Genomic DNA, 137350 nt, shown 5'->3' with positions numbered 1-137350 from the left:
CGGCCCGTGCGCGGCCTGTTGGCCCGGCCGGGGTCCGGCGGGCCGGGAGGAGCCCCCGGGGCCGGGCTGCCCAGCTCCCGGAGCCCTCCGTGCTGCCCGAGGTGCTTCCTCGGCCCTGTGCTGTTTTCCAGGGAAGGCTCCGCGCGTTTCTTCTTGTCGGAGGCGAGGGAGGGGAGTCCCGGGGGCCGGGGCTGCTGAGGGGCCGCGGGGGTCATGGCCGGGAGCCGGCCCGCCCTGGCGCTGCCCGGGCCCCGCGCTGCCGCCTTCACCTGAGCTGCGCTGAAAACATCTTTGCTGAGAGCCTGGCCGGGCTTCTCGGCATACAGCAGGGATCCTACAGGCAAAAAGAGAGAGAAAAACAGTGGTTTAAGTCTTTTATTCCAAGTGCTTCAGAATGGGAAGATTTTGAGGCTCTAATCCATAAGTGAGGCCTTCAACAAATAACTAGCTCAAATAAATAAATAGCGCAATAGATGAAGCACAGTAGAGCTCCTCGTTCCTCTGCTCAGATATTGAAGGTCCAGTACAGGGAATGCAGCTGTATGAACAAAACAGGAGATTTGCATTTTTACTTTATTATTGTTGCAAATTAAAAACAAACCCTTTTCTCAAACCCCTGAATCTCCAGGGAGCATCTGAGGAAACAATGTTCACGTTGCATTTGGGATGCTTGTTTAAGAGACCATGACAGCAGAACTTTTTGGTTTTCCCATGCATGGGATGCCTGTTGACAGTGTCATCCAGACTCTTCAGTGCCTTTGGATGCTACTGGAAGGATCTTTATCCACAGTTTTGGATCTCTGACTTGAGCATGTAGTAGCAGTAATTAGGCTAGTGCTGCTGAGTAATAATTATTTCAAGGCTTTGCTTAATTTGAGAGGACATTTGAGAAAGAGGAAGTGTCTGGGAATCCAGGGGAAAAAATAACGTAATGGCACTGTTCACACAAGCTGGGCAATCACCTACACTTTCATTTATAGCTTCACCTTGATCTCTTGAACCTCACAAAGAAAAATGATCAAAATGTTTAGCCAGGCAGGAGAGAAATTTCCCCTGGCAGTCTATTTTCCTTTTCCTTTAGACCTTCCCTGCAGGCTTGGAGTGAGCCAGCAGAGTTTTCACACAGCTCACCCACACACAGCCTCTGTCTGGTGCTCACGGCCGTGGTTATCCTGTGTAGGAGGCTGATCCCAGCTCCTTGTGTGAAAAGAAGAGATTTGACATACACAGATGAACAACGTCCTGGTTTATCTCCTGTAACTGACTCAACTGCTGACCTTGCCACTTCTCCCCCTGTGCTCTCACCAGCTGCTGTCATGGGAAAGATTCCCTGATATTTGGGCTGGCCACATGTAAAGTCAAAAGAATGTCCATGGAGAGAGGGGTGGAAGAAGTCCAAGCTGCCGAAAGCAGCAGGCAAGGGGGGTTTGGAGATGGTTCACTGTGAAGCTGTGCCCTCTGAACAGGTGTCTCAGACTTGGGTGTGTAAATAAACTCTTCTACCACTTTATCACGCCTTCTCAGTCACGGATTGTATCAAGAAATAGTTCATTTTTCTCTGCTCAATATGTTCAGGACCTTGAGGTTCCTCCTCCTGTACCAACATATTCCTGTCTAGTTGTTGCAACCTCAGAAATACCACTGCAACATAACCAACACTCAGTGGAACAGATGTAAATGCTATTTCTGTTCTGTCAGTGAGGCACTAAAACCCAAACAAATCCATTCAGGACAGCTTGCTGCAAGGCACACAGGGCACACTGAACATGTTAAAGTCAGTCAGACACCTGGAGTTACAGGTGAAGGGGACTAAAAGAGAAAGGTCACATACAAGTTATAAAAATCCCAGATGCAGAAGCAAATCAAACTTCACCTGCCACTGGTGGCTGGCAGGACAGAGCAGCACCAGTTCCCTGCCTGCTTCTGCCAGGTGCTCTTAATTCTTCCCAATGCTGGCAAATTAAATATTGCAATCTACATTCCCATCCCACAAACACGGTGAAGTGTTTATTTCTTGAGCCCTTACTTGCTGAAAAGGCTGCAGGCTGGGGGCAAGGGTTTGTAGGAATGTCCTCAGCCTCCCCTGCTTCCCGAGGCAGACGTGCCCCAGCCCCGTCCGAAGGTAACACACTTACCAGAAGATGATCTAATGACAAAGCAGAGGAGCCAGAACACTTGGGCTGTCATTTTGAAGTAAAGTTTTTCCAGACTCAAAATGAGCTGGAGTCTTTTATGCCCTTCCCCCGATCCATGCTAATGAGAGGCAGCCTGAGGGGAAACGGGAATCACTGGCTGGACAACCCACTGGAGCAAGACCAAGCTGCTGCCTCCACCAGCCCTGCCTGGAGGAATGTGCTCCTTCCCAAAGGGAACAACCCCCTGGCTGCATCACCTGTGTCCTGGGAATAACACACCCACACGTGGTTCCGGCAGCAGATTTTTATTTTGGGGAGTCTTGCCCTCCTCTGGCATTCTGTAGGGAAAAATCATAGGGAACAAGCCTGGTTTTGCTGGCTGTGGAGAGCTGTGTTCTGGGGGCACTGGGAGATGCTGGAATACACCAGAGCCCTGGGATGCAGGGTCTGGAAAGGATGTGCATGGCAATGGAACATATCCGGGGATTTCTGGCCACCTCCAGTGATACAGCTGCTAATCTCCTCTTTTACTTTCAGGAACCAGTTTCTGTGATTCTTTTCAGACTGAAAAATGCAGTAGTGACTGTCTAGTCCAAGGGAAAGCTCTGCTGATCCCACACAGCTTTATTTTTAAATCTCTCTTTGCCATCATGAAGAACTCTGCAAATTTTCACACCCCAAGCCAACCCTGATTTGGATTACTGAATTAAGAAGGCTTATTTCTAAGTGACCTTATTGCTACACAAGATTTCCATTGTGACAGTTTAACTCACCAGCTGCTGCTGGGTGCTGTGGAAGCTGCTCATGACTTTAAGGGACAATCAACAATTTAAAACTCCATAAAGGCACTGAAAGGCTCCTGAAACCCACCCTTGACAGGAAAATCTAACCCTCAGCAAAGCCTGTGGCATGGGATTCAGCATTGCTTAGTTTAAGCAGTTTGTTTTGTCTTGCCTTAATTAAACAGTTCAATAGGATTCCCTAAAGCTCAGGGCTTTGTCTGCAGCAGCCATGGGTGAAGACACCCAAAGTTCACCAGAACAGCATGGAAAATAAATGACATTTCACCACATCTATTGCTCAAGGAGTTACACTTCTACTGCAGCACTTACTAATCCTTATTTTCCTCTGTTATTTGAAACATTTTAATTCCAGAACTATCCCAAGATAGTTATTACAGGAATAGGAATGTAAACTGAGGATGAGGGAGAGGAGGGCTCCTCCATTGCTTTGGTGAGCAGCAGGTACCTGCAGCAAGCAGAAGCTGGAGTGTGAGTGCTAGCACTGGGGAGGGGGGAGGAGGATGGATGGATGGATGGATGGACGGACGTACACACACATGAGCATCCCACAGACCTGTATGCCAAGGATTTTTCTGTTGAATTAGCTGCTGGTGCAATTCAACCCTCATTCATGTAGGGCTGTGTCTGCACTGTTTCCCCAGACTGTGCCTGGGCAGGATCCCCGTTAAGAGCGCGGTGGTGCTGTTTGGAGCACTCCCAGCATTCCAGCAGCCCCGGGATGCAGTGGAGATGCAAAAGCTTTCCCAGCTGCGCTGGGCAACACAGGGACGGAAGGCGCCACGGCCATGTCCGGGTGTTCCCCAGGGGATGAGAGAGATTCACAGGATCCCCGCGGAGAGGGAGGCTGCCGCACGCAGGACGCGGTACCGGGCACAGAGGGGTTCGTGGGCCGGCCCGGGGCAGCTGCGGGTAAAAGAGCTGCCGGCCCCGGGCACAAGGTGGCCCCAAGGAAGCTCCACAAAACAAGCAAGGCACGACCCAGATGGGACTCGAACCCACAATCCCCAGCTCCGGAGGCTGATGCCTTATCCATTAGGCCACTGGGTCACCCGGCACAAGCTGCGCGCGCCGCCCAGTAAGAGCCCCGCCCGGCCAGGCCCGGCTCCGCCCCACCGCGGACCGTCACGTTCTCCCCGCTCGTGGCTGGTTGGCTACGCCCCTCCCTCCTCGCACACCATTGGTCGCAGTGACGCCAGGCCCCGCCCCACAGCGCGTGCCCGCGGCCCCGCCCGCGCCTCAGAGCGGGTTCCCGCCCTCGGCGCGAGCGCGTCGCTGTCAGACCCGCGCGCGGCCGCGTGAGGGGACCCGGCCGGGGCTGCTGCCCTGGCCCGGGGACACCCGGACACCGCCCAGCACTGTCCCGGGGACACCCGGCCACAGCCAAGCACTGTCCCGGGGACACCCGGACACCGCCAAGCACTGTCCCGGGGACACCCGGCCACCGCCAAGCACTGTACCGGGGACACCCGGACACCGCCACCGCGCTGTCCCGGGGACACACGGCCACCGCCACCGCGCTGTCCCGCGTCTCTAAACTTACCCCTCACGGGCCCGGTCCTGGCTCCTGTGCTGCGGCCGGTAACACCATCCCGTCCCGGTGGCTCCACACTCGGCCTTCTCAGGGAACACCGCCCCCCCCCATCTCCTCAGGGCTCTGTGACCCCTCACGGCCCTTTTGCCCGCCTCACACACGCCTTCTGCTGCCCCTCAACCTCACCCGCAGCTTGGCCGCTGTCCTGCCCCAGCTGCTCAGTCTCCCTCCACCTCTCTGTCGCTTCACTGTGCTGGTAAAAGCCTTCGGAGCTGTCACCTCCCTCACAGCCCACACCGCTTGCAGCACCTCGCACACACCCCTTCGGGCATCCCAGGCACTGCCAGCCCTCTCCCTCCCCTCAACACCCATCCCTGCACCCAGATTTCACTGCTCCAGACCATGCACTGCCTGCGATTCATGACCCAATGGAATTTCTTTGTGCCAGCCTTCCAGTCCTTCAGGAAAGCAGGTGTGTTACCTCCATTTCTGCTTTTAAACTGCCTTTTTTTTTCTTTGTCAAACTACTCTTGTTTAATATCTCCATTTCTTAGCAATGTACTTTCTCTTCTCTTGGCTTCCCTGCTCTGTTTGTTTGGTGGATATTTTTTACAAAGCTCAGCTGTAAGGCCCAAAAGCAGCTATGAGATGTCACTGGTAATTCCTCCTCCTCAGCAAACATCCTCCACACCTCTGTGCACCTACAGATTGACATAAGTGGTTTAATGTGATGGCTTAGCACACAGACATATTGATGTGCATACCTGACACTTCTCTGTGTTGTACCTTATAGGCGTCTCAAAATGTCAGTGTTGCTGTCAGAGTCATGTTTTCCCTATAGTTCTTTGGTTTGAATGTCTCCTGTGATTTGTATTCCATCCCTCATGAGCAGGCCAAACCATCAGAAACAATCTCATCCCTTTTCAGGCCATGCCACAGGGCAGGAATCCTTCCCTTTTGTTATTCCATATGATTTGGTTTTCATCTGCCCTGATGGCTGTAGAACTGCTTTCAACTGCAATCTCATATCTCCTTTTTTTTTTCTTTGCAATTCTGTGCACCATATTTCTAGGAGACAGTAAGTGAGGCATGGAGCCATGGAATCATGGAATCACAGCATGGTTTGGGTTGGAAGGGACCTTAAAGCTGATCCAGTTCCACCCCTGGCATGGGCAGAGACCCCTCCATTACCCCAGGTTGCTTGGAGCCCCATCCAGCCTGGCCTTGGACACTTCCAGGGCTGGGGCAGCCACAGCTTCTCTGGGAACCTGTGCCAGGTCCTCACCACCCTTACAGGAAAGAATTTTTTCCCAATATCCCATCTAAACCCACTCTCGGTTTGAAGCCATTGCCCCTCGTCCTGTCACTACACGCCCTTGTGCCAGGGGAACCCTGCGGTGCCCCGCTGGTTACTGAGGCAGAATCTGCGCTCTGCTTGAGGGAATGGGTGTTTCTGCCCCAAACCGCTCACAGCGAGACCCTCCGGGGGATACAATTCCCTCATTCCGATCCCCCGCTCCCTTCCCGGGATATCACCGAGCCCGGCCCGTGCACTACAGCTCCCGGCGTCCCCCGCGCCGCCCCACTGAGGCTTGTTGGCGCTACCTGCGCGAGGCACGCCGGGAGCTGTAGTACCGGACCTTGTGAGTACGTCACGTCCGACCGGCTCTTCCGGGAGGGCATTCCCCGTCATCGCGAGCCGGGCTGCTTTCAAACCGGCCAATCAGAAGGCTGCTTTGGCTCGAACTGGCCAATGGCAGGGCGCGGCCGCGGGAAATTTAAATGCCGCGTGGGGCGGGCGTGGGCAGTGGCAGCGTGCGGCAGCAGCGGAGCGACCGGCGGCGTCTCCGGCCGAGGTGCGGGGGCCGGGACCGGGGTGGCGGGGACGCGGGCCCTGCGCTGCCCTTTTGGAAAGCCGTGCTGTGCCTGCAATCCTTCCGGGGCCTCTCTCCGGAGCCTCCCGCGTCTCCGCTGTCTGTACTGGGGCTGACAGGGCTGGTGCTAGCGCGGGTTGTCGCTCCGGAGGGGCTGTGGCCGAAGCGAAGCCGGTTCTTGTGCTGTGCGTGGCCGAGCTGCGGGGGTTTTCTTCGTTACCCGTGTAGCCGTTGTTATGTGCTGCTGGTTGCACCCGCTCTGCAAACGCCCTCCGGGGTCCTTCCCATTGCGAGAGCTCGCTGTTCTCGTCCAAAAAGGTCGGAGTGGGGCTGGGTGGGATCCTGTGCAGCACAGGTATGTGATAGTGAAAATAGTATTTAACAGCGTGTGTGTTTTGTCTGTGGAAAGGAAAATCCATGTTGCTTCTGAAAATAATAACTAATAGTGTTTGGTTTAAAGTATCTTAAAATCGCGTGACCGTGTCTTCTGCTTTTGTGTTGATGCTGGAGCTTGTTATGGCATCTGGCTGTTTTAAAAGAGACAGCTGTTGATCAAGTCAGATGTTGTTGTAGTAGTAATACAATCAAGTGCCTCATTCTTGAGTATGGATCCAATTTTTTAAATTTAACTTTTGTGAAGTAAACTTGCCTTTATTCTGTTTTCAGGCTTGTTTTTATCTGTCCCGCTCGAAAACCTAACAAGCAAGATGTCTACTAATGAGAATGCCAATACACCATCAGCTCGATTGAACAGGTTCAAGAACAAAGGAAAGGACAGCACAGTGAGTACTCTGGTGCAATTAGTACTTTAGCCAGCCATTGTCTCTAAGTTTTGAAAGCCAAGAACTTACTCTGAGTGTTTTTCCATCAGCTCGATTGAACAGGTTCAAGAACAAAGGAAAGGACAGCACAGTGAGTACTCTGGTGCAATTAGTACTTTAGCCAGCCATTGTCTTCTTTAAGTTTTGAAAGCCAATAACATACTCTGAGTGTTTTTTCTCCAGGAGATGAGAAGGCGGCGCATCGAGGTCAATGTGGAGCTGAGGAAAGCTAAGAAAGATGACCAGATGCTGAAAAGAAGAAATGTGAGCACTTTACCAGACGATGCTACTTCTCCCCTTCAGGAAAACAGAGGCAATCAGGTAAGTGGGTACTTGGAATAGGCACACTTGGAGGGTCTTGCCATCAAAGGTCCTGCAGCCAGGCCAGCATGAATCCCTTCTCAAGGGCAGGACAGCACTACTACACCTGCATCAACAACTTAGGCCTGTAATATCACCTCTAATGGACAGCACTCTTACACACAACTGAGGATGCCTTGAGATTTAGCGTTCTTATTTTTCAGATTCTGTGCTGCTTTAGTGTATAACTGAGCTTCATATTAAGTGTTAGCAAGTTCCCTTCACAGGGTAGGCAGACAAGACAATCCTTTTCCATCCTGTCCTAGGACACCTATTATAACCTCCAGGCCCAAAAAGTATAAACAACAGTGAATTGAAGAGAGAAAAATAAAGGGGATGGAACTTCATAACCTAAAGCTATAATTGGACAATTAACTCCAATATGCAAATGGACCAAAACTTATAAAACTGTCAGACCTCGTGACCTTTTGTGACCATTTTGGGTTCATCTTTGGTGTAGCCCTTGCCAGGCTCTTGTACTGCCCATGGAGTATCCATTGAGGCCTTTTAATAAATACCTACTTTATTCTTTAACTTTGTCTAGCCTCTGTTCTAAGTCAGCCATTTGAGAAGGCATCAGTGACTGCAGCTACATTTTAAGCATAGCATAACTGGTATGAAGTTTGGTTAAAAAAGCTTTCAGCAGTTCAGATAACTGTAGATGAAGCTGTAGCTGATGAGGTTTTGAAATATCACATGGTGGTGTTACTAAGGGAAGTGGCTGTAAAATGGGGCCTATTCATGGTGTTGTGGAAGAGCTCTATGTGGTCAAGAATCCAATCAAGGTCCCCGTGAAGCACTCATGTAATGTTTTCTTGTACAGGTTTTGGCACACTGGTCAGTTGAAGAAATAGTCAAAGGAGTTAATAGCAATAATATGGAGCTTCAGCTACAGGCTACTCAAGCTGCCAGGTAAGCAGTTCAGAGGAAACCACCTCAGCTGTGCAAGGCAATAACTAGGCAAGGTGAGAGAATTGACTTATGAGCCTGAGTGGCTGCTTATGTCTTTCTTATCAGGCAGTGTTCCAACAAACACCATCTTATATACCATGTTGAGGTACCCATAACTTAGGCATGGTTTTATTGAAAACATGTAGCTTTTGAATATTTAAAGTGCTTTAATATTTTAATAGGAAGAAATAATTTGCTTCAGTGGTGGCAAACTGAACAGTAGTCACCTTAGATTTGAAGGAGTAATGATAGTAAACCCTTTATTATAGCAAAGTGTAAGGTTTTAAACTGTGTTAACACTTAGGGCTGATATGTATGAGTGTGGCAATCCACCTTAGAATAATGTGAACAGTGAGATGACTGGGTTTTGAAGTCTACCAAGTTTGTTTCTCCTTCCAAATCTAAAATATCCTTTAATAAGCTTGCATATTGCTGCAGTCCTGCTTCTGGCAGTCACTAACCACTCTCTGCTGAGAAGCCTCTAGCAGTTCAGATGTGTAATGCCTCCTGCAGGTCTGCTTTACTTCAGAGTCTGACAGAACCTCTCACATAGTGAAGACATGCCAAATCCAGTATGAACAGAGGCCTAGGAAGCCAGTGTTCAGCTTGTCTCCATTTCTCTTTCATGCTGTGTTGTGTTGCCTTCTCTGCATGTTAAGACAATGCTAAGGTTTTTACATGTCGTGCTTTTAAGACTTTAATTTGTTGTTCAGATGTCTGCAGGCTAAAATAATGCTTCCTGTTTGTCTTCCTCCTTAGGAAACTCCTCTCAAGAGAGAAACAACCCCCAATAGACAACATAATTCGGGCTGGTTTGATTCCAAAGTTCGTCTCGTTCCTGGGCAGAGCAGACTGCAGTCCCATCCAGTTTGAATCTGCCTGGGCACTCACCAACATCGCCTCTGGCACGTCAGAGCAAACCAGGGCAGTGGTGGATGGAGGGGCAATTCCAGCCTTCATTTCCCTGCTGGCCTCTCCACACACTCACATCAGTGAGCAGGCTGTGTGGGCCTTGGGGAATATTGCAGGTATGTCCATGTGCTGCACAGCTCTAATTATCCTCCTGAAAGGTGCTTGGAGTCAGGTGGGTTGGTCTCTTTCACCAGGCAGCAACTGACAGAACCAGAGGGCGCAGTCTCAAGCTGCACCAAGGGAAATTTAGGTTGCATATTAGGAAAAAGTTTTTTATGGAAAGGGTGATAAAGTTCTGGAATGGTCTGCCCAGGGAGGTGGTGGAGTCGCCATCCCTGGATGTGTTTAAAAAAAGACTGGCTGTGGCACTGAGTGCCATGGTTTAGTTGAGGTGTTAGGACATGGGTTGGACTCAACCTTTAAGGTTTCTTCCAACGTAGTAATTCTTTGAATTCTGGAGTCACCATCCCTGGATGTGTTTAAAAAAAGACTGGCTATGGCACTGAGTGCCATGGTTTAGTTGAGGTGTTAGGACATGGGTTGGACTCAATCTCGAAGGTTTCTTCCAACCTAGTAATTCTTTGAATTCTATAATTCAGACCTGTGCCCTTGTCTGAGGTGGGAGGACATCACTCCAACATCACTCCTGCTGTGCCATGCCCTGTGCTGAGCTGCTTGGGAGTTCTGCCCCAATGGCTTTCCAGTCATGACATGCCCTGCATTGCAGAGCAAGCAGGAAATTTGTCTTCAGAGCTCATGCAATGCCTGGCCCAACCTGTGGGTTGTGTTGTGGGCACTGCTTCCAGATTTCAGCTCAGGTTTGATGGCTCTCTAATCATGCTGCAACACAAACCTTTTTCAGACATCACAGTGTTTTTGTGACTCAGTAGTGAGCTCTGCTCTGTGTGTTGACTAAAAGGGGGAAGGCAGGAAGCAGTGACTCAAATAATTGGGATTTTCTTAGTTTGTCCTTAGAGTTTTAAAACCAATTATAAGGTATTTATTATACCTTGCAATAGAATTCTCAGTCAAACTCTGACATGCTGTCAGCATTATTCTGTAGTGCCCAATTGTGCAGCTTATTATAATGCATTTTGAGTCCCATATTGTGGGGAAAGTTCTAGTGTAGGATTTAGATTTGTCTCCAAAGAAACATGCAAGACCTGCATAGTTATGAATGTTAGGAAAAAAACTCTACATTACCTCTTCCAACACAAAAGGTGAAGCTCAGTGGCTTGATTGAACATGCTTGTCATGTGACTGAACTGTGGTACTAGTCCTTTTTTCCTCTTGTTCCTTCTTATTTTATCCAGCCTTTCTTAAGGATTAGAAGAATTAATCCTCTAACACACAGTGGTTCTGTGTACACATGTTCTGTTTTTTCTCGTCTTCACCTGGATTTTTTTTTCTTTTTTTTTCCAGGGGATGGTTCTACCTACAGAGACCTGGTTATTAAATATGGTGCAATCGAGCCACTGCTGAGTCTCCTTGCTGTTCCTGACCTCTCTTCCCTGGCTGTAAGTGTGCAGGGTGATCCAAGTTACAATTACTGAGTAGAACCTAGCTGAATTATTGCTAACCATGTATTCCAACCATTGCAGTCTGGATATTTACGCAATGTTACGTGGACCCTCTCAAACCTGTGTCGCAATAAGAATCCTGCACCTCCCATAGAAGCCATCCAGCAGATCCTTCCAACCCTTGTCCGGCTCCTGCACCACGATGACCCTGAGGTGTTGGCAGACACATGCTGGGCAATTTCCTACCTCACAGACGGTTCCAATGACAGGATAGAAGTTGTTGTGAAAACTGGATTGGTGCCACAACTTGTGAGACTCCTGGGATGTAGTGAACTGCCAATAATGGTGGGTGATTGGATATGCAGGCTGCTTGTGCAAGTTCTAGCCATGATTCAAAGGGAGAGTAGTGTCCATGGAGCTGAATGGCTCTTTTCATACATGAGTCAGGTGCCTGTTCTAATTTTTGTGAAGTGAGACATCAGTTTCTGTCCTGCCTGGGTGCTGTCCCACACGAGGCAGACTGGTGGTGCTGATGACTATCGAGCTGCTTTACATAATCATTGGATTTACTTCACAGGCCAGCACAACAGTCAACATTCACTAAAGCTTGCCTTTCAATTGCTGTTTCAGATCCAAATTCTAGGGACAGTGCTCACAAGTGTGCTCTGTACACACTATAATTAGAGCATAATAAAACTGCATTAGTATTTAGCAGGTAGTTTCCCTAAGCTCTGTCATGGGTGGTTGTTTGCAGACTGGCCTTGGAAGGTGTGCAGTCTCTGCATGCAGACATGAGTGTCTGCCTGTGGAATGCTAACAAGGAGCACAAACCCCTATTATACATAGCAGTCATGCTGTTAACTGGGAAAGTTGGAGTGGGTGGCCATCAAGTATAGCTGTGTTTGCTACAATCTAATCCGGTTTTGAACAATTTTCCTAAATATTCCATTCATCTTTGTTTCAGACTCCTTCACTAAGAGCCATAGGAAATATTGTCACTGGTACTGATGAGCAGACACAGGTTGTTATTGACTCAGGAGCACTGGCTGTCTTTCCAAGTCTCCTTTCTCATCATAAAAACAACATTCAGAAAGAAGCAGCCTGGACGATGTCCAACATCACTGCTGGGCGTCAGGATCAGATCCAGCGAGTTGTAGACCACGGCCTCGTGCCTTATCTCATTGGTGTTCTGAGGAAGGTAAGCAAAGCCTGTCTTTACGATGTTGAGCCTTTTCCTATTACTTCTCTGTGTTCAAACACTCTGCTTTTACCTTGGCAGGGGGATTTCAAGTCTCAGAAGGAAGCTGTGTGGGCTGTGACAAACTACACAAGTGGTGGAACAATTGACCAGATCGTGTACCTTGTTCAGGCTGGTGTTCTTGAACCCCTACTGAATCTTCTCTCAACTAAAGACAGCAAAACTGTGCTTGTTATCCTGGATGCAGTTTCCAACATCTTCTTGGTATGTGGATGCAGTATACTTGATTATTGTCCGTGTTGTTGCTAATGGCTTTCCAGTAGCTGCTGCTGTATATCTTTCTGGAGGTAATTCCACACTTTTCTGTTGCAGGCTGCTGAGAAGATAAATGAGACTGAAAAGCTTTGCCTCATGATTGAGGAGTGTGGGGGTCTAGACAGAATTGAAGCTCTCCAGTCACATGAAAATGAACAAGTGTATAGGGCCTCATCCTCCATCATTGAGAAATATTTCTCAGCAGAAGTAAGTGGCTTCAGGGGTCTCTTCCACTTTTATTATCTATTCCAGCACTGACTACTAGAATCAAATGCTACTGCTATTCCAACCTTCTTCTTTTCTTTCCTTCTAGGAAGAGGAAGACCAAAATGTTGTACCAGACTCTACTGCTGACAGCTACACTTTCCAAATCCAGGACAGTACCCCAAATTCTTTCAACTTCTAGGTCTTGCATATACTGCAACCACCTATGAGTGGTTTAGCACACAAATGACTGCCACCTCTTTGTCTTAATAGTTCCTCTTGCCTTTACTGGTTTTTCTGTGTCCTGTAGCACTTTGTCCAACTGAAACATACTTGAACAGTTCAAACTCTACATGTATCTGTGAATTTTTAAATGTAAACCTCATTCTTTGAGATACACTTGTAAATACTTCCTGTTTCTGTCCTTGTCTGGGGAAAGAGCATGTGAGCAAGTCAGGCCTCACACAAAGCATTGAGCCACTGCTCTGCAGGCCTCCCCATAGCCTCTTACCTTCTACATGACCTGTTGCAGTAATAAATACACTGAACAGGCTTTTAAGGAAGACTTACTTGAAGTTCAATAAAGTATTGTAAGTACATCAAATTGAACTGTGTCACTTGCTCTCTCAAAAGCTGACTGAGTAAGTAAACCAACTTAGTCAAAAATACATAATGGCATGAATGCAGGTCTAAGCCATAAGAGATTCAATGCTGAAGATGGTGGATTTAAAGCAGCTTGGTCACCCCAAGCTCTGATTTCTGCATACAGCAGCCTTCTATTACAGGACCAAGGAACTGCTGCTTCTCTCCAGGTACTTCCTGTAGAAATCTGATTAATCTTACCCTGTGCATAGCTGAGCTGAACTGGCTTCAGCCTCTTGGAGAACTATTTAAAGACTAGTAGTGCTGCTTAACTGTAAGTAATAGTTTGGAGTAGAGGCAAGTACAGCAGTTAACCAGTTCCATACATGTTCAGGTATCCTTAAGATAGAGCACAGGAAATGCTTAGAAGCAGTTGCCTGCCCTAGAGAGCAAAAATGAAGGCTTTGTCTTGCAATCAGCTGTCCCTTTATTGCTAAAGTCATTACTTACAGGAACCCATTTTGTCCCTTAAAGGGGTTGTGCAGGGTGGGGCTTGGAGGGGAAACAGTCTTGAGTGGAGAGGAAGAACTGTAGTCCTGTTTTCCAGCTTTTTGGAAAAGCTTGGATTGAGGTACTTAACTTGAACCTCCCAGGAGTCAAATGTACTGGAATAAGTATATTGTCTCAGCTTACTGAGTGTAGGATGGTGTAGGAGAGGTCAGAGTTCAGGGCTAGATGTTTCATAAACATGACTTAATTGGACCACAGTGTGTCACTTTTATTAATAAAAGGTAGGGGGGAAATTCTGATATGTAGGCAATTCTCCCAGAGTTCCTATTGGCTTTGTGTTTCCACCTTTAGGTGGAGTGGAATAAAAAACTCAAACAAATACAAAACAAAAAAAAAAAAAATAAAAACAAACCCCAAAAAAACCACCAAACATTTATTCTGCTAGGTGAACCTGATAAAAAACTCAAATACAAAACAAAACAAAAACAAAAAAAAACACAAGCCCCAAAAAAACCACCAAACCTTTATTCTGCTAGGTGAACCTGCTAGAATCTGGTTTTGTCTCCAGTATTAGTCACCTTTTGTGTGCTTCCAAGTTTATTTTGAAGTGCAGATGTGTAGAAAAGTGGATTTGGGTGTAACTCTTTGGCAATCCAGGGAAGATCAGGTGTGCTTCATGAAGAATTCACTCTTGTGTGGTGCTAACAAAGATCTCTTTAAATGTGTTGTTGCTAATGTAGATGATGTCACTCTTGCTTTCATTAGTGTGGGGCAGGTCTGCTGCTCCCTATCCCACACTTGCTGGCAAATGGTTCCCTCCCTGACTGGAGGCTGGTGATGACAGCCATCCCTGGGACACTGGAGCTTTGGTATTGCTGTGTTGTGATAAAGTTACAAAGGGCAGCAGATAATTTGTCTGTATCTATGGTCCTATACATCTTGTTAGCAACGAGCTTTGGTATTGCTGTGTTGTGATAAAGTTACAAAGGGCAGCAGATAATTTGTATCTATGGTCCTATACGTCTTGTTAGCAAAAATACTGTTTTGTGCAGAGCCATCTCTGTGAGCCACTGCCATAATGATTGTCCTGCTGGGGTATTGGAGCTGTGGGAGTTCTTGCTTCCAGCTCAGAACATGGTCCTGGTGACACATTGCTGCCACTGATGTACCACCAGGGGCTGAAGATTCTACCTGTCACAAAGGACACTGGCTTGTAAAAACCACACCATCCTGAACTGATTCATTATGACCTTCGTACTTTGGCCTGTACCACTTCAACTGTTTTTCTTTAGCTCCAAAAAAGCTGTAGCATGTACTAAGCCTTTCTGTGGCGTCTCTAAAGAGGCTGAGCTGTGCCTGTGCTCCATTCCCAGCCCTGCCTGTCCCCGGACTGAAGGGAGATCAGTGCCACCACAGGTCCCACAGCTCCCCTGGGCCGGAGTCTGGTATGGTCATACCTGTGCACAAGGGAAAGGACCAGCCTTGCAGTGCTGGAGCCTTCACCTTCTGGGGGAAAAACAGCCAAACAGGCAGGGCATTTGTGCACCTGCAGCGAAGCCCCATTGTCCTTTGCTCTATTGTCAAACCTCCACCCCTGACGTAAAAAGCATCAGTTAGAAAATCATGATTTTTCTATGTGCTTGTAGAGAACTGAAAGCATTAGGTCCCACAGCTCCCCTGGGCCGGAGTCTGGTATGGTCATACCTGTGCACAAGGGAAAGGACCAGCCTTGCAGTGCTGGAGCCTTCACCTTCTGGGGGGAAAAAAAACAACCAGGCAGGGCATTTGTGCACCTGCAGCGAAGCCCCATTGTCCTTTGCTCTATTGTCAAACCTCCACCCCTGACGTAAAAAGCATCAGTTAGAAAATCATGATTTTTCTATGTGTTTGTAGAGAACTGAAAGCATTAACCTGTGTAAGAGCAATTATGCAAAGCCAGCTGTAATGAGCGAAAGCATTAACCTGTGTAAGAGCAATTATGCAAAGCCAGCTGCGATGAGCGAGGGGCTCCCTCCCTCCCTCCCAGCCGCGCTGTGTGACGCTTTGCGGGGCTCCCTCCCTCCCAGCCGCGCTGTGTGACGCTTTGCGGGGCTCCCTCCCTCCCAGCCGCGCTGTGTGACGCTTTGCGGGGCTCCCTCCCTCCCAGCCGCGCTGTGTGACGCTTTGCGGGGCTCCCTCCCTCCCAGCCGCGCTGTGTGACGCTTTGCGGGGCTCCCTCCCTCCCAGCCGCGCTGTGTGACGCTTTGCGGGGCTCCCTCCCTCCCAGCCGCGCTGTGTGACGCTTTGCGGGGCTCCCTCCCTCCCAGCCGCGCTGTGTGACGCTTTGCGGGGCTCCCTCCCTCCCAGCCGCGCTGTGTGAGGCTTTGCGGGGCTCCCTCCCCCCCAGCCGCGCTGTGAGGGTTTGCGGGGCTCCCCCCCTCCCAGCCGCGCTGTGAGGCTTTGCGGGGCTCCGGGGGCTCCGCTCCGTGCCGCTCTCGGGCAGCGCGGGGCCGGCAGAGGGCGGTGCCGCAGGCGGGAGAATCCCGCCGGGAGCGCTCAGGTGGGACCTGCTCCATTTCCGAATGAAAAGCACCGAGTACGGCTTCGGGGCGCTCCGTGTGGTTACACACAGCATCTCTCTGCTAACTGCCAAGTGTTTAGCTAGGTTAAATATCGAACGTAAGACACAGCCTTTTAAAGCCCCTTTAAAATCAAAGTACTCTTCCGTCAAAACACAACTCCTTTAATTGCTCTTTAGCATATGTAAATAATTTGGCTTTTGTGTCTCTGTATATAGTAAATGCAGAACACTTGTTCAATAGTGTTCTCTCAGTTTCTTTTTTTCCTGCATTACTTGTTTCAGATTGATCCAATATATTGAGTTAATAATAGAACACTGCAAGATCTTTAGGTGCCTGACAGCTCAGTGGCTTAATAATTAACTTTCTAGGGCCAGAGACTTTGTTTTTATCCAAAAAAAATGTGTTCAGCCTATCCACCAGTGAACCCTGTTGGCAGCATGTATTTCCACAAACAACAATCTACAATGGTTATGAGTAAGTGACTGGGGTGAGTCACTCCTTATTCTAAGAAAATGCAAACTATTTCTGAGGTTAGGATCACAGTCACCCATGAAGATATGTCTCTAGCTTCAAAAAAGTGGTAGGAGCAAAAAGGAAGAGGAGAATTGTTATTGCTCCTGGTTTTTAGGTTGGTGGGTTTGGTTTTTTGGGGGTGATTTTTTTTTTTTTTTTTTATTTTTTTTTTTTTTTTTGGTGCATGGCCCAGTCAGATTTAAGAGCTTGTCAAATGCCTCATTCAGGACAAGGGCTGGAATCAGTGTCTGGTGGCCTGTGTGTCGGTCTGCCAACTCCTCTGTGCTAAGAGCAACAACAACAGACCCCTGCTGACATCAACTGGCTTGGAATGCAGTTGTTGCTAATGCTATTTTATCTGTGGAGTGATGGCAAGATTGCAGTCTGAGATCTCAGCAAACGTAACTGCCTCTGAAATTCTGATGGCAGCAGATGCTGCCTGGCTGATTGTTCCATTTGCTGTTCCCCAAGGTGCCAGGCTCTGGAAAGAGAGCTGGGACTTTGCAGGCCTGCAGTTCTGTTCACTTTCCCCTTCAGGAAAAACAGCTTAAACTGTGGGAAAGTTAGGAATGGTTAAATCAGTAGAAATTTATTTTTTCTTTTCCTGTGAATTAGACTGAAGTATTCTCTTAAGAAAAGCTGCTTCCTGCTACTCTATCCAGAATGATTTAAATTGCACAGAACCACAGTGGTGTATCAGCAGCAAGAAGCAGCTGTAGTTCTGCAGGAAAAGGAATTCACTACCCAACAATATTTCACAGATCTCTCCTGTTTCTAAATCTATTTTACAGCAGAGCAAACTGAGACACAAGAAAGTTATCCACAGACATTCAGAAAGCTGCTGGCAGAATTTACCTGGAGCCTGGGAATCCTGATGTCTGTCCCTGAAATTAACCCATGGCACCTCTGGTCACTGTTATCCTTTTGCTGAATATGGGGTTATCCCAGGAGCATTGAAGCTCTGTTTTGATAAGGTATGATGTAGATTTAAGTACAGGTCTAAACTTTGGAAAGTGTGTAAATTCGGGAAGAGGCACTGTTAGTCAAAACAGAAGTAATTAATTAAGGTTAATTGTGTTCAGTTATATTTGACCCATAGAGGAAAATGTTAGGACTTTCCTAACAGGACCTAACAGGAAACACATTAACCCTTTGGCCCTCAGAGGAACGTCAGGAAAAAAGGCTAAGAGGGAATTAGGGGACCCCCTCCTTAGGCTGGGAGGGGTGCACTCCCTGAAACTGGAAATTTCAGGCAAAACCATTCACAAGAACATTCGTGCTCCAAGTGTGCAGAGTTGTGTTTGTAAAACACTTTCTTCTCACTGACCCAGGGAATGGCACCGACATGAGGCGGGCAGGAACTCAGCCTGTGGCCAGCTGAGGGAGAATTGATTTGCTGTGAGTTTCGTAGCACTTCCTATGGATTAAGGGTCGCTGGATTGCAGTCCTGCTCCTGACTGCGGAGCACTGTCTGTCTCAGGCTGGCTCCAGGAAATGGACGCTCTTCCGCAGAAGCCAGGAGATTTCGTGGAAGAGCCGTGGCCCCTTTCCAGCTGCAGCTCACCCACTGCCCTGGGGAGTGCCATTAGTGGCAGGGAAGTGACGTTGGGATTTAAAGGGACGAGGAGGGGAGAGAAAAAAATAAAGCGGGATGGAGAAAAATCCTGTTAGCTCTTACCAAGCACAACTTGCTCGGCCACATTAAAATGTTGTGCTGATCATTTGAATAAAACAATGGGCCAGCTCCAGAAGTGATGTGTAAATCACATACCAGGAACAGAGTTTCAATTGACTGACACACTGAGAGCAAAATCAATGGCACTGACTTCACTGTGGGGGAGTGATTCAAGTTACACTGCCTCTTTTGTTGAGCTTGTAATGAGGACTCATTCTCCTTTATTTTATATCTTTCTCAATTTGCATTGCAATGTGAAATTAAAATCATGGGGTCATCTTTTGAAGGTCTGATTTTTTTTGTGTGTATATATATATATAAAAATCACAAGGTCATATGTACATTTATATGTTAATATATGTACAATAGTGCAAAGCTGTCTAATTTTTTTCTGTAACAGATTGCTTTGTGTGCAGCTTTGCAGTGGTAAAATAGCTGTACCACCAGGAGTATTAATAATGCTCTGTGGGCATATGGAAGATTGGAGGTACAAACTTATCAGAAAATCCTCAGTAATCTCCAAAGCACATTTCCACCATCCCAATCACTTCATTTTTACCCACTATATGAAACAGATGTAAAAATAGCTCTTTCATCAGTGGATTGCTACACATATTTGGACTGCAGAGGCTCAGTTCTGTTCAAAGCAATACTGTGAAATCGTGTGCAGAATGTGCTGTTAATCAGAAGCAGCAATTTAATGTTATGTATCCATCTCTCCTCCCATCTCCAGCTCCCCTTCCCAGCTCTGAGCAGGAAACGACACTTGGATGGAGCTCAGCACCCTGACTTTCTGGATAGACTCTCTAGGAATGAGGAGGGACTTGAATTCTCTCCATATGTCATTTCCTTTCCCCTAATGGCTAAAAAAACCCAATTGCTGCAGTTCATATAACATGTAAGAGAGAGAACATTACCAATCTAGGGAAATAAGGGCAGGGGGATGGGACAGGCAGGACAGCCGCATTCCACTTCTGAAGAACTGCTTTGCAAACTTGAATGGAGCAGGAATTTTTCATCTGTGTACAAATACTGGTTTATGTAGTTCCTTAAACTGAGCTATTACCCCATCTGTACTTAAGTGTTTATCAACACCTGCAGTCTGGGGCCAGACAGGGATTAGGGAAGGAAAATGTAAGCAGAGCGGGAGTGGAACAACTCTGCAAGATGTAAACTATCTCAGAAAGGCAAAACAGAGGGGATTCAGGGAGACTGAAAAAGAGGACCTAATAATTTTTAATAAATCCAATTTTAATAGCAACTGATCCTAGAAATTACTTACGAAAAATCAGATTAGCCCACTCCTGCAGCTTTAGTCCAAGCTGTCTAAAAACTTTTCTGTTCAGTACAACCAAGAGCTCATGCAGATATCCTACCCTGCTGCAGGACACAAAATTTGATCTGCTGTATTGCACAGCAGATTTGCAGCTGTCAACAGAATTCAGTATGCTGTAGTTACAAACAGAAAAAAGCAACCCAGGAATAAACATGACATAAAAAAACCCCAACAAAACCATTTTAACTGAAGGGTAACCTTACTTCCTCATAGCCAACCCACTGCGTATTGGACCCAAATTGGAACATGTCTTTCTAGCAACATAATCCAAGGGTTTGTTAAATTTGTAGCAACCAAACTGTGCAGTGCTTTGCAGGACAAATGAGAGATGACATTTGCTCAAAAAAGCCTGAATTTTGCAGTCAGTGAATGAGAACATGTGCACAGAGGGGCTGTATGTGTCTGCTTGCAGGGTGATTATATCTGACTGAAGAGCCAAGCCCTCCCATCTTTCATTAGACACACTGCCTAATTAGACATGTTGCCCCTGAATATTAATGCTAAAAAGAAAAAGAGAAAACTACCTTTCCTCCAGTTCTATTTTAAAGGTTTCAAGAGTGGAATAAAGGAATGATCAAGATACATGGTGACAGATTTTGCTTTAGGTTACTTTTAGCGCTTCACTAGACCCACTAACCTACTTAAATATCTGTGCTGTTCTTATCTGGTATAAAACCTTGCTTTGTAACTTTTAAAATGAAATATTTTAGAGGTATTTTTAGAGATAACTTTATCTTAAATCCTCTCCAATTGATTTCACAGTGGACTTGCAGCTGATTTTGTTAAAAAAAGCACAAAAGAAGCCAGTACAGCCTGTGGATAGGTTAGGTATTTTTGCAGTTCAGAAGGTTTTAGGAAAAAGATTTCTTTTAAAAAAGAGGAATTGTTGAGCTTATTGAACCTGCAAATGCTTTTGTGTCATGACTGAGCTTATTTATGGATTTAGTTTTCATGTAGCATGTTTAAAAATGTCTCCAGACTTCATGTAAGACAAAGCAGAGTGTTTCCAAGCTGGACAGCCTGAGCTCCTTTCAGCAATTCCCAGAGCTGTGAGTAGATGTGGTTTGCACAGCCTGAGACTGCTCATCTGACTCTTAGTGCCTGCTTCCCCATGGCAGAAAATAATCATCCCATGGGGTTAAGGCTTTGTGAGCTATTTTTGGGTTTGAACCTTGCACATTCTACTACCTGTAGGACTAGACGATATTGTTACAACTTGATACATTTCCTGGAATTAATCTTTTCTCTTGAATGGAAATATTTGGAAGTAACTTGAGTGACACACATGGAAAAACTTCCACTTGCTTGAAGAAAGAGAGAATCAGAACTATGAGGTGGGGGCTGTTTTAAGTGACTTACACTGCCCACTGCCAACGTGAGAGGAGTCTGCTGCCAGCCTCGTGCCCATCTGTGGCTGCATTTGTCTCTAACAGCCACAGTCCCAGGTTAGAATGGGATAAATTGCTCCTCTTAAACCTCATCATAAGCCCCGACACGTGGAATTCTGTACAGCTTGGAACATTCATCTCTGGATATTTGGATAAGTCATGATGGCCAGCGAGAACTGGCTAATTATGCCAAATTATCAAGGCTTATCAGACAACGTTCCAGGGCTTTTGGAGAGCCAGGAGGGTTTCTCTGCTTGCCATGGCTGCATGGCTGGAAGCTGCATCACAGAGCATTTGTTACTTCTTCCAAAGCATTAAGCAGGGGTTGTGGTGCAAGCTGGGTGTTACCTGGGCAGGCCAGGGGCTGATTTAACACGGCAACCACCTGCCAGTGCATCACTGCTGATCACCAGTGGCTCAGGGTGAGTTCACAGCAGCAGGGCTGAGTCAGCCCCTGGCATCCCCAGCAGTGGCACTCTGCTCTCAGCATCACCACCATAATTGAAACTCAGAGATTTGCAATATAGGAGATTTTACAGCTCACCTTTTGCAGATGACAAAATAGTGACTTCAAATTGATGCTGGGTCACAGGGAATATGAAAGATTGGAGAAGGTTTGATATTCCTTTAGTGGCTAAATAATGTGGCTTGTTTAAAACAGAGCTGTAAGTCAACTCTTTAAATACTTATTTGGGCTGAGATTCTTCTTCAAAACACCTCATTTATCTGAGCTCTGGGACAATACACACAGTGTCAAGTTGAATCAGACACTATCTGCAGACAGATGTTGTAGCCCAGCAGTAAACTAAGCTCTTGATGCATGTCACTCAGAAGAGACTGTTTCCAACTGTCTTCTTCTGTAAGGTCTTCTAGGAACCTGTTTTGTATCAGCCAAGGAAATCTAAAGATGAGATTCTACAGTTGTTTCATTCACAACACAAGAAAATTGCACAGAGCAGTTGCACAAGGGAACATGTGGTTTTTCAGGAAACCTCCCTAATTTCAGTTGGTATATTTAGCACATACCTCTCAGAGCACTTGACAAAGCCAATTGTCCAAGAGTCTGGAAAAGAAATTGTATTATTGGTAGTGTCCTATGGATAAATAAGTGGAAATCACAGAAGAATAAAGGAAATATTCTTCAGACAGAGGCTTTTTTTTTTTTTTGGCCCAAGACTTTTGGAAGCTGATTTTGTACTTCAAGTGAGCAGTCTCATTGATTTCGAATCGAGACAAGTCAGGGAATGTATTTTAAGCCTAAGACACACCACTGTGCTTGAAGACTGAAGCTGGGCTCTGTCCTGTGTGCTAGGCTCTTAAAAGGCTGTGCAGCACCTGCCACTAGATTCTGGGCTGTGAGACACATCCTGCAGCAGAGAACAGGGGTGACCTGAGCTAGACAAGGGGCTGGGCTGCCACATGGGTGTCACCTCCAATCTTTTGTCCAGGCACCAGGACATGGTTTTTCACTATAGATTTTCCCCTCTCAGAACGTGGATTTCAGCCCTGTCTAGTAATAAAATACAACACATCTACTTATTCCATGTTCAATGCCTGTATCTAAAATCTCTTTTCTGCTTCTACTAAAGTCACATTAGGATAGGGCTGTCCTGCAGGACATGATGAGGAAATAGCATGGCTAGAGAATTGCATGGAATATCTGTGCATCAGTTACTAATCTGTTCTGGATGGATGGACTTAGAAGTTATCTTAGTGACTAACCACTGGAAAATCCTGTGATATGGAAGCTCATGCATTTTTTGTGTAGCCACAGCTGCAGTCATTTCCCTTCAGAGACACATCATTTCCCCAAGACACATCCTGTCTCAGAGGGCCACAGTGTCTCCGCTCCAAGCTGCTGTCCCCTTTCACAGTAGCCAGGGTGGAGATTTCCTTCCTAGTTTCTTCTCCTGAAAAGCTTCATCTCCAGCTCCAGCTTGAGAAATGGATTGATTCTTGACCTCTTGCATAAACATTGTCTCTGCATGCCAAAGGGAGCCTTAGTGAGAACCAGAGCCCCTGTCTAGACATGTTTCTTCATCCCAGAGCTCTGATAGGTTTGTCCTCCTCTGCTGGGTTAACTCTCTTTGTCTCCAAGCAGCAACAGAGACAGAGTAAAACCAGATATTTAAGCATGTGCATCTCAATGCTTTAATGTAGTTTGTTCCATTCAGCAGCAACACAAATAATCCTCCAGTCTAACAATTTTCATAATCTGCAAAGGGAAAAAAGGAATCTTGTACAAGGTGCAATTTTCTATTCCTTATTTTGATTCCTGAAATGCAGAAGCATTTTATACATGACTGCAGTAGGGTTTGCTCCTTTAGCACAGAAGAGCAGCAGGGAAGGTAACAGAAAACCTCACGGAGGACAGAATTCCATTCAGGAACAGGACAAAAATGTGATGGATCTGCAATGAATTCAGGAAGTACATTAGCTACAGTAAGAAGTTATGATTGGCTTAGGGAAGGTTTAGAAGAAAAACCTGTGCCAAAGAGCCAGATGAGGAGAACAATGCCCTTTGCAAGCAAAGGTGTTGAATGCTTTGAAAGGGTATGAGTTAACCAGGCAAATTAACAAAGAGGCAGAGAAAACTGCTGGTAGAAACATTCACCATTCCTCACAATTTCATTTTCCTCTTTTTTTTTTTTTTTTGGCCAGATTAACAGAGCTTTACCAAAAAAAGAAAAATACTGATGTGATAAGAAAGGGAACAGACTTTCATAAATATTTCAAATGTATCTCTTTCTAGAAGGAATTAAACCTGATCAATTAAAAATCTTTGGGGTTGCCTAGATGTAATTTGCTATATTACTTTATTTCTCAGAACTACACCATTAGGTGGCAAAATAGGCATTTAGCATTATCAGTTGCACATTCAATGGAAATACATCATAGAGAAAGAAAAAATGAAGGTGTAATTCTCTACTGATCAACTCATCTTTAACTCCATCATCTCCAAGGGTGGTGTCTCTAATGTCAACCATGTCAACCATGTCAGGCTCTGGGAAATTTAGTAAATGATGGCTAGTAGAAATAAATACAATCTGGATTTTTTTTTTTATTGTCTCAGGAAAATAATGTTAACCTTTTAATTAACTCACAAAATCATAATAATAGGGGCAGAGCTCTCTTGCTTTCTTGCTACCTTTACAGAAACAGGGGAAGAATGTGATATAATACCAGCCAGCTCTCATTACTGCTGAAGGAATGTGCTGTGATTAAACCTATATATAGAAGTAAATTGAATATAACTCTCAAATATTGATTTGCTTTGAACACATTCCACATGCTTAGGAATGAGTTTCCAGTATACCCTTCCATTTCTAAAGATGGGGAGGACCTCACCTCTGAAAAATTAACTACAACCATCCTCTTTTGAAAACGAACACTACTTGGTTAAAGATGTTTGTACACATTTCCCAGTGTCCAGAACCACTAAATCCTTTGAGAACCACCTGTGAAAGGAAAACCTTCTCCTTCTTCCTCTTGGTAAATTCAAGAAATCAAAGCCCTTTTTTGTGCAGCCATGGAACAGAAGAAATTTTTGTATTTCTAAATACTACTTCAAAGTTTCATATTTCATATGACACCAATACCACTGATATCATAATTATACCAACTATTGCTTTATTTTCTCCTTGTGGATCTTGCACCCTGTTGGTGTCCTAAAGATACCTGACCTTGCCCCGTCTCTACACATTTCCTCCAATCCTTTAGGAGATGGCCCAGCTGTGAAGCTCTGCCTGAAGAAGGCTGGATTGAATTCCCAAATCCAGCAGCAAGGCTGTCATCCAAAATGATCTGCAGGGTGATGCAAGGCACTCCCATCCCTGTGGATCCCAGCGAGCTACCTCATCTTGAAAGGATGTGCTGTTCAGTGATACCAGCCTGCACTGGAGCATGGGGCTCTTCTCAGCAGCTCTGAAGATATTTGCTTGTCTCTCTCACAGGATCAGCCCTGCACAGAGCGAAACCTCCTGAAATGGAGCTGCATAAATACACAATGTGCTGCAAACTCTTGGTTTCTGGAAGCAAAAGCAGGATCAGGGAGACGTCGGTTCTGTTAATCTGAGATTATTTTGAGAACTTGGGGGATAGTGCTGGCTCAAGGACCCTGGATCATAACATTCCAGTGGGATTCCTTGGTTGGGAAAGCAGCACTTTCAACCACCAGGGTCTGCCAGCATCTTTGGTCCCCTACACCACTGCAGCTCCTGGTGCTCTGCCAGGCTTCCCTTCATCTGTGCCTGCAGATCTCACACTGGTCCCTACGAATCCACTCAGCTTAAATCCTGCCTGGCAGTTCTATCAGTGAAGGGAACAGTGAGTGAAAATCCTCATTTCCCAACAGAATTGGGAGATAGGACAGGACGCAAACAGTTGTGGGACACCCAAGGCACAGCCCTTGTGCCCCTGGGACAAAGAGAGAAGGGAGGGAGCAGCAGTTGGCATCTGGTGCCTCTGTGTGTCCGAGGGCAGCCTGGTCCAGGTTGTTCTCCCCACCTTAGGGACAAGAGGACCTGGTCCTGACCTAACTGGGACCCAGCCCTGCCAGGCTGATGGGAGCTGGAGCCCCTCTTCTCCCCCTGCTCAACACACTCTACAGGACTGTCCCATGTGTCACTGATGTATTTGGCATTTATTTGTAAAAACGCTCAAGTCGTGTTGGTTATTTAAAAATTAAGTACATAAAATCAAATATGGCACATATTAAAGAAAAATGCACAGCAGTAGCAGCCATCCTGCAGGCAGTACATTTTATATGCTGACCCAAATGCACACTGTCAGTTAATGCTCTAACACTTGCAATATATCACAGTGTTTTCACTGAAAGGTGAGCAGCATGTCCAAAAACCTTAGAAAAATTTATAGTTCAGCAAGTTCCTTTCTGAAAAGCAGTTTGAAACCAGATATGCTTCATGACCTTCAAAAAACACTTTTAATGAAAGCATTAAAATGTTCATATAACTACTGAACAATGAAATACTGTATTTAATCCCAAAGGGTTTTTTTAAATATTGGCATTTCAATTAATGTGTGACACACTAGTTATCCATTAGAAAAAAATCATGTAGAAAGAATTCTATGTTTAATATAACATTAAGCACTTTTGTCAAATTATATCAGAATTATTGAATGTTGGGTCCAAAGGGCAATGCAAGACCCTAGGAATGAATAATCATGTTAGGAAAAATCTAGAAATATGTTAAGTATGTGAAAAGTAGTTTTATATTTTTGTTTTTCTGTTCAGTTTAGCAGTGGCCAGGTAATGTTGCAATATTTGCAAACCATCAGCCATTTGCTTTATATACTTTGTTTTATACTTGGTTTGAGAAAAGGATATGTGAATTTGTAACAGATTGAAACTTTAATAGTATGACCTTCAGTTACAAATTTTGATTTTTCTTTTTCTTTTCTTTTTTTTTTTTTTTAATGCAAGAATCAGGACACCTGGAATGTCTTTGGGGTGTGTGTGTGAATTTACATAACCATTACAAAGTAACTTCTTAACTGTTTCATTGCAGTGTAAAGCCATAAAATCCATAGGTATATAGTTCATGTTTTATAGTAAATGCTGCTTAGACTTTAATAGTTTCAAATTCTCCTCTTCTGAACCAGTGGCGAAGCACTGAACCAATCCTTTCTCTTGTGCTCTGCCTGTGCTGTGAAGGAGGTTGGTGTCTAACATTTGCTAGTTTTGTGATAAACAGCTGATGGCACAGGGAACAGGCACAGCCCTGGCCAAGGAAGGGATCCCAGGATTCCTCTGCTCCCTGTTGAAGTGACTCTGGAACAGCAGAGCCACCACTGCAGGAAGCACTGGAAATCTCCACCTGGCACTTGAGACACTTTGGGAGGAATAGGAAGTGAGTCCCCATGTACAGCATAGGAGAGGTCACATTTTATGGAAGGAAAGCTTTGAGAACCACATTGCACTTCCAAGGCCTTCAGTGGAAAAAAAAAAAAAAAAATCAGTTGCACTCCCCAGGTTTGAATTAATAAGGCCCAAGCTCTGAGCTGTCAGGATGGGAGCACTCAAGGCACGGGTACAGCTCAGCTGCATGCAGCTGCAGAGAGAACCTCCTGGGCTGTGTAGAAGCCACAGGATGAACTCAGCGGAGCACAGGTCATCTTCTCATCCCATGCTGGGGATCCACAGCTGGATCCTCATCTCTGACTACCCATGTGATAATACTTCACAGGTTACCTCAGCAGGAAGAAGCCAGAACAGTGACACGACCAAACGAGCAGAGTATTAGCAAGGTTGTTTGTAAGAGTAGGTGTGTGATGTATCAGCTTAAACTTCTAAAGTAACCTTGACTGTGGACACATTTGTAGCTTTTCTGGGAGCTTTTGCCACCCTTGAGACCCCCCTGGCCCTGCAGAAAGCTGCCCATGACTTTGATGGAGCTCTCCTCATGGGAAGTGTGTTACAGGGCTGGGAAAACTCTGGAAAGGGTCACCTTCCCACAGGGTGGGAGTTAAATTAGGCAACATGGCATGGATGCAAGGCTTTTTATTATTATTATTATTCTACGAATGGCAGTTCACAGAAGCCAACTGCTGATTTCTACACAGGGCAGATAAGAACCAAATTGGTCCAAAGTTTAACAGTTTCCAGGGCTGGTCTGTCACACCCTGTCCATGGGGAATACTGTCATGGATCTGCAGCACTGCTGCATGGGACCACCCATTTCAGCCCGGCTCTGAATGCTCCTGCCACGTCTTTTCCCATTTGTACCCTCGGTTTTCCTGTCCCAACTCCCCACACACCCTCTCTGCCACCTCTCATCCCCACCTTGGCCATTCACCCACATTCTTCCCAATCCCCAGCTCTCCCAGGCCATGGCCATTCTCCACATCCTTCCCAGTCCCCTACTCCCTCTCAGACATGGCCATCACCCACATTCTGCCCAATCTCCAGATCGCCTCAGGACACGGCCATTCCCCCTACCCTTCCTGACCCCATCCCTCCCAGGACACGGCCATTCCCCCTACCCTTCCTGACCCCATCCCTTCCAGGACTCGGCCATTCCCCCATTTTTCCCCCGCTCTCCCAGGACACGGCCATTCTCCCCGTCTTTCCCCCGCTCTCCCAGGACACGGCCATTCTCCCCGTCTTTCCCCCGCTCTCCCAGGACACGGCCATTCCCCCATTTTTCCCCGCTCTCCCAGGACTCGGCCATTCCCCCATTTTTCCCCCACTCTCCCAGGACACGGCCATTCCTCCCGGCCTCCCCAGCCAGGAGCGCCCGGCCGCCGCCGCCACCTGACGCCGTTCCCCCCCCCAACCAAGGCTGACCCGAGGCGGGGCGCGGGGGGCGGGCAGGGCCTCCCCGGGGCAGGAGGGAGGGCCGGAGGGAGAGGAGAGGAGCCGAGCTCGCCGCCAGCCCGTCCGTCCGTGCGGCTCCGTCCCGGCTTTGTTGTGCTGGGCCCGGGGGCGGGGAAGCAGAGGGAAGCGGAGGGAAGCGGGGACGGCTCCGCTCCTCCTCCGCGGCCCCGGCCCCGCTCATGGCGACGCTGGGCACATCCGGGCCTCTCCTCCTTCTCCTCCTCCTTCGGCGGCCGCCGCTGCCCTGAGCGCCCAGCCCGGCTCTGTTCGCGCCTCCCCCGAGCCCTTGGCGGAGCAGCGGCGGGGGAGCCCCGGCCGGGGCCATGTCCAACCCGGGGGCCCGGCGGAACGGGCCCGTCAAGCTGCGGCTGACAGGTGAGGCTGGGCCGGGGGCGCGGGGCCAGCCCGGGCGGGGGGCGGGAGCGGCTCCTCCGGGTGTCGTTGAGGTTGAACCTGGGGCCGGAGCGGCCCCTCAGGCCTCGCAGGGAAGGGGAGGGCGAGGTTTCCCTCCACTCGGTTCCCTCGGCCCCGGGCTCGGCGTGTCCGGGTTCCGCCGCCCGCCCGGCCCGGGCCCCGCAGCCGCCTGGGCGAACTTCAGCCACCGCACCCCAACTTTGCCGTGTATTTTCCCTTCGTCTTCTCGGTGTAAACTCGAAAGAAACAGTCACACTCTTTGTTTTGACCTCTTTGTTTGTTTATTGTTGTTTAGTTGGGGTTTTTAAGCGATTTCCTCAGCACAGACTCTTGGGCACTGGAGAGGCTCCCGGGGCAGTGGTCGGAGCCCCAGGGCTGGCAGAGCCCAGGGAGCCTTTGGACAACGTTCTCAGGGACAGGGAGGGATTTTGGGGTGTCCTGTGCAGGGCCAGGAGCTGGACTCCATCATCCTGGTGGGTCCCTTCCAACTCAGCATATTCTATGATTCTGTGATTGTTCACAGTTCTTGGGTGAAATGCCTCGTCCTGCCCTCCTCCAGACCACTTGACCTCTGATGTTTTAAAATACCATAAAAACGGTTCACCTGTATGCGGGGAAAAAAAAGAATCTGGACTTAAATACTTAAAATTGTGCTCTTTTCCATATAAAATCCCAGATAAACAGGTTTAGAGGAAAAAATACTGCAAATTCTGCTGGAGGTTTCTTTTAAAAAATTCAGGACACTTGGATCTAGCTTTTTTCTTCAAAGTATTGTTAAGTCCTCCAGGGCATAAATGATACTGTGTGTCCTGAAGCATCAGTACAGGAAGGTAAGCAATTAGAAAAGTGTAGCTTTTCACTGTAAATATCCATCTTTCTATAGTGTACCTAAGCAGCTTGCAAAAGAAATATTTTAAAAATATTTAAAGAGTTATTTTTACTTTAGGTGCGTGAGAAATATCTCCAGTTAAATGCCTAATAAATAGAGGTGCTTTCATACTGATTTTTCCAAGTATGTTATTTTCACAGGAAAAGTAAAATGTATCTGCTTATGTTTTACTTTGGAATTACTCAGACTAGATTAGTAATCTAGTTTTTATGGAGATTTGTGAGTGTCTGTATATTACACTTGGAAATAAAACTGAAATGAGCGTAGCTGGGGCTGCTGCATGGAACAGTGCTGCCTTGTTTTTACCGAGTGTTTTGTAGCTTTCTCCCCAGGTTATTGCTGTGTTGATGCAGTGCTTTAATACTTTCTTTCCCTGAGCAGTGAGTGCTCAGACTTGCTTATCTTTCAAACATTACAAATGGTCTGTAGCCTTATTTAAAAGCACGGAAAATACTGTCTAGGGAGTTGTCTTTCTCACCTCTGTGTTTTGTGTTCAAATTCGTTTCATATTTTATTTTTATTGAGGATTAAGTACATATTGAAACTGTGCCTGTGACAGTCAGTGTGTTGAGGGGAGTGTGATTGTGACCAGAAGCAGGCTGTGGTTCCACACACTGTGGTCAGCCCCCAAATGCAGCAGGTACAACCCTAAGGAACGTTTTTGGCATCTTGTATTTTAGGAAGGGAATGTGCAGAGCATGGGATGAAGGCAAAATTGTCTTTTTAGGACTGTTCCAGGGTTAGCAGCTCTGGCAGGCTCTGAGGACCAGTTCTGTTATTGGAAGCTTATAGGAAACATTGGCCTGTGTCTCCAGCTGGACAGCTTGAGGTATTTTCTGCTTTAGCTAATGGGGAGCTGTTTCACGTAAGGTCATTTGTTGTAAGGAAGCTTTACATGTTTAAGGAAAACAATGAATTTTATTAATTCAGCTGACATGTTGTCACTTCTTGCCTAGGAATAGTTTTAAGTGTTCTGTGTGGTTTTGATTACCCTTTTTGATTGGAAAAGCAGTTTGAGGGCTCTTGAGTTCTAAAACTGTTTGGAATTAAAAGAATCTGTATATCCAATGTTTTTAAAAGTTTATTCTCAAACTGACAAATGCTATTTAATCTTAATTTTCTTTGGCTCTATGAAACTAGCAGTCTTCTGTTTTGGCTTGAATGTTTATGGGATTAATTCTGCAATCATTGTTCAACGCTTATCTTTTCTGTTCAGTATCTCTAAATTAGATGGTATAGATTAAAAAATGGATTTCAAGAACTGGATTCAATTAGCAGTTTTTCAGGACATAAACATTAAAGGTTTAGATGGAAAACATTGTTTTGACTGACTGGATAAATGACAGGGTAATGTTTGATGTGAGTCCAAGAACTGATCTGGAGCTAGTGCCCAACTTCTCAGTCCATCTTGAGGAGCCAAATAAAATATTTAACCTAGGCCTCATTTTGCAAAAAAGGTTGACTCTTTGTTGAGACCTTAAGAAAGTTCTGAGAAATGTTTGGCATACCTTTACACTAAGTGTTTAACAGTTTATTTAGGTCTGGGTTCCACAACAGAGACAAACCACAGCGGTGGCATACTTCTAGTAAGTTTTTATTTAGTTTACACTGCATCTGTGTTATACATTTCTTACAAAAGGTTATTCTTTTGCAAAGGTTTGGCTGTTTGTTGCAAATATCACTTGAGTCTTTAGTGATACATATGTTCATACAGTTCACATAACCTTGGGCTAAAAAGAATCACTGGATAATTGTTAAAATCCGAGTGTCATGGCTTCTGATGATACTTCTGGCAGGAGGTGTAAGTCCTTGTTTCTGATTGAAATATAGGCAGTGTAATTTAAATCAGCTAAAGTCTAGAATTGCACTAGTCTTCTGCAAAATTCATCTTAGCAGCTTGTAATAACAATGTCCAAGGAAGTGTAAGGAAAACTTCTTTGACTCTCACATATTTACCACCATTTGATCTGGTCCTATCCTGAGTACATTTGAGTTCTACAGAAGCTGCAAGTGCAGTCATCCCCTTCCATTCCTAGTATGGTTTTTCTCAGTGTTGTGTTGAATATCTGAATTTGCAAATACACTACACTGTCAGTCAGAACATGCTATGATTTCTTTCATCCCACTGTTGAATTGTGTTGATCTTTCATTCTTCAGGACACTGAGAAATGACCATTGTTTTCAGTAAATATTTTATGTCCTAATCTGTGAATTTTCTAATGTTACAATAGCTACACGTGGCTGCTTTCACTTAGGAGATCAATGATGGCTCTGAAGCCCATAAGGTTGTTTTTATCAAGGAGATAGATACTTTCTAAAATCAGTTTGAAGTCCACAAAACTCTGTGAGCATTAGAATATATTGAGTAAAGGTTCAGTGCAGAAGTTTATTTAGTTCATGTGTTGCAGGTAGTGTTTGTCTCAGAATTGTTAACAAGTAAAGATACTTCCATAGCCACAAAGCACAGTTACACTGGGCTGGAAAAAGTGGTAATAAATATCCCATGGATAAAACTGGAATGAGCTGGAAGAGTTTTGCTGGTACAGAATCAGACGTAGGCCTAAAGAGTTGTTGGATTTGTTTTTCCTCCTTCTTACTGCTTCCAGCTTTCCTGCAGGGTTTGCTGATTAGAGAAATAAAAGCACTGGGTGTTGTGTTGTGGAAAATGGATCAGCATCTCATGTGCTGCCCCTCTCTCTCTTCTCTCTTGCTGCTTTACTGTCTATTCACAGTACAGAGGTGGGACTGTACTGTGAAGTTACAGCGTTGAAGGAGAAAGTTTTTGAAGTTTTACCAGACCATAGAAACTCTGGTTATAATGCTAATAATATTTCCTTCAAAACATGCTTTATTTATAAAAATGCCAGAATATTCTTGAGCTTTGTAAAACAACATGGAACGTTCAAACCTGGGTTTTGCAGTGGATAAATCAAAGTGTTAAATTAATCCAGTTGAGACAGTGGTTTACCTGAATCCTGAATTTTCCATCAGTGGTTTTGGAAGCAGGACTGAAGTTTATGGACAGCAGAGCCTCACTGTGGGAACATCTGATCGATCAATTGATAAAGCAGCTCCCTATATTTGTATGTAGCAAGGCAGTGGTTTTATAGTTGGCTGAAATTGTAGTGCCATTTTAGGTCAGTTTAAAGTCTGAGTGCTGTTTCTTTTTTCTCTTTGTAGTCCCTGGCTTCACTTTCTGGGCCCTCCCTTGTGTTGTCTCCAGCAACTCTGTAGCTATGGGATGAGCTGAAAGCTAATCCTACCAGGAAAAAAATGTTTTTTTGTATTGAAGAAGAGGGATGCAGAGAAGAAGCTGCAAAGAGGGCAGGGCTGCCTCTCCTACCAGCAGCCTGTAGTTAGATAGGCTTTGGTCAGCAATAAAACAATGGGGTTCCTTCATGTAAGGTATATTTGACTTAACTACTAGTTTTTGTAAGCCATGTGTCATTAAAAAATTCGAATCAATAAATTACATAGTAGGTGGATTAAACTGCTGCAGTCATAACAAAGTCAATAGACGTGTCTAATCAGATGTGCAGGGACTGATGGCTGCTTGGCCCTCAGTATTTTCATCAAAGTACAAAGTGTGTGTGTAAATATATGCTTTCTTCTATACACAGTATACAGTTATAGATATTTATATACATATAAATCAGTTGTGGATCATACAGATGCCAAAGAATTGTAATAAACAACTGAGCAGCTGTATGGAGCAGTTTCAGCTGTTTGTTTCTATGAATTCAGATTGTATGACAAAGTTTTATTCATCTGGGTATAAAAATTAGATCTCTGTGTTCAAGAGTACATAATGGGGTATCATGGCAAGGAAAACAAAGATCAGAAAGGATTTGGGGGAGGAAATTGTAGTAGGGAAACAGTTATATGGGGGCTTCAGTTAAAAGCCTGAAATTCAGTTAAAAAACCCTGCTATTCACCTGTGGCTGTACACATAGAAACTAGTGGGGGATTTACATGTGCAGGTAACATAAGGGGCATATGTGGGAGACATTTGGGAAATCTGCAGGCAGTCCTAATGGTAATGTTTAAAAAAATTAAAGCTATTGCTGGGAAAAAGAATAAAAGGAATCCTGGGCATGGAATATTAGCAAGTAATGTTTAGAATTGTAGTTTTCAGTGGAGTTTAAAGAGTTTACACTGTCCTGTAATGTCTGTCTGTCTAGCTGTGCAAAGCTGAGAAACTCATCTAGTGGTGACAAATTATGTTCTGTTTTCTTTGTTAATCACACTGAAAAATCTGATCAGGCCCCAGATGAAAACATTTTGTCTTTGTCTCTTTAAGGTGAATGGGTAGATCCCTGAAAGAAGACAGCTTTTAATGTTTTGTTCTGGTTTATCTCATGGCCTTTGAAGTGCTTCGTTGCTTTGCCATCTTACTTAGAATGACATCTCACCACTGGGCCAGACCTTTCTTGCAGCCTTTAAAAAAGGGTGGATGATTTCCTTGGGTGTCTTCCCTGCTCTCCTCACAACAATGACGTGAGCTGGCTTCTGACTTGGCTGAGTGGCACGAGTGCATTACTGCACAGGCTGTTATGTGCCTGCTTTCATGTATAAAATGTAAATGCTCATCACACGTGCAGGGCTGAGATCATTCCAGTGACTCCTGAGAGCTGGGGAAGATTCACCAGTGATGGCAGGCAGGGCGTGCAGAAGGAGCTGCTGTGTGTGTCTGCTGTCAGCAAAGCACATTCCTGTTTGGGGAAGAGGATCAGAATCTTGAGGGACATTTGTCAGTAATATATTCAAGGAAGCAAATTGTTGGTTTTTTCTTACTACTTCATCTTTAAGTACTTCCAGTGAAAGCACAGATAAGATTGCTCGTAACTTTAAAGAAGTCTTTGTCTGTTGATAACAAAGCTCAGGACAAAACTGGCTAAGCATTATCATCTGAGTTTAAGGGGGAGACTGATACAGGATAGAGAATAGACAAGCTCAAGATCATAAAAAGGATAAACCAAGTAAAGCTGGGATTTAGATCCACTGTCTTTTGACGTTCTGCCCATGAACATTGTTTCTTTTGAGTTTAAATCCACAGAAAAGATGGTTCTGTTTTGGGCCTTCTGAGACTGTGCAGTTGGGGTGATTTGTGTTCAGTTATTGCTCATATGCCATATTTGTGTTGCTCTATCAGCTGTACTTTAGCATCCTTCAGACTCTTAGGAATTGCTTTTTTTCCACTTCAAAATACTTTTTCTTGCTTTTGCTCAGGCAGATCAGACCAGGAGGGCTGATATCCCCAGAAATGAGTAACGCATATTGCTTTTGGTGAAGCATTACTCACATTTTCAAAATTCTGAAAGTGAAAGAAAAAGTAGCAGTATGTGAGTTTCTGTGGCTGTATCCTGTTGGTAATTTTGTGGAGTGACTCTTGGCCAGTGCATGTTTAACCCAAGTTAGGAAACTTGTTTTCTTGGAGAAAGGGGGAGTTACTCCATGGCTGTGGGATTGTCAGAGGAATGGCTTCAATGCTTCCTTTCTGTAAGCAATTCATTTGAGTTGTTTCAAATATGCAGAGAATGTCCAGGCTATGTAATTTACAGGTCACAGTAAAACTGTGTACCCAGATTGTGCCATTCATGCTTAAATCAGCATGTGTGGTGCCATCTTGCCACAAACATCGGAGTGACAATGCCATAGCAAAGCTTTCCAACCCGCAGCATCAATTTTTGGGATGCAAATGAACCTCTGCTCCATCTTGTGCTGTCAGATGGGGTGGGCTGAGGAATATGTCCACATTCAAGTCCCTCTCTTGTCATCCCCCTTTTTCTCTGGGTGTGGAGGACTGTGGTGGGCTGATGTGTAAATGAGTGGTGGCTCCAGGCAGGTTTACAGACCAGCAGGCTCTTGGTGGCATTTTCATTCTGCCTTGACCCAGATTTTAACATTACTGATGGAATTAAATGGAGTAATAACTAATTATATCTGTCATGATGCTTCTTTTTAACATGCTAACCATTTGATTTGCAGTTTATATATAGATGCATACATAAACTCAATTATAGATGCAGTTGTGCTTGTATTTAACTGGAGGTGGAATTTGTGTTGGTAATACTTAGAGGCATTTTCTGAACTTGGGTCAACCTAAAGATTCCTTCCTAAGATAGATAAAGAACAGGCTATACACTTGTAAAATTATGTATGATAAAGCTCCTGCTTTGTGCATATTGTAGGATGTGAGGGAAGTAGATGGAGTGTACTTAGTAATCTGTTGTTCATTTCAGTAAAAGGTAATCTAGTAAATGCAGGTATTTTTAATGCAAAAATGTAAAATTTAATAAAATTAATTTTATTACTGGTGAAGGAGGAAATATGTATCTGGGTTAGATGGTTCTGGACATGGCTGGTTAAAAAAAATTAAAATAAAAATCCTTAAGTGTGCAAAGGAATGAAACATGTCTGAATAAAATTCATAGAATTATATTCATGCTTAACTGCCTGGGATTAGAAATTCATGGCATTTATCATACCAAGCATTTAGGTATCCTTATGGCAAATAGTCCTTCAATTCAACTCTTAATAGAAAATGTTCACCTTGTTCTGAAATTCTTTATTTATAATATCTATAAATATTTATTTTCAGAGAAGTTCTTCCCATTATTTTCCCTGGTGGATTATAAAACAATTTATAGCTCTGTATAGAAGACTGTGTGCAGGACTAGATGAGTAATAGCATTGTGCTTAGTTGCAGTAATATTTAGGTGTCCTCTTTTTTGTTTAGCAGCAGAGTAAGTTCTTCTGTCTTAATTTAAAAAGGATGGCATCAGGCGTGATATAAGAAACTTCATAGGATAGAGCTGGTGTAGGTGGTGCCATTCAGAGGCAGAAGGGGTCATTTGTAGGGGTGAAACAGGACAGAGTGGGGTACAGTTGTTCAAGAGGTGGCACAGGGATGTGAAGGGACTGTAAGTTTCCCAGGTTTTGGGTCACTTTATAGTGGAAGCAGAAAACAAATGTGGGTTCCTGTGCTTGGGCTAAAATGTAAAGAAATGTTGGTGAGTCCAGCACTGAGCCAGGCTGTAATGATCAATGATTGCACTGTCACTGTGGAAATCTGAAGATACTGAGCGTTTCTTTTCATCCTGATAATACAGATACATGTATTTTAAAGGATACAAAATACCCATTGCTAAGTACTTCAATGAAGTAGATGTAAAGGACCTCATCCTTACATCTTCTGGAGAGCACTTGCTCAGCCGTACTAATTAAAAATGACTGCCTTCTTTAAGCCTGAGTGCACAGTATATGACACATAAATTGTCCAGACTTAAAGAAGGGCATAATGCAAGATAAAGCAGAAATTTTCTAGGGCTTTTATTTAGAGAATTGTAGTAGAAAGTTCAGAAATATTTCATACTGATCTTGCAGAAGGTTCTTGTTAATTGAAGCTTGTGAAGAATGATAAAAAGTTTTTGTGCCATCTTTCATAATTTCCAGTGGGTTGTGTATGCGGCATTTCTAAATGTCTAAGTAGCAGTTCTGGATGCTTGGTGAAGCTCAGGGTGGTGGTGAACAGAATCTTCTAACTCATATATGTGAGTTATGTCTATATCTATCTCACACCTAGTTATAATAAACTCTTGGTCAAGGATGTTGGAATGAGGAAAAACTGCTGTTGTCCTCTGTTCAAGCTTATTAATGCTGCTGCACAGGGGAAGTGCCCCTGGTTTCTTAGAGAAGCAAATGCTGTCTGTAAATTCCAGATGCTGTGCAATAATTCCAGTTTGCCTCAGATAGTTGGATATCAGCTTTTTGTTTAAAAGTTAAAGGGTTTAAATCTTTGTGATTGTACTAATATGAGGTGGACAAGATTTATGCTGAAGTTGTGCTGTCATGTAACACTGTGGCCCTTTTGTGAAAATCCTTCACGTTTGGGATTTCTTCTTAAGAGCTGGGTTGAAAGATGATTTAAAATGTTGGCTTCTGCTTTCTTCTGCAGCAGGAAAAGAGAAGGCCTTTAAGGAAAAAATGACTTAGAGTAATTTTCAGTAGTACGTGCGTCGTGCCTGGCTTGTCGTAAAATATTTGTGAAGTCTTCTCTCCCTTCCTCAAGCAGTTCCCACAGTTCACAGTGTTCTCTCAGTAGCTGTTATGAGGGGGGTAAAAGGAGGTTACAAGTTCTTTAGTCTCATCTACAAGGACAGTCAGTAAAGTTCTTGGTTCCCCGCCCAAACAGCAAGTGGTTATTCTGCCTGAGGGGAGCTCCTATGTATTTATATTTGTCTGTGTCTCACTTGCTTCTGTGGCCAGGGGATCATGAAGAAATTTCTGTTCATTTGTGAGATGTGAATGTGGCATTGTGAATACGTGCCTCGGATTTCCTCATTACAATATTTATCATTTTTCCTGAAAGTTCCTTTCCTCTGGTGAATTGTTCATCCTGTAGAATCAGTCAGCTATTTCCTGTGTATCAGCATAATGTAACTTCATCTACAGTGGGCAGGACTTTGGACCCATTCAAAAGCTTTATATTTTTCATAAGTTTATTGGAATTTAGTAACCTCACTCTCCACATTTCAGCAGTTCTTTGCAGTGTGGTCCATGTCTGGAGATGCACTTGTCCTGCTCCCACCCTGTGTCACTGCAGTGGAGTGGCAGCAAATGTGCAGGAAGATTGTCCCTGGTCACCCTGGCCCTTGGATTGCTCCTTGTCCCCTCAGCACTGTGGGGACTGGGAGCTCTGGGACCTGCAATTGCTTCTACTTTGTGTCATTTGAACATGGAATTGCTCTGTCTGTCTGAACATCTTGGCCTTTTACTTGCCATCAGTGAAATTTATAACTCTGGCTGAACTTGGAATACCAAGCTGGAGCTAATAATGCCAGCCCCAGTTAACACTTCCCATTATCAGGCACTGCTTAGTGCTGTTAGCAGCCAGCTAACACGGACATTTTTCATGCTGAGGAGCTAAATCAGACCAAATTTATTTTGGGAGGATTCTTCTAAACTTCAACCAGTTTCAGAAAGGATTAAAAATACATTGCACATCATCTAGAAATGCTTTGTTCTTGTGAATCCTTTATTCTGGGGCAGAGGCACTGCCAAACAGGGACACGGTGATAGGCAGGCATGGCTGAATCAGCCAGGTGAGGCTTGGTGCAGGTTTAGAGAGGAGCCTCTTGAAGCTGAACTCAATGTGCTCCTGGTGTGAAGGGAGGCACCACCTGGAATGCACAGGACACAAAACTGGATGAGGGTGGAGGAGAAGGAGTGACCTGGAACAAGGAGCTGTCCGTGGAAATGGGCAGATGGTGGAGTCTGATTTTGGCAGTACAAGGCATCTGCTGGTGCCTGGGCTCTGGTGCTGCAGCACTCAGTGTGACACAGGGTCACAGAGGCAGCCCGGAGTCTCCTGTTCCAGACCTTTCAACACTTGGCTTTCCATCCAGGGAATGCTGTTTCTGCCCATGTGATGTTCTGGTGATCTGTTTTATTGGGAAGAAGGGGTCATCTACAGCAGGGGGGCTTTATAGGAGCTCAAGATGCATAACATGCAAAGAATGTGAGTGGTTACAGTTGGGAAGAGGCCAGAAGTTTAAAAACAAACAGGAAAAAACACCCACCCCAAAATTTATCCCATCTGTTCCTTTGCTTCACGTGTCCACCACCTTGATACTATATAGAAGAAATAGGGAATTAAGGGCTGGCTTCTAAGTGGCCATGATTCAGAACATAATTCTAAAACGGCTTGAAGATAAGATCAGGGTTACTCCTTATGTGTAGAACAAAAGGAATTCTTCAGTTCTTAGCAAACCTGAGAAGTTTTTTTAAAAAGACCCTTGGTTCTAAGAATATCTTGGTCACTTCATTAATGCTAATATTTTATTGCTTTAAAAGCGTGTAGAAAACTTGCTGTTAATTATAATTAAATTATGTAGTTTTAAAGTTTCCTTGGCTCATTTACATGCCATATTTTCACAAAAGTTCTGGAGTTACAATTAATGCAACTCCAGAAGTTACACGTTTTCAGAGAAGTGTTGTCTGCTGTTGATGAGTTCATTGCATGAAAGATTTGAGCTTTTTTTAGTTAGTCAATGTTAATATGTTAAATATCAAGCAAAAAGAGAAAGCCACAAGCTATGGCAGTCATCACTTGTACACTGTGATGGATCTTGCATTCTTTGTGAATATTTCTCTGTGGAAGAGGGCAGCCCTTTAATTTTACAATTTATCCCCACTGGATTTGCACCAGAGCATCTTCCAGGGTCAGGGGGTTGATTTAGTGCCCTGTGCTCTGTTTACACTGAGTTATGTGAACCACTCTGATCTTCACTCTCTGTGTGTATGAAACACACACAAAGGAGCTTGCAAAAGCAGAGTTTGACCAGTGAAGAAACAGTCCAGAAATTACCTGTACTGGGCAGGTGTATCTCCAGCAAGAGACAGGCAGATGTGCAGTTTGAGGTTTCTTGTAGAGGTCTGTGTGGACAGAGTGAGGAGGAGTTATGGGTGCATTCAGATGGATGGTTTTTTTTGTTTTGTTTTTTTTTTTTTTTAGAAAACTGAAACTAAATGAACTGACAAAATGTGAAACTGCAAGGTTTCATTTTAAGTAAACTTAATATTGTCTAACTATGAAGAAAAATGAAGTTTTCAGACTGTTTTTATATTTTACAGTTATTTGTTGATGTGTAACAGTGCTTCACTTTTCCCCCAATGTTTGACACTAGTCTGAAACAAAGTCTGCTCCTATGGGACTGCTTTGCCAAAAACTTCTTATTTTCACACCTCTTTGTGCTTTGGACAATTATAAAGTTATTAAATACATGATTTTGTTCCGCTGATCCCTTTTATCACAATTTAAGGTCACTGATAGCCTTGTCTGCTTCCCAGGGGGAATGTTCAGGATCTGTTTGCTTTTTAGGTGTACACTACATGCATCACTTTCTGCTGAAATAAATGTCTATTTATCAGCTTAATGGAAGAATAGTTATGTTTGAGAGTTGAGGTGTGTCTTTGTTCTAAAACTATGAAATCTCAAAAAAATAGAGTACCATTTCCATCAGATATGGTGTTAACTGCATTTCATAAAATTACCTTTTTCCAGCAAGAGGTTTTGTTATTTGCACACGTACTCAAGTTTAATGGTTTGTTTTTATTCTGAGGGCATGCTTTCTCCATTGTATTTGGCTAGAGTTTTTTTTACATTTTAATTGAAGTATTTACAATATAGTTATTTTTGTTATAGTGAACCATTTTATTGTTTCAGAAATGAATGAATCACATATTCTAAGTTATTTTTTCCTGGCAAATATTTTTCTTTAATGGTTCCTCAGGGCTAGCTTAAGTTGTGCAGATGAATAATACTTGAAATGCAGTGTCTGATTCATCATGTCATATGTTACAAAGCAAAACCTTTATATATATACACAGGTATATATAAACCTATATATATACACACAGGTCTTTTGACTTGCAAGAACATCAGCTTTACATGGGACTAGACATGTTTGTGTAGCTGTTGCAAGGCAATGAAGTAATTATGCTTCTTGAGTCTGTTGTTTGCTTTGACTTCACCTCCATTTCCTAAAATCCCAAGGATTTGTTCTGTTTCCCAGGTTTCCCTCTTCTGTCCCAGCTGGAAGAGCAGGTGCTGGCTGTGCAGCTGAGCTCCCAGGCCTGTGATGCCTTTGCAAGGGCAGGGTGTTTGCAGTGGAGTGTTGGATGGATTTTGGCATGAGGGAAAGGGTCAGAGGGGATCCTCTGCTATGCTACTAGGCAAATGAGATGAAATTTTGGTAACAGGTATAGCAGAAGGTAACCACAGGGTGGTGTGCAACCTGCTCATGGTAGATGGTCTTTGCATGTTGAATCAGTTTCTGTCTGGCCTTTCAAGTCAGTCCCAGGTGGAAGAGTCCAGGTGCATTCCTTGACTGCTCAGCATGAATTCAGCAGCCAGATTGGAGCGATAGAGATGAGTAAGTGGCTCCACAGCCCCCTGAGAATGCAAGAGAGCAATGTCAATACTCTGTAATTTTTGTTAGCCGAGTGTGCATTCTCTATACTGAGGTTTTAGAAGAGTAAGAAAGTAAGAGTATCAAAAGAGCATCTACTATGTGGGCATGTGTTTCTGTGAACGCTGTGAAACCTGTACAGACCAGGTCTGCTTTTTTTTGGTTTCTATATAAGTGGTTTATGTAATCTGGAATGTAAAGGATTAAGTTCTGGTAGATTTTGCTTAGGCATAAAAATATCATGTACAAATTGGTTTTTCATATGTTTCCCAGATTCTATATTCTAACTATAAGGAGGTTAAAAGAAAACAACAACAAAACACCAAACCACAAAAAATATCCAAAACAGCAAAACCCTCCGTTTTCTCTGTTGCCCCTACCCTGAGCTTCTGTCCACACAAATATTTATAAACAGCAAGTAATGCACTTTCTTTTGCATGCACAAAGCTCTGGGGAAAATCAGGAAATGTTTCAGTATGTGTAAGGCGTTTAATATTTTGTTTTGCTCTGATTTATCTTTCAAAGAGTCGTGGAGTCCTGCCTAAAAAACTAGAATACACTCCCTGTGAGCTTATGTTACCTTTGTGTAAAACAGTCAAACCTCTACTGCTGGAACTCAGAAATTCATGGACAGAATGACTAGAACAGTAAAAATGACTTTAAAAAATGTGGTTATTGGATAAACTGGTATGAGCCCAGCTGCTGAGGATAAATTGATTTTGCTATTGCTTTAAATCTGTGATGTGTTGGTATTTTGGCAGAGTAAGAAAAACAAGGATATTAGAAAGTAATTTACTGCCCTGGGATTAGTGAGGAGTGTTGTGTTTCTGTGACTGGGGCAGGCCGGGCTGCTGGAGATGTGTCTGATAAACAGGACGAGGTCTAGTCTGACAGCTGGCAACAATAGCTTTTGCTCAAAGTCAGGTGTACTAAATTAGCAAATCTATTACAAGGCTACAGGAGAAATCTCACAGAAGACAAGCCTTGTAGGCAGCAGTGCTGCCAAATGGGAAATGATTCATCGTCTCTGAATGGGATGAGCACTGAGCAGAAGCAGTTTAAACCTCAGACTGCTTTGGCTCATAAACCACCAAATATGTGATTAACACTTTATCTTCTCCAATCCCGTGGTTTTTATTGTCTCCTGAAGAACAGTCTGTATTTAGGAGCAAAATCTGTGAGACTCGTTTGTTTCTTCTAGTCTCTCTTTTGGAAGTTTGAATGTGTTTAGGTATTTTTTTGATTTTTAGCTAAATGACAGAATGTTTCTGTGCACCCTAGAAAGCACTCCTGTCCTGTGATCCTTCAGCAACAGCACCTTTTAGTGAGGACCAGGAGTGCAGGCACAGCTCCCTGAACTGACTTACTATAGTTTATTTGCTTATATTTAGTGAAAATACATGATTAGCTGAGATGTAGTTTAATGTAGGATGCCAGTTCCGGGGTGATCACTGCATTTTGATTTTTAGTATTTTAAAAACTTGCATCACTTTAACATTAACAATGCCATTCATAGACTACAATGTTGAAAGATGAAAAGGAAATATATTTATGAATTCTTAAACTTAATTAATGCAGAAAGGAGGTACAGTTTACAAAGTTGGATGAAGCAATGTAAAAGGGAAAAAGCCTGTGCCTTCTTTGTCTCCATATAACTGATCAGGTATTTAGCGTATCTCTGGTCTTATTTTAGTATAAATTGTTATAATGGCTCTAAGATATATAAATGATAGAGAAACTAAAGGAATTAGGTCATTGGAAGGTGTTTAGCATTAAATAATTGAGATGTCAGAAGATGGTTGTGAGAGAAATAACATTGTACTTGGAAAGTTAATATATTTATTTAGCAAATAATTATATTTGGGTGCCCTGGGATAGCACTCAATTAGCAGTTGAGATGTCCAAGGAGCAGTGTGTCTAGGGAATGCATGTAAAGATTCCTCTGGAAAACTTGGCCTGCTCTTACCTTGCAGCCATGTAAGAAATGGTAGAAATCAGAAGTTATTGAGTATAACACTTTGTGAGCAGAACTGCAAGAGGTTCAGGGTTCCTAGAGTGAAAGGCTGCAGGGAAATGAGGCTTTTCAATTTCTGTATCCCCTCAAAATCCCCCATCATGTCCACTCAGACTGTCTGAATTTCATAACTGGTGTTTGAGGTCCTTGTTAATACTTGGATGCTCCTTGCACTTGGAAGCCATTCTGCCTTCTGTAATGAAATGTTCTTGAACTTGTTGGGAATATTTTCCTGGGTTTTTATCCATTTGCTGTACTGCTCGGAGTGTTGATGTGTTACGCTTTTTGCATTCCTGTAATCACCTTACGCTCCTCTTTTCAGTCTCAGCTCCTCTCCATTATCTTTCTTAATCTTCACTCTACCCTGCTTAGTATCTTCTACTCTGTGTTCTTATTTTTCAAAAAAATTAATGTAGCTTTACTTCTGGAACATTGCATCTTCCAAGTTGTAGTTTAAATAGTATGGCAATGGTTTTTGGGCAAGATCTTTTATTTCCATGTATTGGTGAGCTATTTAATCTGAATCTCATGGTGTTCTGTTTCTTTAAATTCCCTTTTATATTATTTCTTACAATATTATATAAATTGTACTGATTTGACTAAATAATTTAATCAACTTGTGTAAACCCAAAGTAAAACAAAACCAAGGCTTTCCTGTAAGTTGCTTTGCTTCAGCTGAAATAAATAAGATTGCTCATTCAGTTAGCTCATATCTTCAACAGCAGCAGCTTCTTAAACTGTTTGGATTTGTTCTGTAGAACACATCTGTTTAAACAGGGAAACAAAACTGAATCTGTCCATATTAAAGGACTGCAATAACTTAATCAGTTTATAAATAGTATGGGCTAATGATGTAATAACCTCCTGGAGATGAAGCTTCATGGGTGTGTGGTGGGGGATAAGACTGGACTGAGGTACATGAGAGTTTGATGATGTTTGAATGGTGACATTGTCTTGGTTTTCCATGTGTGCTGCCTTTAAGCAGCTGGAGTTTTCCTGATTTAGGTGATGTTGCATTTCTGCAGGTCCAGACAGGATTCCATCATCAGAGGCATGACCAGGTAAAGGTGTGTGTGTGTATAGTCCCCACACCTTCCTGCTGACCCTGCTGTATTTTTGGCAGAAGCCAAACTGTCAAGATCCAAAGAGAGAGAGGGGCAACTTCCAGAGTTGAAAGCTTTCCACTAAAACCAATTTTACAAAAAAAATGTGAGTATAGGGATATTGTGCTTGATTTTTTCAACTGTACTAAATAAGAAAGAGGCAGGCTCCACATATTATGAAGGAGACAGAATGTCTGAGGTTGTGGATATTGATGATAATGCAGGAGGATATAAGAGTATATTACTCATCTGTATTGCTCCATGTAATATCAGTACATCATGTCAGTACATCAGGTGTAGTAATAAAACAAAATTGTGCTGAACTAGCAGTTTGGATTAAGGGCAGATGTTTAATTAATGATTTTTGCTAGTGATGGTATCAAAATCATGACCCTCTTGAACTCTTTAACATGGTTTTACTTACTAGAGGATTATTTTTTGTAAATACTTAAACATATATTTGAAATGCCAGAATTCTTTTTTTCTCCCTAATAAAATTTGTTGCCCAAGCTTTTCTCATGAGTTAGGAATTACTTCTTAAAAAGCATCTGACAATCCTTTTGGTAGTACTGATAAAATCAATATGTACAGCATTTTCCTGGAGTGGCATGGGAATTACTTCTGAAGGGTAAATAATGTCCGTGGTTTTGGGGTCTTTTTTTTTCTTTTTTTTTTTTTTTTTTTTTTCCCTGGTTCTTTTCCTTTCTCCTCTTCCCAGAAAAGCCCCAGCAGCAGTGGTGTTCCCCAGGGACCGTGTGTGCAGCAGAGACAGAGTTTTGAGATTTCCTGTTTAAATCACACGTGTGGCCGTGTCCTGACAGCGCTGGCAGCCCAGCCTGGAGGCTGCTGGGACCCACAATCCCTGACACCCAGGAGTCTGACTTAGCTGCAGGTGCCTCTTGTCTGAGCCCTTGTTCAAATTCAGGGCATTTTTGTCCAGTTGGTAATTAGATCATGAGTTTCTTTTGTTGTTGCCTGTAGTACAGCTCATTCAGAGGGTGGAGAGTTTTACTGCAGTGAAACAAATCCAAGGGCTCTGCTCCTTGCTGGCAGGTTTGTCCCCAGCACGTTGCATGAAATACATCAGGCAGAGCTATCATTTATTTTTCCCATTAAATTTTTCCCCCCTCTCCTGTTCCTGTCAAAACAAACTGAGAAATAAATGGGTGAATTTCCATGTTACCTTTTTTATTTACCCATCAGAGGAATGATCCTGTGCTCCCTTAAGTGTTTTACAAGTTGATAATTTTGGATTAATTGCTTTTGTTTTGGTTAAAAACTAACTGCTGGGATTATAAAGAAGTCTTTAAGGACTGAGGTAAGATTTTTAGCACAATTATAAGAGTTTGAGATAAGAGTGACCCTCTTTTCTTTGCCTGAACTCTTAAAAATTATTTTATTCCAATATTTATTGGAAAATTGAATTAGAGTTTACTTCACTCATGCTTGGATATAAAAACCACCTCTGCAGTTAATTTTGAGATTAGTTAATTTTGGTAATGGTACTCTAAAGATTTTTTTTATGGACTACTTTTTTAATACTGCAGGAGGGTAAGAAATAATTGAGACTGTTACAGGAAACATAACAGCAAAGTTGAAGGATTCTTTCATCTTTTTAATGGATTTGCGTTTCCCACCCTGATTTTGTTTACTGGACTGTGATTTTATACTTGTCACCAATATGAGAAACAGAAGGAATAACTTTGAAATTGGTCTGAAAATTGATCTTTGCTGACTTTTTCTTTTGAAGCATTCTGCTGGCTGTTAATTTAAAGCTGTGTTGTTCCCCCCACCCCAGGTGGCAGCACAGCTTTGAGTCTCTGTAAGTGGTGTCTGTCCCACAGCTCCATGGTACAGTAGTGGTTGGTTTTTCAAATGTTGAAAAATGGGTGAAATGGAATGATTAGGCCATTTTGGAGGAGGGTGGAGAAGAGAAATGGAATTTATAGTGTATGAAAGTTGTGCATTAGAAACATCCTGGCTGGTCTGAGAGGCTCCATCCACACTGAACCAGGAAATGCAGATATTCCCAATAGCCTTTGTTTTCTTTAAGTTTCCCACGTGTTACTTCTGCTTCCTTCTCACTGAGCTGTGCCTGAAGCCCTAATTTACACAGAGCCCTGATGAGCATGGTTTAATTGTATCATTCAGCTTTAATTTACACATTTGGTATATAGCTAAAAAAAACCAGCAAACCAACCCAAGTTTTTTTTCATCTACTTACTCAACTTAACCTGAATTAATGCGAATCTCCATGAAAAAGACTTGTAAACCTTTCTGGTAGGGTTTGCAGTGCCTAGGGAGGGCTGCTATCTTCATTGCAGAAGTGGCAGCATAATTTCTTTCCTTTACCTCTTGAGAGGCGTATCAAACAAACTGGACACATGAATAGGGTGGGTGACGTGTGTGGCAGCGAGCCCATCGCTCAATGAATCTGGGAAACGTGAATGCATGAGCTGCACGGAGGAGGAATTCAATGGGCTGGGGGGTTTTGTGTTTTGTTTTACTCTTGGCTTGGACTGGAGTAAGGGAGGAGAAGTGGAAAAGGAAGCCTTTTGTTTACAGTGAAACAATGCTGTGAAGTAGACATCGTGATGTAAAAACAGGAGTCTAAACATGGCAAATCTGGGCAGGCTCCATCTGGCCGTGGCCACGAGTCGCTCAGCCGTCCCTGCACAGACTGCTGCAGTCTGGAGTCGCTGTCCTGTCGTCCTTCCCTTACGGGAATTTAAAATAGCCTTGGAGACTCTCTCCCAGAATTTTATTATTGCATGAGATGAATGATTTATTGCTGTAACTGTTTCTATCCAGTGATGCATTGCATCTTTGTTCTGTCTGATAAATGTGTGATGTTTTCATTTGGAGCTTCAAACTCCATGAGTTACATTATGTGCAAGTTATATGGGTCTGGAATTCTAAATCTAGTCACAGCACAGCCAATTCTTGTGGAGAAATTAGAGTGAATCTGTTGAAGAGAAAATGGACTGGTTTTGTGTTAGGTTCTGGCATCTTTTGCAGTTGTTTAAATTATATTGCATTATTAGGGCATTTGTCACTTCTGGATATGCATATTGCTGATTATTATGGGTTTGTTTGTTTGTTTAGTCCCAGGGAAAAATTCTGCTTTGTTGAGACACAGGTTTCTAACTGACAATACTTATAATGTATGTGATCCTTGGAAATGGGTTTCACTTTACATGTCATGTATTAAGGATTTAGCATCTGGCTTGTGTTGAACTTACAGAAATGTGTTTATGGGAAAATTTAGAATTATAACAATTAGTTAAGGAAATTCTTGTTAAAAGTGTTTTTCTGGTACCATGTTTATACTAATCCATATTTTAATGTAGTTTATTTTAAAGCTCTCTGCCTTGTGTTTGGACATGAGTCTAGCAGTGATGCTTTTATATGTCACTCAGAATATTTTTCTGCAACCTGACATGTTAGTATTAAATAGCACTTTAAAAATCCATTAGTACTTTCAAATTGTTCTAATGCCTATTCTTAATAAGAGTTAGAATTGGTACATGATTTTAAGTTTGCATTCAATTTAAACAAGGTTTATAAATCTGTAAGAGAATTAATTTCCTACCAGTATAAGCTGTAGATGTGCTGGGAGGCAGCTGTGCCTCTTGATATCACCATCCCTTCCCAGTTGCCCTGGCTCCCATCAGGAGCAGAAGGGATTGTGTGATGCAGCTCCTAGTTCACATCAGGAGAAGACACCCAGGTGCAGCAGCCCAGTGATGGTGTTTGGGGTGTACCTGGCTGCTTGCCCTGCAGCTCTTCCTGCTGCAGAGCTGGGATCCAGGCCTGGGGGAGACTGATTGCCTTGGGTGCCATCGAGCAGAGTGTGTCTGAAATCTGCATCAGCCTGTCCAGTGTCCTTGGGTGAACTGGGCTTCCATGTGCTGGCATATGGCACCTGCAGCTCCACTGGGCCCTGGAGAGGGTGGACTTTGGAGTGTTGATTTGGGTGATGCTGAATTTTACAATGAAGTGTTGGGGAAAATAATGTATTACTACATTATTACTACTGTTCTCTCTGTGTGTACATGTTTCATACTGACTTTAGTTTAGAGCTCATTAGGTTATTCTCAATTTGAGACCCAGAAGGAACAGCTGTCCATGAGTAAAGCAGAGCAGCCTGGAAGTAATCGTGTGTATACTTGCAAGAGAAGTGCTTTTTTGTGTTTTAGTTCTGCATTTCTGAGTGTGCTATGGGAAATGGAAAAGCTGAATGTTTAAGGAGAAGATTGTGTCTCTAAAAACCTGAAGGGTGTTAACTGGTTATGTTGGTATACTGGTGGCAAAATCTGCTTTTAACTTAATTTTGTTTTTAATAAAATAAATTTCTGGAGCTGCCAAACAGAGGCAGGAGGAGAAACTATATGTCTGCATTAAAAGGAAAACATTGGGGTAGCATTTTGTTTTATGGGGTGCACTTCTCCAGCACAAGTGCAGCAGGGGCATCTTGGCTGATCCTCCCTGCTCTGCAGCCATGTGCTTGTGCCACTTCCTTTGCCACAGGTTTGCAGATGGCGTGGCTGCAGGGTGAGTCTGTGCAGCTCTAGGAGCCAATGGTGAACTAATCTGTCTCCCCAGAAGGTCAATTTTCTGTTAAGCCAGTTCAGCTTCCTGCTCTACCTTGTGTCCCTGTGCTAGCTGGACCTGCTTTGAGGGAGGAACAGCTGCAGCCCCCTGTACTGTTGGGTGCAAGCTGAAACCTTCCAGCGTGCTCCAGTCTGCTGGAGTAATGGTCAGCTGCTGTGTTCTGACCCATTTCGTGCTGCAAGACCTCGACTCCAAACCCCTGTACACCTGTAAAATACAGTATTTGCTAGGTTTACCTGTCTTTGTTTGTCCCTTCTTGGCAGCAATCCATTGCAACCTTCAAAAAGTGCAGGAATTTCATTAAGCAAAAGTAAACTCTCAGTTTTACGGTCATATTCTGTCACATTTTGTTCATTTGCAGAAAAAGCACCTTTCAAAGGAAATGGAACCTTAAAAAAAATTCCTCAGAGAGATTCACTGTAAAATAAAACTTCATGTGAATAGTTAGGGTAAACAATTTTGTTTCAAAGCCTTAATTGAGGTAGTTATTACCTCAACAGCTGTATTTGCAAAATCCATAAGGCATTATTTACAGCTCTTTGTTCAATAAATAGTTGAGGACCTCCTGTTTTATATTTTCCCATGTGGGAATTTAGGCAGGTCCAAGGAGGAATACAAGCAGAAAAATATAAGTTTCTTGTGAGCGTGCCAACAATGGAAGAAACCAGTAGGAATTTGTTTAAAACTGTTCAAAGTATTGAGCCATCCTGCTGGAACCTGTGCACAGTGTGCTGTTTGCCTGTCACAAATGGCTTTTCTAAAAGAAATAAGTGAATTTGCAAAGAGTTTTGTACATTGTGGAGAAAAGTACATCATGTCAGCCTTAGATTCAAACACCCAAGCAATTTTTGGGTCCCAGGGGCAGCCGTGAAGGCGAGGAGGGGTGTGAGTGTGCCTTCATTTGCCTTCCTCTCTCTCCCTCCCCCAAGCAGGCTCATTCCAATCAGCAGTGTAATTGGAATGCAACCACAGTCTGGAGGAGGAAGGGGAATTTTTGGCAAGGAGAGGCAGAGCAGTTGGGAGCTTTATTCAGATTAAAGCATAGACGACCATTCATTATCAGTACAACACACATTAGCAACAGCATAGCATTGTGTTTCTACAGCTGGGGCTTATTTCGGTGATTGTATTGCCCCGCACAGAACATGCAAACAACTGGGATCTGATCACAAAACCCAACGCTAATGGCTTTCAGTAAAAGATGGTGTTTCTGTGGGGGGAGAAAGACTTGTCTTCAAAATGAGCCATTGTGGTAAAAATTGATAGGCAGCCTGTCGCTCTCCCGTGTGTTACATATGTTCTTGAACAAGTGCTTTTTCTGGGAGAAAATCCCTCGGGGAAGGAAAAAACCAACAGGAATGATAATGTTCAAACTGTTGGTTGGATTCAGAAGGCTGAACTTGTTCTTCTGTGGTGATGACACGTGGAAAGCCAGAAGATTAGAAAACATAATCTTAGCTTTGGACCGAGTGCTTTCCTCCCCATAACCTCAGGGCTGTCTGTTGACACAGTGTGGGTTCTTAGGGATGGATGTTTGGCATGGGATGGGGGGTTCTGCTGAGCCATGTGTAGGCTGAAACGTGTTGATTGTGTGTTTCCTTCTGCAGCGGGTGTGCTCACTTCCATGGACATTCATGATTGGGTTTTTTTTCTTACCTGTCTTCCTTAATCTTTCTTTGATAGTATTGGTGTGTCTCAAATATACATATTTAAAAACTACTTACTTAAGATGGCTTAAGCAATATTATTTTTAACATAGGAATTTTATGACTAATATATTTGTAAAATGATTGTCTACAGCTGTAGCCCTGAGGTGTTTGTACCTCAGGCTGCTGGGTACAAACACATTTAAACCTTGTCATTTGTCATAAATAAAGAGGTGCATAATAACAGATAACTGAGTGCTACAAACGTGCAGGTAATGTAACACGAAAACCTACCTGTGAAGTGAAGTAAAGCAGTAGTGTTCCTGTTTTGCAGGTGAATGTGGTGAACAAATTGGCTACAAACAGTTTGATACAGGCTGGAAATACCCACAGGGGTTGAATACACAGCCCTTAAATGTCTGGGTTCCTTGAATTCACATAACACTTTCTTTCCCTCTCATGTTGCTTCCTCAGCACTCATTCTGGTGTTACCCAGCCTTTGGAGGTGAATAGATCATTGAAGACTCTGAGCTCATGTCTGAGAGGTGGTGATTCTGTGAAATCTCATAGATCTTTATCACTTCTTACTTGTTTTCAGTGCAAGCATTGGAGCTCTCTGTCCACTTCATGGGCTTCATGTTCTTCCTCCCTCTAACTGTGGAGACCTGGTGTTACTGATATACTTATTATTCTGAAATAAACATACTTTTTAATACTTACAAAAAACAGTGGTAATGTATAACATTGGATACCTTCCCTAACAACAGCTTGATGTCATTAAAAGTTGGATTTTTCTGTAAAATTGGTTCCAAAGTTAGCAGCAGTTGTAACAAGAGTTCTTCAGTAACTAGCAAAAAGAATAAACAGAGTTCAGAAAATGAGAGGGAAATATTTATCTTTCTATTAAATTGACCTTTTCAATAGTCATAGTTCCTTTCAATTTTCATGTGAGTTGAACCAATTATTCACCCCCTCTATAACTGCATGTAAATTTTAATAGCTAACACATAGATTACAGGGGTTTGGGGATACTAAATATTTTGCATTTACTTATAATAGTTACATTATTTTTCAGTAAACTGTTCTTTGTCAGTCACAGGAGTAATAAATAAGAAAAAGGAAATTGGCAAATATTATTCACTTAATTCCTATTTTTGAATATTTGTGGACTGTGTGGCAAAGCTGTCATAGAAGGAGACTGGGTAGCTTTTAACATTATGCTCTTTTCATGTTTTTGTGAGAGGACCTGAGTAGCATATGTTAGAATGAGATCATAAAGCATGATAAAAAAATATTTAATGTATGTAAACTATGTAAAATTGGTGTGCTGTTTGTCTTGGCATGTATATATTGGAATATTAATGTTCTCTTTTCTGTAGACTACCCAGGAAGTCTGTAATAAACAGAAACATAGCTATCCATTGACTCACTGATACTCTGTAATGAATACTTTATCTACACATGTGTGCTAGAAGCCATTAATGTCATTTGATGATGCACTTCTGGTACAACACACCCCTCTGGTTTTTTTTGGTATATCCAGCCATTGGTTTGCATTCTAGTTCCAATGCAAGTTTAAATAGCTTAACTTTTTGTTTCAAAAGAATTGTGACAAAAAGTGCCTTAAAACAAGCACATCCACATAATAAATAACCTTCTGCAGTGCCCTTGTGCCTCCAGAGGATCCATTAGTGCTGGGGTTGTGTAGATCTGATAATGATGAGGGTTGGGTCCAGAATCATCAGTGCTTTAACTTGGCTTTGTCAAGGGAAAGAAATCTCCCTCTAGTTCTTTCTGGGGTTTGAATCTTTAGCTTAAATTGAGCCTAGGATAGAGGACACAAAGATAATTAAGTCCCGCGAGTTTAGTGAGAATCATTGCCTGGATAAAGAGGAGACCCTGGCAGTGACCTGAAGCCAGAGGAAAAAGCTGCAGCAGATCCTGCACTGCCAGACCAGGGGAGAGCCTGTGTGGGAGAGGGTCTGTCTGAATGCCCCGGGGAAAAGCCTCAGCCACAGCCTTCAGTCAACCGTGAAACATAAATCCATAGGAAACCAAACTTCCTTAGCTTTTATTCTCAAGGAGCTATTAATCAGCTGGTTATCAGAATATTCAGGACAGGTTTTAATACAGTGTTGAAACTGTTAGAAAAGTGGAGCATAAACTCTGGTACTTTTCCCATCAGTGGGAAAAGTTTTGTCCAAAAAAAGTCCTGAGATACATGAGAGCTCTGTGTGTGGAAGAAGATTGTTTCACTTTGAGGTGAGCTGATGCTCCTGGGACTTGGGCTTTTTCACCGAGAAATACCTGGCAGAGAGGGTGTTGTTAGTGGAAGCTTTCTCAGCATCTCTCCTGTTTTGTTAACTTGACAAAGCTAGAGTGGGTTGACATCTGACTTGCCTTAAATGTGGTTACTAGAGAGGGAAAAGTTGAGCCAAAAATACTAGTTTGTTCACTCATGGCTAATTGTTGGGGAAGCAGTTATTAGTCTGTGTGCTCTGCGTGTGCCCAATCTTATAAAAACGACACTTCAGTTAAACTGCATTGGCAGGCTTGCTTTCTTTTTGAAAAGAAGTGTTTGTAATTAGTTAACATTACAATTTCTGTCACAAGAATAGTTGAACCTCTTGTGTCTTGGACATTATACAGTTTCAAGAGCGCCCCATGTGGCTGTGCTGTAGATTAATTTTGACTTCACTATTGGATTTTAAGCCCTCAGCTTCACTTGACACTTCCCATTACTTATAATGGGTAAAACTGTGACAATAATTAATATTTTTTTAGATATTTCAGTAAGTTGCCATCTGCCATCCGTATAAGCATCTATTTTACTTGAAGTTTTTTTGCCACTAGATGAAAGGTGGCTGGTGAGCAATAACCTATTGCAGTTCTTGGGCAGATGATGTCTGTTGTGTTGTCACTCATCTGGGGATATTCTTGGTGTAATAAAACCTTAAGGAGCAGCAAAAGCAGTGCTTCTATTACCTCTTTTTTTTCAGATGCCTTTAGGTTGTTCTCAAAGTTCTGGATAGAGTAAACTTTAGATTGTTGGGCACATGTAAGCCTTTGAAACCTGGATTTTTTTATTGCACCATCCAAAGAACTTTATTTGATTTGTGAAGCAGTGATGTGACAGTCTCTTTCTGATATGTACTTGAATGCTGGGTACCAAGTACCTGAAACATTTGACTCTCTATTGGTATTTTGTTACTCTTGACTGTTCAGATTGAAATTATTGGGTGAAAATCCCTTAAATGGAGCTCTGCTTTAGGACTACCAGTATGTCTTTGAATGGAGAGAAATTATACTTATTACTTTTATCATCTTTAAAAAACCCCAGCAGCTACCAGCCTGGAACCAGGCACTTCTATATCAGGGGAACAGTGTTGTTAGCAGCCCCTTATATCAAACTACTGTGCTGAAATTTTCCTGGGAACTTTCCTGTGGAATAGAAATGTCCCTTTCCTGTGGAATAGGTCAGTGTGAAGGAGTTGTTCTGTGACTCCCTGTAGCCACTGATAGGCATCTCCTTGTGTTTTATGGAGGACCAAAACTCCTCAGACCTGAGCAGAGTTGTAGCCAGATTTTACAGTGCTGAATTCCAGTGAAAAGCAGCTTCATTAAAATCAGCATCTTTATGAATGTAAAAATTGGGAAAAGAGGAATTCCATTGTTTAGACTGTCCAGGGTGGTGCTTCTCTGCCCTGGCTGTGGAGATCTCCATGGGAGTGCTCATGGATTGCCTCTGCCTGCTTTTATTTAGGCAGAAATTGGGGATCAGGAGTCTTGCAGGATCAGGGGGAGGGTATTCTGGCGGGGAAAGGATGACCAATGGTGTTTGCTTTTAGGTGGTGCCTGTGGGATGTGATTATTGGATGCACTTTTCTGTCTTTGCATTTCCTGGCAGTAATAACTATTGGCGATCTCATAGGAAAAATATCCAAGGGAATCATATAGTGAGGAATCTCTTGCAGCATCAGGTTCCAACCAAATAACTCTTCCCACTCCCCACCCCCTTTTTTTTTAATACTAGCTGTGGGAATTCATGCTTTTGCTCAATCCCCAAGAATCCTTTTGTGTTATCAGTAAATATTTTAATGTTTCACAGGGGAATCTAATATTTCCTGCTTACTAAACCTGTGATAATAGATAAGCATAATAGTTGAGCAGCGATGCAGTTTGTGAAGTCTTCTTTGTGTACCTTGGCACCTTTATATGAAATTTGTCCCCTTTGACCTTTTATTTATTTATTTGTTTATTTAAATTTATTCTCGTAGGAGATTGTTTTCCCCTGGGTATTTTTAGTTGACAAATGCAAATGTTCCTTCCTTTTAATTTAAACAAACAAAAAAAAAGCCTGAAATAATTATCAGCTGCTACAATAAAAGATATCTTTGGAACCATCAAAACTCTGGCTTTAGAAGTTAGTGTGCTCCACCCAAATGCTTTTCAGGTAAAACCTTTTATTTGTTAAGGATGCAGGATAACAGCAAAGCCTTGGCTGCCTATTGTTCTGCTTTTTATGATCAAGGGAGTTTTTGCTGGGCTGCAGAACTGAGCATAAGCCCCTGCTTGTGTCCCAGCACTAATTATGGAGAGCCGGCCTGGAGTGCTCCAGGTCCCTCTCTGGTGAACTCACACTTGGCACAACGGTTGATGGGGAGACAAAAAAGCCACGTGAAACTATTGCCTGAGGAAACCACTACCATCTCACTTGCACTGTTATCTGCCTCCAGGTGCATTGCTAAAACATGACACTTCCAGCTCAGCTTTCAGGAATTAATTCACATGGCAGTATAAATTATGAAGGAGCACAGTTCATTTATGTTTGTTTTATTTTAAGCAAGATTTTCTGAAGTGCTGGACAGGTAAAATAATGTTTTTTTTTAAAGTTGGCAATCAGTAACTTAATTTTGTATTTCTGTTCTTCTTGCAGTACTGTGTGCAAAAAACTTGGTGAAAAAGGACTTTTTCCGTAAGTAGCTGTTATACTTTTATACATTTATTTATAGATGGAATAAATATTATGCAAGTTCTATAGTCCAGTATTTGCATATGATCATTATATTAAGATATTTGCAGTAAGGGGGCTGAAGGCTTTGATGTTTTATTTCAGGACTTCTGTTTTTGTCTTAGGTGACACTCATCACAGAATCTTGATAATATTTAATTAAAACACTGACACACTCTGCCTGTTTTTACGGGAGTGGGAAACAAATTTATCCACTCAGGCAAATTACATGTTTTTCAAATTTAGTGTCATATATTTATTAAGTCATTTTTCATCCAGGAACCTTTTGTCAAACAAACAGATGTGCTCCTTAATTATTAATAACCACCTCATAACACCAACGTACTCTAAAATTATATTTTAATTAATTTTAATAATGTTTTGAAAGAAGTGCTAAGAAGTAGATGAAGAAGGCAGAAAGGAATGCCATTGTCTGTGTCCTGCATGCACAGATCACCTGCCTGCCACCTCCCACCTGGGAGCAGGAGGAGTTCGAAAGAGCAAACCTGAGCTTTGGAAAGAAATAGAAGAGGCAATGATCCAGAATTATACTGTGATTCGAGAAACTTCTAAAACATTGCTTCTATCTGAATTTCTGTATTGGATTGCAAGTTCTTGGGTGTTTAGCAGTTTGATCATGCCTGAAAGGAGCCTCTCAGGATGTGCAATGTGTGATGCTGAAGCACAGATGTCCCGAGGTCCCACTCCTTTGTCCCCACGTGCTTTCTGTGACACTTGTCCTGAGCCTGCTGCTGCCTGACCAGCTCTGGCTGAGTCACCTGAAATGCAGCTGGGACAAAATTGCACCTCAGCAGATGTGATAAATGTTTCCCCACCTTGGTTCTTCCAGCTGGCTCACAGCACTCGATGAGGGGAGGAATGAATGAGGGTGAGGGAGAAGGGCAGGACCTGGGGAGTCAGGGGTGGGACCATCCCTTGGTGTCAGTTCAGCAGGAGGTGCTGATCATGGGCTGCTCTGCTCCTGCTGCTCTTCCACCCCTGCATCTGGAGTTCAGCACCATCTTTACACCGATTTTTGGTGTTCTGATGAACCTGTGTTCAGTGTTCTGTAGGTACTGAGCTGGCAGCAAACGGAGCACAAAGCCAGCAGTACACCAAGTGGATCCTAAAAGCAAAAATAACCTGTTACAGGCAATTCTGTGTTACACCAATATCAGCCAAAGTTGTGATTTGATCTTAAACATATAAAGAATGTAACTCTGTTTTCTCTGCCTTTGTCTTCTTTGTATACCGAGAATTTACTTAAACCTAATTTGCAAAGATTAGGGTGTTTGGATTTTTTTTCCCCCCAATGTGTTTGACTTACACAACTTTTTCCTAGTCCATATCAGTGAAATAAATTGCTGTTTTACCCATTTCCCTTGCTTAATATGTCATGTTATTCTCATTGACAAAGTAGGGGTCTTACTTATGAATAAAAGGCAAATAAATCTTCAAATGAAAGATTAAATAACTGAGCAATGATAAAGGACTTCAAAGCATCCTGATCCACTTTGCAGCTTTTTTTTCTTTTCCTCCTTGTAGGACTTCCTGATCCCTTTGCTAAGGTTGTGGTGGATGGATCTGGCCAATGCCATTCTACAGATACTGTGAAGAATACACTTGATCCCAAATGGAATCAGCATTATGACCTGTAGGTGGTAACAGTGATAACCAAAGGTTTGAAGTGAAATCCTCTAAATTACACAGACAATGTCAGATGTTCTTTATCCTGTGCTATGTATGGCTTGGAAAGTATCCCAGAGTTTATTAGTTTGAGCGAAAAATCCACCTAGCAAAATTCCACTTTCTCATTTACCTCAAAATTTAATCACTGCACTTGTTTTTCTGGTGCTGACATCTGCAGCATGCTTACATGGACTACAGCGTTGTTTTATTGTGGTATTTTCATGTTAAAATGAAGCAAGTAATTGACAGCATTTCCCTCAAACTGCTCTTGATGCAATTTTGTTGGTTGTGGTGCCACAGTATCTTTTTCTCTGTGTGCCTTTTGTTCAATTTTCTCTCCTTTCTGTCATTTTCTGTCCCAAATGTTCTCACTGAATTATTGTTATCATCACTGGAGCACCTTTTGGTGCTTCTGAGAAGTAGAATCTGTATGGCACATATATGTCATGGTTTTCCTCTTTCTAAAGCATAGAATATTTCTGTACAATATAAGTTATTAAAGCGTTGATTTTTATGTAGGTCTCTGTGCATGCTTTATTTTCCTTGTCTTTTATTCTATATCTTTTTCCTTGGGATGAAACATGAGGAAGAGAAATGAACTGTTCTGCTTCATTGTGTTCTCCTGTTCTGATCTCTGACTTTTTCCCCATGGCTCTATTCCCTGTCCTATGTTATTAGAAACTGTTTGAGCATATTTATGTTAACTTTGGCCATCACCAAACCTGCAGCAAATTGGTATTGGTACGCAGACAATTTCTTTTCCCTTTTTTTCACAGTGAAGAAAAGCTGCTTGATGGGTCTCACAGCCTGGTTTAAAGTCATGTCTTGATTTCCTCCTTATTTGAATATCCAAGACTAAATATGTCAAGTCCTTGTTCATAATGTGTTAGTGCAGGTTACAGACCATTTTCTTCACTGATTAACAAAGTATCATGGCAGTTTAGTGAAATAATAATATTGTAGTTTCATTATCCAAACCCAATTCAAGCTTAGATTGTGCATGTGAGACTGTAATTCATATTCATTAGAGAAATGGATGCAAAACAAGTTTTAAGTTCATGTGTAGCAAATGGCTCTCTTTTCAATTGAAAGAACTGTAAGTTAACTTGGTTTTTTAATGGTACTAAACCTATCAAAATATTGATTTATACAGAATGGAGGTTTCGGGGGTTCTCTTTGTTTGTTCAAAGGTTCAGACCTTTGCCTTTCCATGTCCTCTCCAAGGATCAGAGTAGAGCTAAGGAGAAATCCCTGAAACCAAACACAGACTTTGATTGTCTTTTAGTTAGGTGGGTCTGTTAATGAGCATTAATGCACAGCTTTCCAGGGATAGAAGGTGGGAAGTGCTGCCACCATGGCTGAGTGCAAATCCTTCTGTAACCTTTGTGCAGCTGAGGAAGGGACTCTGCTGTGGGAGGAGGGTGGGCATCGTTTGGCACTCTGTGAGATTCTGTGTGGAAGATGTCAAAATGCTGTGTGGGATTCTTGCTGGTTCCCTGTGGCTGCCCCAGTACTGGCCAGTTTGAAGTGCTGTGGGACAGTGGAGTTGTCTGGAGTGGCTGTCAAGGATGCTCAGTGCTCCCTGGGCTGATGATTTGATTCCCTTCTGGAGAAAAGAAGCAGAGGACGTGGGAAATGAGGAAGGATGTTGATATGCAAGAAGAGTAATGGAAAAAAACTGTAAAATCTTTAGAAAAAATTCCTTTCTGGTTGTAACTTTTAAGGAAGGATGATGAGGAGGTATTTTTAGGTTGTTTTATAGAACAAGCCATGGTTGTATCTGGATACTGTATTGTCTTTCCAAGGCTGTGATTGTAATCCACAACATATAATAAAAAGCAGAGAGAAAAAGGGGGGGTTCTGGCAGAATGTTTTGCTTGAACAGATTTGAAGCATCTCTTGCTGGATTGTCCAATGGAATTTAGACCTGTGTGAAGTATTTTTTGTGGGTGGTGGTTTGTTTTTTTCTTGTTGAGAGAAGTTCCCTTAAAAATTTTGATTCTGACTGTTGAATTCCCTGATGATAGAAGTATATCCAGTATTTCTAATCCAAAGTAAAATTCAGTGTGGTGTCAGGCCTTGTTATTAGAAAATAATCCTTTCCCTCTCCAAATTTTCTTCATAATAATTTAACCCCTGTTATAGTGTCACCTGTTATTCCTTACTCTAAGGAAATGTATTTCCATTTATAAACATCAGTCACATTATCTTCACTTCCTATTTAAAACAGCAGTAGAAGATTAAATCTCTTTGGTACAACAACTCTCTGCCTGGCTATTATTGTAAAGTAAATTTTTACTGTGTAATATACTCAGTGTCAGGTCTCAGCTTTTCATCTGCTGCATCAGTTATTAAGATAATTTTTTCATGTACCATATGGTGGCAGATGCAAATGGCACAGTCAGATGGAGCTGTTGTAATACATTCCTGTAGTAATGTCTGAATTAAGTTGCTAATTCCAAGAGAATTTTGTGGCTTGCTAACCTGATTCAGCATAAGCAGATATTCTGTTGTATAAGAATTTTTTAGGAGGACTTCTGCAGTATTCTAAAGAGCAAAAAGGGCTTAGCTTCTGCCTTATGTGGTTCTTAATTCAGATCTTGGTGTGAAAAGGAAGTGGTTGAATTAGCTGCTTGGATTCTTCAGCCTAGATGGGTGTGTGTGTAGAGAGGGGGAATCTGGGAGACTTTCCAGAAAGAAATTGCCAAATAGTTGCTGTCTGGATGTAGTTTAATGTCAGTAAAATACCATGCTTGCCCTGGATGTATTCCCCTTCCTTATTTTCAGTTTTGTTTGTGTTTTCCCTATTGTTCAGGCCTTTCCTCAGAGTTTTTGAATAACCAGACTTGACACATTTACAGACTTATTGCATTCAGAACTAAACTACCTAAAGCAGCAGTTCAGGAAATTAAATCCCCTTTTTCTCTTCCTTCCCCTTTCTTCCCTCCTGTGGTAGCCAGACCTCTCCCCCATTGCCCCAGCCTCCCCAGCAGCCCCTGCCCTTAAGGCACAGCAGGTCCCATCCCCTGTTTCTCTGTGCAAGCTGTTCGTGCCATCATCTCCACCCAAACCTGCTCCTGCTCCCAGCTTTATTCTGTGCCCTTCAACTCCTCATCCCCAGGCTCCTGCATGGACTCTTCTCCTTAGTGATCTCTCTCCAGTGGGACCTCACCTAACTCCCACAAATAACTCCTCCTCTTCCCAAAATCTCCTCACTGCAGCTTCTGCTGCTCTCTGGTGCCTTCACATCCTCAGGCTGCTGCACTGCCCTGGCAGAATCACTTTTCTTCCCCAATCCTCTGACTCTATTTTGTCTAGTTAATGCTAAGGATCCTAGGTTTTTCTCAGGGAGAGAAGGCAGCAGCTCTGCCTAGTGCTGCTTTAGACAATCCCATCCTAGATGGAGCTCCTAAAGAGCCATCAAACAGCTCTGTGCAACTCCTTTTCCTTCTCCACGTGGGGCTTGAGGCCCGTTGGATAAAGCTGATGCCCTTTGCAGCAGCCAGTGAGTACCACATGTCCCTGCCCCATTCCTGCCCCATTCCTGCTCCATTCCTGCCTCAGCCACAGCCCTGGCAGGTCCTGGGGACCATCCCAGAGGCTCAAACACCCTTCAGTTGCTGCACAGATGGGAAATACCAGGAGGGAAGTGAATGAAGATGGCAGAGAAAAAATTGGGGTGCTATTTTTCATTCTGTCTCTTCACATCCTCTTCTCCCTAGTCTGAAAGAAGTTGGAGCAGCTCAAAGCAGAACACTGAGATTATATGAGAAAAAAAGTCAGAAATGGGAAAATGGAGAAAAAAACCTAATAATTTGTCCAGGTCGTAAACAGTCTGTGTGACAGCATGGATTAGAAATAGGGAATTCCTGGCTTCCAAACCTGAGTTCATACCTTGTGATGCTGCATTTTTCTCTCTTTCTGGAGGGAGTATGTCTGGCTTGTGATCAGGAAGAGGTGTGTTTTTTCAGGAATATATTTTTCCACTTTCTTCAGTCCACATTTCTTCAGTGAGGTGAACTCTTCAGGGAAGGTGTATGTAATGCCATGGGGATGAAAAGTCACTTGATTCCAGACTTTACTCAGTGGTAGACAAAATAACAATTGTCCCCGTGTTCTAAATTTCTAAATTTTTATTTAAATAATTTAGAGGTTACTAGTAAGGCATGAATTTGATTTTTTTTTCTTAGAAATTGAAGTGCTAAGAGTAGAGAAGTTAAAATTTCTGAACATGCAGTTCTTAACCAGAGTCTTAATTTTAAAGGTTCAGAAAATATGAAAGTCAACAAAATGTCTATGCAATTGAATTTCTATGTTTCCACTTCATTAATACTAATCCAGTTATCTCTGTTGAACTACTGAAGCTGTGGAATAGATGTTGCTGATAGGATAGAGGAAAAAAATAAATATAAGCTCCAAGAACTTTAATTAGAAGGAAGAAGAGAGTCATCCCACAAAATGGGGGGGTTCTGGTTTTTTGTTTGTGGTTTGGTTTGTTGCACTTCAGTTTTTGGAACATTCTTTTTTAATAAAAAATAAAATTCCTAGCTCAGGCTTTTATGTTGGAACTTTATTGCCAGATGATGTAAAACAAATGTAACTTATCCACCAAATGAATTGGAAATGTCAGCTTGTCCTACTGTCACTCTCTAAATACAACCATGGGGTTTTATGCCTGAAATGATGCAGAGATACAGATGAAACATTTTGCTGTAAAGCCAACTAGATGTTACTTAACTATTTATTTTCTTCCTTTATTAAAAAAATAGACATTTTTATTTGAAAAATGCAGCTTGTCTTGCTTATTTTCTTTTAAAGTGTGAAACATTCCAGGTTTTTGAGTGCAAAAATCAAGAGTAGATTATAGTAGAATGTGGAGTTCCCACCTGTTTGGTGTGGATGGTGACTGTTCATCCCAACCCTGAGAACCTCACCCTGAAACATTACAGGAATTCTTGGAAACTGTGTTGTGTATTCAGCTGTTCTACATATTATTCAAACTGTTCTGTTATGAAATTGTGTTTAACCATATACCTTTGACTTTTTTAAAGCAACAAGGAAAACTGGAAAATTCAAGACAGGTCATGATAAGTCTTTATTTTTAAGTGCACCTAAACTGTTCTCATAAGAATTTATTTTAAGTACATAAAGCATTGTAGACTGCAACTGTGCACGTGATTACCCATCTTCATCTCGTTTCTTTATGCAAAATTGGCATTGTCAAGGTTGTAAGGCCAAAAATCTGACCTATATTATATAATCAGTTTACTATTCAAAAAACTTTGGGGCTTTTTAATGTGAAATTTGTGTTTTGTTTGGGTTTGTTTTGTGTAAATGTGCAGTGGTTACTTTTATCCATGAGGTTTTTCTGTCTCCTACTTCTTGGGTCAGTTGCTGTCTGCAGGTGGGAAAAAGAAGTTGTACATGTTCTGCTTTTTGGAAAAAGAAAAATGGGAGAGATGTTAACCTGATCACAGCTGTAATTTTAAGCCATGCCAGTTAGTTCAATTATTTGGTTTGCCAACCTTGACAGTATCATTTCTATCTTTATGAAAATATTAAGATGTTTAAAAGCCAGTAAAGCCACAGTCAATGGGGAGATGCATTTAGACATTGGTTGATCAGTTTTCATTCAAAAACAAACAAAAAAGAAGCACTTGGAACTAAACTAAGGCCAGAATTTGTGGTCTGGGAAGAGAGAACTACAAGCAATTCTTGGGATCTAAGCCATAGTTACAAATTCATTTCCCTCAACTTGAAACAGCCGTAATAATTCAGTATTGGCAATCACTGATTTATCTGGAGTGTTTTGAAACTGTCCTCTGAAAGTTTTGAAAACAAAAACAAGCTCACAAAGTAATTGCCTGCGAAGAACAAAGCTTCAAACAAAAAAAAGCAGAAATTAAACAGCCTGCAGTGTCCAGGTTTCCCCAAGGCAGTGCACACAGATCCAGCTTTGGCCAAGCATGTCCGTGGCACTGCTGTGAGGAGAGAGTCCCGAGCAGGAGGGGAACGTGGCACATCCCAGCCAAGCCCTGTGTGGCCTGGTTGTGTGGCTGTAAGGTGTCATGTGTGTCCCAAGCATACATGACTGAGGCTAAATCAGCCTCCCTGGGCTGGGGAGCTGCAGCTGTGCGGTGGCTTGGCCTGACACTGCTGGGTGCTGGGGCTCCCTGCATTCCTGGGGCTTGCAGGAGAACCCTGAAGAGCTCCTGGCTCCTGCCCCGCACTGGGGCTGCTGTCCCTGCTCCTGCTGCCCCCACACACTGCTGGGATGCCATGAGCATTGTCCCCCTTGGGGCAGGCTGGGCTGGGGCTTGGGGCTGAGCATGTTTGTGGCTGCTCAGAGAGCTGTGGTGGAGGGCCAGCCTGCAGCCTGCTCGTGTTGCTGTTTGAGCAGTTTTGGTTCATGTGAATGCCCCTTCCCAAATCAGGCTTTCAGAGCAGTTTGTATTCAAGTGAGCTCCTCCATGAGACATGCTTCTATTGAAGTACAGTGTACATCTTACCTGCAGATGACTTGCTCTCTCTTGCCATTACAGTGTGTGTTAAATTTTTAATGTAGTGGTTGATGATCTTTTCTTCCCCCCAAGGTGGTTTCTGATGCATCATCAAAGTGTGCAGTAAGTGCCACTGACAGTACTGTTTGTTCCACGTTTTTCAGATACATTGGGAAGTCGGATTCAATAACGATCAGCGTGTGGAATCACAAGAAAATTCATAAAAAGCAGGGAGCTGGATTTCTGGGTTGTGTGAGACTTCTCTCAAACGCTATCAACCGCCTTAAAGACACTGGTTGTAAGTAAGATAAGGACAGGTTTCTTCTTTTCAGCCCAAGCTTACGTGCACAGGCTTTTGAAGAATGACACTTAATTGGGTTTTTGCTGGGTTTTATAAAGCTTCCAGGTGGTTTAGTAGTTTGTGATGGTGTTTGTGCCCTCATTTTGTAGATCAGAGGTTGGATCTCTGCAAGCTTGGGCCAAATGACAATGATACTGTTAGAGGACAGATAGTAGGTGAGTAAAGGTTTTTATCTTTTAGTTCTCTTTTTATCTTTAGTTTCTATAGTAGCCATAGAAGTAACTTTTCCAGATGTCAGTTTTCTGTATTGAATTCTCCTGTCTACTGCCAGAGCCATTTGGACCTCAGGCTAGAATTATTTAGGTAGAGAATTTTTAAAAACCCCAAACAACCAAAAGGCAAGCCAAAATGCTCAAACCACCTAAAAAAAAACCCCAAACTAAAATATTATAATAAATGTTGGGGAAAATAAGACCATAGGTTAAAAAAAAAAAAAAAAAATGGAAAGTTTTAAATTTCACTGTAAAGAATGGTGGCAGTTTGAGTGTGAGCTGTCTTTGAAAAACTGACTACAAAATTTGTGGCCACTGAGAGCTCCAGCAAGGCTGTGCTTCCCTTAGGTTTTGGGGAAAACCTAAAAAGCATCTTGCTTATAAGCAAGTAAAATTGCTGTCTGGGATAACTTGATCAATTAATTTTGTGTTTTCATGGCTTATTAACAAGTCAACAACCTCAATAACTGTGCTTTATCATTCTGTGAACTCATGAACTTTAAATAACTTCAGAATTAAAAAGATTAGAAGCTGACAAATTGAAAAGCAAGTATCTACAAAAAACTTCATAAACACTCTCTTTTTGGTGCATTCTCAGTTCTTTGTTTGGTTCCTTCTATGTTCTCAGCACTTCTAACAGGTTATGTAAGTCAAAAGTTGGTCAGGATAAGGAAGTTCTTTATTTATACAGCAAGATGTTAATGAGAATATTTGGACATGAGGAAAATAAAAGCGAATTTTTATGCTTGGTTTTATGTTCAGTTCCTAGTTGAAATTATATCCAAACAGCACTTCTGTCAGCCAGGGAACACCTCTGAAATATTAGTCAGCAAATAAGTGTGTTTGTTTGCCTCCCTCTGTTGAATAACAGCTGTGACTTTACCTCTTGGTGTTGCTTTAATCGTCTGTCTCTGTCTGATCTCAAGTGCTTGCATTAAGATGAGAGTGTGGTGGCACAGGAGAGTGAATGATGGTAGAAATGTGGATTTGTAAGTGCATTGCTGACCCTTCAGGCTGTTCTCAATTAAATTTTCCACATGAGCTTGCACAGAAGAGTAAAGGATGAATCAGTCACTTCTCTGGGGTGTGTTTTGCTGTGGGTTTGGTTTGCTTGCTGGCTTTGCTCCAGTGTCCTGGTCCCCTGAGCATCCCTGTGTGTGCAGCTTTGTTTGTGGGTGCCCTTGGAGGGGAGGCTGAGCTGGGTGCACAGGAGAGCAGGTTCAGGGTGTGCTGGCGGCTCCACAGCTCAGAGCAGGGACTGTGCTCTCATGCTGCCCTCCAGAGTATGAACTCACATCCTGGTCAGCATCGCTGGGGAGTGCTGCCATTCAGTAAAGGGGAAAAACACCAGCCCAGAAACCCCTCCCCAGAGCAGAAAGGGCTGGGAGGCCTGTGGCAAATGCATTGCAGTGTGCAATGACAAAGAGATTTCAGAGAGAACTGGTCAGGGAGAAGTAGTCAGAACTAGTCAGCAGTGTGGGCACAGGCTGGACTCCAGGCTGGCTTTAGCTATGTGCCTGTGAGAAGTGGTGCAGCCAAAGCAGCTCTGGCTCTCTTGGGATGCTGCTGGGGCTGCCCCTGACACCAGGAGCTGTTGGATCGTGCACTGAACCTACAGAAAACCACCTTGTCAGGTTACAGCAGAGACCCAGAGCAAATCTGAGTGTTCTGTTTTCTGTTGATGCCATCAGAAAGGTCAAGTTTACTCAGTCATGGTTCTGTTTTAATTTAATGCATCCTTGGTAAGATTCCAGAGACTCCTGTATTTTTTTATTTAAGTTGTCATTATTAATCTTCTTATATTTTAATCTTTCTTCACTAATACAACTTTATTGAGTGGATGAATGAGCCTGAGTAAAACTAGATAATTCCACTGCAGCTGTTAGATGGTAGAGAAATCTGGATTAAAAATAAATAAAAGGCAGAATAAGTTATAAATATACTCTCAGTTCTTCCAATTATAAACTCTCTTAAATTAAGAGACCATGCAATATTGCAAACCCATATTAAAATATAATTGATGCCTTCAGTAGATTATAATCTTGCAAATGAAGTGCACAGTGGGTATGCCTTGGTACAGGGACCAAGGGGATCTTTATCTTAAATCCCTGGGTTGTCTTCAAAGAGAGGAAGAAAAGGGGGCATTTTCAGCGATGAATCCAGGGGCATCTGAATTGTGTCTTAATCTTGCAGCTCTTCTGTGCCACCACTTTATTTCTGATGTGGCAGTGCAGAAAAAAATAAGCCCTTACTTATTACTAAATGAAGCCGTGCACAAATTTTGCTCCTCACGTAGGCAAAGGAGAGGTAATTTCTTTTGTTTGTGTTAATTTCTGCCTGTGTGTTTTGCTTCCCAAACCTTGCCTACCCACAGTGGTGTGAATTGTAGTGTGTGGGTTTGTGGCAGAATAAATACATCATGTGACATCCTGTTTGGTTGAATTTAAAGGTGTCTTTCCCTCTGAAGTTGTTTTGTGATGTTAGAGTTCGTGGATGATGAGGGGTTAACATGGATTAGGAATGCAGCAGGTACTCCAGGGCTCCCTGGGTTGGTCTGTTGAGTTCTAAGCTTCAAAATATGTTGTTGAAAATCTGGGGACTCAGGCAAAATCTGTCAGTTCTGCTCCAGCTTTTTTAACTTTCTGATCTTTACAAGGGTTTGGTTGCATCCAGGTTAAGGTCTGTAAGATAATTTCACTGCATATAAATAGGACTCTAAGACAGTAGAGGTCCAGAGGTACATTAATGCCACCTCAAGAAATGTGGACCCCAGCACGTATTTAGCTTTTTTAAGCAATTGTTTTATTGTTAAAGGCATAACAAAACATCAAAAAACCACCCCAACCCCACAGGAACACAAGTGTCATAAATTATCAGATTGGACACTTTTGAACTGTGATATTGGGAACAAAAGCAGTCTAAAAAAAAATCTCTGTTTTCATAATTGCAGTACAAAAGCTTCAGGCATAAATACCCATTACAGTGAATCATGTAAAAAAAAAAATTAAAAGTGAAGCAGTTTTGGTGAGGGCAAGCAAGGGCTTTTCAGGCTGCTTTGTGTGAGTTAGGTTGACTTCTTACTACTGGTGTTAGAAAGTAGCCAAAAAACCAAATCTGAAGTGCTTCTAGCAGTTACATTTTGCCTGGTTTTGTGTTTGTGTGTCTGTGTGTGTGTTGAAACTCATGGGCACGCAAAATATATGAGAAGGAGTCAAAACCAGGGAGGAATTCCTTATTTTAGCTCTTCCTGTTCAGAGTTCTGCTATTGCCCCTGTCCCTGCCATGTGTGAGGTGACACCCCAGTGCCACAGTTAAGTGTCACAGTCCACCTCAACACACAAAATTAATTGCAGTTTCACAGTTCACTTCCTTTTCTGCCTTAACATGCACTCATATTCCTTAAGCTGACTTTTTTTGAAGTAAAATGTAGAGAATTCCATGTATGAAAACAGAGTTCCTGTGCAAACATCTTTGATTTGTGAGAAGGAAAAAATAACCCAAACATGTCTCAGCTTAGTCCTCCAAGTTGTACCAACTCTCTTTCAAATGTAACCACGATTTGCATTCAGATGCCACATCTTTAATAATTCTTTTATTATCCTAATAGTCAGTCTTCAGTCCAGAGACCGAATAGGCACAGGAGGACAAGTTGTGGATTGCAGTCGGTTATTCGATAACGATTTACCAGATGGGTAAGCTGACATCACTGTGATGTAAACACAAATACAGCTCATACAACAGACTTCTGTAATGGTGAGAACTCAGTGTGCAAATAAATTATTTTAGATCTTGCACTCAGAGTTCTGCAGTTCTGCATTCAGAGCAGGAGCTGAGCCAGCTGGGCTATGCAGAGCGGTTGACAGTTTGGCTGTTGTCTTATCTCCACTTGGAAAAGGGGAGGTGACATATGTAAAGAAATGCTTTGAAAAATAACTTGTCCCAGAGAACACGTATTTCAGATTAAATCACAGCCAGCAAAGTGCCTTATGCATGCAGTAGTTTTGTAGCAAGGAAGTGACCACACGGCCTGGCTGCCCTTCTTCAGCACCACACAGAGGTGTAGATCCACTGTGATAAACATGGATCACTTCTTCTTCATGCACCTCTTAGGGAAGAAAACGTGACTGGAAAAGGTAATGCAGCCCAAGTTCTTGCTGTATTTACCTTCCAAAAGTAGGGTTTAGGATTCTTGTTTGTCCCTGTGAGAGTTAATGACATCATTGTCACCTAGAACAGTTTTGCAAACACAGGAAAATACTCTGGTTTACGTTCTGGTGCTGTCAGCAACTTCTTCAGAACAAACACAGACTTTCTGAATGTGATTCTTGGCAGGTAAAGACAGGAGAAAATGAATTTTCAGAGGATGAATTTTGAAATGCAAATCATCATCCTAGGCTGTAACAGCATTATTTTGTTCATTTGGAGTCCAGATAAGTCAAAACCGTTTTTGAAAATGCTTCTAAACTTTCACTTCAGAATGTTCCTTGCATAAATATTGCTCACTTAATTGTGTAACTGCAAAATTTGCTGTACAGCCTCGTGTATTTCAGAGTGCAAATTTAATGATAATTAAAAAGTCACATTATTTGAAGCTGACTTTTTAATGAAAGCAAGTAGTGCATGAAGATGCTTTGAAAGCATTTGTTAGAGTCAGTGGTCAAAAGAAGTTAAATGCATTATTAAACATGTTTCCAAGAAGTTCCTTTATGTGGCTGTTTGAATTTAATTAGAATTCAAGCCATTGTTCAGTATGAAGGTGTGATATTGTTAATGATGTGCCTGGTTCCAAGGGAAGAATATGTTAAACCATTTCTGAGTTGAACTTTCAGTTGTTTCCCCTCTCCTCATTCAGCTAACATGATTCATAGCAGTGTAAGTCTTCCTGAGCTGGGCATTTCTGTTGGAAACGTTTTGTGCCCTGGTTTCCTGGAAATACCACTCAGTGCCTTATCTGTGCCTGTCTGACCTGCAGGTGGGAGGAGCGCAGGACGGCTTCTGGAAGGATCCAGTATTTAAACCACATCACACGGACAACTCAGTGGGAGCGACCCACACGGTGAGGAATTCCTTGGGACACTGTGGGGAGGATGGAGTTTGATTATTGAGTAGTTCCAAGTGGCTCTCACAGGGGGATTGGATTGCTCATTCCTCTGCTCAGTCACTCTGCACAAGCTGAATGCTTTCCTTCTTTAGCATCTTTCTCCTTCAGTCTGCCTAATATTTAACTCAGAAGATCTTTCTGACTCCTTTTTCCCCTGCCCTAGTCGTAACATCTTTGCTTTCTTGTAGAGATGCTGTGGTAGAGCTCTATAAACACAGATATTACATTTTTCAGACTTCTTAAGGGGTGAAGAAGTGAGTCCACGAGTAGCTGTCAGACGCTGCTCTGTGACCTTGTGACCCAGAACAGTTACAGCTGATTGCTGCAGAGTGTGTTTGGAAATCATTGTGATCACTTTTTCTGATCACTGTAGATGTGTGTTGTGAAACTGTTCCTCAAGCCACTTTTGCTGTTGCCTGTGTTGCAGGCAGTGTCACTGCATTTTTATCAGAATCCTGTGCAGATTGTCTGTGTTGGCAGATGTTCTCTTCCATTCTCAATATAATTCTGTTCTCTGCATGGATATATTTCATTTTAAATAATCTGGACTGTTAACATTATCAGCTCTGATACATGTTTGCAGTTTGGGATTGAAAGGACTGAACAGCTTTTTGTTTTCCTATTTCTCTTTTTCCTGGTATGTTGAAATACCCATTCTAAGTTCTAGACACAGTAGAAAAAAAAATGCAAAATGTATAATTTGTGTTGAAGATTTCTTGTGACCTTGTCAATCCCTCTTTAACCCATTTAAAATCCTTTTGAAAGCAGCATTGAGATACAAAATCACAGTGGTCAGTGTTGCTCTTATGAGCAACTGCTTTTATTCTTGCTTAGCCCCTTTTCACCCTCCTGCCCTAATAACATTCCTTAAAAATTAGAAGGAATAACAAAAGTTAGAAGGAATCAATTCCTCAGCATGAAGGCAAGGTGAGAAAGTTTGGAGGTGAGGAGGTCCCTCTGGTGAGCGTGGAACAGGAGCTTCCTGCTCCACTCGAGGTGTCCTGCTGGGCAGGTCGCTGAGGTGTCCCCAGAGCCCGGGGTGCAGCTGCCCCAGGTGTGCTGTGTGGCCCAGGTGTGCTGTGTGGCCACCAGCACTGAGTTTCCCCGCTGTCCCCAGGCCAGCATCCGAGTACTCGAGCCCGGGCAGGCCCCTGAGCTGCTTGGTGGACGAGAACACTCCCATCAGCGGCACCAACGGCGCGTCCTGCGGGCAGGCGGCGGATCCGCGGCTGGCCGAGAGGAGGGTCCGCTCCCAGAGGCACAGGAACTACATGAGCAGGACACACCTGCACACTCCTCCCGACCTGCCTGAAGGATACGGTATGGAAATCAAAGGGGGTTGCTTGTGGGGGGGTCTCGGGAAACCGGGAAAATGGGTTGTGTCTTCACGCGTGGGAGGTATTTTCGTTCCTTAGTTGAAGGAAATCAGTTTTTGTGAATCTTCGTGCTGCATTTTTTGTTCTTACGTTTATTAATTTGTCTTGATTTCGCAGAGCAAAGGACAACTCAGCAAGGTCAGGTCTATTTTCTGCATACTCAAACTGGTGTCAGCACGTGGCACGATCCAAGAGTACCTAGGTAAGAAATTATGGGAGTACCTTTAATATTTCAAATCAAAATCATTTAAGCAGTGCTCTCATCCAAGTTTTCTCTGGCTAATATTTCTGATTCTTGGCCCCTAATACATTATTTTAACACATCATTCATCAGAACAAATGAGTCTGTCTTCCCCAGTTCTTCAAGTTGGTATTGTAATGAAAAAATGGAAAACTAGGAAATAAATTACAGTAGTGTTTTGGAAACTGGAACAGTTCACTGATTCTAGATTTTGCATATGAATTAGAGCCAAGTCCAGATTTTAGTACTCTGCAACATAATGAAACAGTAGAATCTGAACACTTCCAAAAGAAGTTCCATCAAGATACTTCGGTGAAAACTGGGTTGGATTGAACAGTCAAACTGCTTTTCCTGTGGAATTATCTCAATACTTGGAAAAAACCAAATCCTAAGTATTTTAAATTCTGTGTCCTTATTTACACAATATACATGTACATACTGTTCATGAAAGTACATGTGATTATTGCTGTTGTGTTTGAAAGGAAAGGATGATAGTGGAAATTATTGGTAGCTTCTGATTGTCCTTTAAATAACTAAGAAATCCTGTTGTAAACACTTGCCTCCTAAAGTCCAGGAATGGTGGTGTGAGATTTGTGTGGTTTGAAATTGAATTTTGTTACTGTTTTTCTGTTGGAAGATTGTACCTTGCTTTGATGCAGCTTTGATGCACTGCCTGCAGAGCCGAGGCTGCAGCTGTGTAGGAAGTCAGTGACTTGTGTATTATGCAAAACTAGGCTCTAAAAAAAAAATCATATGAAGATCTAATCCTTAAGTTTGGGGTGTGATAGTTCTGTGTGCGATCTAAGTCAGCACTGCCCTGAGGTGTGGCAGCACAAACAGCAGGAGTGTCTCTGAGAACAAGAATTGTTTGCATGAGGATAGAATTGATGTCATTTCTAAGGAATATTGTATTTTTGAGGCTAATAGCCACAGTCATGTAGCCAGCAAAAGTAATCCCTGCAGTACAGCAGCAGTGTGTTCCTGGGGAATAGCAGCAGTTCAGTCCCAGAGCTTGTTTCCATGTTTCCATAAGTGGCTCCTCAAGTCTTTGGAATCCCTGCAGACTGCACCTTTTAAGGCATTCTGTCCCTTGGCTCTTCCCTCCCTCAGCTCCTATGATTTTGGGAGAGATGAGCACCTTTGGGAAGAGCTGCACTGGACAGTGTGAGGGGTCTCAGGTGTGAATTGCATCCATGAATAATCAGTGTATATTTTTGGAGACCAGCATTTGTTTTCAGTGAGGCTCTGGAATGAATTTACATCTTCCTAATTTTAGCAGAATTTTTCTTGAGATCCTGTTGAGCCACCTCTGCATTGCTCAGGGCAGAGCTGAGTCATTGTTCATCTACTCCTTGATTTGAAATAGTTGGTTAGAGCTGTTTGCTCCCCACAAGCTCATGGGGTTCTGGGGCAAAGCAGCCAGTGCCATACACATCCCATGTGTAATTCTTCGTGGAAAGTCTAACTTTTCAGAAATACAGTTTTGTTTTGTACGAGTTTCTAAAGTGTGATTCACAGCTCCTTACGTGACTAATGTTGTTTTAAAAAATGTTTTCTGTCAGAATTGGTGCAGAACTGCAATTCCATTTTGACAAATATGGCAATGGTCTTTATTTTTGTTTGAAGCCTTTATTAAGTTAACAGCTGAAGTTAGTTTGTAACATGAGGGCTATTTGATAAGAACTTTTTTCCCCACGGCATGTGTTGTGGGGCGTGTGCTTTTGCTGTGGTGGGCTTGTACCTTGGGAGCAGAGATTCCAGCTGAACAGATCAGGTTTCTGAAACAATACATTTTCTGAGACTTCATGGAATTGTTCTGTTACATTTACGCTTGTTTGGCTCGGAGGCCAATTGCTGAGGTATTTTTCATTTTATATTTGTTTTCACAGGGATCTTAGCAACATCAATTGTGAAGAGCTTGGTCCACTGCCTCCTGGATGGGAGATCCGAAATACAGCAACAGGCAGGGTTTATTTTGTTGACCATAACAACAGAACGACGCAGTTCACGGACCCGCGGCTCTCTGCGAACCTGCACTTGGTGCTCAAGTGAGTCTGGAGCCTGGCTTTGGATCGGGATGCACTCCTCCGTTCTGGGAGGCTCTAAGGAGTAGCTCTTTGACACAGCACCAACTTACTCTGCTGCACGGCAAAGATGAGCTTGAAAAAAGTCTGCAGGAGCATTTAGGCAGGAATGTGGCTGTTGTGATGCACAGGGGGAGGGAAGCAAGCGCTGTCTGGTGGGAAAGATTGGCCCATAGATTATTTTTTTTAACCCTAACAGCAAGAGAGACACTTTGTTTTCTTTATATTTCATTCTATTTTCAGTTATGAAGAACTTGTTTTAAAATAAGAAGTTACTTGTGAGCCAGTGGTGTGAAATACTGATGAGTTAGGAAAGGGTGCACAAGTGCCCAGCTCTTCTCCTGCAGTAAAGGAGAAATAACTCAGCTCCTGCCTTCAGTTTTAGTGTAGGACTAGTTGATATGTTCTCAAAATAAGGCCCCAATAATTTAACTCTGTTATCTTACAAAAAGGATAAAATAGGAACCACATTTTTTGTGCCTTCGTGTTTTGATATAATAATTTCATCTCACAGTTTTAAAATGAGAAGAGGAAACTTAAAAGAATTCTGGCTCGTGTTTTATTCCCTAGGCACTCATTACACACTGGGGATTTTCTACTAAAAATGGAAACCAAAAAGCAAACAAATATTTCTTTTTCTCTCTTATATTTTTTTTCTCTCAGACGGCTTGTCCGCGGTACTTGGGAGTTTGATTCTATTGTTTCTCCTGCTAATACCTTTTAATACTCTTGGGAAACACCTGTAAAGTATTGAGTAGGTGTTAAGTGGAAGAAACAATGAAGAGTTGGTTAGATGGAAGGCCAGGCAGCCCTGGGTGAGGAGTCAGTAGGAGGAATAGTCCTGAAAGGAAGTGAATCATTGGGAAGAAAAGCTGAAGGGAAGAATAAAGGGAACAAGCACCGAAAAGACAAAGCTGAGGAATGGAAAGTCGTATCCGGGAGACAGCATGTCTTTTATACATTACACAAAAGCTGTCTAGCCTCTACCCAATATACACTTGAACTTCACACCCCGAGAGAGAGGAGCCTAAATACAGAAAATATGTATTTTGTTTACAGAAATCATTGGTTTTATATGTGTATGTTGCAGGACTTTAGTAAGCTGCCATCATCCAGGTATTTCAGGTGCTTTTTTTTTTTTTTAGTTTAAAACAAATCAGTACTCATTTTAGCTGAATTGAAATTGGTGGTTTGAAAATAAAATGATCTTGAAAAAAAAAGATCTTGAAAAAAAAGATCTTGAAAAAATCGGCAGTGAAGGAGCATGTTCATGTTTGAAACACAGAAAAGTTCCTAAAATCAATTCAGATTTAGGTATTTTACTTCAAGAAAAACTTCAAACCCTCTTAGCCACAGCAGTGCAATTCTGAAACTGTAGAAAAATCAGTGAACTGGGCTGTATTTGACAAACTGGCCTCCTCAGGTGGGTTTATTTTGAAATGGCAGAAAGGGCACAGTAGCCAATTCTACCTGGATTGTGGAGGACAGATAACAGAGCTACCTTTGTTAGCTGGAAAATCCAATTTGACTTTTAATTTCCAGAATCACAGAACCATTTAGCATTTATTTGAACTTACAGTTTTCCTGCAGTGTGCTGAAGTTCTTCATTTGTCCATCTGTCTTTCATTAGGAAAGGATTTCAGAAACTCACCCAACAGTGTCATCAGCAAAGTCTGCTGCCTGATAAATAATTTTTGGTGTTTATTCTTTTATTACACCAAACAGGATGTGTGAAAGTTTCCCCTGCCTTGAGCCTGCCTCCTTATTTGTTCTTTAAAAAACAAACAAAAAAAGTAGTCTGCCTTAGGCCTGTCATTTTGTAAATTATCTAAGAAATAAGTTTAGACTTTGTGTGGGATGGGTGTGATAGAGTTTTAGGTTCAAAGGCATGAGAAAAAGTTTACTCTCAGTGATACTTTTTCTGTTGAGCTGAGTAAAACCATTTGTTCTTCCAGTTATGACATTGTAAGTTATGAAAATAATCAGACTGGTTACCCAGTTCTGTTCTGAAACATTGACCGAGAGTTTGTGATAATTTTGGTAAGTTATGGCACCTGAAAAGTATTTAGTTGAATCCTTAAAGCACTGTATGGAATCAAGCATAGTCACTCAGCTGTGAAAACAAACTGAGAAATGAGATGTAGTGACCTCAAGCACTGCAGGTTGTTTAGCTGATACTCCACTGATCATTTTCAGTCAAATCTGGAAGATGGCATTTTCTTTTTCCCTCCTAATACTTCCTTATTTTGGGAAGCACTGTGTGGAGAAAAGTAACAGTTTCATTTGATGTTAAAATCATGCTCATTTCAGAGATTACATTTCCTTTTAGAATGACCCTGTCCAGCTTTGTGCTTTGGGGAACTGTGACTTTTTACCCTTAAATGTGGTATGCAGGGGTGCTCACTTCAGTGTATAATTATGGCCTTCTCTGGTAGTCCTATACAAGGAATATTTTCACTTAGTCCTCCTTATGGAATTAGAAATTCCAGCTGATAGAATAAGGATTTAGCTTTAATATTGTATCAAGTAAATACAGTTTAAATGAGGTTCATATTTAAAACTAATCTCAAGTGAAAGCTACTATGCACATGGCACAAATGACATAGAGCCACAGAACCAGAGCCAGTGTGTGTCTAAATTATTACAACGATTTGTATTTTTGTGGGTGTCCCTGTGGAAAAGTCTGGAGGTAAATTTTGGTTGGCCGGGAGAGTTTTCTACTAGGCCTTGTTTCAAAACAGAAAATAGCCTGAAATTGTAAAATACATTTAAATAGTGTTTGGTTCCTTTTTTTTTTTCTTTTTTTTTTTTGATATTAAAAAAAAATAGCCTTCCACTGGAAAACATTCTAAATTGTATTGTTTCTTATTTATCCAGTAAATGTAGGGTATTCTCATGTGCTTCACAGAGAGAGGATATTCTTAGGCTTTAAAAATACAGTTTTTATCCTGTATTGCTTGGGAATGCCATACTAAAAAGCTATAAAAATATCCACTCACTGTGTACAAGAAACGACACAGAACATCTCTGCAACATGATCCATTTACTTTTCCTAGTAAGAAGTCAGATTTACAAAATCTCTTAGAATTGCTAGTAAAAATACTTGTTTATCTGTGCCAATTAGTTCTATGTGAACTCCCACATTCCTGTGGTCCAGACTAGGCCAGGTACAAGGGACAAGGTCCTTGCCAGGCTGCCAGTACAAACATCTTTTTGTAAGCTTACTCTTTTCCAGACAAGCCATTTAAAACAGACTATGGTATTGACTGTAGATTAGAGGCAGAGTGTTTGGCAGATCCCTGAATTTTAAAATGGAGGAAGGGAAAACACGTAAAGGAAATATGGAAATGGTCTCTGAGAAATTCAGTGTCAGCAGCTTAGTACTAAAATTGTATGGATAATACCTTATTGTATGTGCTGTAACCTTTTGCATACTTTGTAGAGTAGCACTAATAGAAATAACAAGCCCTAAAAACACCTGATAGTTGCCAAGAAAGACAGACCCATATGTCTTTAGTCAGGATAAAATCGCTCTGAATTTATTCTTTACTGGCCCCAGACGTTTTCAGCGTAATCACAGTAATAATCACAGTAAATTGAAAGCAGTTCAGGTAGGATGCCTGAAGGTTTAAGGAGAGAGCAGGGGCTGGATGAACGCTCTCTGAGGCAGCTGTGTGTGCTTGCAGCCGGCAGAACCAGCTCAAGGACCAGCAGCAGCAGCAGCAGCAGGTGGTGTCCCTGTGCCAGCTCCCGGACGAGGCCGAGTGCCTGACGGTGCCGCGCTACAAGCGGGACCTGGTGCAGAAGCTGAAGATCCTGCGGCAGGAGCTGTCCCAGCAGCAGCCTCAGGCTGGCCACTGTCGGATCGAGGTCTCCAGGGAGGAGATTTTTGAGGTAACTCGAGATTTTGACTCGTTTTTTAACGGGGGGGAAGGGGAGGGGCGTTGTTTGATTTTTGAGGTAACTGGAGATTTTGATTCGTTTCTTAACAGGGGGGGGAAGGGGAGGGGCGTTGTTTATAGCTGTGTAAAGGAGTTGTTCACTTAGATGGAAGCTCGGAGGCTGCAGTTAAAACTGGGATTTTGGCATTCCAGGGGGGATACCAGGACTGTGGTGAAGAGGAGGCACTCCAGGGGGATACCAGCACTGTGGGAAGAAAAGGCATTCCAGGGGGGTACCAGCACTGTCATGTAATTGACGTAGATGCATTTACCCTGTAGAGATGAACTAAATCAAGGAAAGCTTTCTCTGTGGCTGGAGATGTGCAGCCTGTGTCAGGAACTGGGGAAGGAGTCCAAGCACTTCATGTATCTGAAGATCCTGTCTCACTTCTTCCTTGTATTTGAGAGTTGATGAGTGTTTTAGAGGGGATGTTAAAAATTCAGCTCTATTATTAGTGATCTTTGATACAGTGTAACTTAAGTAAAACTACTACTGAATAGGATTCCTCTTCATAGTTTGGATTTCTTATCATCAATCTGAATTCTCTCTGCAGAATCAGACCAATTTTGCAGCTGTCAGGGCTTGTGAATGGCCAGAGATGCCCACAGTGGGGTCTCTGCATTCTGTTTGGGAATGTGATTCAGCAGAATCATTCTGTTGACTTGACTAAACACAGTGATAATTCATTGGTCTTTTCTGGAGAACAGTTTGTCCTTTTGAGGACTTTTCACCCATCCCACCCATCCCTGTTGCATTTTTACCCCACCCACAAACTTGATCTCCCCACTGTGTTGTCACGGTTTTTCCCGTGAAAAACAAGAAAGATTTGTGTTGGTCTTCCCTTTGGAGAGTCAGATCACTTTGTAAGCAACTGAAAGAAGGGAGGGAAAGCTATGAATTATGATGTTCAGTCCGTTATGTTGGGTCCCCACACCCCCACCTGCCTCCTCTGTCCTGTAGAGGCAGAGCTTGGGGCTGATACTGGATATAAATAAGAACCAGACTTTTCTTTTTTTCTCTAATTCCTTTGCATTTGTTCTGCCTTCCAACTTGCTTTCTGTGTTTCCTTGGTGAACACTTACTGACAGAGGAATAATCCTGTGGATTTACTGGGATGGCATTGCTGATTCCATTCTTAAGGTGCTTCTTGGAGGCTGGCACATGTGTTTTACCCAGAGTACAAGCTCCCCTCTTGGCTTTTCAGGCTGCAAAAACCAGGAGCCCTTATGGAAAACAAAAGGAGTTTACTGACACAATTTTTTTATAAGTTATGTGAGAATGAGGGAGAATGTTCTGATCACTGTTCACCCCTGGAAATTTAGTGGGAGGTGGTTCTTCTCATCTTCTCATCATTTTATTTGACAAGTGGAGAAAATGAAGAAACAATCTGTGATTTGAGAAACGAATGAAGATCAGGAAAATACTGTCCCCTTTAAGAGTGCTCCCTTTGGGCTAGAGTCTGAAACCCCCTTCACTTCAACACACAGCAGCAGCTCTTACTCTGTAAACAGCAGTTAATAAAGGGAAGTGTTGTGTGTTTACAGGAATCCTACAGGCAAGTCATGAAGATGAGGCCAAAAGATCTGTGGAAACGATTGATGATAAAATTTCGTGGGGAGGAGGGCCTTGATTATGGAGGAGTTGCCAGGTAAACAGTGACTCTGTCTTTCCCCTGCACCCACCCCTGCCAGCCTCCCCTGTGCTTTGAATCCTGAACCAGCCCAGCTTCTTTTATATTATTATTATTTATTTTTATTTCTGTAACAGATTAAATGTCAGAAGAACATATGGCTCTAGGTACTATTGTAAAAGAGAAACTGCAACAAAAAAAGAACTAATTTGTTGAAAATAAAATGCAAATTACACATCATGTCAAATATCTGTCACATGTGAAAGGTTTTGGTATCTATTGAAATTACCTATTTCTAATAGAAATAGACATTTCTAATAGAAATTAGACATTTTTCTTTGGTTAGTGAAGTTTGGGTATGTGAGAATATATGCCACTAAATACTTGGCTTTATGGCACAGTTTTAACCAAAAAATGTGCTTTATTGCAAACTGTCACTGCAGCTTGAAGCAAAGTGTTGCCACCAGCTGTTGGTGGGCAACTTCAGTCTGTCAATAGTGTGAGGTTATTTTTCCCTTATAAAAAATTACATGCACAATTCTCAGACCATTATTTACTGATTTGTGAATACATAATTAAAACTTGAATTAAATATATCCATTACCTGAAAGATGGTTTACATCAAAAGCTTTGATTCCAGCATCTTGCTATTCAATATCTTGACTTAGTGTGTAATGGATGTAGGAGAATCACAGTCAGAAACTCTCTTGGAAATGAGTAACATGAAGGAAAATCTTGGAAATCCATCAGCTGTCAGGTGTTGTGTGGTTACTGAGCAAGTAAAAATAATTCTGATTTCAGCCATATCCCAGCATGTTCAGAGATAGCTTCCTTCCCACTTATGTTTAATAGTAAAATTTAAACAATCAGATTATTTTGAAATGGTTCTCAGTGTAGGAATGCATTTGTCTGTAGAGTACCAATAAATGATTTTATTTTCTAGGGAGTGGCTGTACCTGTTGTCCCATGAAATGCTGAATCCATACTATGGGCTCTTCCAGTATTCCCGAGATGATATCTACACGCTGCAGATCAACCCTGACTCCGCCGTCAACCCGGTAGGGCTGGAGCCGTGTGCTGCAAATGAGTGTTTCTGACCAGGAGCAAACACTCACCTGGACAGGGCTCAACACTTAGGAGCCAAATTCTTACAGTTGGTACTGCTGGACACTGAATTTGCACAATTATATGATAGTTTCTTTTTTGCACTGATCAAACTTCTCAAGTGTGTTCTTAATTTTCTGTCAGATGTCAATTTATGATTCCTTTGGGAGAAATTCGGTTTGATTGTTACTTGTAAGACTCCTGGACTGGAAGTGAAATGCTCAGTGTGCCATGCATGAAAACAAAACCAAACCTGTACAAAGGGTGTGGGCTTGGGGTTTTCTTCTTTTCTGGGTGTTGAATTTTGTCTCATGCTCAGCAGTGGGGTCTTACTCAGCGGAATGGCCCTGTCTGTGCTCTGCTCCAGGAACACTTGTCCTATTTCCACTTCGTGGGCCGGATCATGGGGATGGCTGTGTTCCACGGGCACTACATTGACGGGGGCTTCACGTTGCCTTTCTACAAGCAGTTGCTTGGGAAGCCAATTACTTTGGATGACATGGAATTGGTGGACCCTGATCTCCATAACAGCTTAGTTTGGATACTGTATGTACTCTGTGGGCTACCTCAGGATTTTAGAATGCTGTCTCTGTTATGTGATAATGGTCCTAAATCCTGGAAATGAGGTGTATTTAGATCTCCTTCTCTGGCAGATTTAAGAAACATCTTTCACACAGTTCAGCTTCTTTAAGGCCAAAAATGCTCAAGCTACTCAAATTTTAGGGGGGAGGTGTGTGGAGTTAATATTAATTTATTAATTTTACCTATTATTAACAGTTACAAGTTATTAGAATATAACAGTGAAACTTCGATAAAGATTTTAAAATGTAACAGAGTAAAACTGTATGTTCACTTTCTGCATCCAGGCAGGGCTTTGAAATGCCACTGAAAAATGAAATTGTGCTTCTGTCAGATAGAACATGGCTGTCATATATTTGCAGAATATGTTTTCCCTCAGTCATTTGCTGCTTTCTTTGCACCAGTGAGAACGACATCACCGGGGTCCTGGACCACACGTTCTGTGTGGAGCACAACGCCTACGGGGAGATCATCCAGCACGAGCTGAAACCCAATGGCAAAAGCATCCCTGTGACAGAGGAGAACAAAAAGGAATATGTCAGGTACATCAGCAGCTTTTCCCAGGGCTCTTTTTCTGTTTCCTGTGACGAGGAGGAGCCATTTCTTGTTGAAGTAATTGTCAGTGTCGTGCTGTGGGGTTTTGCTGCGGGGCTGTGCAGTGCTCTGGTGTAATCCTGTCAGTGGGGCCGTGTTTTGGGGCTGGATAAATTGCAGGTTTATTGCATTTGAATTCATCCTCCACAAACCCAATTTGCACTTGCTCGCAGACTTTATGTGAACTGGCGGTTTTTACGAGGAATTGAAGCTCAGTTTCTGGCGCTCCAGAAGGGATTTAATGAAGTAATCCCACAACATCTGCTGAAGACATTTGATGAGAAGGAGTTAGAGGTCAGTGCACCAGTGTTGTGTTGTGTCAAGTGTAACGAGGCCCTCGGAGCCGCAGGAGCGCGGGGCTGTCCCGGCAGTCCTGGTGTGCTCTGGCTGGGATAGGGGCAGGGCAAGGGCTGAGCAGCTCAGGGGGCCCATGGCTGTGTGTGCCTCCCACGAGAGCTGTGGCTGTTCCTGCAGGTGATGGCTCACAGCAACTGCACAAGTGGCTGCAGCCCCTCCCTTGTAGCTCAAACCCCTCTGAGCCTTCTGAGGACCTGCAGTGACCTCGGGCGGTGTCACTGCTCCAGCAGAGTTCTCACAGGGCAGTTTCCTCATGTGAAATTCAGTGCTGCCAGGAGAACAGGCTGTCACTCCCTCCCAGCCCTTAGTGCACTGCCCTGAATGGTCTCAGGCACCTGGGGTTTGGCAGAGTTCAGTTTTGCCAGACTCCATTGGCCCCATAAATCCAGCAGAAGGAAAGGTGCTGCCACGAACAAGTGTGCTACAGAATGTCAGGGTCAGCATCCAAACAATATCCTCTGAAGACAAAGCCACAGATCCCAAGCTCGCTTTAAACTGACATGTAATTGCAGTCTGTGGAGTTGAGGGCTTTGCCATGTAAAATGGCCACAGGTAAATCATTCACTTGTGCTTCTGATCCCTGGGCTGGAACATGGTGATTGTTCCTCCTTTATCCCAAATATTCTCACTCCCAGCAGTGAGCCAGCCATGCTGCTAGCCCAGAACCATTTTGCAGCTGTAGAATAAGAAAGAGGAAGGTCCAGTGTTCTTAGTCATAAAAATGTCTTCAGAATTATGATCACATCCTCGCTGAGCTTAACCCGATCCATTGTGGATCTCCCTTCAGGAGCACTGAAAGCTCAGTGTCAGGAAAGGCTGCTCTGTCCTTTGTCTGGTGTCACAGGAACAAGATTCCTTTTGGGGCTCCAGAGCTGGAGCAGCCAAAGTGCACCCTGGGCCACGCTCCTGAAAGAAATACTGAGGTCAAATGTGAATTATTTCTGCACTGTCATACAGGGGAAGAATCTGTGCTTCTGTTTAACGGACAGGTCGAGGCCCTTTTGTCTAAGCTTGAAATGGTTGCTTGGGTTCTTTTTCATTTGAATTGACACCATTTGAAAAATGGTTTGTGTACAGAGGTAAAATTTAAAAAACAAGAAAAATGTATTTCTGCATTGCTTAAGATGAGGGAGAAGTTATAATTTGCCTTTGATATAAAATCTGTCCATTTTTCACTATCATTTCTTCATAATTTGGCTCCAAACCCATTTTTATAGTGATCAGTGACGAAATAATATAATAAACCTATTTTAAATTTACAGCTCATCATTTGTGGACTGGGAAAAATCGATGTCAACGACTGGAAGGCAAATACCAGGTTAAAACACTGTACCCCTGACAGCAACATCGTGAAGTGGTTCTGGAAGGCTGTGGAGCTCTTCGACGAGGAGAGGAGGGCGCGGCTGCTGCAGTTCGTGACCGGCTCCTCCCGGGTGCCTCTGCAGGGCTTCAAGGCACTGCAAGGTAACAGGGATCAGCTGCCTGGGACTTCCAAAGAGCCACTCCAATGGTCTGATTGCAATCACGAGTAGCTCTTTGTGTGTGTTTGGCTGGTACCTTCTCGTGCAGGTGCAAATGGCTCTTCTATTTCATTTCTTCACTTCCTTCTCTAGCAGGAGGTTCTGATCAGCTCAGATCTTAGAGGGTTCCAGAAGCCAGGGTTTTAATTCCTAACTTTTACAAGCCCTCATCAGTTGCACAGCTCTGGGGGTTCCTTTAAACTGAAATTCAGCAACACAACTGAATCTCAGACTCTTATTTAACAGCAGAGTCCCCATGAGAAACACTGACCCTCTGAATTGTATTTTTAATGGCTGCTCAGACCAGGATTCCAGTTTTGCTCAGGTTGGGACATTTGTAGCCCTGTGTGGCATCTTCAATGCAGAGCAAGTCTAAACAATGGCTGTGCTGCAGTCTTTTTTCTTTAGCAGAGACATTAAAGGGATTTCTAGTGCTCAGATTAATTTAATAAAATTATAAGGAATTGACACTGTGACGCTGTGGGATTTCAGTGGAATTGGCCACTGTTCAAGACCTGTTATAAAACAGGGACAGGTACAGCTGTGTAAGTTTTGTGGTATAGGAGGGATGAGAGAAGAGAAACTAAAAACTGTTGGAATTATGCAGTACACTGTGTGAAAAAGCTGATTTCTTCTTCTTTATCAGTGCTTTTTCCTTACCTTTCCTTTAAGTAACTGCAGGGCTGTCTGGGTGGGCAAGGAGGGGTCTGTCCCACAGCCACTGGGACTTTGCAGTTTTTTCCTGCCTGTGTATGATTTCATCTTCCTTGGTGCAGAGCTTCTCTTTGTATATTAGTTGCCCTCTTCTTGTTGCAGTGCAACGAGGACATTTCATGTTATTCCTCACAGTAACAGAGATCTCCTCTGGATTTTCAGGTGCTGCAGGCCCACGACTCTTCACAATACACCAGATTGATGCCAGCACTAATAATTTGCCGAAAGCTCATACCTGGTAAGATTTTCTCAGTTCTGTGTTTGATCTGTACCTTAAAGGCCAATGTGCTGTCAGAGTATTTGGAGCGTTGGAGATTTTGGCTTTTATGACGTAATCCAAGCTGTCCTTAGGGAGCAGCAGAGGTGTGAAATCTGGAGATGGCTTTTGTTTAACGGAGCTGGGTGGCCTCCTTAAGCCTTGCTGGCACCATCTGCTGCCCAGTGAGGTGTGGCAGGCTGGCAGTGATGGCTGGGGAGCTGAAACCTTCTGTGCTTTCCCCCCAGCTTCAACAGGATCGACATTCCCGCCTACGAGAGCTACGAGAAGCTCTACGAGAAGCTGCTCACGGCCATCGAGGAGACCTGTGGCTTTGCTGTGGAATGACCCTCCCAGCCTCTCCCAGCCTCTATTTATACTCCTGTCAGCCAGAAAGCCCTTCCTTCCCTCAGCCAAGACTCAAGAAATGCTTGAAATACAGGAAACTTTCCCTTTTCTACACTAGGACATTGGGAGGGAAAGGACAACTTTTGGATTTTTTTTTTAAATTTTTAAAATTTTTTTATTTCAAGAAAATAGGTTCTGTGGTTCCTGCCACAGGATCATTCAGCTGCTATTAAAAACTAATATCTTGAACATACAGAATGCTGACTTTTCCTACATTTCAACAGTTAAGCAGTATTCTATACTTAAAGACTACTACTATTTTTGTAAGAGGTAATCTATTATATTTGCCTACCTGATTTCTATTCTCAGATACCAAGACACAACTTCAGCAGTCGGTACAAGTCACGTTTCAGCCTGTTTTAAATGTATGAGACTGAACAGCATCTATACCTGCTATTTTTGGAAAAAAATATTTTGGATTATTCTAACTTTGCATAAAATTGGCTGAAAGAACCATTAATCTTTTTAATGAAAGCCACTTACATGTTAACTGCATTTTCTTATAGTAAACCATTATATTCTGCAATGTAAATTCCAGGTAAATGTTGCCACAGGGGCTTTTTTTATATTTTTCAAACAGGAATTCCGAATATGTAATTTTGGGGTCCTATTTATATCACTTGTCAGATTCCTTCAGCAGAATTTCTAGTGAGTGACACAGACTATTTGGTACAGTCCTTGTGTTTACACGTGGAATAACCTTTTCTTAATGAACAGTAGATGTTTTGATTTTTTTTTTAAACAGCATTTTTCTAACAAGTCTGTCAAGAGTACTTTTTGTTGCTTTTGACCTTAAATTGAAACACTGCATTTTTCAGCTGTTGAAGCACTGATGGGCTTTGCCAGCAGAAGCCTGTCAGCAGTTTGTTCCAGAATCCATCCTGTCCAGTCAACCAAAGTTTGTTTGAATGCAGCCAAATCATATTCTGTACTTGTTGATGCTAAAGATTTATCAGGTAAAACATGTTGTAATCTCTGTCCAGCTGCTCATGACACGTGGGTTTAAGTTACAGCTAAGGAAAAATGGTGTATTGACTGAAATATGTGTAATGTGCTTTGGAAATGAGGTTGTAAGAGCACATAATTTATTGATTGTAGGGATGGAAGTAAGTATATATATGATTTATAGCATGGGTTGATCTCTTCAAAGGGGAATAAAATGCACTACCAGTAGAGGGAACTGAACTTTGGTGTTAGTTTGGAAATTCTCACTTGAGGTCTGTCTGATCTGCTCGTGGTGTGTGGATAAATCAGGCTGCTTCAGAGACAGTGCCCTTCTCCTCTCAGCCATGAGAATATTTGGAATAAGTAGCAGTTTTTTTCCAATCAGTGTTGTGTTTTTGTAACTTAGGTTACAATTAATCATCAAATCTGCACTATTTTTTCACTGCCAATGAGAAGAAAGTTGAAGGTATTGAAAATGCTAAAGGGATGGGATGTAACCAGCTGTTCCACGTTTGCAGTGTAAGTCACAGTGAACCAGCTCATTTGCTGTCTGTTCTGTGGAGCTTAAACTAAATTCTGCTCTGCCAAGTCTGACTGCCACAGTGAGTAAACTACTACTGGATGTTGTGTGTTAGAATAGTGGGCAAGGGAATACTTTTATAGAATTGTGGTGAGAATCTGGTGAGCCAAAGCCACATGTTGGTTTGATTATTTCTTTTGTACAGCTGTTGCTGGCAGGTTTGTTCCAAGGGACTTGTTTCCCTTTCTGGGCTGGCTGCAGGATGAGGCTACTTAGGGATGTAAACAGAAAGCCAGGAGACTTGCTGTGACAGCCAGGCTTGAAACACAGCAGAGCCTTTTCATTTCAGTGGACTCCTGCACTCCTGTTGAAGGGCTGCTACTTCTGCCTCCCTGCTGGGCTCCCCAGTTCAGGGCTGCCAGCTCACTGGAGCAGGGCAGCTGCCCCTGTGCCTGTGCAGCTCTGGGGAGCACAGCAGCTTCCTGCCCTGAGTTTGTCACTCAGAGTGCTGCCCGTGGCTGGGGCCAGCTCCAGCCCTGCCCAGGGCTGTCCCTGCTCAGCCCCTGCAGGGTCTGAGTGCTGGCAGTGACAATCGCAGGGCTTGTACACAGGCTCTTGGGACTGTTCACAGGGGACACTCCAGAACTGACAGAAGTGATTTTTTAAGGGTTTGGTTTTTTGTTTTACCCCCTGTGTTTGCCCAGCCTGTGGCCACAGCCTCCCTGGGCATGGAACATGGCAAATATAAAATCTGAGTGGTGGATTTATTGAATGGTTATGGTCACCTTGCTGTCACAAAAGCACCTTCGGGGAGGGAGGAGATGAGCTCTGCAGAACAGAGACCTGAGATCAGCTGATAATTGCATTCATTTTCACAGCAGCCTTAGCAGTACATCTGTTTTTCTACTAAACATTTTGGTATGGCATTGAGAATTTTTTTAAACTGCTACAGAAATTGTAAATTTAATATATTACAGGCAAAACTAGACAAATCTGCATTGAACTTTCCATAGTTAACAGATGAGGATGAATATACCAAGTATTTTGAGTGCCTTTCTACCTTCATAAAGACTGAGAGCTTTAACTAAAGCACCTCATCACCCAGTCAGATGTTTATATGAAAGTGGTAAAGGGTTGATTCCTTTCCAAAATTTTGTTTCAAGTACACGTCAGCTACTTTCCCCTCAAAAAGGTGCTAAGCCTAATATTGCATTGTAACCTTGGACTTTCACCCCATGATTAATGTGAATATTTATTTCAATGTGTCCCTCTTACTGGGTTTTACTTTATCCAGTCTTTAGTTGTTTTAGAGTTGTCACATCATGGTTTTATGCTGTTGCTTTTCATTATGAATGTTTAATTATGAACAGTGACTTTTGTAGATTTCAAATATACAGTTCACAGTTGAGTTTCAGAGGATTTAATTTCTCGGTGTAAAGAGTTTTGTAATGGTGCTTTGTACAGTATGTATTCTAATTTTTTTTTTTTTTTTGCACATAGGTTCAGTTTCCCTAAACTGATTTATTTGTACCAAATTTTTGTGTTGTACTAAAGTCCAGAGCACACAAGCTATTTTGAAATTCCTGTTCCACAACACTACATGTGTACTGAACTCCTGGCGTGTTTAAAAGGCTGCATTGATGGAAGTTCAAGCTTTGCTCCTCTGTCACAGCACCATCCTCCAGCTCGATGTAGCATCTTTTTAAACAGCACCACACAGTTAACAGGTGCCATTTGTTGTACTTTACACTATGTAGTAGGTTCCTGGCTCTACACATCCTCAGTTCTTTGTTTGTAGTTGTAATTAGTTTATACAAGTGTAATTACTCCACAAACTGACAGTTCTTAGTTTATCATTTCCATTGTATTTATTACAGAGTGTTTTAGCATTGGTATCATTGTATTTTCACCCAGCTGTTACATGAGCTTTAACAAAAAAAAAAATCTGTATAAAATGGTTTTTAAGTACTTAATGTATGTACCCATGCAGAAGTTGAGCAATAAATTGTATGCTGTTTGCACTGTCACAGCATCAATGGTTTTAAAAGTTTTAAGTTTTTCTTAATTAAATCTTTAAAATGTAACAATGTCATTTTCAAGTAACTTGACTTTGTTTCAGGAGAAAATACTTGAAACTTGGTGACTTCCTACATGCTGTTACCTACAGTGAGGAGTGTGCTGAATGTTCTATCAAACACAGCAGGTCTCACTTCTGGCTCCAGGTACTGGCATGGCTTGGCAAGGACTTTATCTCAGCACTGGTGAACAAATGAACAGACTCCTCTCAAAACTCAGCAAAGCTACACTATCTTCCTGGAGGGAAATAAAGGCAAATTTGGTCAAGACTTGCTAAAATTCATCAACTTAGGTGATAAATATTGTCCCTTAGAGGCCAGGCTTACAGCAACTCCCTGAAAAGGTTTGGCTAGGTCAGGGTTTTGTGTTTCTGGTTTTGTGGAGAGGTTTTGGTGTTTTTTGGGTCTGCATTTTTGCAGTGGTGTCTCATGCTGTAACAGCTGGCTAGTTTGTTTAATCTGTAAAAGAAGCTCCTTCAGACATTGGGAGCTTTTTTTCCTGATTAGCTTTTTTTTCAGTGAATGAGTGTGAATGCTCTGTGTGTTGTCAGTTCCATCAGAGACACCCCTTCATGCCAACCTTTAAATATTGTATGTACACTGCAGTTAAATCCAGCATTCCTGTATCACTTCTCACACAGCAATTTTAAAGAACTATTCTACTACCAAGATAAACTAAGAGTTGCACTTTTGTCAGGCAGAGGAGACTGTATCAGTAATGGACTTCATTAATATCAGCTTGGTTTTATGGAATTTCTCTCATCCCTCTGTGTTGGCACCTCCGCAGTGTTTGGCTGGTGAAACCTGCAGTTCCTGCTGGGCACTGCTCTGTTTATAGCTCTGATGGTGCAGTGCCTGCTGTCAGCTCCTGCTCTGCCTGGAAGCAGACCTTAGAGCCTGAAGTAAGGTAAAAACTGACTGGTGAAATATTTAATCATTCTTTAGTTCTGCTTCTGTCAGTGTGAGATGGAGTAATCAGGCTGCACCTGTGAGCATGGCCCTGTGGAAGAGTAGGAATGTTGTCCATAGCTCCTCCCCAGGGTTCACCTCTTGCAGAAGCTAATCATGTACAACTTTAGAAGAATCTGCATTGTTTTCTGTTTCAAATTACTTTTCCCAGTGCATTTGTGGCATAGAAAGAGTATTTTAAGTGCCTTTGTATTTTATCAAGCCAGCAATGCCAACACTGTGAACACAACTGAAGCAGGAGTGGAAGAAGTAGTCTTCCCCTGCTTGATGTATTTAAATTCCCAGTTACTTATGTCAGGTTTATTGCAGGCATTCTCCAATTTGGCTTTTCATAGGAAACCTGAACCTCTGATGTTCTTTCAAAGATCTTCTTGTGCTTTGTGAGCTTTCCAATCCATGATTTCTGGCTAATGGTGTTAGATTGGCTGGCTTAGCAGCAACAGTCCCAGCACAGATGCAGAGGAGCCTCAGCCATCCAACTGTTCCACCAGGAAAACTTCACTAAAGCACTCTGACTTCATCCCAGCTTCCTCTGGGTAGAGCCCAACATTACCCCAACCTTGCTAGGAAGGTAAAAATTAGTTCACAAATTTTATTGCTGATCATAAAAGTGCTGTGGAGATCCCAGTTCCCAGCAGCTACACCCCTGACAGGTCAAAATGACAGAACAGGTATTTTAGAGAAAAAACCAGCTTCACACCATCTTCCCATTATAGCAGCTCTCAAAGACTCTGATCATCTTAGCCAGGGAGGACTGCAGTGCCATTTACCCAAGCCTCAGAAGAAGTGGCTTTGGCTGTACTGGAAGGAAGCAATCTGAAGTCTGGATCTCAGTCTGTCTGCTTCCAGCTCTTGAAAAAAGGTGTCATCATCATTGTGCATGATTGCTGCTTGCAGTTGCTGTATTTCCTTTTCCATCTTTGATCTCACTTCTCTTTTTGATTTTTGTAGCATCTAAAGAAAATACTGACATTAGCCACAGCATGGAGAAAGAAAAGGCAACTGGAAAAAATTAAGAGTACTTACTTGTGCTTGTGCTTTCTCTCTGGTTTGGATTTCTTGGAATTCTTGAGATATAGCTTCTGCTAGCATGGAAAACTAAACACAACATGTGTGTGAGTTGAAATAATTAAAGAAAGACTTCTAAGTGGAAAAAGATGATCTGCCTGATCCAGATGAAGCTTTACCTGGTCTTTGTAGTAGTTCTCCAGAGACTCCAGCTCAGTCTGGTGCTCTCTCCGTTGCTCATCACGCTTCTCTCGAGCATAAACTCTCAGGTCCCTCAGTCTTTGCTTCTGAATTTCTAAGCCTTCTTCAAATAAGTTTTTAAATATCTGCCAGCAATTAAAAAAAGCAAACCTGAAACTTTCCCAGGAACCTGTAAGTATACATTTACATTTCTCAGCTGCTTTAGCTCCTGATGGAATGATGTTTACATGAGGATAGGCCACAGCCCATGAAAAAGCATGAGTATGTACCTAGAAATGGTGGTGCAGATACAGCTGAGCTGGATTTGTATTATTCATTTAGCTGAAATTTTGATAGATATAATAATTTTTCTTGTCAGTTTAGTCAGATGACCCAACTGTGCAAGCCAAGGCCTTTGAACATGCACTGTGATTTACAACCCACCCTGTACTCTGCAGTCTGACTTGAGGACCTTCATCCAGGTTTCCAGCAGCAGGAAATCCAGCCTGGACTCAGGCTTTCCATTCCTCCACAAGAACACTTAGAAGCTGTAGCTCACAGCTTAAGGCAAACAGTTCTCAAATCTCTACCAGTGGATTATGCAGTAAACTTCTAATCTTTTATTTTGAAAGGTGACAAGTGTGTATCTGTTCTTGCAGAGCTGTAATAACTCTCCTTGCTTTCCCTCACTCTGATGTCCAGCCCTAATCAGATCATATCTGTCACAAAGTCCACTCTGTTTTACAAACACAACTGACTAACAAGGCTGCCTGTTTGATCAGTTCCCTTAACTGAAGATTTAGATTGTTTTCTTTGGACGGTGACTGTAGGAACAACTTCTTAATCCTACTGTTTCTGAAAACTCATTTCCCCAATTTCTCATGTTACCAGCGCTGTTTTTCCACATTGATACTTCACCCTTTCTCTCCTCTTAGCCCCATAAATCATCCTTTCTTGTTTCACAGCGGTTTGCCCTGCACTGGATCCACATTTCCAGAGCAGGAACCCTTTCATCTGGAGCCTTGACTGATCAACCACTTCTCTGCTTTGGTCGCTGCATGTGCAGGATTGAACGACCCAGCCTCAGCACTGGGGTCCTGACAGGAAGGAACTCCAGCCCTGCAGGGCAGGGCCCCGGCTCACCCTCTCCTCGCGTGTCCTGGCCCGCAGCAGCCTGGCCCGCAGCTGCACCCTGTAATCCTCGTAGTATTTCCTGGCCCGCGCCGCCTGCTGCCGCTTCTCCGTCACCTTGTTCTGAGCCCACTTCTGCCGGTGGATGCGCTGCTTGATCTCTTGCTGCAGGGAGAGCAGCAGCTGTCAGACCACCAAGCTGCCAACAGATACCCCTTGCAGGCAAAGCTTTGTTAATTATTGCTAATTAGGGTCCTTTACTGAGGACCTGCTCCACACCCCAGCTTTGCAGTTACGGTTTAAAGTGTTTGTCACCACTGACGTAGCAAAGTTGTGTCACTGTTACCGGAGCTGCAACACAACCTCAAGTTTCTCCTCCTTACACTTTTTTTAGAATTTGTTTTACCTTTCAGAGCAACAGTGCAGTGTAATAATAATAACATTCCATTCTCGTGACCCCAGTAGCTGCACAACAAACAGAATAACAAACAAGCATTTTGAGTCCACAGCTACTCAAAAAGTGTAAAGTTGTCATGAGACAAAAAGCCACTTTCATGATGTGGGAATATGCATTTTAGATAGCTCCATGTGAAATCTCTGCGTTATGTAACAAATAGTCTTCAAAGAACATACCAGTCTCTTGCTGTGATCTTGATCTCTCTTAATAATTGCAGCAAGCAGTTCATGTTTCTTCAAGGCTTGTTCAACCTGGAGATTTAAAAAAAGCTCATTGCTTGCATCATGCTGCAGGACAAGCTGTCCTATGGAGCAGATTTAAATATTGCCCCCTGCTATGTTTTGGGGTTTGGTTGAGAGTTGCCTTGTATAAGTTAATCAACTTTTGCATCTCGTAACTCATTTTTAAACTAAAAGACTGTTCAGAACTAGCAGTGGAAACTACAAAATGCTTTTAAAACAGCAATAGCAACCCTAGGCAGTATTCAAGAAACCAGTATCAAAGAAGGACCATAATACTCAAGTGGCTGATGAAAAGTTGAAGTTACATATGTAAAATCTGTACATCCCTATTTAACCAAACTCCCAGAACATCCTTCCACACTCTGCTGTGGGTGCAGGTGCCCTGTCAGAGTATCTCTGCTGACATTCACCAGGTAAGAATGACAACACTCACTTCATTCTGGAGTTTTGGTCTAGGTCTGGCAGAGGGTGCCTTGAGGTGCATAGTTTGTGCAAGCTGCTGATGCCACATTTTATTCAGAGTATTGGGGGAAATGTGCAGGTGGGGAAACTCCTCCAGGAGCTGCAAGAGGAGGTCATTGTCTCTTATTGTCACTGTAAGATAAAGAAAGAGGTAAGCAATAAATTAATGGAGAATACATTTAGTTGTAAATTCATCCAGACAGTGTCAGCATAAGTCAAGAAATATTTTACATTGAACACTGTATAAAATCACCATGCTGCTGTTACCATGTCAAGCTAAGCCCAGCAGGACATATCATCCTGCCAGTACAGCAGCAGAGGAAGCAATCCCAGTCTTGTGTTGTTTTCTCTGAAGAATTGATTTTATAGCTCAGATGTCATTTCCCTACCCCCACCACATCCAGCTAAGACAGGTATCCCCTTCTTTCTTCATGTGGTTATGACCATCACTAATCAGAGATTGCTTTCTCTCTCTCTCTGGTTGCAGCAACTTAAAAAAAGGCAGCACAGCCACGGCAATGACAGATCCAGGTCAAGTAAACAGGTGCAAAATAAACTGGTTTGCAACCAGCTCATTCCCATCCATTACATCTTTGATCTTTCTGGCAGGAAAAGATGATGGGGAGATGAAACAAAAGGGTATTTACCAAGTACATGGCCTTCAAAAACTGGAATAAAAATAAGGCAGTGTAGCTGAGCAACATCCAGATATGTAGGAGATTATCTGGTGATCTTAACCCTAGGCATGCACAGTGCTGGTTACCAAAACTGGGCCTAGGATTTGCAGTTTGGCTTTCTTGAAGCATCACTTACTCAGGAGAACCAGTGGCAGCATTAACACCACAGTGGCAGGGTCCTGACAGATCCTGCTCACTGACCTGTACCTGGCTCAGCTCTAGCCACAGGCCCGAGTTTAAATCTCATACATGCTCAGAAAAATAACAAAAGGAGAGCTCAGACTAGTGGAATAAGCACAGGAGTAGCAGCAATGGAAAAAAGCCCTGAAAATAATCCAAGGGATTTTAAGGAAGTAGCAAATGGGTCACAATTTGATTGTGCACTGATGGTTTGCATTTATGTAAAGCATTATCTTCCCTAACAAAAATCCAGACATACAGAGGTCAGAAGAAGGGAAAATGCTACAGCTGACTGGTATATGTTGGACTGGTGCCTTTAATCTTGGAGTTCAACACATGCTTTCAAAAGATGCCAGTTTTCCAGCAAGTATAGTTTTGCAGTTCTTACTTGGAGCTGCTTGCTTTGGCTTCGTGGTCCCTCGTTTTGGAATCCACTGGCTGTATTTGGGATACTGAGGTGTGGTTTTTCTAGAATAAACTTTCACTCGCTGAGACACTTTTGGAGGTTCTTGAAAGACATTTTCTTTGTACTCTTGTTCCTTAGGAGCAGATGTAAAACAGATGGGACAACAGGTATGAGAAGGGAAACACTGACAGAACACAGTTTGGCCATCAGAACTTAAATATCTTTCAGACTTTAGAGTGAGAACTTGGACATATTGCATTGGATTCTCCAGAAGGACAGAATTTACAAAATGCAGGTCAGGGTTCAAATAAAGGTTAAATCTCATCACTGCATAACCTCAGCTCTGCTGCAGCACTTAACATTAGTAAGTTACTACTTCAGTTGTACAGTGTTGTAACTATGACACTGGAAGTCAAGGAGGTTTTGTTCCCAAAGGTGTCTGAACAAACCATCTAGACAAATTTAAAAAGAAAAAAATCAACCAAGCAAAAGACAACCAGCAATCCCAACGAGCATCACCTACCATTTCCTTGGCAGCTTCTCTGAGCTTGGAAATTCTACGCTTCTCCCTCACTTCAAAAATTCTGAGCTCATTTTCATAAGCTTTAGTGACCAGCTAGAAAACAAAAATAAAAGGTCTTGTCAGAGGAAATAATCACTCCATACAGCCACCTTGTTAACTTGGTTGCTGCATGGGTCAAAGTAGCTTCTTCCACTTTAAACTCTTTTTTCAAAATTCGGGGTTGAAGTCCCTTCCTCAGCAGGCTACAGATAAAACAGCATATGATTACTAGAGGAGAGCAGATGCTCCCATTGCATTAAAGTTCTCTTTTTGTGGTTTTAGTATAACTGTTGGTAAGAACTACTACAAGGTCCAATCCAAAAATTACCTTTGTTTTTCTTGTTCTTTCGTCCCTTTCTTCCTGCAGCTGCCTGCGTACTGTCTTTATGTGGCCTGTTGCACTGCCACTCAGCTTATGGTCCTGGTGCTGAGAGGAGGGTGAGGCTGGAGAGAGGGACCGTGGCCTGCCTGGGTACCTTGGATGTGATGTGTCTGTAGGGAAGGAGCATTCACTGAGTACCAAATTTGAGACAAAAAACCCCAGTGAAGTGTATTGTGACTAGGCCCTCATTTCAGAACCACGTCCTGTGAGCCTGTATTCTGCCTCTCCCCCCATGTGCTCCACATTTTTACTGCAGCTGTGTTTCACTTGTATTTGTTTTTTTTTGCAAAGTTTTACCATTGTTTTTTAAGTGTTAAACAGAAACTTGGTTGCAATTCTGTTACTGTTGCTCAGGTTTGGATCAAAGAAATGAACTAGCAATAGAAATAGGAAAAAAAACCCAGAAATGAACTAGCAATACAAAACTTAGTAACTAACTGTAATTCAGTGTAGCAGCTTTCTTTTATATTTGTTTCCATCCCAATACTGGCATAAGGATTGTCACCTCTCCCAGCTGTCCTTCGGCCGTAGTCCATGACACTGTCACTGTGGTGGGACAGGCTGTCCTCATCTGTCAGCTCCTCTTCTCCTGTGTGCTCACCCAAAGCTCTCTTCAACATCTAAGGGATAGATTTTTTTGTGGGGTCAGGTTCAATAGACAGTTCTAAAGCTGGAATGAACTAAAGCCAGGTGTTAGTGGCAGATTTCCTTTTCATCCATATTGCACTGATATTCTTCATTCTCTCCAGTGTCATTACTAAAGCTGCATTGCTCAGCTCAACAAAGAAGAGACTGCACTTACTAAATCTAGTTCATTTAGCATGCGAGACAGATTTTCTGATGCTTCATTAAACTCTTGCTGCTCAGGCACCTTCTCCTTTGTTGTTCTGTGGGAAAGGGAATCTTCAGCTGAATCTGTGGTGGAATTTTCATATTTGCTAAAGCAGAAAACAGACAGATTTCATTTCTGTTCTAAAAACTTGACAATGAGCATTATCTCATACAATTCCAGCTCACTTTTTGCCTAAGCATGTTTTTATAGGATTAAGTAAAGCAGAATGTGTAAATGCCTATAACCATATTTAACAATATGAGTATATGTCAGGAGAAACAGGAAATCTTTCTGTGAGAATTATTCTTTCACTGTCACACAGCCAAGGAAAGAAAGATCTTATTTTAAAAGGGAGGAGGGGACTGGCTGGCCATGGAAATCAAAGTGCCAGTGTGGTTCAGTACCAAAAATCTGAACTTGCCTTGTTGTTCTAGACCAGTGCTGAGATTCAGGTCTTGGGGTTTGTGTTACTTGTTCAGCACTTAGTGAGAGCTTTTTCTCAAAAGAGGTAGATATAGAAGATTCAGATACCAGAGGCACCTAGGAAAATGAGTAAATGAAGGTTTTATAGATCATGTGAGTAGAGATGCTGTAACAGAACCATCCCAAACACTGTGAGTATAGATATAGAAAAATAGTTCTATTTCTAGGCTCCTGACTGCAGAGAGTGTGCTTTAGAGAATTAATGTTTAAAGAAATGGACTAGCAAAAATACGGAAGATCAGTTCACAGCTATGCCATGGAACCAGAACAGGGTTGGGGTAAGGCAATGAGTATCTCCACATTCCACCTCATCAGCCTGGGACTGATGCCAGGTAGTGGAAATAAGCTGAATTTCCCTTAGTGCAGACTGAGCTGCAGTTCACAGGGAGCCAAAAGAGAACACTCCTGTCCTTGTGCCATTTAGCTGCACTGGTTTAGTTCTGCCTGGTAACGTCTCCGTTCAAACTGGAGTAACTTGGGCTTGGCATGGACATCCTGGGAAATGCACCAATGGAAAATGAGTTTCAGAGACAATGTAGAAGTAAAAGCTGTTTAAACTATTGGAACAAGCAAAGTCTGTGAGTACCTCTTGTGGTTGCAGAAGGCAAAATTGTGTTTCCAGGGAAAGAAACTTCCTTTACAGACACATTTCTATGGGCACAGATTGGTAACTGCTCATCAGTTTGTGGGTTTTGTATTATTCAGTTTTTGAAAAGCAAAGGACAATGCAAGAAAATAAAAGGAGAGAATATAATAAGCAGTTCATGGATCTTTAAAAATGAGTAAATCTAAGTATTATTGGCCAAAACCCCCAAAATTCTTACTAATTTAGAATGCTGATACACTTCAGAGAAAGGACATGACTGTACTTCTGTGCTTTGTACATTTTTGATTAAAAAGCAAGATAACCAGTAACTGGTTGGTTGTGATAAATAGAACTCTGTGGGTGCTGGCTCTGTACATTTTGGAGCAAACAACTCCAGGAAGAACTAAGAACTGACATGACTCACAGACTGCACATAATCACAGTCTAACAACACTGCATCACTGATTGTATACTGGGGAAAGAAAGTCTAAAGCAGGTTTGAAATAAGCCCAGAAGTGCCACAAGATAACAGACTAAGCAGAAATCAAAAAATACTGATTGAAATTCCAAAAATTAAGATGCAACATGTACCTTTGTCACATTGTCTTTGGCATCACCTCCCAGCATTTCTCCCACTGCAGAAGCAGATGACAGGTAACTGTGGGTTAATGGCACCGTGCCTGCTAATGTAGGCAATAAGGAAAAAATATGTGAGCCAGGGCCTGTGGATCCAAATTATTCAGAGAATAGAATGACAAAGCAACTGTGGTTACCCAGTTGTGACATTCATTTTGGTAATTTCTCCAGTCTTCAATGCTCAGTGTCATGGGAATGCTATGGAAACTAAAAAAGGTAAGCAGTGTTTCCAAGGCAACAGAGAAAATGAGTATTGAAAAAAAATAGCTTCTAAACCTTTTCTACAATAGCAGTTAATGGCTTTTTCTTAGAATTGAAACTGGCGTGTTTGGTCCATGTTTCTCTGCTCAGGATAAGCTCAGCCATGGGACTTATCTGCTGGAAGAGGTTTCTGTGGTATAGACCCATCTTAACAGGATTAACTAAGAAAGGAGTTGAACTGGGGACATGGATTACTTTTTTCCAGTAGAGGGAACAGATTAAAAGTAACCTATTTTTGCTTCTCTGTAAAGCAGAGACAGAAATATGAACTTGTGGCTGAATTTTAAAAAATGCACTAGTAGATTCAAAACAATGTTTTTTTGTGGTGCCAGTAAAAATAAATGCAACATTATAACACTTAGAGTTACCCTAGAGGATGCAAAATTTTCTCTCACCAGGGGTTTTTCTGGATAGAGGAAGACCATCAGAAACATCATTAAATCTTTGGGTAAGTGACTTTTCAATCTGAAATAAAAAGGAAGATGTATTCTATAAATTCACAGGAGAGTGCTGACAGGAAGCTCATACATTAGGTCTATCTGCAAATGGAAATCAATGCTGATTTTATAGACAGACAAAAATCACTATAATTATTTTGTTTACTATACTGTAAACTCTGGCATTGACTGTGGAGATGTGTATGTATATATGTATAAAATAAACACACCCCTCAAACTAAATTCCTCTCTGGACATTTAGTGAAGAATGAATCCACAATCCAAAATTCCTGGAACTGAAATAAACTCTGACACATTCAAAAGTGTTCTTCAGGGACCATCTACTCCCATTCTACAAGTAAACTAGCAGGTTTTCAAATGAAAGCACTATTGGTTACTAAAAGAAAATTAAATAATCAAAGGGTAGCTTTTCCTTACAGTAGGAATGTTCACTGCTTGACTGCAAGCCAGAGCTGCTGCCTGTCTGTCTGAGCTGTGGTGATCTCTCCATCCTGGATCCGAGGGCTGGAACGGGGGCAGCAGAGGAATTGCCTGCTGGATGGGCTCCCCCAGTTTTGTAGCACTGACACTCAAACTCCCTTTGTGAGGTTCAGCAGCATGAACAGACTCCATCCCTCCTGAAGAGGCAAACACAAAGAACCTGAAGTGTTATCTGGGAAAGCAGAGCACGTTCTGTGCATTGTGTGTACACAACAAAGGGAAGTGTCTCGATAGCTAATGTGAGCTGCCACCTTTGTTGGATTGCATGGGAGAGTGCTGTAACATTTTTCAGCCTTGAGAACATGATTTTGGATGTGAAGATCTTCCACAAGGACTTTTTAGTGTTTTGAACCACAAAAGAAAAGAATACAAACCACAATACAAATTAAAAACAGCCTAGCTGAAGCCAAATCCTAGCTAAGCAGAAATACCCCAGATAATGGAAGTTTGCCTACTCTGAGACACCAAAATACTGCTTTTCTGAAAAGAATTTATTTTAAAACATGACTAAAGCGTTTCCATCCACGACTAAAGCTCTCCTCCACACTACCCTAGTTCCCTACACCCCTAAATCAAAATCAGGTGGATGAGCTGTCAGAACAATCAATACTCACCATCTTCCCTTTCATTTACAGCCCCCTTTTCACTTTCTGAGAACTGTCTGGGCAATGCTGCAAGAGCCTCTGTGCTTTCAGATTCTTCTACCTCCGTGTCTTTTTCTGCTAGACAAAGTACAGGCATCTGAAATTCTAGAAGTGGATGCTTGAAAAAATTAAATGAAGGTCTATAAAGCATCTTGCCATGAACTGTTGAGATGGACAATTTTAATGTTTCACATTGCTTGGTGTCAGCAATCCATACTAAGCTCACAATAGGTCTGCTAAATTCTTATTTGTAACTCCAGTCAATGAAATGTTCATAAGTCACAATATTTCTTTATGCCTCTGCTTGAGGAGATGAATCATCAATAAGAATAGGAAGAATTGGAATATTCTTATAAAAAAATATGAAGTAAGAATGATCTCCATTTAGGTCATCTGCACACTACTCCTTTCAGAGCCATCCATGAAGTTTTGAAGGGGCACACACTCCTGAGAAGTATTCTTTAAGAATGAACTTAATAATTTTTTTACAGTCTTAAATAATACGTGTTACACTGCAACAAATGAAACAAAGTCTTCAGAATTCTCCTATTCTATTGAACAAGATAAAATACCTTCATAGAACTGAACTGGAACTCAAACAATAAACCTTTATCCAAATAAAGTAGTGCAAGAGTCATGAAAAATAATGCCTGGAATATTTGCTTCCAGAAATTTTAACTTCAGCAAGATGAATTTGCTTATTGTGGGTTGTCTGGGGGTTTTTAAACAAGGATTTAAAACAGTATTTATCTGAAAGAAAGAACTTTGTAAAAGGAAACAAAAAAAAAAGCCTAGGAGTCTAACTAGAGAAGAGTCTTAAAATTTTTTCTCACCCAAACTCACCTTCTCCTCTCTTGGAAAATGAATAAGCAGTATCTCCAAGTTTAATTAATTCACTGGTAGATCCTGAGCCATCTGTATCACAAGTTTGAATAAAATATTCTGACTGGGACCTAGGGGGGAACATAAAGCCATCAAATATTTCCTCTCTCAGCCTCTGCCCGTTCAGCCCACGAGATGGAGCTGCCGAGGAGCCGTGCAGGACACGGCCCTGCTGCCACAGAGCAACCAGAGCAGGAGTCAGAGCCACGAACTGAGCTTAACACCAGGGCAGGAGTCACCGCCACAGCCTGAGCTTAACACCAGGGCAGGAGTCACCGCCACAGCCTGAGCTTAACACCAGGGCAGGAGTCACCGCCACAGCCTGAGCTTAACACCAGGGCAGGAGTCACCGCCACAGCCTGAGCTTAACACCAGGGCAGGAGTCACCGCCACAGCCTGAGCTTAACACCAGGGCAGGAGTCACCGCCACAGCCTGAGCTTAACACCAGGGCAGGAGTCACCGCCACAGCCTGAGCTTAACACCAGGGCAGGAGTCACCGCCACAGCCTGAGCTTAACACCAGGGCAGGAGTCACCGCCACAGCCTGAGCTTAACACCAGGGCAGGAGTCACCGCCACAGCCTGAGCTTAACACCAGGGCAGGAGTCACCGCCACAGCCTGAGCTTAACACCAGGGCAGGAGTCACCGCCACAGCCTGAGCTTAACACCAGGGCAGGAGTCACCGCCACAGCCTGAGCTTAACACCAGGGCAGGAGTCACCGCCACAGCCTGAGCTTAACACCAGGGCAGGAGTCACCGCCACAGCCTGAGCTTAACACCAGGGCAGGAGTCACCGCCACAGCCTGAGCTTAACACCAGGGCAGGAGTCACCGCCACAGCCTGAGCTTAACACCAGGGCAGGAGTCACCGCCACAGCCTGAGCTTAACACCAGGGCAGGAGTCACCGCCACAGCCTGAGCTTAACACCAGGGCAGGAGTCACCGCCACAGCCTGAGCTTAACACCAGGGCAGGAGTCACCGCCACAGCCTGAGCTTAACACCAGGGCAGGAGTCACCGCCACAGCCTGAGCTTAACACCAGGGCAGGAGTCACCGCCACAGCCTGAGCTTAACACCAGGGCAGGAGTCACCGCCACAGCCTGAGCTTAACACCAGGGCAGGAGTCACCGCCACAGCCTGAGCTTAACACCAGGGCAGGAGTCACCGCCACAGCCTGAGCTTAACACCAGGGCAGGAGTCACCGCCACAGCCTGAGCTTAACACCAGGGCAGGAGTCACCGCCACAGCCTGAGCTTAACACCAGGGCAGGAGTCACCGCCACAGCCTGAGCTTAACACCAGGGCAGGAGTCACCGCCACAGCCTGAGCTTAACACCAGGGCAGGAGTCACCGCCACAGCCTGAGCTTAACACCAGGGCAGGAGTCACCGCCACAGCCTGAGCTTAACACCAGGGCAGGAGTCACCGCCACAGCCTGAGCTTAACACCAGGGCAGGAGTCACCGCCACAGCCTGAGCTTAACACCAGGGCAGGAGTCACCGCCACAGCCTGAGCTTAACACCAGGGCAGGAGTCACCGCCACAGCCTGAGCTTAACACCAGGGCAGGAGTCACCGCCACAGCCTGAGCTTAACACCAGGGCAGGAGTCACCGCCACAGCCTGAGCTTAACACCAGGGCAGGAGTCACCGCCACAGCCTGAGCTTAACACCAGGGCAGGAGTCACCGCCACAGCCTGAGCTTAACACCAGGGCAGGAGTCACCGCCACAGCCTGAGCTTAACACCAGGGCAGGAGTCACCGCCACAGCCTGAGCTTAACACCAGGGCAGGAGTCACCGCCACAGCCTGAGCTTAACACCAGGGCAGGAGTCACCGCCACAGCCTGAGCTTAACACCAGGGCAGGAGTCACCGCCACAGCCTGAGCTTAACACCAGGGCAGGAGTCACCGCCACAGCCTGAGCTTAACACCAGAGCAGGAGTCACAGCCCCAGCCTGAGCTTACCACCAGAGCAGGAGTCACAGCCACGACCTGAGCTTAACACCAGGGCAGCAGTCACGGCCACGAACTGAGCTTAACACCAGGGCAGGAGTCACAGCCACGAACTGAACTCAGCTGAATAAATCAATCTTTAAAACTGATCAAAATTTTCAAGTTGTTTCATTCCACATAAAAAGTAAACTTAAGGGAAACAAAATCAGCAACTCTTCAAGGGCAGAAGAAGTCCCAGATGTAATTTTAGCCCAACCAGAAGAGTCACCTCACATTCCTTTTGGCATATGTAATCAGTAGGTGTCTATACTATAAAAAACCTACTAATTTCTCTACAGATACACAGTCAATCACTATGTTTAAGCAAATATTCAGAATTGTTCTTACCTTTCAACTGATGAGAGTAGTGTATGTTCTGAAAGCTGATCAGCAGTGCTTTCCAGCTGCTCTTGAGATGTAATTTGAATTTCATCACCAGACAGCACATTTATCTCAGCTGTTAATAACCAAGAGGTAATTCTTTTCAGGAAAACTACTTCTACCTATAAAATAACAGCTACTACTTCCAATATCATCAAAAGAGTTTACGTGTAATACCAACATTGTAGCATTTCATCTAAAATGATGACATGTAATGTTCCCCATGAGGGGAGGGGGAGGTAGGGGAGGTGGGGCAACTTCTATGGTAAATTTTGAAAAATTATACCACTACCATATATTCCCCTGTTCCAGTTATTAATAAACCTTTCTTCTTCCTCAAAAGAATTAAACTGTGGACTTACAGCTAGAAAATTTGAGCCAGGAACCCCCAGTGGGTAACAAAACTGGCAGTCTGAGGGAAGGGAAGAGCACTACAGGCACATTGCTCTTTGTTGTGTCCATCTGGACCAGGCCAGGAGGAACTCAGGCACCAAGTGCTCTCTCCCCTTGTCACAGAGTGCAACAGCCACTGGTGACAGCTCTTAACAGCCCTGAGATAGGAAGACCAGTTCTGCCTGCAGTAAGATGCCTCTGCAGGGCTGAGCAGCTTCTCTCATTTTCCTCAAAATAACCCTGCTATGGACCTACTCCCAAGACCCTCTTCCCAGGAAAGACTGTTGCCCCCCTTCTCTCCTAGTAAGTAAAAGGGACATTTGCTCATTCTCCCAATTAAAGCCAACATTTCCCTCCTTGAATCCTAATTCTGAATCATCTACTTATAGGTTGAAAAGCAACTAACAAAGGATGAGTTGTCTGGAGTAGGTTTCTGCCACAAGAATAAAGCAGAAAGATTATGTAAGTTTGGGGAAAATTTATCTCTTTTATTATTGTTTATGAAAATAAGGAATGCAAATATTCAGCTTCACCCCTGAAATTTTCCTCCCCTGGGGTCAGTTTTGTCTTTCTCTGTCAAGGTTATAAGTAACAAAAAAACCCAAATAAATCTGTTACGTTGGAAACACTTTGGGTTTACATCTCACCTCCAGTCTGAGAAGAGGTTTCACTGACTTCTCTAAGATACTCCAACAAACCATCAAATATTTCAAGGAGGTTTTTGATAGATTCCTTGTCTCCTTTCACAATGTTCTCACCTTAAGAGAGGGTAATGACACATATTAATAATTAGTACTTCATAGAAGAAAAATTCTCAAAAGCAGGCATTTTCTGTAGAAGAGTGCTTGGAAATTCTTGTAAAGGTGTCAGCTCAGAAGACACCTGTCACTTACTTATGACTATGTAGGTAAGCTTAAAATATATTTTAAGTGTTCTAAATTTGCATCTTTTCAGTTCCAAAAGTTTATGGATGCAGTAACTGCTGACACACAAAATAAATATTCTGGGATATTTTCAGGGACAATTGGTATTTAATATTTTTCTTATACATAAAACTACAGCATGAAGCAGTCTATGGAGTGGCAGCAGGATTGCAAACACCAGCCACTGTGTACAGGCACCAAGTCAGATACTTCTTACCAAGCAGTTTTCATTCTTTGCAGATTATGCTGTGTGAGACCATACACAGGAATACTCAGGGAAAGCCATTATCTGTTTACAGATAACACAACACAGCTCAACTCTTTATTCACCAACTTTTAAAAATCTAATAAGAAGTTTGAAACTCCAGGGTCATGTCTTAAAAGCAGTGTCCAAGTGTACATTGTGATGCACAGTGCCCAAGCCTGAGCCAGTAGCAGATTTCAGAAAACACTTTGGTAGCCAGATGAAGCACGGCTGGATGTCAGCTTTAACATTTCTTACTCTTATTTATTCTCTGCTTGCTGTTTCAATTTCTAACCTGATGTCCAAGGCAATGGGTCAGTGTTCTGGTGACAGCCACTACCATAAGCAGAGATTCCACACAAGTATGAAAGCAAGCTGTGTAACACCTGGTTCTTAAAATGTTTCAATTAAACCACACAGATATTCAGCTGAGTTTGTCTCATTAAACCAAGTACTCACCCGTGATGTGAGACAAGCTGACCTGCAAATAATCCAGTGCCAGGGAATCTATTACTGCTTGTGCATTGTGTGCATCATCCTCTTGGCTTCTGGGAGTAGCAATGAAATCTATTTAAAAGAAATACTAGATTTTAGACTATTTAAATGGACAGCCTGTTGCAAGTACCTTAACAATGAAACTACTTTAACTTCTGATTACAAGCCAGTATTTTTTCAGTACCTTGTGTCCTTGATGAAAAGCCTAAGTATCATATATAGTCCTACAAAACCTTTTATAAATACTGAGCACAAACTTAGAACACCCCTTGGAAGATGTGAGGGTTTTAACAGGATTAAATTCAAGAACAGAGATTACTAAAGCATTTCTTCTCCTTCACTCCCAGCACACACACCTAGTTCAGGTCATCAGACTGGAACTGCAGTTTGTGTTAGGGCTTCTTCTCTGCCTGTCACACAATAACTGCACTACAATGTATTCTGCTTAATTGGGAACAACATTATTTTTAGTTCTGTGCTTACATTTAACAAGACTTCTACCTTCAACAGGTACCAGTTACATCAGTGCTCTTAAAATCTTCTGCAATCAGTAGTCTGACACTTCCTACACATAACAGTTTACAAACAAAGCAAATGCCTAACTGTATAGCCTTTGCTTAGCTGTCACTGAAGTCCAGTGGAGCTGGGTTAAAGCAGGGTTAAATCACAGCCCAGCTCTTAGCAGACTCTAACTATCAAGCATTTTATGAGAGCAGACTTCAGTGTTAACAGTGCTGTAAGAAGATAAAATGAGGTAGTTCACACCCTTCAAAAGTATTATGCCCACAGACAGCTTTCAAGACCTAATTTACAGTAGTTTTGTTGTGGCTATCCTCATATAGCTGCAATTCAGAGCAGTGCAAAGTTAAAATAAAATTTGCCCATATCTCTTAAATCTTCTTAAAGAATGTCAATCTTATTTTTTTGTCTTTGGAAGGATGCAAACACTTTAAATCCCTACATCTGTAGGAAGTTCTACAAGTTTCAATTTTATTTAACTACAAAATACACAGAGACAAAAATAAAAAGCAGATTTAGCAGTTATCATTCCTACCTGGTACTTTTTCTCCTAAGATTGACTCATAAAGACGAACAAACATGTCAGCACCACATTCTGAGAGGTGCTTTATGTGCTGGTTTATGTGACAGGTCCTTAAAAGATCATTGGCAACATCAACCCAATCTGTTCAGAAGAAAAACATATTAATGTCAGAACTGAAAGATACAGAAATAAAGATGTGGTTATTTACAGTGAAAGGTAACCCCTGCAAGTGTCTTTGATTCCACCAGAGGTGGTCAAACACAGGAGGCTGACTCATTCATCCAAAATACTGAATATTGTTCAAGTGCAATCATAGCCCAACTGGACTTGGGAGGTGAAAAGCGCTAAGTACCACAGGCTGGGCAGGTTATTTTTTTTTCCCATGTAATGAAAAAAAAATTTTAATGTGGTCTCATAGCCAGGAACTCCAAACCTTCAAGACCTTAACAAGCCAAGCTTTAATACACCATCTATCAATGATCAGAAATGACAGGTTCTTTTTTGGAAAACATGAGCTTCTCTAACAAACCCAGGTTCTCTAATAGTCTTCGGCAATGTCATCAGTGCTAATGTAAAGACTCCTCATGAAAAGTAAATTCTACTTTAATTAATTATTTGAGGATTGCTAGAATACAGAGGTGGTCCCACCAAGTTCTCTGTTGAGTGCAGTAAGATGTGCATTAACATTGTGATTTTCCCAAAACTTTGAGTCCTGAGACCAAAGTGCTTTGAAGGACACATATTTTAACGAGCATTAAGAACTTTAACTTATTGGAGAAGGCATGAGTCACCTTTGGGAGGAAAATATATCGAATTACTACAGCAGAAACGAATTTCTAGAGTTTTCAGCCTCCTGCACACAGGAGCGTTACTTTTCCATCCCTCTACTCCTCCTTCTGCTCCAGACATCACTTTAAGTTTCAGATGCACAAAAGGTTAAAGCAGCATCTCCTACATTTCAGGCTGATGTCTTGGAACATTTGAATTGCTGTTTATCTGCAGCTTTATTAAGTTAAAAGTGTCGCCAGGAAAGGAACAAAGACAAAAGAGGGAAAGGGGGAGGTTAACGCAAAGAACTTAAAAAGCCGTAACACAAGCAAACGACAGCTTTATAAATGAATAAACATGAGCTGAATGGATGAGCTTTACAAATTAATAAATAATGAGGTGAATAAAATTGTGCCAGCGATGCGAGCAGGGGGGGCGATGAGGGAGAAGGAAGCTCTGCGGCTCAGCCCCGGCTCTGCGGGCGCCAGGCCGGCCGCTGCTCGGGAGCGGGACCCCGCAGGGCCGGAGCGCCCGGGGCCTGGCCCTACCTGTGCCCTCAGCGCTGCCCATGGCGGCACCAACGAGCCGGGCCCGCGCCCGCCATTTAAACCGCGGCCTGCTCGCCCATTGGGCAGGCGCTGCAGGAAGGGGCGGGGCCGCGCGCTGGAGTGTCCGGTGCTCTCGGTCATGGCCGTTGTTACGGGAGCGGGGCGGGGCCGGGCCGATCTCTCTGTAACGGGATTGGGAACAGGCCTGCGTTAGGACTGGGAGCGGGAACGGGGAGCAGAGAAAGAGCCCGAGCCCCAAAGCCGGGCCCCAGCGCCGGTCACGTGCCATTCCCCGCCGCTCCCGGTCACGTGACGAGCGCCCCCGGTGCGGCCCCGTTCCCCGCCCGGGCGCTCCGGTTCCGCCCCGCCGGTGCCGCCACCGCCGCAGGGCCCCGCGGGCCCAGGGCAGCACAGGCCAGCCCTAGCCCCGGGGCGCTCCGGCCCCCGAGGGCGGCTGGCGGCGTAAAATGGCGGCGGGGGAGGGGGGGTTTGTCCGTGAGGTTCCGCCTTCGTCACCTGAACGGGAGGCGGGTGTTGGCGCTTCCTCGGTAAAATAGGTGGGGAAAGGGCTGGCCTGGGGCGGGGGAACGTTCTAGCACTTGACCTTGCAGGCTGACCTGGGACGTTTGCTGGCCGGTATGTCCCTCACCGGGGTTGCTGTTAATTGCCACGATACAGGTTTGACAGGGTAATCCGAAGGCATTTCTGCGTGAAAGGAGAGCTAAAGCCTTTATTAAAAATAAGATCTATAAAGGAAAGTTACTGTATTAGCTGCTAGCATGCAGTTTATTGGACAGGTTGGATGGTGAAAGTCTGTTATTTCCGTTCTGAGCAACAGCATTCCATGCTCCTTAGGAATTCTGGGTTTTCCATGTTGAAAGCGAAAATGGTGTCCTTTATCATTGAACTCCTCGAGCACGACAAAAGCAGCTGAGCTCCCAGTTGTGACCATAGGAGCAGGAACTGGCAGCAATTAAACCCCAGTGCTGTGGGCTGCAGCAGCCCACGGGTGTCTTTTGTAGGTCCAAATCCAATGCACACAGCACCTCAGGAACACAAAAGAGCTTTTGTTGTGTGTAGGCAAACACAGATCAGTGCTATCGAAACTAAACTAAATACGGATTTTAGTTTGCTACATACACAGCTCTGCAAAGCTGTGTTGATTTGTTTCCATGTGTTGGAAATCAAGAGAACACGGGAAAATCAATGATGTTTAAGTTTGCTACATACACAGCTCTGCAAAGCTGTGTTGATTTGTTTCCATGTGTTGGCTATAATTAAGAGAACACGGGAAAATCAACGATGTTTGACTTAGGAGGGTGGAACAGAAAAATGAGGAAGTTTTTTTACAAAGGAAATTGAAAGGAGTTCCTTGCAGACTGAACTGCGTGTAGACAAGGCAGAGACTGTGTTTTTGTTTAGTCTTTTCAATTCATTAAAACCTTAGATTACTAACAGCACAGTAACAGCAGCCACAAAGTTATACACAAACAAAATCAAATTAATCTGTGTTAAGATAAATGCAATAGAACAAGAAAATTTATTTTTACAGCCTTTGCAAAAATCTTTTTTCAGACTTGCAGGAACAGGAAGCATGTAGGGTCAGAAGGTGGAGAGTGTTAGTAGGGGTGTTTGGGGATAAAAATCTTTCATAAACCATGTTAAATAAGTAACTGTATACTGAAAAAAAAAATGGGGAGATTCCTCTACTAGAAATTTGCTGGGATAGTATTAACAAAACCAGTCAAGCTAGAGTGCTACTGAAATAAAAAATTAATTACAACAAAAATGGTTGAGTGAGGTGGAATTCCAAATTGCTGAAGGTGAAACAGCTGTGGCTATTCATAAACAAAATAAGCCTGACTTAGGTTTTACTTTTGAAGACAATATCATGTAGAACTCTAGTCTTTGCAAACCTTGCTCTATTCTTAGCAACAATTTTTTTTCAAAAGCCTAGAAAATAATACACAATAGATCAAAAACATCTTTATATTTTCATTCTGTAGATCTGTATGGGGTTGAGATAAATGCTGTGAATTTCTTGACTGTAAAGAAAAAAAAAAGGCAAGGATAATTGTAAGTGTGGAATTGTTTTAAAAGGAGGAAAAATTACACTGCAACTTTGGTTTATTATAAAGGAGGTGACTTAAAAGATATTAATGTCCACAAACAGTGCAAATAAACAAAAAGTTATCACTCAGCATTTCTACTAACTCATTGTTTTATGCCCCTTGTTCTTATCCAGCAATATGTTGAAAATGAAAGTAAATGTGTTTCAGGGTGCATACACTGAAACTGTAAAACACATTGTCATGGTATCTTACAAGCTAAGGGCATAAATAGAACCAAAATGTGAAGAAATGGCCATCAAATACAGTTATTTTTGTCCCAGAAAAGCCTTAAAGCGCAGATTGCTAGAAGGTGGGAGGATATAAACGGGAAGTGTTGTTATGGTACTTCTCCTTCCTTATGTTGTTTTCATTTCTTCCCTCTCTGCCTGCAGCAGGTGGCTGCGGGTGTTTGTGCTTAAAACTTCAGCTCTAGTGTGTGTAAAGCCTCAGGCCTGGCCAGGGCGCTGGGGGAGCAGCCGTGTCCCCTTGGGTACGGAGTGTTTTCACCCCGTGCCTTCGGAGCAGCTTTGCAGCTGCACTCGGGTGACCTTTGACTCAGGTTACTGGCCCTGGTGTGGAATCCAAAAAGATAACGCTGGTAACTTTACTGACACGTGTTTATAAATATTTCTGTTTACGTATGCATTCGTAAACATTTTTAAAAGGCAATGTAACATAAAAGAACTGGCCTGAAGAGGTTTGATGTTATTTTGCTCTCCAGGATCTGCACATCTGGCTCCTTCCGAGAGCGAAAGTCACAGGTGGGCCTGGGGCCAATCTACGGTGAAGTAGCAGTTATTAGTTAAATTGTTTATTAGTTAAAAGCCTGGGCTCATCTCGAGCTATTTCAGGAGGATTTTCACCAACAGATCTGTGAGAACTGGGGGACTGCACTGCGGACATCGGGGTCCGGCTCTGCCCTGCCGAAAGTGCTGAGGAGCTGAGCTGCGTTCTGAACACGCCGGGCGGCCGAAAGCCTGCACTTATGGAGGCTGGAAGACAGAATTCTCCATTTCTATTTCCGTCCCCCTCAGGCCGGGATGCCCTCAGCGAGAACGAGGCTCCCGCCCGCAGCGGCCCCGCGCAGGCGCGAGCAGGGGGTGGGGGGAGCTCCCCGCGGGGGGGGCACTTCCGGCCGCGAGCTCAAAGCCGGGCGAGCCGCGGCCACGCCCACGCGGAAGGGGGCGTGGCCTCGCGCCGGCTCGGGCCGCTTACATAACGGTGGGGGTGGGGCCCGCGCGTGCGTCACGCGCCAGCTCCCGGCAGCCCCCGCTGCCCCCTATATAACCGGCGTCCGCGCGGCCGGGCGCCCACAGTGAGCGGCCTCCCCCAACGGCGCCGGATCTTGTTCAGGCCTTCGCCACCCGCTCTAAGTGATCGGAGTCGCCTCGCCCACCGCCACCATCGCCATGCCCGGGTATTCCAGCGACAGGGATAGAGGGTGAGTCCGGGGGCACGGCCGGCGCCAGCCGCCGCCAGCGTCCGGACTCTGAGCCTGCCCGTGGGGCTCTCGGGGTTGTTTTTCAGACGTTTTAATATGGCGGCGGGGCGGGGGTTGGGCCCTGAGCCCTTCCCTCAGCGCTCCCGCCGCGAGGGGTAGCCGTGGGAGGGTATCGGGCTTTTTTTAGGCCACCGATTGTGGACGACTGTCGGTTCCTTCGCCTCAGAGCACCCCCCGCGGGTGTGCTAGCGCTAAGAACAGCGCGGGGTAATTTTAATTTTTTTTTTTTTTTTTTTTTTCCCTGTTGGGAAGTGAAAGACTCGCCCCAACCCCCTGGGGACGCCCCCCAGCACAGACGGTCCCTGCAGAGCCCGATTGCCCCCGCTGGGAGCGGCGGGCGGGCTGGAGGTTTGTGGGTCAGTGGGTTGGCAGTGCCGAAGCCTCGGGGAGCTCTCGGCAGGGCGGTTCCCTCCCCTCCCTTCCCCCTCCCAAGGCTCGGGCTGTGGCCGGTAGGAGCCGGCCGGCTCCGCTTTGTGTTGTGTAAGCGGATGTTAATGGCCGGCCCCGCCATGCGGTGGCTGAGGGGAATCAAAATGCCGGCTATGCTGCTGCTGCCTTTGTTCCTCCTCCTCCTCCCCCCGCCCAGCCCCGGCTCTAAAATGGCAGCGGCTGGAAAATGTGGCGTAGACAGAAATGAGAGACAAAGGAAACAGCGCTGGCAGGAAGCAGCGGCCGCTCGGGAAGCGCTGTGTTGTGCTGGGAAGGATCGTTCCCAGTGCCCGCCCGGCCAAAATTGGGAAGTGATCGGGGCGGGGGAGGGAGCCCTGCGCTCGGATCCAGCGCATGGCTCAGCGCGGCTCCGAGCCGCGCCTCGGGGCTTTCGCGATCAGCCTTCTCCGAACGGAGGGACCGAACCTGAAATGCTAATAAAGTGCATGGCCTCATAAAACACCGTTGTTAAAAGAAGTCTGTCTTTTGGGATATGCAAACAAAACGGTTTACGGGAAAGTTGTCTATCTCAAGGTTTCGTAACTGCCCCTGCCCTCTTCCAGCAATAGGAGTGTTACTGGGATGGGAAACCATTTTGATCACGGGGTAGTGCCTAGGTTTTGATGCTTGTTGTAACTTGCTGTTCAGTTGCATTGTATGGAAATAGGAAAGACGTTGTCTTAGCTTGTGAGTAAGAATTGTGGCTAGGCAGATTGTGGCATCTACAGCTTAAAGTATGATTTTTAAAGTTCTGGCATCCTAAAACTTCGGTAGGTAGAATTTATACATCTGAATTGTAAAGTAATGGGTGGAGTGCAGAGATGGTGGTGAAGTTGTTCAGGAAGAGGACTAAAATGTTTCTCCTGCATTCTATGATGTGTTCTTTTTGCCTAGGTTTGGAGCCCCTCGTTTTGGAGGAAGTAGAGGTGGACCTCTCTCTGGGAAGAAATTTGGAAACCCTGGGGAGAAACTTACAAAAAAGAAATGGAACTTGGATGAGCTGCCCAAATTTGAGAAGAACTTCTACCAAGAACATCCGGATGTAGTTAGACGTACTGCGGTATGTACCTGATCTGGCTCGAGCAAGAGTAAACAGAAAGTGCAAACATATTCAGGGTCATGGGGCCCAGCAGGCACAGATGGGGTAACTTAAAATATAACTTCAGTGTCAGAGCTTATTTCCAATAATGGGTGTTTTGTTTTGCAGCAAGAAGTTGAACAGTACAGAGCAAGCAAAGAGGTCACAGTTAGGGGCCATAACTGTCCAAAACCAATTATCAACTTTTATGAAGCAAACTTCCCTGGTAAGTGAAGACCAGTTTACTGGTTGTTCTTCAGACTGGGTTAGGGCAACATCTGAATCTGTATGTTTAAATTTTTTTTCAAGCAAACGTTATGGAAGTAATTCAGAGGCAGAACTTCACTGAACCAACTGCTATTCAAGCACAAGGTTGGCCAGTTGCACTGAGTGGATTGGATATGGTTGGAGTGGCACAGACTGGATCAGGGAAAACACTCTCTGTAAGTTTTGATTATAGCCTGAAATACTGCTGGATTTCGGCAGTGGCAGTATGGCATAGCCTCGTGCAAGGTGGGCACCTCTAGGATAAGATTGTAATGCGATTTTTCTTTCTTCCAAACAGTACTTACTGCCTGCCATTGTGCATATAAATCATCAGCCATTCCTGGAGCGAGGAGATGGACCTATTGTGAGTATTCCTAAATGCAAGGGGATTTTAATTTCTAAGGACTGTATTTTACAGTCTCAGTTAGCCATGCTCACAAGAGTGCATAGCTGCATTCTGTTTCTCTGTATGAATAAAGTGATTTCCTGTTGGGGTAGTTTCCCAAGCAGATTCTGTAAACTCTGATTGGATTGTCCTAAAAATACTACAGAACAGGGTTTGATTTTGGGTTATATTTTGGAAATTGCTATCCCTGGAAGCTAGTGACTTTCAGGTATCCTGCACACGTTTGGTGGTAGCTAAGATGGCAGGTAGCTTGGTTTGCTGGTTTGGCTACTTAAATCTACTTCAGTCAGTCTGGCACTAAACTTTACGCTCAAAATTAGTCTCAGACTAGGATCTTGTACTGGGTATTGAGCTAAAAGATGGGCATCCTATTTCCAGTGTCTTGTGTTGGCACCAACCCGTGAACTGGCCCAACAAGTGCAGCAGGTAGCTGCAGAGTACAGCAGAGCATGTCGTTTGAAGTCCACGTGTATTTATGGAGGTGCTCCAAAGGGACCACAAATCCGTGACCTGGAAAGAGGTATGGATCAGCCTCTGATGCATGTCTGTCTGGGGCAACGTGGAAACTGCTTCAGCTGATGGGACTGCTTGGTTTTAGGTGTGGAAATCTGCATTGCAACACCTGGAAGACTTATAGACTTCTTAGAAGCTGGAAAGACCAATCTCAGGAGGTGTACTTACCTTGTCCTTGATGAAGCTGACAGGATGCTTGACATGGGATTTGAACCTCAGATCAGAAAAATTGTGGATCAGATAAGAGTGAGTATAAATGGTTCATGCATTTATCACTATAGCAGATATAAACTACTGCCACTACCCTTGTTAAAGCAAGAGCAATGCAAGCCTGGGTAGTTTTGGTTGGGCATTTAACTTAGGCCTCTACTGATCTTTCATTGATCTGATCTTTTCTAGCCTGACAGGCAGACTCTGATGTGGAGTGCCACATGGCCGAAGGAAGTGAGGCAGCTGGCTGAAGATTTCTTGAAAGAATATGTGCACATCAACATTGGTGCACTGGAACTGAGTGCAAACCACAACATTCTTCAGATTGTGGATGTGTGTCACGATGTCGAGAAAGATGACAAGTAAGTAGGCCTTGGGGGCAAAGCATTCTGTTTTCTGTCAGTTTTACTTTATGAACTGTGAAATGAAGGCCTTACTTTGATGGATTTTTGACATCAGTTTGAGGCAACTTAAAGGCAAGAAATCAGTTTAAACTTGTACAGTAGAAAGCAGTCTTAAGCTCTAACCATAATCTCTTAAAAATAGGCTTATTCGTTTGATGGAAGAAATCATGAGCGAGAAGGAAAACAAAACAATTGTTTTTGTGGAAACCAAAAGGCGTTGTGATGATCTCACCAGAAAAATGAGGAGAGATGGGTGAGTAGTAGCTGTGGCTTCACTGAGCAACCCCAATAGTCTTGCATGTGCTCTTTACCACTACAGTTCAGCATCAAAACTGTCAGTGACAGCAGCTGTCAGCTACAATGCCTGGACTGGAATTTGCCATAGCCTAGTTTTTGGCTAATGAAACCACGAAGTTGGAGTGTTGTTGGGTCAGTCAAGTTCTTGTGCTTTCAGGTGGCCAGCGATGGGTATTCACGGTGATAAAAGTCAGCAGGAGCGGGACTGGGTTCTAAATGGTGAGTGTTTCAGCAATTTCTGCAAGCATCCTGACGTGTGCTGCTTCAGGAAAAAAAATTGATTCCCTTCTTGTGTTACAGAATTCAAACATGGAAAAGCACCAATCCTGATTGCCACAGATGTTGCATCCAGAGGTCTAGGTTAGTAAAACTCGTAATGCCAGTTGCCCAAAGCTTTTAAAGAAAGTCTATTGCTTTCTTTAACCTCTGCATTTTTCTAAGTTTTCTTCACATAAAGGTGCAGTCTTTGTGGCAAGGCCTAGGCATGACAATCGGAGGACTCGAGGGGGATGGAGGACTAGTGGAAATGATCGGCTGGCTGCTTCCAGTCAAATAGAGAGGTGAAAGCTGAGAGCATTGTGTGCCAGTAATCTTCAAAAGGCAAAGATCATCCTTTAAACTACTACCCCATAAACTGTTCTCTCATGAAATAAGCAGTTTCATTCACAGTTCACTTTGCCCTGGTATTTCTCTTCTCTCCATGCTTTGCATGATTTGCCATGGTGCAGTACTGTTAGTTTTGTGCATACTGTCTGCTGTGATCTGTGGTCTTTGAATTTCAGTGAGTTTTTTGAAATGTTGAAGAACATAATTTTAAACTTCAATGTTCAATGAAATTTTTTTCAACCATGAAATGGAGAGAGCAGCTTTAAAATGTACTAAGCCTTGTACAAATTGGTGAGTACTGGCACATGAAATCTGAGAATAAAAGTCCACCTCTCACTTTAACAAGTGGGGCAGGAAAGCAATGGCTTTTCAATGCCTTTGAAAGTCGAAGTTCCTCCACCTATACATAGTCGTCATGTCGAGACCTGCCAGAGACCCATTCTCAAGTGAACCCTGGCTTCTTGGAAGCGCTTGCCTAGACAAGACACAGTGCATAAAAACAACTTGGTGACTTTGGGGGGACAGGTATGTTTTTCTTGCAGCTGCAGTTCAAAGGTCTTGGCAAGACGAGCAGTGTGGCCCCTTTTTTTTTGAGCTTCTAATGAGTGTGTATGTGAAGGACCTTGTATGTTTTTACTCTAAGGTCCTCAAATGAGCACATGAAGAGGCTGCTGTGAGCTTTAGTGGCCCTACTGCAAGAAGCTTTCAGATGTCACTTGATGATTTGTAAAGGGGACACTTGAGTTGGGAATGACAAGCAAATGCACACTCCTTATGGTAAGGTTTTGGCTCACAGGGTGGGTGATGAGAACGGGATCAGACGGAGTGTGCGTAACTTTTCTCTTCCACTATGCTCTTGCAGAAATGGATGATTCTAACACTGTTCTTTGCAGCCATTATTCCCTTTAAAATACTCTTGTCTAATGTTTATCTTCGATTTGGCTGTTGTGGTGTGCAAAACTTTGTACCTCGCTTTTTGCCACACTGCAACACTTTACAGATGTGGAAGATGTGAAATTTGTCATCAATTATGACTACCCTAACTCCTCAGAGGACTATATCCACCGAATTGGACGAACTGCCCGCAGTACCAAAACAGGCACAGCATACACATTCTTTACTCCTAACAATATTAAGCAAGTAAATGACCTCATCTCTGTGCTTCGGGAGGCTAATCAAGCCATCAACCCCAAATTGCTTCAGCTGGTTGAAGACAGAGGTTCAGGTAAGGGCTGTTCTTGATCTCCGTGCATAGCTTTCCTCTCTGAACAAAACGGAAACGTCTGATTCCACCTCCAGCTTCTCTTCAAAATAAATGTGGAAGGTGGTTTAGTTACCAGTTACTGTGACCTCAGAAGGTGTTTATTTATACAAAAGCCAAAAAACAGCACCCAAGTGCTCCCAGCCTGTGCTGTGGTGCACTTATGGCTAGAGCAGGCCAAAGAGGTTCTTCATTACTTGCCCTGAAATAAAACACTTTATTTCCTATGGGAAAGAGAGATGGACCCAAGTGTCCTGCTGGCAAAATTCACTTTTTGCCTTGATATGCCACAACTTGTGTTCTGGGGGAGAGTGTACGACTTGTCAAAAGGGAGACAGCTTTATCTAACTGAAGTCCAGCAAGCACCTGGAAAGCTTTTATAGTAGATTTGAATTGCTGGGACGGAAAATAAATGCTGCTTAGCTGAACTGGTGAGCCTTTACCATACACATAACTGTCTTGTCTCTTTCACTAGGTCGTTCCCGAGGTGACCGACGTGACAGATACTCTGCGGGCAAAAGGGGTGGATTTAGTAGTTTTAGAGAGAGGGAGAACTTTGAGAGAACCTATGGTGCGCTAGGCAAGAGAGACTTCGGAGCAAAAACCCAAAACGGGGCTTACAGCGCCCAGAGTTTCAGCAATGGAACTCCCTTTGGGAACGGCTTTGCAGCTGCAGGCATGCAGGCCGGCTTCAGGGCCGGCGGTAACCCCACAGGAGCGTACCAGAACGGCTACGAGCAGCAGTACGGCAGTAACATTGCCAGCATGCACAATGGCATGAACCAGCAGCAGTACGCCTACCCTGCCACTGGTGCCGCTCCTATGATAGGTTACCCCATGCCCACAAGTTATTCTCAATAACTTAGTGTATTTAAATGTCTCAGTTTTTCATAATTGCTCTTTATATTGTGTGTTATCAAAACAGGATAGTTATTTAAGAAATGGGAAATGCAGAAATGACTGCAGTGCAGCAGTAATTATGGTGCACTTTTTCGCTATTTAAGTTGAATATTTCTCTACATTCCTGAAACAATTTTTAGTTTTTTGTACTAGAAAATGCAGACAGTGTTTTCAAAGTAAATGTACAGTGATTTGAAATACAGTAACAGAAGGCAGTGCATGGCCTTCCAATAAAGATATTTGAAGACCGATTTTTCTTTCAGATGACAATTTTCTCAACATGTGCACAACTTTACATTAATGATATGTCAAATGTTTTTATATTAAATTCTAGAAAGGTTTCTCAACTGTGTCTGATTAAACATTTAAGCTTATACAAATACCAGCCTTGCCTTGATTGGGCTAGATTGCTTAGCATGGCAGGCTCTGCTTTGATGGGGAAGAAAATTAAAGCTGGCTTCCAAGAAAGTATTGGAAGCAGTGTTCTTCCTTGTCTCACTAGCATAGGGCCAGTTCTTGGAAAAGATCAAAACTCTGTAGTGGTGTTGCTAACGAGCTGCTACGAGCGTAGGAAGCTTCTGCAGCACCGTAACCGTCGCCTTCACACGAGCATATGTGCAGACCAGGCTTGAGTGTTGTGTACCCACAGCTGCAGGCGTTGTGAGTTAGCATGCAGGCTTCTGAGCTTCAGAGAAACAGGAAGATCTTAGTATTAAAACTTCAAATTATACTTACACTGGTATTGAGCAGTGATTTCTTTATGGAGGTGGTGGGAGGGGAAGTGGGCTGTTGATCCATGACAATGCCTCATGGTTTTGGGTTTTTTTTTTTTTAAGGGCTTTTAATATGTGAAAATGACTCCCTAATCTCAAAGCACTGCCCATGCTGAGTGAAAGAACAGCATAATTCTTGATCCTGGGGTTAAAGTGCTTTATGCCTTCAAGTATGGTGTATTTAAATTCCAGTTTGATACCGATTTTCAGTTCCCTCTTGTTTATCAGTAACAGTGAGTTTTAAGTTTAACAGCACTTAATGTGTTCAAGGTTGAATCTACAAGACTCTTTTTATGTTATTTTGAACCTGAGTTAACTTTCTTTTGCACTTAGATCTTTTTGCTCAGTCCTTGATTACTTGTCCTTGTTTCCCTTTGAGGCTCAGCTTGTGATGTTCTCTAATGCAGCTTAGTCTGCCTCTTACATTTCCTCATTTTCTGTGAAGTTCTATCACTTGACAGTATTTTGTGATCCTTCACTCTCGCTTTGGGAACTCCAGCTGGAGGCTTGGAACTACCCCACTGTAGTCTAAAACTGCAGGTGGCAAAGTATTTTATTTTGGTTTGGGTCTTTTTTTTTTGGGGGGGTGGGGTCGGGGTGGGGTTTTTCTCTCATTTATTTGTTTTGGAACACTGCTTGGTGTCACCAGGGGTGAAAAACAAGGAAGTAGATTATTTATTACTGAAGTGTGACTTAACTCCTAAGTTTCCATGTCAGTGGCCTGAAACAAAATGCATTGAAAAGCTGGTTTTGTAAAGTTGTGGGGTTTTAGTATTAAAAAAAAAGGTTAATTTATAGCTTGTGCATTAAAATTGAGATATGAGAGTCTTTAACAGTGGTGTAAAATCCAAACTGCAGAAAGATGTTTCCTCCCTGTATTTTATAACTCTTTTCAAACAACCCTTTGCATGGGGCAGTGTTTCCTAAGGGGGAAAATACGACATTTGCACATAAAATAATGGAAAGAAACGAGCTCTAAGCAGCTTTGACATTACTGCCAGTGCTACTCTGGCAGAATTGAGCTCATGGCAAATCTGCCTTGGAACTTCACTTGCCTGCAGTTCTTGAGGCGGGACTAGCAGCTCCTGCGGCTGACCCAGTGCCCTACTAAAGCGGCTGTCGGCCCGGGGAGGGGGCTGCGCCGCCCGCTCCGGCGCGGGGATTATCCCAGCCGAGCCCGCTGCCGCCGCGGCTCGCGGAATGGCTCCCGCTCGGCCCCGCCTCCGCCAGCTCGGGCTGCAGCCGCTGTGGAAATTTCCACTGCGCTGCCTGCGCCGCGCCGCGCTGCCGCGGGGAGCCGGGGCCTCGCCCGCGCCCTTGGCAGCCGTGCCGCCTCCGCCCCGGCTCTGCCCGCTGCCTCGATGTGCTTCGGGCGTGCTGCTGTCCCCGCGGCGGGCTCCAGAGGGGCTTTTCCCAGGAATGTGCCCGTGCAGCTGCAGCGTGTTCCGGTGCCAGCAAGGGCAGGGTCTGTCCCGTTGTCCCCCTCCCAGTGCTGCCGAGCTCTGGACGTCCCTGTCCCATAGGGGCAGGCCAGGCGTGACCCCGGCACGTGTGGCCTTATTGCCGATGTTGGGAGCGCTCCAGACGAGTTTGGTTTATAAAAGTGACATTCTTTATTCTGTGCGGGGCTCAAGGTTGAGCACACCAAGGGGTAAAAAGTTACATCTTTTTTTACAATAAAATGTACATGAACCCACCTATCTAATGCACATTCTCCGCCTACCCAGTGTATGTTTATTTGTGTGATGTGATCTTACCCAATACTTGAAAGGAGTTCTTTATTAAGCAACCTCCATTGTAGAAGTTCGCTGACAGCATTAGTTATGTTTACAAAAGGCGAGAAAATTCAGCTCCAAGACGTCAGTTCCTTTAGCAGAAGTTATCTGACGGCATCATTACGGTTACAGAAGGTGAGAAGATTGAGCCTGGGGACAGAAAATTCACCTCGGACGGTCCCTGACCTTCGGCCTGCGGTCCGGGCGAGGCCGCGATGCCTCCACTGCGCATGCGCGGCCGCCACACACTCCCCCCGCTCCCGGCGTGGGGGGGGGGGGGGGGCGGGGGGGCGGGGCCCCCCCCCCCCCCATCCCCACACACATTTCCCCCCCTCCCCTTTCAGCCCCGCCGTGAGGGAGCGGCAAGATGGCGCTGGGCTCCCGCCAAGGCTGCCGCTGGTGCGGCCGCGCCGCCCTGGCACAGCCGAGGCGGCGGCGAGTCCCGGAGCCGGCCGGGTGCTCGGCGCGGCCGTACTCGGAGGGCGGCGGTGCTTCCGAGGCGGCGGGCGGGGCGGAGCTGCTGGAGGTGTGCTGGCGGCGGCTCTTCCTACGGGGCGGCGCGGGGCCGCTGCCCTGGAGCGCCTACCTGAGCGGCCGCCACCCCGGCTTCGGGCCGCTGGGCGCGGCGCTGCGCGCCAACCTGGCGGCGCAGTGGTGGGACTCGGCGCTGCCCCTGCGCGAGCAGGTGTTCCCCGTGGATGCCCCGCTCCACGGCCCCGCTCCGCGGGACGCGCAGGGGCTGCGGCTGCTGCACCCGGAGACGCTGCGCGAAGCCCTCCAGGGCTGTGGGCAGGGCTCTGGCGGCTCGGCCCTGGAAGAAGTACTGGGGGCCGCGGGGCTGCTGCGGGAGAGCCTCCTGCCCGGTAGGTCCCGGGCGGCTCCGCTCAGCCTGCACCCTGCGCACGAGTTTCTTGCTGGGAGCGAAGCAGCTGCATTTAAGGGATTTTCCCAGTTGCGTTGGTGCGGTGGGAATGTTCCTTCTGTAGGCTGTGAATATGTGTGCTTTTCAAGGACCTGACCAGCACAGGTGGACAGCAGATACGCTCCCTGTAATTCGGGGAAAAGCACATTAAAATCAATGTGCCCCGAGGAACCAGCCTGCTGAGCCCATGTCTGCAAAGCATCAGTGCTAGTAAAGATAGTGGGACTGCATGTACAAACAACACGTGTATAATAGGTGCTTAATTTGTTCTTGGTAGTGTTAAAACATCAGAAACTTTCCCGTGGCCACTAAAAACAGGGCTTTGTGTTTTGTAGGTGTTCTGGCGCAATATGTCAGCTGCTTAGAGCTGGTGAACAAAAGACTGCCCTGTGGCCTTGCTCAGATTGGAGTGTGCTTTCATTCTGTTCCAGAAAGTGAACATTCTGTTTCAGGAAATGAACACAACAAAAACCTTACAAGGTAGAGTAATAGAGGAGTTAGTCCCTTATTGTACCTAAACCAACTGTTTCACTTTTGGATTATTTTTGAATGCTGTTTCTTGCTTTTCCCCTGTTATTTCCCAAGGTGTTAACTTGCTGCCCTTGCTGTTGTTTAAAGAATAGGCGAGAGGACCACGTCTCTGCTTGCCTGGTTTAGTTCTCCCAGAACTTCAGGACAGTGGCTCGATTACTGGCTACGCCAGAGGCTCCAGTGGTGGAGAAAGGTAACAGCAGATATCCATGGGGAATCTTGGCCTGCTCCTTTATGCCTCGGAGGGGGGAATAATCACCGTGGTTGGTTTAATGGCCTTACATTGCTGGCCTGTTCCAGGTGCATTTCTCATGGAAATTGAGAAGCTACTGAAGTTGATGACAAAACTGATAACTAGTTTATAACTTGACTTGCAGAAAGGCAGATATTTTGTGTTGTCAGTGATGTGAGATGAAAATGCCATAAAACAACCAAGACATTTGGGCTTTAACTTATAAAAACCTTTTGCTGGAAATCAGAAAATGGTACTAAAACAACCCAGACTTCAGTTTGCATTGCAGACTTGTTTTATGTAGTTCTGTGAGATTTGCAGTAGTGATCACTCTCACACCTCTTATTTGCAGTTTGCTGTAGGCCCCTCTAACTTCAGCAGCAGTGACTTTCAGGATGAAGAAGGCAGAAGAGGATTTAAGTTACATTATAGCTTTCCTTGGGGGACAGAAACAATTGAAACACTGAAGAACCTTGGTGATACTGAACTGTTACAGCTGTATCCAGGAGAGAGATCTAAATTACTTGTAAGCTTTACTGTATTAAATATCTTTCCTGATAAAGATAGTAATGTGTGAAAGAAATGGTTTCTTTGCTGATCCAGTTGCTTAGCATGTGGATGGCTTTTTATTGATTTGCTGCAAGAACAGTACAATTGATACTCTGCAGTCAGACCTTCATTTTTCAAAGCTGATTAAATAGTGTTTGGTACTTTTCTTTTTTTTTCCAAGGAATTCTTCAAAATTAGAAATGAGCCCTATTGACAATACAGCTGTTGTCAGTAGTGTAGCTTTTACCTGTATTTGTGAATAAATGGAAACACAAACTTGGACTGTGTTTTGCACTGTTCGGTTTGCATCACAAAGAGCCTGTACATGTGAGGGGTTTTCTTTCTTGCTGTAGCTTGTTCACTTTCCTGTATGTAGAAGTTTTTATAGATTAATGGGTTATAAAAATGGCTTTCTAGTTGCATCACAAAGAGCCTGTACATGTGAGGGGTTTTCTTTCTTGCTGTAGCTTGTTCACTTTCCTGTATGTAGAAGATTAATGGGTTATAAAAATGGATTTATAGAAAAGGGAAGTATGGACTAGAGGGAAGCCTCTCCACTGAATTTGTTGAAGAGGGACAATCCTAATAAATGGCAATGTTTGGAGTTAGGCTGAACAGATAAACTTTGTATTTTACTGTATTTTACCAGAAAATTTCAACTTTCTTCTTCTCATGACAGTCCTGTCTTTCCTGCTTTTGCAGTTTATGTCTACAAAACAGGGTTACATAGGGATTTCTCAGAATGTGGGGACTCGTGGTCACTCGGAAGTAATCTACAAACCTCCAAAAGAATATGCAGAGTTTCAAATGTGTTTGCCATAGATTTAAATTTATGATCAAAGTGGCAGAGCAAGAAACTAATCCTGCCCTGACCTGCTTTCCCCACTGTTACAGCCTCACCTGGTCACAGATACACTGCTAAGGCTGCTGGTAATGTTTTAAATAAATGTCTGTATTTCAATAAATAAGAGTGCTTGAGCTCAGTGTCTCATAATACATTTAAAGCAAGCCAAAAGCTTTTGGGGGCAATTTTTGATATTTTCTTACATGGGTTTTTTCTCTTCAGGGCCGAGATGGAAGGAAGAATGTCATCCCTCATGTTCTGTCTGTGAACGGGAATCTGGACCGAGGAGTGTTAGCTTATCTTTTTGATTCTCTACAGGTAGTTGAGAATCCATTAACAGCAAAGAAAAATTCTCAGAGAAAGGTAACTCCATGTAGAAAATGTCAGAAAATAAGAACCCCCCTAGACAATGTGGTAAATTCAAGCATAGCAATGTTTCCTTTTCCACATGACCATCCTGATCCCTTTCCAATGGGAGCAGACTCAACCCTCTCACTGGCAGCACCAGGCACAGCCCCTGTGGTCCCTGTCACCCACATAAGCAATTTTTCTCATTCTGAGGTCCCCTTTTCCTGTTTTACCCTGCTCTCTGATCAGCAGGTAGGATCTGGACCATCATTCTCCCCACTTTTACTCTGCTTTCTGGAGTTGGAGTGCTGGCTGTCAGTGCCTGTTACCCAGGCAGTTGTTTGGGCTTTAAGAACAAGCAGTAGACTGGATGGGAGCTGCCTGCTGGGCTGGCTCTCATCACTCTGGCTCCATTCAAGATGATGGAACTCTGCTAACAGATCTTCATCTCTTTTCTGGAGCTCAGCCAAAAATAGATTAATTTCTGCCATGTGAATGTAGCTGGGCTCTGTGCTCGATACAGCTTGCTTCTAATTCAAGATTTTGTAAAATAGATTAATTTCTGCCATGTGAATGTAGCTGGGCTGTGTGCTCATTGCACAAAGATACTGCTTGCTTCTAATTCAAGATTTTGTGCTGTAAGAAAATTTTTGTATGTTTAAAACCTTAATTTAATTTAAAAAAAATCTATTTCCTACTTCTGTTTAGAATTGCATGATAAATACATTTAGTAATCTCTTGGTTTTTGTAAATTTATTAGGTACTTAAGCTTCATCCTTGCTTAGCACCCCTTAAAGTGGCCTTGGATGTAGGAAAAGGTCCAACAACAGAGCTGAGGCAGGTATGTTGTAAGAAGGTATTTCAGTCTTGAGCGTTGACTCTCCATGTAATGTGTTACAATTCAGACACTGTTTATGTTGAGGAAAATCATGCTGCTGCTTTGACTCCTGGTGATTCCTAGTTGTGCAGAGTTCATGGTGCTCCTGCTCTGCAGCTTGTGGGTCACAGCCAAAGGAATTCATGGCAGGCAGTTCCTTGTGTGGACACAACTGTCTTTGGTAAAATAGGGTTGGATATATAGGAGTGGATTGGGGCATATGACTCCTCATGTCAAAGCATCTTGAGCATAGTGATGAATGTTTTTTTCTGAGAGAAAATAGATGCAACCTCATGTTCATGTTCACACAACTGTCTTTGGTACAAGAGAGCTGATGCTTGCCCCATGCAAAATTAAGGAAAATGAATAACACCATCCCTCTCAGTTTAATCTTTCAGAATTGTCTTAATGCATGAGTCACATGTTCAGAAGGATTTTTTAAAAGTTTTCATTTAAGTCAGTCATAAAGTCCCTGTGGAAGGGAGGAAGCTTACACTGGCATGTTTTTAAACAGAAGTGGAGACAGAACTGCCAGGCTGCTTTCTGATTTGAAATTATTTCAGCCAGCAAATAAGCACCAGCTAGGAATGTTAATACCACACTTGTTAAGAGTTTTTATGGTTTCTTTGTATAGAGTCTCATCACTCAAAGTCTGTCTTTTAACTTGTGTTTTTAAATGAACACAGGTTTGCCAAGGATTGTTCAATGAACTGACAGAAAATGGAATTTCTGTATGGCCCGGTTATCTGGAAACTGTGCATGTGTCTCTGGAACATCTTTATACAAAGTAAGGAGAAACAGTCTTCTGTAAATTAAACTATGAAGGTCAAAGATGACTTTCTGTGGACTGCTGTAAATATTCCTTTTTTCAGTAGGAAGTCATTGTGTACAGTTACTGATTGAAGGTGTGGATCCCAAACTACAGACTTGGATTCAAGTAGTTTTATTATGAAAAGCATATATCAGATAATTTTTAAATTAAGTGAAATAGAAGCCTTTCCCATGTTACTGTTATTTCCCTGGAACTGTAAAATGCCTTTTAAAAACTTGCACGTAAAAAACAAATTTCTTCAGATGACTTGTAAGCTTGCAGAACTGTTTCCCACCCTCACCCCCATTTTTGCATCTGGTCTGGTTCTGTGTTTCATTCTTAAGCACTCTTTCAAACAACCCACTGTGTCTAGTCTTGAACTTGACAGTTCTTCCAAGTCTGGAACTACTGCCATTAGTGATGTGATGAACTGTTTGTGGATATAAAAACAGCTATTCCATTTGGGGGCTTCATTATGATTTGTTGATCAGGAGAGGATTGGGGCATATGACTCCTCATGTCAAAGCATCTTGAGCATAGTGATGAATGTTTTTTTCTGAGAGAAAATAGATGCAACCTCTTGTTCATGTGCAGTAAAACAAAGATAAATTCTGCTTGTAGAAAAATACTCTTTTAATAGGTTACTAAATAAGATTATTTTTATATACTAAAGCAGCTAAGTAATTTGAAGACATGTAATCAGGAAAGCAAGGAATGGCAACAAGAAAACTGGAGGTGTCACACCGGACTTAGTGCAATACAGCAAAACTAAATTTGTACAGTTTATGGTCATTTGTATGTAAGTTATCTGATTTTTTCCACGCACCACAAACAGTAACAGGTGGGTTCCTCTCTCTGCAGGTACGATGAGATGAGTATTCCCTTCATGGTCTTGATAAGTGATGGCACTCTGGAGAATGGAGTAGTCCAGCTGAGAAGCAGAGACACCACCATGAAGGAAATGATGCACATTTCCAGGCTGAAGGACTTTTTAATTAAGTATGTTACATCTGCCAAAAATGTGTAAGCTTAAACTTGTTGAATAAAGGGATTTTCTTAGATATCTTTGCCTGAACTGGTTTCAGCATTATCACGGACTCAGTGGTTTCTCTGCAAACAGTTCTGCTAAAACATGGTGGTGCATCTGTTCTCTGTCAAATCTGGGTCTTCCAGGTTGCCTTGGAAAAAGGGAAGAGAAAAACTTGTCCCTTATTAGCAAGGCTAACCCTATGCTTGTTCATGTCTTTGGTTTTAATATCATACTGAAAGTGCTCCATCCTAAACTAAAAATTCAGTTTTGCTCTCTATTGCTGACACAATTGTGATCTCTGTTGGAAAATGGTATTTTATATTAAAGACTTCCAAATCTTAAATATTTTAATAACATCAGTGTCTTTGTACTGTTTGTAGGAATGTATTTTACTCACATGGCTTCAGTTCTTAAACATGTAAGCTACTTCATCTTGCACTTGATAAACATAAAAAATTCAGAAATACATTACCAAGAGTAACAGAATAACAGATTTAAATATTTTTAACCAGTATTTTCTGCGGACAAAATATCTGTGTGTACAAAATGGTGGAAAAAGGCTAATGTGTGGTAATATTTTTCCTGTACCTAAGCACAGTGGTTAAAATCAGATACAAGAGTTTGCAGAGATACAGAACTGCGTGCTTCTGATCTTTTCTAGATTTCCAGTACAGCTGGTTCAGTCCCTGTATAAAGTTCAGCAAGGCTCATGGCCTCTGATAGTCATCAGTGTCATGAAACACGAGAACTTGCCTTAAAATCTTCTTCTACTAACATGGTGCTCACTTAACTGTAAATGAGTTATTTGTAACAACAATAATAGTTGCAGTATAGAGTATTTATACTAGATATAATCAATGTTAGCATCATGTGACTTACTGAACTCATGGAATTCTAAATAAGCTGGCTCTGGAATGGTATTACTGCAGCCCAGCCACATCTCAGAAACAGCTGGTAGCAGGGTGCAGAATTTATTTTGAAGTCAGCTGTCCCAAAATTAATTTTTGCAACCTATCCCTCTGAGAGCTATCTACTACCATCCTATCTACTCTGAGAGCTGGAGTACTGTTGAACTGAGAAATTGCCATCCTTGCAGGTACATAGAGGCCAAATACAGATCCTCTAGTGCCTGAGGGATGTTTTTTCTTTTTTTGTTACACTAGACAAAAGCCTTTTCACTATCCTATGTCTGCAAACAATCCAGTTTCTACTTCAGCAGAATTGTTAAATGTTCAGGAACTTAAATCTGTGTGAAAGCTTTACCTGTAATTCTAAGTTTTATCTGTTTGCTTTTTCTCTTAAGTTCAAGTCCATAGATACTATGGCTCAGAGATTTTGCTTCAAAAGTGAGCTACACTGTCTCTGCAAAGTGATTAGGCCAGGAAATTGGTATCTAAATATCTTGTCTTTGTATGCAGCTTGCTGGAACTTACCACATTTGAGTGCTGTAAAATTCTTTAAAAGTATGTGATTAAGTTAATCAGAAAAAATTATAATCATACCTGGTATTCAGTCTCTGATGAGGACCTTTGAATAGACTGTAGCACATGGCCTCTTCCCTGCTAAAAGCCAGAATAACATAATTCATAGCTGCTTTCTTGGTACAGCTACACAGAAGAATTAACATTACATCAGCAGTGTGGTCACTAATAACATCTGTGTGGTTTCATAGTGAGGCTGTTGAATTTGCCACAGGATGGTTTGTTGGGGTTTTTCTTTCTTCTTTCCTCCCCTCTCCTCAAAACAGTTTTAAAGCTATTTTAGTTTTTCCATACTAACTAAGCAATTTCATAAGCAATTGCAAGTATTTAAGCCCTGCCTCCACCCAGCAAAGTCCCCTCAAAACATATTTGTGTGTATCAGATATTCCAATATTATAGCTTGAGGTTTTCACCTTTTTCTTCTTCTCTTCTAATAATGGAGAAGTTGATGTATTCTTCTTCTGGTCTAACAGGCTCTGGTTTAAAGATGATGAACAGCAGTTAACTCAATTACAAACAACTTGAATCACACTTTTTTTTTCTGTAATTTTGAAACAAAGCAGTGAGATTCCATACTGAATATAAATCATGGAGTATCCATGGGCCTTATCAGAGCTCTTCTCACTGTCCTTGCAGGCTGAGATCTGGCACAAGCAGCTGCACAGCACTGAGCTGACCCAGCAGGGCAGTGAGAGCTCTACCTACTGCATGAACAGGAAGGCAGGTTTGTTTGGAGACAGTTACTCCATTTGGACATTTAGAAATTGGAAACAATGCCTTTGCTGTTGGTTTGTTGGGAGGGGTTCTTATTCCCCTTGAGAAGAGGCATTCACATTCAAGGCAAATGTAGAAATGTGCAAGTTCAGAGCATTGTGGCTGTCAGGTAATGTCTTCATTATTGCCTGCTTTCTGCAATTCAAGTACTAAAATGTCTTAACATAGGTCAGCTGCCTTGTTGTCACTTCATAATTTCAGTTTGAACTGACTTTGGATCTTCTCAAACTTAAGAAGGATTGAATAAATAACTAAAGTACTGAACAATTTTGAAAAGAATGCAGGAACTATGCAAGTTTTATTTTGCTACAGCTTCATATAGCTCACTGTTGTCTGTTAGTAAATGGGCATTACACCCTTTTTTGTTAAAACCTCAGTTCATTTAACCAGCTGCAGTTTTGGCTGCATGGCTCTCAGATGATGCCAGATAAGGATTCTGAGGGGTTTAAATAATGCCTCTGCCAGGAGGGTCAGTAGGTGTCCCCTTCCAGTACCTGAAGAAACCTGCCTGTCTGCAGGGGGTGACAGGAACTTACCAATCTCTGAGTATATTACTTCATTTTCAGACTCCTCTGCATTCAGTGTTGAAGTAAGGCCAATTGAGGGCCTGGTAGACTTAAATTTTTCTGCAAATTGTAAAAGAAAAACGTGTGTTTTGTGTGTGTATTTATATAGATGTATATAAATATTTCTTAGAAATAAACAGTTTCAATTTATTTTTTAATATTTGGAGATCTCAAGTACTGTTGTTTTCACAATCAAAATAATTCTTTAACCAAGGGCATTTTAATAATTTCCCTTTCCAGTGAGGTCAAATTCCTTCCAGTGTTTTTGTGTATTACTTTAGCTGTTGCTTTGCCTCCCCCACCCCAGATCTTTCATCTAAAACACAGCTCAGAGATTTGGCCTTGTCAAAGTCTTAAGCTGCTGGTGCTGCTTCAGAGGAGATTCAACAATATGATAAAATAGCAGGAGCTACTCTACTGAAAACGTGATGTTTGCATACTGAAATATATTGACTATATAAATGACCTGTGGAAAAAGAAACAGACATTCAAATAACTCACTTGCTTTGTACAAAGGAATTAGGAAAAATGGAATTGCCAGAGCAAGTCCTATTATAAGTAGTAGCAGGATCAGCCCAAGAGAAATTATCAGGGGCTGAGAATGGCTTCTCTCTTCTGCCAAAAAGAAGAAAAAAAAAAAAGTTGTTTATGCAATGAAGTGTTGTTTCATATTTTAAGTATTTTCTGTAAATTGAAATCAAGACTTGCAATTTCTTTCAGCTTTTAGATTAACTGGGGTTAATGTAACTGTTCATGAGAGTCCCAAGGGCTCTGTGCCCCAGCAGAAGGAAGGCAGCTTGCTGGTGCCAGTTAAGCTCTTTCATGGGAGGAGAGAGAAAAATGAAACTAGACTCTCTCCAAGGTGGACCAGGGGTCTCTTGTAAAAGTGAGTCTTTTACAGGCATCCTCCATGGTTACTTCAACTTCTACTGCTATCTAGGGTGCATGGAATTCTATGGTTTTGCATTAATTTTAAAACATCAATTTTTTAAATTTAAAAATTTCTATTTTGAACATCACATTGCAGGATCAAAATATCTGGCTAAAAACTTGCATAGTTACAACATTCTGAATTTTGTGTGATCCCAGTTTGTCAACAGTAGTAACCTCTTTTCATTCATACCTGCTACTGTAAAGTTGAAACTGTTGCTGTATTTTGTATTATTGGGAAAGCTGTTATTAGCTTTGCATTTATAGGTTCCAAAGTCACTATGGGAATTGATAAATAGAAAAATCACAGCTGCTTCCCTCTTCTGCATTGTCTTTTGGGGAGAAATTTTTTGTGTTCCTTTGAAGAACAGATATGTGATGGGAAGGGATCCGTTCTCTGAGAAACAGGACAGGGTCACGTTCTGGCCTTTCTTTGCCTGAGACGTGGGTGAGCTCAGCACTGGCTTGGAAATTGGCTCTGTAGAAAGAAAATTGAAAATTATGAATCACAGAGTACAGGACAAGCTCCAGGCAAGACTTGGAGTAAAGTCTGGCAAAAGAGCTGGGCATGGAGGATGAGGGGGTCGTGAGCCCAGGCAGGAGAGCACTGCCAGCTCCTGAGGTAAGAACAGCAGCAAAGTTCAGCTCCTCAGTCAAGAAAAGAGATGGCTGTGTGCCCCTGCCATAAGCAGTGCTGGGAAGGTGTACAGCAAGACGTACCTAGGAGGGTGAAGTTGAGGCTCTTGCTGTATTTTCCACCACTGGAGTTGTTATACTCAGCTTTGCACTTGTATTCCCCCACATCGCTGGCAGAGCTGATGGTCAGGGTGAACAGTGCAGGGCTCCAGTCTGACCTGTTTGAAGCAGATACCTGCTGGTTGTGCTTGAACAGTGTGTATCTCACAGGTGGAGATCCAGGCTCAGAGAGGCAGGAGAGGGTCACATTCTGCTTCATCACCACATTTAAAGTCCCCTGAACCAGAACAAGCTTGGGATTGGACACCATCTCTGGAAAGAAAAAACTTCTGAGTGAGTTGGCTGCACCTATGACCCAAGAAAGCCCCAGATTTGTCCCAAAATATGTTGACAACCAAGCTATGCTTTTTATGTTGAAATGGACCAGTATACTTTTTCCACCTCTGATAGGAGGCAACTCAATTATTTTTCAAAACCAGAATGCAGCTTCATACATGATGAAAAGTGCCTGTGCTCATGCAAAAGAGGCACAGCCACACACAGCTCACAGATGTGTTCAGATGAACCAATAACAATACTTTTGAACTACAGCAGCAATTAAAATAATAGAAATATAAAAGATTGAATCAAATATTGTGGGGTATTAATTGTAGGAGAAAGTAACCTTATAAATTAGTTTAGAGATAGCATATGAACCTGAATGCAAAGGCAGTATTTTATTAGTGGCTGTCTATTAACAGACAGAACTAAGCTTGTGTAAGTAGATAGAACATATGGATAGTAGCAGTAAGGGCCTTGATGGTCTCTCAAATTTGTTTCCTTTCATGATCTTATACAAATGAATTTGCAATGAAAACCTGTCTTTCCATAGAAAATGGTACTGAACTAGTCATGACTAAAATAAATTACAATATTTCCGTGGGAGGAAAAACGTTTTAACAAGTTAAAGCAATTTTGACTTTACATACAGGTCAGTAAAGAGATGGTTAACTTTGTATAGAAACTTTTAAACTGACTCACTGCACAGAGAGGTGAAAGATTTAATTTGACATGAAGTTTTTGGACATTTTTAAATTCCTCCCCCATTTTTTTGGCTAACAGTCAATCTCAGCACATACCTCAAAATCAACAAGAGAACCTACCTTTGCCATTTGCAGTAGTTTTCTGTATCTGCTGAGACATTTGAGCTAAGAGAAGAAAAAGAAAAGCTTTCAGACAAGAAACAATGGTTCTGCTTTAGAAAGGTTTGTAATATGAAAGAAACATGTCCTTAGCTTACAGTAGGAAAACAGCAGAATTGCGAGAAAAAACATTTTCTGGATATACTGGGCAAGAGAGCTGGTGCAGTTACATGACAGAGATCTTTCTTCTGAAGGAGATGGAGGAGTGGCTCTAGGACTTGAGGAAGTTCTAAATACGGAAACTGTGCCGATCAGTGTTGATCTTTACTCATGTTTCTGTGGAGAATTTTGTCATATTTCACATACATTTAGCCTATGGCAGGCAGAGGACTGGGCAGAGAGAGCAGTGGGGTGGGGAGCAGCAGTTTGGGTCACAGGCAGATGTTGTGTCCAGCTGTCCTGAGCCATGGCTGAGGTGAGCAGCAGTTTGGGTCACAGGCAGATGTTGTGTCCAGCTGTCCTGAGCCATGGCTGAGGTGAGCAGCAGTTTCTCCCCTGAGTTGTGTGGTAGACCATTCATCCTGCCCTGTAGTTCAGAACCCGGCAGTCACTGAGGGTGGCAAAGGCCTCTAAGAGCATCAGGTTAAAGCATTCCCCCAGCACTGTCAGGTCAACCACTAAACCCTGTCCCCAAGTGCCACATCTCCATGTCTTTAAATCCCTCCAGGTGACTCTACCACTTCCACTCCACACAGGCCAGCCTGTGCCAATGTCTAACCTTTGCCATGAAGAAATTTTTCCTAATATCCAATCTAAACCTCCTCCAGTGCAACTTGAGGCTGATTCCTCCTGTCCTGTCACTTGTTGCTCGGGAGGAAAGACCAACCCCCACCTTTCTCCTTTTGGGTAGTTTTTCCAGCACTGTTCTGTGAAAGGAATTAATGAGATCACTGATGCATGTCAAAGAGACACATATTTGCTAGAGATAGGGCAAGTGATAATATAGTGAGACTAAGGATGTACGTGGCACTGGGTGTGTTTTTAGCAGCAATATAATTTTTTAAAAACAGTCTGAAAAAGTCTATAGAAGTTTTAAAATGTTAATAAGTATTTATAGCTAGCCAGCTTGTTAAGAAAATATTTCAGTTGAGCTTCAAATATTAAGCTATAAGGAAGTGAGATCTTGTACTAGAAGGTACAAATCTCATAAAGAATTTGAGTTCAACACTACTGCATAAACAAACCTGATGACTAATTTGATGAAGTAATCAGTAATACAAAGCTACATAATGACAGGATTGGCAAGCAGATGTTTTTTACTCTGGGTGAAGTAAATGTCAGCTGTGCATGGGCAATGCCTTCTGCAGGACTGCAGGCCCTGTTGTACAATTGCTTACACAGAAAATGACTTAACAGTCATCCTTGTCTTGTTTCTTATTTCTTTCTTTCCACTTACTGAAGGCAACAAAACAAGCCTTGCAGCCCTTCCCTGGGTCATACAGAATCCTTGCCCAACCCTTGGCTGTTGCAGCATTGCAAAATTTCCTCACAGAATGTTGTGTGCACTTCCTTCCGCCTTGTTTTTTAAATTTTGCTGGAGGCTTACTTGTTTGGGTTTGTTTTCTTTTTAATTTCTTTTGAGACAGTCTCCACCCTCCTCTCAGAAACATTTCTGATGTGGAAATGCTGTCAGCAAACCACAAGAACGGAATATCTTTTCCCAGCTTCAGGAAGCACGTGTGAAAGTGCAGCTGTTGGAGGGAGGATGGGGCTGTTTGTGTGTTTTGTTGTTGTGGGAGCCTGCTCTTGTGAGAAACCTTCACAAACAGCCCCCAGGAACCCTGGCTGCTGGTGCTCACCTGAAACCCAATGCCTTTTCTAAGAAGCTGCTTCATTTCGTGTGTGGGTAAAGGAGCTGTGAATTTAGCTATACCTTCTAAAAAGAAAAAAAAGTTTAGGTGTCACCAGAATCTCTCATATACAGCAGATTTCATGGTGTGCAGGCTCTCCCCAGGATGCTCAGCCTGAGTGTCCAGGGAAGACAAGTGCTGGTCCAAAGCCCTGGTTTCTGTTTGGAAGTGAGAAGTTTGCTTTCATCTGGATTGTTTTTCAGGCAGAGCTGGCTATTGCCTTTGGACTAAGAGGATGTTGGTTTTCTCAGCATGTGTACAAAGAGTTTTATAGCAGCAGTAAGGTACTGTGTGAGCTTGGAGTTCCCTTTTTATTGGATTTGCAACTTTCCTGCCTGTAATTAATGTGGTTATACATGTAAGGAGAACTGAATAAACTTGACAAAGAATAATGAGCGGAACATTGCAGAACAGAACAGAAGTCATCCAGCCAAAACAAGTAAGTTAAGACATCAGAAAGGGAAATATGTATCATGTGGTGCTGTGGCAATATTCTGCCTCAAGCAAGCAGGTGGAAGGGAATAAGCCAAACCGAGCTCTCGTTCACAAGGTCAGTTCTTTAACTTGAGGATGAAAATGCTGGGATAATGTTCTGTAGCAAGAACTTTGTTCTGTCACAGGCTTCCAAGGAAATTTGTTTGTTTCAGCAGAGTTGTAAGAATTATTATATATAGTTACTCCCAGTCCCAGTTTCTCATCCTGAGAGGTCCTGCATTCTGGAGGAGCATCCGCTGCAGTGGATGTCTGCATCACGTGGACTGACAGTTATGTCTGGTGATGAATTAAATCAAGGCTCCTGTTTTGTCTGCAAAAAGGTTTTACTTATATAGGCAGGTTACTCAATACTGGGTTTTCAAACTCCTACTCAAAAAGGCTGTGGGGGTAAGTCTGCTGTTTATTTCAAGTACATAGTGTTTAATTGTGAGAGAATTGTTTTTCTGGAGGACAAATAAGAGAAGAAGAGGAAAGGATCTCTTTTCGGTGCATATTTAAGGTAGCTTTAAATTTATTCTGGTTCTGAAAGAGAATTTTGACATAGTGAATGCTTTTCAATTGACTGCAGATTGTAAAGAACATGTCAGCAGGTGAAAGGAACTTTTGGGTACCAAATTTAATAAACCTAGCTGCTCCCAAATCCCCCAAAGATGAAATATTTTTAAATGGTATGTCTGTCCTCCAAATAATCTCCCAACAATGGAAAAAGAAAGAAAAAAGTTATGAAACACCAAAGACTGAGGTTAATAATGCATTTCTTTTGGGATAAATTCAAACATCACTGCATGAAAATTGTTCCAGACAAATGTTTTCAGGACTTGCTGTAAGAGTGCAGGATAGAGTGCTCTGTTAGCTAAATCACTCAGCTTACTCACAGGTGTAATTTCAACTTTTTCTGGTTCCTAACCTCTGAAAAAGTTAAACTTCTCCCCACCCACGCCCCCACCCCCAATACTTAACATATGTAATGAAAAAAATGTTTTAAAAAAGAATACATATTCCAGGACTGACTACATCTATTTTTTTCTGCCTTTTTCAATCCTTCTTGGTGTACTCTGGGGTGTATCTGAGGAGTACCTGCCCCTCTGTGCAGTTATCCATCAGTTATATGAGGAGCAGCAATGGCTGGCTGTGTGTGGGCACCTGCAGCAGATCAGGAGCAAATCAATTCTGCCTCTTGGTTTGCACAGGCTGCTGAAAGATTTTCTGTCAACTTGGATCAGCTCATTGAGCCACTACCAACTGAATTTTACTGATGAAACTGATGTGGAATAATGCTTGTGGAATCATCAAACAACATTAAAATAATGGTAAAAGAAAGAAAAATATTTCCAGGATTAATTCCCTCTGCAGCCAGAAGTTACTGACCTCTCCTCTGTCACTGCTGATACTCTGATGGATATTGCTGCAGAGCTTGAGGCTGTTTTCCAGCTACATCTGGAAATGCTGGATGTTAAGCAAATCCTGGTCCATTGCCAGTAAAGGGCACTATGTGACAGTGACAGGGTGTGGTGTGTGTTTCTGAACTGAGGAACTTGTTCATCCAGTAGTGGGACAGCAGCTAAAAATGTCCTTGAGGAGCTGAGTCAGTCACACACCACTGGCACAGAGAAAGTTCGAGGTGTTCCCACAGACCATGATCACATTGTAATCACCAATTGATTTCACATTGTTAAAAGAAGGAATTTCTCTTATTTGTCTGAAAGAATTTCTAAGTGTGCTGTGTGAAATACAAGTCAAGACAGATTTCTACTGCTCTTTTCAGTGTTGCACTGTACCAGTGAGGAAGTGTCAAAACAAATAGTAATAATTAGCTCCTGCTGTATTAAAAGGAGAAGCTCCAGGGTGAAAACCTCAGTGATATTCTGTCATTATCAGCCTTCTGGTTCCTTTAGTTATTTTTCGACGTTTAATTTATGTTGCCATTTGGAAGAGGTGTTGGATATCAGTCATCCAATGTTTAATTGAGAAAGAGGGCAGTGAGGGAAGCCCAGTGTGCTTCACTGTCTTGCTCATCTCCCAGCAGATGGTGCCATTGTGAAATGTAATTTATACCCAGACAAACTTGGCAATCCAGTTTCTGTAAATTGTAATTTGTGGAACTTCCAGACTTCTCAGAAAAAGGCAGTGTTAATTTTTTTAATGTTCTTGTAAGTATTCAAATCCATGGAGAACAATTAATTTTTTATTCTTCTCTAGGGAGGTATAAAGAGATGCTTTAAAAACAAAAATAATTGATGCAAATGTCCCACTTTCAAGAGAAGACAATATGCCCTGAAAATGTATGTAGAAAGAATTTGTTTCATTCCCAGCTCACCAGGGATTTGTCTAGACTTGGGAAAACAGCAGTGTTGTTATAGTTCTATTATCTGTGAGTATACTGAAACAGGAATTGGTAAGTAAGCAAAACAGGTTACAGCTGTAAGAAATCAAAGCAATATATGTGTCAGGAATTGAGAGATTAGAAATAAGAGCTGGTCTTGATTTAGTTCCTGGAAAACTTGTGTTGACTTCAGTGTAGATAGACGTCGATTTCTGAATTTTTAAAATTTTTAAAATAAAATTCAGAAAAATCCTAAACATTTGTAGATAGTCCTCTATAGCAATCAACTGTATTTCAAGTCAGTGAACCTACACTCGAAATTATGTGGAGCTTCCATGATCAGTGACAAGATTTCTGAGCCCAAAAATGTCTAATCCATAAATCAGCCAGTTAGAACTGGAAGGCGACGCACACAAAGCCTTCTTCTTTTCTGAGGAAAGTGAAAGTGCCACCAGGAATGGGCATTTGAGACTAGGGGCCCCAGAAGTTTGGCTGAATCGGTGGGTGAGATGTGAGGTGTCCGTGCTGGAGGTCGGTGCTGCGGCTGCTCTCTGCTGTGAGCGCATGGAAACAAACAGCTGCAGTGGGCTGGGAACTCCAAGCTGCCTTTCCTGTCATCAGGGACTGCCTAAAAACACTCCACTTGCAGAGGGAAAAAATTGAAAATCTTATTCAGCATTTTTCCCTTAGTTAGGGAAATAGGCTTTGCCTCTCATTTCAGCAAAGCTCTGTTCGGTTGCCAGAGGTGGTGGCTCTTAGGAAATGTCACATGTGAGCAAGTAGCAGAGCATCCAGCCAGTAGAAACAGGGATTGTGAATTCCCAGATGAGGTTTAGTGTGTAAGGGTCCAATTCATTGGCAGTAGATTAAATGTGATGATTCCCATGAGTTTCAAAGGGCATTCAGTCAGATTATAATGGCTATTCTGGCTGCTTCAGAAGGTGTGTTGCATTTCTGAGGTCAGTCCTGCTTTTCCCACAGGTATGATAGGGATTGAATAGAGTTTTTTATATTATGTGAATTAGACTAAATTAGCTCTTAAGTAATTCAGAAATATGTATCTTGAGAGATGACAATAAAATGGCTGTTAGGAAAATATGTATTTGTGTTGCTGGCACAGGTACTTTTAAGTTTACATCCTTTAGGTCAATGTGGTTTCCAGTTTCAGCATGAAAGATGGTATCAAAATGTTCTTGTGTGTTTGAAATGTTTTTCTCTCAAGTTAAATGTCATTTTGGACTAAATTCCTGCAGTAGAATTTAATTCTTGAGTTGTGGTCAATAG

General features: G+C 42.9%; 7 protein-coding genes and 1 non-coding gene across 20 annotated transcripts in view; 4 read left to right on the top strand and 4 right to left on the bottom strand.

Annotated features, from left to right (window-relative positions):
- Nucleotides 1-2309, bottom strand: part of LOC121338435 (translation initiation factor IF-2-like) — a 2410-nt gene extending 101 nt beyond the window's left edge. Inside the window, exons 1-2 of the mRNA XM_041409385.1 lie at nucleotides 2136-2309; nucleotides 1-334 (exon numbers count right to left, since the gene is read on the bottom strand). The exon at nucleotides 1-334 is cut by the window's left edge and continues 15 nt beyond it. Of these exons, the coding sequence (XP_041265319.1) occupies nucleotides 1-334; nucleotides 2136-2187 (386 nt within the window). The 5' untranslated portion in view covers nucleotides 2188-2309. The remainder of the gene's footprint in view (nucleotides 335-2135) is intronic.
- A 1603-nt stretch (nucleotides 2310-3912) lies between these two features.
- Nucleotides 3913-3985, bottom strand: TRNAR-CCG. Its single transcript has one exon. It is a non-coding gene; the product is annotated as a tRNA-Arg (tRNA).
- A 2608-nt stretch (nucleotides 3986-6593) lies between these two features.
- Nucleotides 6594-13198, top strand: KPNA2 (karyopherin subunit alpha 2). Its single transcript, XM_041409518.1, has 11 exons — nucleotides 6594-6698; nucleotides 7010-7125; nucleotides 7348-7485; nucleotides 8348-8436; nucleotides 9235-9503; nucleotides 10810-10904; nucleotides 10989-11252; nucleotides 11872-12105; nucleotides 12187-12369; nucleotides 12478-12627; nucleotides 12734-13198. The coding sequence occupies exons 2-11, from the start codon at nucleotides 7051-7053 to the stop codon at nucleotides 12824-12826; spliced, it is 1590 nt and encodes a 529-aa protein (XP_041265452.1). The 5' UTR covers nucleotides 6594-6698; nucleotides 7010-7050; the 3' UTR covers nucleotides 12827-13198.
- A 15313-nt stretch (nucleotides 13199-28511) lies between these two features.
- Nucleotides 28512-88363, top strand: SMURF2 (SMAD specific E3 ubiquitin protein ligase 2). The gene is made up of 19 exons (XM_041409473.1): nucleotides 28512-28900; nucleotides 56114-56152; nucleotides 57734-57842; nucleotides 64542-64675; nucleotides 64828-64893; nucleotides 68558-68642; nucleotides 69923-70006; nucleotides 71169-71371; nucleotides 71545-71629; nucleotides 73558-73716; nucleotides 77439-77646; nucleotides 79239-79342; nucleotides 80268-80382; nucleotides 80796-80974; nucleotides 81412-81549; nucleotides 81775-81895; nucleotides 83221-83422; nucleotides 84355-84430; nucleotides 84697-88363. Exons 1-19 carry the CDS (start codon nucleotides 28849-28851, stop codon nucleotides 84794-84796), a joined length of 2259 nt encoding a protein of 752 aa, XP_041265407.1. The 5' UTR covers nucleotides 28512-28848; the 3' UTR covers nucleotides 84797-88363.
- A 1574-nt stretch (nucleotides 88364-89937) lies between these two features.
- CEP95 (centrosomal protein 95) lies at nucleotides 89938-108282 on the bottom strand. 5 transcript variants are annotated; one of them, XM_041409468.1, is made up of 22 exons: nucleotides 107096-108282; nucleotides 105792-105920; nucleotides 104702-104809; nucleotides 103723-103833; nucleotides 102650-102758; nucleotides 100276-100385; nucleotides 99403-99537; nucleotides 98726-98925; nucleotides 98246-98315; nucleotides 97545-97636; nucleotides 96306-96424; nucleotides 95855-95990; nucleotides 95558-95672; nucleotides 94999-95162; nucleotides 94632-94724; nucleotides 94091-94241; nucleotides 92817-92977; nucleotides 92318-92392; nucleotides 91697-91849; nucleotides 90553-90699; nucleotides 90392-90463; nucleotides 89938-90319 (listed from the first exon to the last, which is right to left on the bottom strand). In XM_041409468.1, exons 1-22 carry the CDS (start codon nucleotides 107382-107384, stop codon nucleotides 90143-90145), a joined length of 2916 nt encoding a protein of 971 aa, XP_041265402.1. In that variant the 5' UTR covers nucleotides 107385-108282; the 3' UTR covers nucleotides 89938-90142. The 5 variants fall into 5 exon arrangements, with proteins under 5 accessions (XP_041265402.1, XP_041265403.1, XP_041265406.1 ...); XM_041409469.1 differs by having other exon boundaries at nucleotides 97545-97633; XM_041409472.1 differs by having other exon boundaries at nucleotides 97545-97588.
- Nucleotides 108283-110398: 2116 nt separating this feature from the next.
- On the top strand, nucleotides 110399-117812 carry DDX5 (DEAD-box helicase 5). Of its 2 annotated transcripts, none has more exons than XM_041409517.1 (13): nucleotides 110399-110623; nucleotides 112031-112196; nucleotides 112344-112440; nucleotides 112524-112657; nucleotides 112780-112845; nucleotides 113266-113407; nucleotides 113486-113646; nucleotides 113800-113972; nucleotides 114157-114267; nucleotides 114469-114530; nucleotides 114612-114671; nucleotides 115918-116142; nucleotides 116654-117812. In XM_041409517.1, the coding sequence occupies exons 1-13, from the start codon at nucleotides 110616-110618 to the stop codon at nucleotides 117037-117039; spliced, it is 1791 nt and encodes a 596-aa protein (XP_041265451.1). In that variant the 5' UTR covers nucleotides 110399-110615; the 3' UTR covers nucleotides 117040-117812. The 2 variants fall into 2 exon arrangements, with proteins under 2 accessions (XP_041265451.1, XP_041265450.1); XM_041409516.1 differs by having other exon boundaries at nucleotides 110401-110647.
- Nucleotides 117813-119979: 2167 nt separating this feature from the next.
- POLG2 (DNA polymerase gamma 2, accessory subunit) lies at nucleotides 119980-128118 on the top strand. 6 transcript variants are annotated; one of them, XM_041409522.1, is made up of 9 exons: nucleotides 119980-120489; nucleotides 120884-121028; nucleotides 121167-121272; nucleotides 121664-121837; nucleotides 122927-123022; nucleotides 123813-123893; nucleotides 124616-124716; nucleotides 125602-125739; nucleotides 127888-128117. In XM_041409522.1, exons 1-9 carry the CDS (start codon nucleotides 119994-119996, stop codon nucleotides 127925-127927), a joined length of 1377 nt encoding a protein of 458 aa, XP_041265456.1. In that variant the 5' UTR covers nucleotides 119980-119993; the 3' UTR covers nucleotides 127928-128117. The 6 variants fall into 6 exon arrangements, with proteins under 6 accessions (XP_041265456.1, XP_041265454.1, XP_041265458.1 ...); XM_041409520.1 differs by having other exon boundaries at nucleotides 122927-123067; nucleotides 127888-128056; XM_041409524.1 differs by lacking the exon at nucleotides 123813-123893 and having other exon boundaries at nucleotides 122927-123067; nucleotides 127888-128118.
- Nucleotides 124731-131578, bottom strand: MILR1 (mast cell immunoglobulin like receptor 1). 3 transcript variants are annotated; one of them, XM_041409529.1, is made up of 9 exons: nucleotides 131497-131578; nucleotides 131360-131404; nucleotides 130242-130529; nucleotides 129715-129999; nucleotides 129093-129206; nucleotides 128562-128651; nucleotides 127665-127727; nucleotides 127273-127332; nucleotides 124731-125671 (listed from the first exon to the last, which is right to left on the bottom strand). In XM_041409529.1, the coding sequence occupies exons 1-8, from the start codon at nucleotides 131528-131530 to the stop codon at nucleotides 127280-127282; spliced, it is 972 nt and encodes a 323-aa protein (XP_041265463.1). In that variant the 5' UTR covers nucleotides 131531-131578; the 3' UTR covers nucleotides 124731-125671; nucleotides 127273-127279. The 3 variants fall into 3 exon arrangements, with proteins under 3 accessions (XP_041265463.1, XP_041265464.1, XP_041265462.1); XM_041409530.1 differs by lacking the exon at nucleotides 127665-127727; XM_041409528.1 differs by lacking the exons at nucleotides 124731-125671; nucleotides 127273-127332; nucleotides 127665-127727 and having other exon boundaries at nucleotides 128304-128651.
- Nucleotides 131579-137350: the final 5772 nt, after the last annotated feature.

The sequence above is a fragment of the Onychostruthus taczanowskii genome, unplaced genomic scaffold, assembly GCF_017590055.1.
Source record: "Onychostruthus taczanowskii isolate IOZ18803 unplaced genomic scaffold, ASM1759005v1 scaffold30, whole genome shotgun sequence".
Classification (NCBI taxonomy): Eukaryota; Metazoa; Chordata; class Aves; order Passeriformes; family Passeridae; genus Onychostruthus; species Onychostruthus taczanowskii.
The sequence above is the reverse complement of the archived record's forward strand: the minus strand, read 5'-3'. Positions and strand labels throughout refer to the sequence as shown.

Coding starts and splice junctions, on each gene's coding strand:
- CEP95 (XM_041409468.1), bottom strand. CDS start 107,384: ATGGCACGTGACCGGCGCTGGGGCCCGGCTTTGGGGCTCGGGCTCTTT. Junction 95,673..95,854: donor TGCTAAATGAACTAGATTTA/GTAAGTGCAGTC, acceptor TCTATCCCTTAG/ATGTTGAAGAGAGCTTTGGG. Junction 90,464..90,552: donor AGAACTACTACAAAGACCAG/GTAAAGCTTCAT, acceptor TGTTGTGTTTAG/TTTTCCATGCTAGCAGAAGC.
- KPNA2 (XM_041409518.1), top strand. CDS start 7,051: ATGTCTACTAATGAGAATGCCAATACACCATCAGCTCGATTGAACAGG. Junction 8,437..9,234: donor CAGGCTACTCAAGCTGCCAG/GTAAGCAGTTCA, acceptor CTTCCTCCTTAG/GAAACTCCTCTCAAGAGAGA. Junction 12,370..12,477: donor CAGTTTCCAACATCTTCTTG/GTATGTGGATGC, acceptor TTTCTGTTGCAG/GCTGCTGAGAAGATAAATGA.
- MILR1 (XM_041409528.1), bottom strand. CDS start 131,530: ATGTTTTTTCTCGCAATTCTGCTGTTTTCCTACT. Junction 129,207..129,714: donor TTTCAACTTTACAGTAGCAG/GTATGAATGAAA, acceptor TCTTTTTGGCAG/AAGAGAGAAGCCATTCTCAG. Junction 128,652..129,092: donor AATTCCTTTGTACAAAGCAA/GTGAGTTATTTG, acceptor TACAATTTGCAG/AAAAATTTAAGTCTACCAGG.
- DDX5 (XM_041409516.1), top strand. CDS start 110,616: ATGCCCGGGTATTCCAGCGACAGGGATAGAGG. Junction 112,658..112,779: donor GATCAGGGAAAACACTCTCT/GTAAGTTTTGAT, acceptor TCTTCCAAACAG/TACTTACTGCCTGCCATTGT. Junction 114,531..114,611: donor GCGGGACTGGGTTCTAAATG/GTGAGTGTTTCA, acceptor CTTGTGTTACAG/AATTCAAACATGGAAAAGCA.
- POLG2 (XM_041409519.1), top strand. CDS start 119,994: ATGGCGCTGGGCTCCCGCCAAGGCTGCCGCTGGTGCGGCCGCGCCGCC. Junction 120,490..120,883: donor GCGGGAGAGCCTCCTGCCCG/GTAGGTCCCGGG, acceptor TGTGTTTTGTAG/GTGTTCTGGCGCAATATGTC. Junction 121,838..122,926: donor GAGAGAGATCTAAATTACTT/GTAAGCTTTACT, acceptor TTTTCTCTTCAG/GGCCGAGATGGAAGGAAGAA.
- SMURF2 (XM_041409473.1), top strand. CDS start 28,849: ATGTCCAACCCGGGGGCCCGGCGGAACGGGCCCGTCAAGCTGCGGCTG. Junction 73,717..77,438: donor AACCTGCACTTGGTGCTCAA/GTGAGTCTGGAG, acceptor GTGTGCTTGCAG/CCGGCAGAACCAGCTCAAGG. Junction 80,383..80,795: donor CTGACTCCGCCGTCAACCCG/GTAGGGCTGGAG, acceptor GCTCTGCTCCAG/GAACACTTGTCCTATTTCCA.